General features: G+C 37.8%; 1 protein-coding gene and 1 pseudogene across 4 annotated transcripts; one reads left to right on the top strand and one right to left on the bottom strand.

Moving 5' to 3' along the window:
- Positions 1-6110: 6110 nt before the first annotated feature.
- Positions 6111-85549, top strand: PKIA (cAMP-dependent protein kinase inhibitor alpha). Of its 4 annotated transcripts, none has more exons than XM_020973947.2 (3): positions 6111-6369; positions 81297-81474; positions 83790-85549. In XM_020973947.2, the coding sequence occupies exons 1-3, from the start codon at positions 6355-6357 to the stop codon at positions 83867-83869; spliced, it is 273 nt and encodes a 90-aa protein (XP_020829606.1). In that variant the 5' UTR covers positions 6111-6354; the 3' UTR covers positions 83870-85549. The 4 variants fall into 4 exon arrangements, with proteins under 4 accessions (XP_020829606.1, XP_020829605.1, XP_020829608.1 ...); XM_020973946.2 differs by lacking the exon at positions 6111-6369 and adding an exon at positions 6957-7044; XM_020973949.2 differs by lacking the exon at positions 6111-6369 and adding an exon at positions 7172-7276.
- A 20987-nt stretch (positions 85550-106536) lies between these two features.
- On the bottom strand, positions 106537-107089 carry LOC110199201 (ribosomal protein uL24-like pseudogene; annotated as a pseudogene).
- Between the last annotated feature and the right edge of the window lie 14807 nt (positions 107090-121896).

Below are 121896 nucleotides of genomic sequence, written 5' to 3'. Positions count from 1 at the left end.
TTTCACTTACTGACCTGCATGCCTGGAATGTTCTCCCTCCTTGTCTCCACCTCCTGACTTGCCTGGTTTTCTTCAAGTGTCAGCTAAGATCCTAACTTCTGCAAGAAGTCTTTCCTGATCCTCCTTAATTGGCATTAATTAATTAATTAGCATTTCTCTCTGAAATTATCTCCAATTTAGTTTGTATATATCTATTTGTACATAGTTGTTTGCAAATGAGATCCTTGAAAACAGGGAGCGCTTTTGATCTTCTTTGTGTCCCCAACACAGCATCTGATATATAGTAGGGTGCCTAATAATTGCCTGTTTTGATGACCTAAGGACTTGGAGGGCATATGTTTGAATGTGACCTAAACCACTTTAAAACTCTGTGTCCTTGGGTAAAAGCACTTCTCTCTGGGAGTCAGTTTTCTCATTTGTAAAGTGAATGGGGGGGGCTAGTTGGGCATGATGGCCTTTGTGAGCCCTTACAACTGTAAATCTAGATCCAATGTAGCTAATGGACACTACTTGGATTTGCATTTTAATGGGGACTTTTGGAAAGAATCCCTTAAACTAAAAGAGCAAGTCTAGTGCTAGGAATTTCATCTATACACATACATCTATATGCTGGCCCTGACCGCCAATTTTGAAGTGCTGATCTCATCAAAGGTTTGACCTTGAAGTATTCATAATCAAAGTGAGTGTTTCATTAATTATTGTAAGTAATAAAACTTAAACTGCTCCAGCCCCACACCTCATCTTCAAAATCAACTGACTGACATCAGGAGACTAGAAACACCTATAGCCCCAGCCTCTTTTCACAGAAAGCTACAGTACATGAATACCCTTAGCTTTCTTGAAATTCTGGTGATCATACTTCAAAATCCGGGAAATCCCTATAGAGATGTGGAGAGTACGGCAAATCACACTGAATATCCTCTTCAAGGACAGCTTTGAAGAGGAAAAGAAGTTATGAAAGGACATCATGTAGCCTATATGGTGAATTTGGTAGACTCAGCTGACTCCTAGATCCATCCCTCTGTTCCTAGTCTCTTGCCTGAGCTCCAGACTGGCCCCACTAGCTCTCAGACATTTCTTACCTCCACTATTTCTTTTGAGGGTACTGCCACTTTTCTAGTCCCCTAGGCTTGCAATCTTGTCATCATCTTCCACTCTCCTCTCTTACTTCTCTCTGGGAGTCAGTTTTCTCATTTGTAAAGTGAAAGGGCGGGGGGGGGGGAGTTGGTTGGGCATGATGACTTCTGCGAGCCCTTCTACCTCTAAATCTATGATCCACCCACCATAACCAATACCCTTCTTGTCACTTATTAGAACCACCCTTGCTCAGGCCTTCACCAGTCTTTACCTGGACTACTGAACATACCTCCAAATTGGCCTCCCTGGATCATGTCTCCCCTCCAAAGGTTCCACAAAGCTGCCAAACTGACATTCAGAAAACACAGGTTTGTCACTTCCTTGAACCAGCAATTTCAATGTCTCCCTTTGCTTCTAAAATAAAGTACAAACTCCTCTATTTGTCTTTTAAAGACCTTCTCAATCTGGTTCTAGCCTTCCTTTCCAGATATATTTCCTATTACTCCCCTTCACATGCTCCACATTCTGGCCAAACTGGTCTATTTTCTATTGCTTAAACAGAGTATTCTAGATCCACTCTGTGTTCCTTTTCAAAGCTGTTACCCTCATGCCTAGAATGCACCCTCTATCCTCATTCACCTCTTAGAATCTTTAGCTTCTTTCAAGGCTTAGCTCACTTGAGGACTTCCTATACAGGGCCTACTCTGATCCCTACAATTGTAAATATCCTCCCATTCACTCCCACTGAAAATTAATATTATACGCATTTTGTATGTTCTTATGTCATGTTGTTTTACCCCACCTCCACCTCCTATGTAAGAATGGGGATCGTTTGACTTTGTATCCCAAGCACAGTGCCTGAAATTACAGTTTTGTTTTGGTAATTGAAGATAATTATTAGCTGATGTATATAAACCTCAGCTGTTTTTAGTCAGTTTATGAAATCATCTGGTTTACTCCCATATGCTTCCTTAATGTACTTGCGGTCCAGGGATTCATCCATGCCTCCCTGAAATAATTCACCTTGCCCTGTGAAAAGTTGTATGTACTCTGATATTAAGAGTTAGAAAAATCCAGAGCGGTAACTATAGTAATAGAATCACAGGAACTTAGAGGTCTCTAGATCAATCCATACTTGAACCATGAATCTCTCTACAACATCCCCTAAAAGTGGGTTTGCCCACTCAATTCCTCCAGTGACAGGAAAATCACCACCTGAAATAAATGCATTTCATTTTGGGGTGGCTCTGATTACTCAGATATTCTTTTTCTTGCAGAGCTGGATAACTTCATACAACAAATCCACTGATACAGGTTTTGCCCTGTGGACCAAGAAAATGAATAATTCTTTTTCTGTAATAATCCTTCAAATATTTGAGGACTGCACAATCATCAGATATAAAATAAACCCATAAAAATAAAAAGTACTTCTTTGTATAAAACATAATACATATATATGAATATGACAAAATATAGGAGAGAATAATAGAAAAAGGTAGTCCTAGTCAAAATAACACTAACCAATGCATAAAATATCTAGGGTCTATCTATCAGGGTATGCCTAAAACTTATACAATTGTAAAGCACCCTTTAAAAATAAAGGATGACAAATAATTGGAAATCCTACCCTTTCAAGGCTAAAAAAAATAAGTCCTTAGTTCCTGCTTTGACATGGTTTTGAATACATTTAAAGACGAGTCTACCTTCATTTAAGCAAAACAATTAGTATCACTCACTTAGCACTCTATTACTAGAGTTAGAATTTAACGTGTGTACTATTATTCAGCCCTGTTTGGAGACTCATGCATGTTGAATACTGATTGCAAATTTTTAAATAATTACTAGAAAAAGACAATAACATGACAAATAATTATTCATTTTGACCAAATTGGACTTATAATGGGTATGCAAGAATGGCTCAATGTTAAGGAAATAACAAAATTAAATCACATTCAAAGCAAAAACATCCCAAACCAAATGATTATATCAATAGATGTAGAAAGGGCTTTTGCCAAAATATATATAGTAAAAATCCTACAAAGCAGGCTTAGAATCTTCAAAATACATATACACATAAACATACATATGTATACCTAAAACTATAATTATATCAAAAAAGAAATAAGAAAATGGGAAGTTCCATTCAAAATGCATAAAGTATCTGTGACTCAATATACTAAGGCACACTCTACCTATATTCACTTACAAAATATTCTTTAAAGAAATAAAGAATGCCAAAAAATTTGAAGGATAATAAGTGCTCATGCCGCTCCTTGCCAATATAACAAAAATGATAACTAAGTTAACAGAATTAGTGCTATACTACCTAAGAGATATAAAGCTTTATGGAGCTTGACAAAATCATAACAAAAAGACATTTTAATATGATAAAAGTATATGTATACACACATAATACACACATATATGTGTATGTGCATATGTATGTAAAAATCCACATCATTTCCAATAAGGAAACACTAGAAGCTTTTCCAATAAATTTGGGGTAAAACAAGTATTGCCTTTTTTGGCTATTATTTGGGATAATTTTAGAAATGCTAATAGTAAGGACAGAAAGAAAATTAAAGTTATAAAAACAGACAAAGAAGAGACAAAATTATCCCTGATTGCTGATGACCTGATGATTTATTTAGGAAATCCCAAAAAAATCAACAAAGAAAATAATTGATAAACACTGTAAGTGGTAGGACACAAAATAAATCCATAAAAGTAAACAATACTTTCATATAGTATACACAATAAATATATATTAATATCATAAAATATAGGAAAAAAGAAAAGGTAGTCCTATACAAAATAACATAAATCAATGCATAAAATATCTAGGAGTAGATCTATCAGAGTATACTCAAGACTTATACAATTGCAAAGAACCCTTTAAAAATAAAGGATGACAAATAATTGGAAGGATACTTATTGCTCATAGTTGGGTCATGCCAATATAATAAAAATGACAATACTACTTAAATCAGTTAATAAATTTAGTGTTATACCAAATTATGAAGGGGATAGTTTACAGAGCTAGACAAAATAATAATGAAAAATTTGAAATGACAAAAGGTTAACAAAATCTTAAGGGAAATGAAAAAAATACATGCACATATTACAAACAAGCTTACCAGGAAAACGAAAGAGTGCAACTCTCGGTTCATGCCCACTTTAAGCATGTGCTTGGGTAGTTATTCTTCCAATGTCCTGATGATGACTCAGTTTCTCCTGTAGAAAGCTTTGGGGCCTCACCAGCTCTCACAAAGGTAAGACATTTGTTTGAATTAAGACTCAAAGTTCTTTATTATAATAAGGAAAGGTCAAGGAGTATAAGGACTATGCTTTAGAATTTCAGAGATCATCGGTGATCTTGGAGAGAATGGTTTCAGTATAGTCATGGGACCAGGGGATGTATTACAAAAGTTTGAGGAGCATACAGATGGAAGGAAAAGCATCCTATGGATGCTTTATTCATCAGCAAATATAACCTACTTGTTCTGGAAGCTTACCTGGGAAGTCCCAAGTCCAAAGCTGTACAAATTAAACCATAGATTTAATATAACCTTTACGTTAAATACGAATCTCTAGTCTCCCAACAACGAGTCACCCCGTTTTTGCTTAAAACACCGTGATAGGGATGTCCCTATTTCTGTAAGAAAGACCTTAAATAAAAAGAATCTTACTGCTGTTGCCCCAGGCAGAGAATTCCTCTTCTTCCCCTTTTAGACACCTAGGGCTTTAATGCTCTTTCTGTGATCTAAATTAACTAGCTAGAAGATTTTGTGGTCAATCCATTTACACCGAGAGACATAATTAAGACATAAAGTGGGATTTTGTGTGTTCTCTCTCAAAGGGATGTTTTCATTTTAAAAAGATTCACCAGCCTTAAGCTTCTGCTAGAGAGTGCCTTTATTTCAGGTGGGAGTGGGTTCCCAGGATTAACCCGTTCCATACTCGGGTTGGATGATTGGGATGGGGTAAAGGAAATTCCTGTTCGGGCATAGGTGGTACCAAGTGACCTCTGAGATCCTTTCTAATTCTGAGTTTTTGTGATCCTACAATTTTTTGCGTTTCAGGTATTAGCCAGCTAGGTGGAGGAGGTGTTTATTTTATCAGCTGGTCCTTCTGCAGTCTCCAGATGTCAGGTTTCCCCTGCAATGACGAAAGCTTCTAGTACTTTCCATTGTAAGTAATACTAGCTTTCGATTTTTAGGAACATCCTTCTAATATTAAAATGGCATTTTTGTAATTATTTGGTCAAGCTCTGTAAAGTATCTATTGGGTAGTTTAATTGGCACAGCACTAAACCTGTGAATTCATTTAGATAGTGTCGTCATTTTTTAAAACATCTTATTGGTATGGTCCAGCCAGTAGCCCTGACTATTCCTCCAGTTACTGAAATCACTATTTAAAGAGGCTTTTGTAATTGGGTCTATATAGGTTTTGAGCATAGGTTGGTTAATTGATTCCCAGGAATTTTATGCATTTGCAGGAGTTTTTGAATCACACTTCCTTTTCATTACTTTTTCCTAGATTTTGCCTAGGCTGCAATAAGAGGGGGAAAGCCAATTTGATCGAGTGACGATTGACTCCATATGAAATCTCACCAAAGCAAATCCAATGTAGAATTAGAGACCCCTATTCATCTCCTCATCAAATCCTTGGTAACCAAGGACCCAGAGTACCTGCAATCCTGCCAACAGCTGATGGAAATGGGAAAGGGACTTTCTGCCTTTAGGCATCTTTCATCAGTAAAGGTTAGGGCAAAACTATTCCCACAGGTTTTCTCCCCTGTACCCCCCTGCCCCTTGCTGTTGGTGTTTCGGGATACATCCAATTAACTTGGAAGCATTAGCTGCTCCTACTGCAGTTTACCGAGAGCAAAGGCTCATAGATGCAAACAATCAATTCCTAACTCCACCCACCCCCTTGACAAAGGGGCTAGCTACCCCCACCCGGTTCCAGCCCCCCTCCTCTCCTCCCCTGCCCTCTCCTCTGCGGCTCTAAGCTTCCCGAATGTTCAGCTGGGAGGGAAGTGGTGCAGACCTCTGGGCTGCCAAATGCTAGGGACACCAGCAGGGGAAACTCCCATCACTTGCGGCTTGTCAGGCTGCAAAAAGGCCCCACCCTGCTTCTGCAGGTCCCCCTCTAGCAGAAGCACGTCCCATTCTGCTTAGGGCAGCTCTCCAGGTTGCTCTCTCTCTGTTCTGTTCCCCGCCTCTTTGCGGCTCTGCAGTTACCAGCAGCAGACTCACGCCTGGCTGTTGCAGGATGGATTTCGCTACCGTGAGTGGCTTGGGGAAGGTTTTTTCTGTTTTTTTTTTTCTTTTTGTTTTGGTTTTTATTGTTTTAGTTGTTGAGGGTGAGAATAGGATTTGGGATGGGGTGGGGAGTTGCAAATAGAAGATTTGGAGTGTGGAGGGGGAAAGGAATGGGAGTGGGTAAGATTTGGGTTTTGGGGGGGTTAAAAGGACATTTGGACCTTTTCTTTATAAATACATTTGGAATCGGATGCATGTTTTGTGCATTTATCGGAAAGGTCTGAAAAGAACGCTCGATTTCAAAATCCAAGTGGGAGGGAAAAAACCCATAACATTAATAAAGATCGGGGTACCAGAGAGGGAGCCCAGGACCAGCCAAACTCTAGCTTGATGGAGCTATCCATCCATCGGGAATGCCAGGGGAGGGCTCGGGGAGAAAAATGCTTCTTTGTAGAGAGAAATCTTTCTCAGCCATGGCCCTTTCTTCTCCAGTACTGCAGCTTTATTTTTAAGGGGGTATAAATTGGGGGTAAACCACGTCGGAGCGCGCAGGCTCTCCGGGGGAGCGCGCTCCCGGGGCACTGGAGAGGTTTGGTCTCCCCCCTGTGGCTGGCAGCTGAGTGTGGTGATCCATGCCGAGGAATGGAGTGAGGAGGGGGGAGGTGGCGGGGGAGATGACTTCATGCACAGCCCGAGCTGGGTGAGTGGAGCAGCTGTCGCAGCTGGAGCATGGGAGGAGGGGAATAGGGAGAAGGGGGGCAGTACGGTTGGGGGGAGGAGGTTCGGACGAAGGGGGGGGAAGCTAGGACACCAACCAAATTCCCCACCCTACCCCACCCCCCACTCCTTGCTGGAGCAGGGGAGTGACTTGCTGCAGCAGGTCTCTGGGAGCCGCGGGAGGAGGAAAATGCACTGAGTGGGTCTTGGGGAAGGTAAGCGAGCTGGGAGGGGCGGGGGGGGAGGTTGCGGCTGCAAGGTGCTGCAGCCGCTACTGCCGCTGGGCTCTCTGTATTAATGGGAAGGTGGTTTGCCCTAGGGGCGACTGCGCCTTTACGCCACGGGGTGCCCTGCACTGCGGAAATCGAGGCAGGAGCGAGGGCTGGCTGGGATCGGTATTTTATTTATTTTGCAAAGGGTTGATTTGAGAGCTGTAGGCGAGGGAGGATTTTTTTTTTAATCGAAAAACAAAATCAGCCACGTTTTCTCTGCTTTTGGAGAAGGGAGGGTTCAGGGTTTTGAATCCTTAAAGCCTTTATTCTGCCTGCGTCCTCCCGCCCCCTGCTATATGCGGTATCTCAAGCAGAGTGTTGCATTCCCAACTGGGAAAAGCCATCTGAACTCTCTCTCCTCTTTCCCCCCCTCCCTCTTCTACCCTAGATAGCAGGTATCTACTCTGTACCTCTTTTCCAAAGCAAAGCTCCCTCCATTGACTCTTTAAGAAGATTTCCTATTTGAAGAATGTACTGCGCCCAATGCCTTTGCAACGTGCGTCCCACTTTTCCGTGTGATTGTTTTTGACTAAAGTGTATCAGTCAACAAGTATTAAGCGCCTGCTGTAGATGTGCAATGTCTATTTCCTCCACGTTAGTAATTTCTTTGGATTAAACTTTGCCGGGGTGATGGTAACCCAGACATCTTTTCTTCTGCAGCCTATTCACCTGCTTACACACTTTTCCTATATCTAATTGTTTCAAGGACCTAGGAAGGGTATTGCAGTACGTGGTTAATTGCAAGCGCTCTCTCTCCTATAGAAACGGGCAGCCTTGTGCAGCTGTTGTCTGCATGGCGCCTTCAGAGGCAGTGGCGAGGAAAACCCTGCTTTTAGCCCACTACAAACATGGTTTTTCACAGCTCACTTGTAATCACTGCAGCTGCCAGAAGGATTGAATTGAGTGGGGGTATTGTATATGCAGTGATACCAAGATATTTAGTCCCCTGGGTATAGACAGTGACTCAATCAGAATCTCACACTGTTCCTTTATTTCTCGACATCCTCTGCCCTCCCCCCGTCCCCCATCTGTTAGCTTTATGGGAAAGCCTTTCCGGAGAAGCAACTGTGTCAACCCAGGATTCCCCTTTAAACTTCGTTAAATGTGGTGCATAAAAAAGCATTCAGGCATCATAGTTCGTCTTTGTATTCCTTCAGTCCCAGTTTTCACTGCATTACCTTTTTTATTTTTTGTGTTAGTCATAGTATTGTCTCTATTGGGGTATTCCAATCTATTTTAATGCAAAGTACTTAAGCATGTCTCCTCTTTAACCTGGAGATTTCTGTTGTTTCTTTATAATTTTTCCAGCCAAAATTGTAAGATTGATACTCTACCTTATTTATTCCTTAACTTCATTGCCTCTCGGTGACAGACATTTGATTAAAAATGCTATGAAGTGGATAATATTGCTGTAACAAGACTTAGAAATATGCCACTTAACAGACAGTAAGATTTGTTTCATGCCAATGTGTGTGCAGGAGTGGTATTCTGCTTGAACTAATTCTGTTATTTTTAAACTTGCAGTATGAGAGACTTTCAACAGTTGTGCAATTTTATTTGAGCAGAAATAATAGAGCAAAATTATTTTGTTCTCTTCACTAGCTTCCTAATGTGTATTTTGGCTCTAAAACAAACAAAAAACCCCAAACACTTTGTTAAATCTAGTATATCTCATTGTGTGTTTGACCGGAAAAGATACCTTGAAGAAACTCTCTTCCTTTTTATACCTACTTGCAAATGAGAATTTAAAGGCTCAAATATGGATTTACAGAACCAAGAAGTGATAGCAGTCCCAAGTGACCTGTTCTATAGGATTGCCATAGCTTGAAAAAATTAAAGGATATTAATAGGGTTTTGGTGAATATATTCTTTATAGTTTAATGTGCATTGGGACTCAGTTAATTGTAATTGACAAGTAGAATTTAAGTAGCATGTGATGTATATTATATATGCATATTATTGCTTTGAGGATTTTGACTCCCAAAATGCTTGAAGAAATAAAAGCATAACTAAAATACAATTTAGAGAAGGTAATAGGAACATGCAATTCTTTGCCAGTCTTCTTCCTTAACACTCCTAACAAATTTTACCTTGTTGGTGGTATTTTCTGAAGACTGTTATTTTATCTGGTGGTAAATAAACTGTGACATCTAGAATCTTCAGAAATCTAACCCACAGATTTGTGAAGTCTTTGGGTTTGTGTTTTCATCTTAACAGAATTTTTTGTAATATATATCTTAAATGTCAAGATATCTTTCTTTGGACAAGGTAGTGCTGGGGTTGGGGGAGTGTGTATAGAAATCTTACTTATAGAAATAATTTCCTAAAGAAAATGTGACCCTTCAACAAGAAACAAATTTAATTTGCTGGCGTTGATAGCCATCAGTACTGGTATAGTCATTTTACAGGTGTTTGAGGTGGGAGGGAGAGAAAGAACAGCATTGATGGGGTTATGTAAGCACTTGACAAGAGGGAAAAGAGAAGAAAACCCTAATGTTGATTTGGGAATGAGCTTAATGTTTTTCTACATTTAGTAGAATTCCTCAATGCAGCTCTCTTAAAAATTGTCCATTCTTGAGAAATGGGTCTGAATTCATGTCATGGGAGGCAAAAAAGAATATTAGTTTAGCCATTTTATTACTTTTGCTGATATAGATCCTAGGGCAGTTATAAAATTTAATTTATTGTTAGACCTAATAGTGATCTTCGAAAATAGTGGTAGAAGGGGCAGCTACCTGGTGCAGTGGATAGAGCACAGGACCTGGAGTCAGGAGGACCTGAAGTCAAATGTGGCCTAGCTGTGTGACCCTGGGCAAGTCATTTAACCCCATTGCCTGGCAAAAAAACCCAAAAAACCAAAACTAGAAGTAGAGATAAAACAATGTTAATAAAGGCTGCTAAAAGATAGGTAGGCAGGTTGTTGATAGGGTATGGAAGTTATTTATGGTATGAAGTTTTTAAATTATGTACCTAAACCTATGAAGTCACAGATGATGATTAGAAAAAAATATATGAAAATATATTCATGATCTAGCTTGATAAACTATAAATGATGTCCAGAAATTAAAGAGCACAAGGGTAAGAATCAAAATGATCTGTTCAAAATCAGAACATCCTTGAGTACCACCATTCATGCTCCTAAATGACATTGAAATAAGCAGAGTTTGTAAAGAGTAGAAATTTTGGCTTATTTGATGAATAAAAGGATTGGTAATTCACTTACTACTTATTCCAAATGTGTACTGTGCATTTCCCCCCTTGAATTACCTTATCTGTGTACATATTGTATCCCCCAATAGAATGTAAGCTCCTTCAGGGCAGATACCTGCTCATTTTTTAATTCTTTGTTTTTCCAGTGTGTAGCAGAGCCTTGTGCATAGTATAGGTGCTTCACGTGTAATGAATATATGAATTTAAATTTGTCTTGTATAAAACCTAGAGGGAGATTTGTAACTGGTGTTACTTTTAAATATCTGCCTATATTTTTTCCTTTCAAAAAGATCTCATTTTAGGGGTGTGGCCTCCATTCAGACCAATCAATATAGACCAGTATGTCTTCAGCCACCGCTGAGAATTGGGCATAGAAGAAACAACTGGATTTTCAACTGGAAAGATTCAGATTTGCTATATGGAAGAAAATCTCTGGTATTTTTTCCCTTACTCCATTCTGTGCTGCCAACCTAGTTGTCTTTGCCTTATTTGAATTACTACGTGGGCCTGTATGCCAAAATTTTGTATTTGTGGTCATGTATTAGTGACTGGGGCTGGAAAGATGAGGGTGGGAGAAATCAAACTGGGGATTCCATGAAGCTCTCCCTGCCAAGCTGACCATGGGCAGTGCCTTGCATCACATTGTAGGCACTTGATGCTTATTGATCTATAGTCTTTGTCATATTATTTAGCACTTAATTATGTATTATCTTGTATTGTTTGCTGCTAGTACCTGTGAGTTAGTCTTCTCTCCTGGAATAGATTTTAAGCTTTTTGAGGTAAGGTGCATGTTTTATACATATTATTCATTGGTACCTTGCATAAGCACTCAATAAGTGCCTATTGATGGGAGGGATTTTTTTTTTTAACATAACTTTTTTTTTTTTGGTGAGGTAGTCAGGGTTAAGTGACTTGCCCAGGGTCACACAGTAAGTGTCAAATGTCTGAGGTCAAATTTGAACTTGCTATCTATCCAGTATCCACTACACCACCTAGCTGCCCCTGAAAGATAATTTATTAACAAAAAGCTTTGTAAACCCATAGATTAGAATATGTTACAAACTGAGGTTGATTTTTTTAAAGAACAGTTATAATTCTTTTGACTCTTGGGCATTTTCCAGATTAAGCCTATCAGAAGGCAAGGAAAGATTTACTTTGGGTGATATACTTGTCTTATATGCTTGTGATTCTTTGATATTTCTCTGAGTCTGGGTGGGGGATTATTTTTGAAATTGCACAATCTTCCAGTTATATAATCAAGAAAGTTTCCCTTCTTTTATTCCCTTCCCACACTCAGCTGAAGGCCTTATATATCACATGAGATGGAACTAAAACAGTGCATATGTGTGTATACACACACACACACACACACACACACACATTATTTTTATGTATATAAAGCACTAGATCAGTGACAGCTGTTATTTCCATTATGGACCTTGATTTTTCCTCATCTGCAAAATGAGATTCTTGGGGTGGATGTTTTCCAAGGTCCTTTTCAATTCTAAAAACTTAGGATTTTAAATTTGGAAGGGAATGGATCTTTAGAGATACTGCTCTCATTCATTTTAGATGAGTATTTAAGTGATTTGTTCAAAGCCATTTGAGAGAAGTAGTCACATTTAGTACTGCTTTAAGCTCACTAGCTGTGTGACTCTAGGCAAGTCACTTAACCTCAATTTGCCTCACCAAAAAAAAAAAAAGTACTGCTTTAAGGTTTAAAAAGCACTTGGCTCATAGCAACCTTGTAATCTAGGTAGTCCTTAATAATATCATTGTTTTACAGTTGAGGAAACAGATTCAAAGATTAGGTGACCTTCCCCTGGTCCTATAGCTGCTACGTATCACAGTCAGGATTGTAATCTAGACACCTCCTGACTTCAGTCTAGTGCTCTTTTACTGATGACTAACTACCATGAAGGGGACCTCTCTTGAAGCCCAAAATTTGAAGAAAATTAATGAAATTGATTCACATTTTATAATAGGAGTCAACACTTTTTTTTAAGTGCTGTTACTCCTTTTATTCTGGCCTGAGTATACATTTATGGGGTTAAGTGGAAATAAGAAAATGGGGTGAGAGTGTCTGCTTGGAATAATCAAAAGGCACTGAGTTGGGGGCTAATATTTGTGGTAAGGTATATTCTAAATTTATGGCAATAGGGATGTTCTAGGCTAAATGTTTTTATTATGCTATTCCAGTAAATGTCTTTGGTTTGGGGGGTGGGGAGAGGGACTTTGAAAAGTCTTATCTATTTACGTCATGAATTTTCTACCCATTAGAGATTACTTTCATTCAGTCAAATATTTATTGAACGTGTCTTAAGTGCTTGGCATTATGCTAGATTATGATCTATTAAAATGAATGAAAGCCATCCCTGTCCTCAGGTATCCTGTCTGGTAGATTTCTCAGGGATGTGCAATAAAAAGCATACAAATAAATACAAGGCTATGTATGACAAATGTCATGGGGATGTTTTGGACAAGGAGCAATAGAAATTCAGAGGAAGGAGAGATCACTTCTGGTGACAGAAGATCAGGTAAGACTTCATGGTGAAAGTAACATTTTAACTAGACATCAACAAATAGGATTTCAACAGGTGAAAAGGAATGTTGGGATAGGAACTGGATTGGGGAAGGGTTAAACAATATTTCAGGAAGTGGGTGTAGAGAAAGTAAAACATAGAAAACTATAATATATGTGCCAATGTTGGTGATGAGGGTACATGTAGAAGAATATCAGTTTTTTTTTCCTTTCGAAACAGAAGATACAAGGGCAGCTCAAACCTCTTAGCCATAAATACCTCAGTGTTTGGTTTTCCTTTGTACTACAGAAGTGACCATTTTAGTTATATAGGCTGCAAGGAAAAATTTTGGGACATGGATCAATTTCAGCAAATTACATTTATGCTGTTCTCTGCCCTTCCTAACCATTTAGACCCAGTATTACCATTGCTTCCGTCAGGTTAGCTCTTTAATAGATGATAATGACAGTAGCATTTGTATAGTTCTTGAAGGTGTGCAAAACACTGTACCTGTTATCTTATTTGACCCTCACAAAATTCTGGGAAGTAGGTCCTTCTATTATCCCACTTTTATAGATTAGGAAACAGGCTGAGAGGTTAAGTGATTTGCACCAGGATTATACAGCTACTAAGTATCTGAGCCAAAATTTCAACTTTGGTTTTCCTGACTATTAACCCAGTGCTCGATTCACTGCAATGGCTAGCAGCCTCCATCGATGTTTAAATGAACATGAACATCAATGAATGTTTAAAACACATGCACACGCACACACGTATAGCAGTCTCTTTCACAATGATAAATAAAATCTTAATGATAAATTAACAACATAAGAAGACTTTGAATTCTTAACAATTTATCATGAGCCATTAAATTCTAAATATATTTTCATCTTTCTCAGATGTATTCACAGACCTATTATATAAGGAACTTTTTTGGCTGTGCCCTAGGAAACACCATGAAATTTTTATAAATGCAGAGGCTTCTAATGTCGCTGGGAAATAAGGGCTAGTGAAAGCAAGAGGTAGGAGGAGTATTCCAGAAAGTTCTCTGAATCTCAGAAATTCTGAAAGGTCAAGTTTTCCAATTCAATGTACACATATGAAAGGTATTAAAGGATTGCCCTCAAAGTTATTTGTGAATACAGAAGGGTGTTTACACAAGAATAATCTGAATAGCTTTACTTCAGTGTCTCAGTATTTTATCCTTTCTGCTAAAAAGCTGATGTCAAATATAAAATAGTCAATATGAAAATTTTCCAAAATGAAGATAATTATAGGATGCTCTGCACTCCCCGTTTTCTAAAATAGTTATAATATGTGAATGTATGTATGTGTATTTAGATACTTTTTAAAAAATTTCCTAATTTGAAAGTGCCAATGACTGTTAGGATTGCTGGCAATTCCAAGGTGGATCACCAGCTGTGGCAGATTCTAACAAGATGAACAGGCTTGATAATAGACCTGGAAATTGGGAATATGCCTTTTCTCCAAGAAATAGCCTGGTTAATTTCAAAGAGCCTTATTTAAAAAAATTGACTACAAGGTGTTAGTATTTTCAAGCATAACAACCCTTGTACACCTTCTATGATGTTGTAGTTTGATCTACATGAATTTTGCACCAATGAAATCGGGTATCATTGAAATATTTTTAAATGTATTTTTAAAAATATCTTTCTAAATTAAAATAATTTGGGGACATCTTTTTAAGCTCTCTACAAGGCAGAATTCTTGTCTTTCCCCTTTAATGCACATAAGGTTTGAAAGGCCTAAGCCATCACCTAATACAAATTTCAAGAAATGATGTTGTAATTCATAATTGGAGTTCGTAGTACATAGAGCTGGAAGGAGTGTCAGGAAGCCATCTAGTCAAACATACTCATTTTCCAGATGAGGATACTGAAGGGAGATTAAATAACTTGTGTGCCTGAGGTAGAATTTGAACCTAGGTTCTCAGACTCCAGAATCTGCTCATTTTACTTTACCATACTGTTGGCAGGCAAATACTGTACCAATAATGTGTGGGGTGTTTTTTTGAGGGGGTGGAGGTGGGGAAGAGAAGGCAAGGAATGCTCAATTTTACTTAAAGGTTAGTGAAAATTAAAATGTAATTCTTCCCTCATCCAAGTTCATGGACTTCTTGGATATCTTTGGTTTCTAGATAAAGCACTTTTCCTATAGCAGATTTTACTATAGTTCCAAAATTGGGCAAGTTTATCTAATCCAACATGACAATTTTGTCCCAACTGTCAAGTCATATCTTAACCACATTCTTTGCTGATTTTTCTCATTCGATTCAATTCAACCTGCACATAATAGGGGCCTTAATATGACCAAGGCATTGTGCTAGGTGCTGGGAATGCAAGGCCTAAATGAAATACAGTCCCAGCTCTGCTTCATCCAGAATTAGAATGGGCTCAACCCCATCTGTAAATGTATATGTCCTACGTAAGCCAAAGTCTAACCATTTGAAACATTCTAGGAAGAGGTTGAACTATAAGATGTTAAACCTCCTGAGGTGAGCACAGCTGGTCTTTTTTTGTCATTAGGAAAGAGGGGACTGACATGTTTGTTTATATAATATTTGTGCTAATTAGGACCTAAACTTTAATAAAGGCAGGGACAAATCCTGTCTTATGGCCAATTCCCCCCCCCCATAAACATTTAGAAAATCTTATAAAAATCTTTATAAAGTCAGTACAGTATTTCAAGAGATGTTCTCTTTTTCCCAGATCTCTCTCTCTGTCTCACTCACTCTTACACTCTCTCACACACACATACACACAAGCGCACGAGCACCTTATGTGTGTTTTGCCTTTTACTTGATCATTTCATGATAAAAGTTACCTTTTCTCAAAAAACACAGAAAACTTACAATCCCTCCCATTTCTTGGATGAATAATAACCTAACACCAGCTTTAACAATGTACTATATTGCTTGGATGAATAATAACCTAACACCAGCTTTAACAAGGTACTGTATTGGCCAGGCAGGACAGAGATAGGTTTCAGGCATAAGTGTTGTTGTCAGTAAATAACAGCAACACAAGCTGTTGCGTGGCCTTCTTCTCCCAGTATATTAGAGTATGATTGAGAATAGCACAAAAGTTTTATTGGGCATTTGATTTTTGCTGTGTCACACCTTGTTCAATAATTGAAATATACCCAAAACAACCAACTTGGAGATTTAGAGCTTAATTGCACTTAATGATTTACCCATTTTCTAAATTTGATCTTACTGGGGCCAGTAGAAATAATGTTAGACATGAGCCTGACACCCAATTTAACCATATAGGAAAACTTGAAAGACTTGCCCAAATCCAAACCCACTACTATTTTAAGGACAGTCAGATTTCTAAACTAATCTGTTCTGGAGGCAGATTTGAGTCCTGTAAAAGCAAAATTCTGCCTTGAATTCTTAGAAAGTATTTCTTATTAGAGAATAATATATTCTTTGTGTATTTTGTAGTGGCCCCATTAGAACTTTTTTTTTCATGACACCTTTGCAAGAAATGAATCCATAAGATACTAACCTCTAATGCTAAATCAGTTATAATCTTAGAGAATTCTTACTATGAGGAAGAGGGCCAAGCATTTATTAAGTGCCTCCTGTGTGCCAGGCATGATTTTAAGTACTTCACAAATTTCTCATTTGAGCCTCACAAAAACTCTGGGAGATAGGTGCTGTTATCATCATCCCATTTCATAGATGGAGAAATGAGTCAGAGAGTGGTTAAGTGTCTTAGTAAATGTCTGAGGCCTGATTTAAATTTGGGTCTTCCTGACCCCAGGCCTCGAATTCTATCTGCTGTGGCATCTAACTGATTTAGCAGGGAATCATCCAGTCTGCTTAAAAACCTCCCTTTAGGTTATACACCAAACTACGTTTACCTTTTGTTCATTTCTGTATTAGAGAAATTTAAGGTTGAAATTGTATCCTTTAATGTGGAAATATAATTAAGGTTAGTAAAAAAGTACTCAGGACTAAAAATGCAGCCTATTCGTGCTTTGAACAACTGAAACACTATTTGAAATTAGCTACTTTGCTAAAGAAAGTTAGATTTGAAGGTAAAGTAGGGGCATTCTTCTTTTGACTATACATCCACAATGCCTATTTACTATTTCTTATGAAAATCAGCAAACATTACTAGAGGCTTAATATGTGCCAGACCCTGTGCCTAAGTAGTAGGAATACAAAGGAAAAAAGCTCCTGCCTTCAAATAGCTTATATTCTAATGGAGGAGATTTCGTGTACACATATTGGTACATTGAGACTGTGGAGGGTAGCCTTAGGTTTCTGATCATTCCAGCCATGAGAGTCAGCCTGTGCAGAGGTGCAGAGATGGAATATTATCTCTGAGAAACTGCAAGTAAGCCAATGTGGTTAGACTGCAGAGTGGGTGGTTATGTTTTAGAAAGCTAGAAAGATAATAAAGGGGCTAACTTGTGAAGAGCTTTAGGTACTAAATGAATTTATATATGATCCTATAGAAAATTGGGAGTTATTGGAGTTTATGAAGTAGGATGGGGAATGATGTGAGCAGGCCTATATTTAAGGACAATTACTTTGATAACTTTGTGGAGGATAAATTGGTGGTGAGGAGGTGTATTTGAGGTAGGGAGACCAATTATGAGACATTTGTAGTAGTCTATGCTGTGAGGGTGTCGAGGGCCTGAAACTGTGGTGTTATCTATCAGTAGGGAGATAGGGACATAGCCAAGAGATATCGTGGAGATAGAAACCAGAGGTGGCAAATGATTGGGTGTGCTGAGGTGGGGAGAGTGTGGAGTCGAGGATGACACTGAAGTGACAAACCTAGGTGACCTGAACTGTGATGGTGATCCTTGCATCAAAGAGGAGGCATTTTTAAGAGAGAAGGCTTTGGGGGAAAGATAATGAATTCTGTTTTAGTCATGTTGAGTTCATGCTGCCTCTGGGATACCCAGTTGGAAATGTCTGATGGGTGGATGGTGATAAAGGACCAGAACTCAGGAGAGATATTAGGGCTGAGTACAGCCCAAACTGTAGGGTAGAGGGTGGGAGAAAATGTCCAGAAGTTTGTTTAACAAGAAATCCTTCCAAAAGTTCAGCTGCAATATTTTATGGCACCTCAACCCCTGTGAATGAGGAAACTAGACATCTGGAAAAAGAGACAGATTTTCTTTGCAAGAGATAAAGAGGATGAGTGTTGGAGGACTTGAGGTTGACATTGGTATGTTCCAGGAAAGAAATAAAGCTCTGACCTCTTTCACTGAGTGAATCCCTTGCTAGGACTACACCACACAAATCTTTTCCTTAACCCTTTCCCATACTGCCTTCTTCCAGTTGGAGTCACCATTAAAACTGAGCCTTAGGGTGAAGCTGAAGCAAGGTTGTATAGAATAGGTGGGTCTTTATAAGTGAAGGAATTCAGCTACCTTTGGCCTAGTAGGTGATAAAAGCCAGTAAAGGCAACCTTGCTGCTTGACTTAATAGTGATTTAACTGCTTTAGGTTTTTTTCTGAGAAGTTTACAGTGAAAAGTGCAGGGTTTTTAATTAAAATATTGAGTAGCCTTCCTTGAACTTTTTTTAATCCTATTTCACTGTGATTGAGGGAGCTAGTGAAAGAGAAAAAAGCAAATTCTGGATCTGTTCAAAAAGAATTTGACCTACCTCCACTTTGCATTTAGTTTCCAAAGAGAACAAACCAATATATCAGTGTGAATCTATCTTTCAAAAGTCATTGTTTTGCTACAAGTGAATCTAAAAACTGGATAGTTTGATAGAGGGCATCCTACTGAATCTGATTTTTTTTTTTAAAGTTTTTCATTTCATTAGGAAAGCTGTAATGAACTAAGAAATGGTGCCACTGCTAAAGCAGAATGGCTGGCTAAATGGATCATTTTCTTTTTTTAATTCCTGGAAGTGTACAGAATCAGAAACAAACTGAATTGGTACAGAAATGTGCCATTAGTGATGAGATAAACTTGGAAAATATCAAAGCAATTTGAGTTAATCCCTGAACATGCTTCCCTCCCCTTTATATTAGAATGATAAATAGCTTTTAATTATTTCTAGTTACATGGGTTTTTGTCATTTTCCCAAACAAATGCAAAGCTATCATTTTGAAAGTTTTTTCAACTTTTATGTTCTTCTCACATTTTTTTGTATTCTATTTGCCATTTTTATCCCCTACTACTTCCCTTTATTGTAACCATGTGTCCAATGATCTTCCTTACACAGCCTTTTGTCTGAGTTCTTGCCATTATCCTTCCTTCCTTTTCTAGATTTCTTTCTCAAAAACCAAGCTTTAAACCTAATTCACTCTGGATCTCATGGGTTAGACAACATTAGGCCCCTGCCCAAGCACCACTTAATCATTCTTTTTTGGGCCTTCCTGGCTCAGAGTGAATGTAAATAGTAACTTTCTCTTTTGGTCAGCAACCTTGAGGATCTTCCCCTCTCAGTCTGATTTTATTTTGTTTTTTTGATTAAAGGGACAGTCCCTTGATTTACTCCTTAAAGAGGCCTGTACTCTGAATGGGCATTACCTCACTCAAAGGGAGAACCTGAATAGACCTTAGCATAAGAGAACTGAGGTCTCCTATTACATCCTAGACTGTCTCCAGTTGTCCTGATCAATATCTGGCCACTGGACCCAGATGGCTCTAGAGGAGAAAGTGAGGCTGGTGACTTTACACAGCCCTCTCTCACTCAAATCAAAGTCAATTGCAAGTCATGTCATCATCTCCCTGATGTTGTGGTCCTCTTTGAGAACTAAGGACAAACGAACACACACACACACACACACACACACACACACACACACGGGAAAGGCCTCAGTGGTAGAAAGAGGGTCAGCAGAGGAGAATTGGCCTTTTCTTTGTAATACAAATGGGAGTAAGAGTTAGGAAACTCAATTTTTGTTTTTAACTTTTCTTTGAATAATTATGTGATCCAGAAGCAGTCAGTTTAATACATAGATACATATGTGTGTATACACAAAAAATACATACATGCATGAATATGCATATATATATTTTAATTTGTCTTAGATTCACCAGCTATGTCTTTCTCTTTCTACCTGTTTTCTCTTTTTACCTGATGATTTATTCCCAGAATTGGTATTACTGAGCTTTGATAAGAATATAGATTACATTGACTTCTTTGGAGGAAAAAAATGACATTGTGAAATTCTCTCCTTTTAGTCTAGGGAGACAGTTTGTGCTTTCTCAGCTATGCAGGTGAAGACTTTTTTTTTAAGGAGACAATAGCCTTATTTTACAAAAGTCCTTTGACATTCACATCATCCAGCTGAAAGCATTTGGAAATAGTTGCAGCTATTGATACTAAGTCACTGGAAAGCCCTCCAAAGTCAGTCTTGAAAGAGATTTTAGTTTTTCATTGGTGTGACATTCTATGCCAATAGATCAAAGCAGATTCCTGAAAAAGTAACTTTATGTATTCAGATGTTAAGTATCCCATTGACTATGAGGTGCATTGCTAGATTTTTCAGAAAAGGAAATTAATAATTCATCATACTGACCTATAAAAGTATCTTTATTGCATGTTAATTTTATTTTTCATAAAGGAGTCATAATTTGGGTGGATCATTTGACATCCTGCAATTTCATATATGGAGGAAACTTCAGGTATGGTCCTCAACCAATGGAGATCAGTAACTCACTGCAATTTATATTCTTAGAGAATCCCCTGGGTTAAGTGACTTACTTGTTCGTGGTGATACAGCAAATATGTGTCAAAGGCAAGACTTGAACTCAATTCTTCCTGATCCCAACAGTGACTCTCTAAAGGTTATGCCACTATCTCATTGTGTTATCAAATTGATTGACATGTGTTCATTACAAGGAACTATTAACCATGGAAAGTTTTAAAGCTACCTCCTTTTCCTTGCTTTGGAACAAAAAAGATAGGCACTGGTACCTTGTGATGGATTTTTAGTATTTATAGTTTTATTTAACTCATACACAGTAATTGTTATTTAAGGGACACATTTTTTTTTATCCAACTATGAATTTCCTTTAGAGGCATAACATGAAGGAAATAGGGATTTAAACTATAGAGTATGGGATGGAATATAATTTTATCTCTGGATTATTGTTCAAAATCTAAGACACAGTAATGCTCTAGTTGCAGTTTAATGGTATAGTCAAGACGTCTTGCTGAATTTAGTATAATATATTGTGATTGGCAGAGTTTGTTCATTTTCAGCCCAAGAATGATATAATTGTATTGTTATGGTTGAGAATTCAGTGGAGTGGGTGGAAGTGAGCTTGCTGTGGAGGTCTAAGCCAAAATTACTGCTAATCCTGAATTCTGAATTCATTAGTCTGTATCAAATGTCCTCAAGCTTAGCTTCTTAGTCTCTTCTTGTTTTGTAAGGATTGGTACACATGGAAAAGTGTGTGCTGCTTTTTATATTAAAAGTAAAGTCCTGTAAATATCACTGGAGCTCTCCTACCTTAAATACTGGGTTAAAGAAAAATTACATTTTTAAAGTACATACAAGTAGGAAGGGAACTTTTCAAAGCAGTTTCAGTTGAAAGTAATTCATTTTGAGAGGAAACTCATTATTTGAATGTGTTTCTTTTCCAAGGTCTTTGTGGGTGATTTTATTCTCTAAAAACCCTGCCTTAAAGTTAACATGTTCAGTACATGTTTTTATGTGTACGTAATTTCCTCTGACAGTATGAGCCAGTAAAACGGAGTCTATGGGGAAGAAGTTGAATTATCTCTCAGGTGGAAATGTGCCCATATTCTGAAAAAAGATAACAGATTCCATTTGTGTTTTTTATTTTCTTCCCGATCTCCTTTTCTTCCTAAGTCATAGATTTAGAGCTAGATTCTAAACTGTTATGATTTGTGTGACTGTTTTGTATGTCCAGCTAATGTGCAATTCTACTATATACTCAAAACTTTGTGTGGTAGCTTTCTAGAGTGATATAAAAATAACGTGGTATACAGGCCCTCATTTGCGCAGAGTTCAGCATTCAGAATAGCGATTTACCCATTTTGAACTGTTAGCTTTGGTAATCAAAATGTTGAGGTCTGGGGGTGCTGGGAATCCCAAAATTCAGGGTCATAAGACATGAGTCCTGCCTTGAAAGAATTTGACTCAAGTCTTCTTTCAGTCAGAGATGGTTTATTAAAACACCTTTTGGGGTGAGCAAAATTCTTAGTGAGTCTGCACTATTGGCTAGATTTTAAGAATCTGAGCAGAGACAAGGTTTATTATATTGCCAGTAGAGTAGGACCAGACTCTTAAGGAGTCTGACTACTTTAATGGAGGCAAGAAGGACCCTTTATACAGAAAGACTGTGAGAAGATCTGGATATGACCTAGGAGTGGCCAAGTGGTCTGGGGTTACTGGGAGGTAACAGAGATGGACCCAGAAGGGCTCAGTGCTGCAGGCCAAAGCCAGGTACCTGGGCTAGGTAGAAGGGGTCTAGATGAAATTAAAGGTGGGAAATGGCCAGGGCTAGTCCTGTCCATGGGATTTTCTTGGCAAAGATAATGGAGTGGTTTGCCATTTCCTTCTCCAGTGGATTTGAGGCAAACAGAGGTTAAGTGACTTAACCAGGGTGATACAGCTAGTGTCTGAGACTGGATTTGATATCAGGTCTTCCTTGGCTCCACACTTAATGCTGTATTCATTGAACCACCTAGCTGTCTCCTTTAAGTCTTCACACCTGCTAATCCCAGGTGGTCTAATCCAAATACGAACCAGGCCTGACCCTTGTTAGCTTCCAAAATCAGACAAGATTGGGCATGTTAAGGGTGGTGTCACCATAGATCAAATCATGGAATTATAATATCTTTGCTCCTTTTCATACTTATAAAATACCTAAAAAGTGATAAATCTCTTATAGCAAACTCAGGTTTTTTTTGGAAGAATGAAGTCTTAGTTTCTTTGTCGCAGCTCAAAGAACATACAGACTATACTTTTTTGTGACTAAAAATACCAACTGCAGTCTGTCAGATTTGCCTCTCCCTTTCTTATCACAGTACTTCCAAATGGTGACTTAGGTAGAAAAAAATGGTATTTGTCATTGGAGTGCTTAGACTGTTGGATTCTTGATATGAGACTGCATGGCGTAGTGTGGATAAAATTTCTTCTGAGTCCGGAAGACTCGGGCTCATGGCTCCCCTCTGAGGCCTACTTTGTGACTGATCCTTAGCAAGATGTTAAACTTCTTATTGCCTCAGGCAGCTCTCTAAGACTAGAACAAGTACTTATCTTCATTTGTAGAGGGGAATTTCTGCTGGAGAGTTTCTTACACAGATAAAATCATAAAATTTGGACCCACATATACACCATCTTCCCCAAAAGACTATAGTTATCACCAGAAACTTGGCTACTAGGTAGTTAATTTTTTTTTAAATGGCCACAGACATTCATAAAGACAGTCTACTAGAAAATGGAAGGGTTATAGACTGTCAGTTCAATCAAACAAGCATTTGTTAAAGTGGCTACTATATTCTATGCCCTAAGGATTCAAAGACAAAAACAAAACACTGCCTGCCCTCAAGGACATTGCATAGAAGGGGGAGCAACATGTTCATATGAATTTTATATTTAATTTTCCATGATGTAATTTCTTGAATGTGGGCACATGTTTAAAATGAAGGGCAGGTAATAGGATGGGTATCCTAGGGACATAATGACAGGGTAAGGTACAATAGGATAGGACCTTTTTAAGCAGTGGGGTTGATAAGATAGATATGAAGAAGCAGGGACCTCCGCATGGTCTTATACCTGAGAAACACAGGAATTCTAAATAGATAGATCCCTGGAGAACTAGAGTGTCACACTCTTCAAAAAAGCAATGATAATGGTTGAGCACATTAGTATATTTCTTATCAGCTTATAAAATCATTAGTACATTTCTTATCAGCTATGTTATAAAATCAAGTATTGGATCACAGCCCCTTTTATAGTCTAAAATAGGTCATAAATACAGGATTGACTTTCCCCAGTCATAAAACCCAAATGTTTCATTATACATCTGATGTCAGGCAGATCTGAGTTTAGAATGAAGTTAGCAGCAAATCCATATTTATATTTCCTTCAGAAATCATTAGGTAACTCTAGAAAATAGATTAACCTTAATATGATAAGCAACAAAAATCTAAAACAAAAAGCCAGAATTATATGTAATGGGAATAAACTAAAATCTTTTACAGTTAAGTTCAGAGGTAAAATGAGAATGTCCGTTGTCACCACAGCAAACTGTTTGCTATAGTGCTAGAACTGCTAACTAGCTGTGGCAGTAAGATAAGAAAAGAGAAATGAAGGGCATAAATGTAAGTCAAGAGGAAACAAATTCTCACCCTTTGCAGATGCCATGATATACTTTGAGAATCCTAGACTCACCTAAAATTAATTTAATCACTTCAGCAAAGTTGCAGGTTATAAAATAAATTCGTATAAATCATCAACATCCCTGAATATTTCCATCAAAACTCAAGAAGAAGTAAATTTATAAAATACTTGGGAGTTTGTCTACTCAGATAAACACAGGAACTATGTGAGTATAATTACCAAACAATTTTTATGCCACGAAAGACCTAAATAATTAGTGAAATAGCAATTGCCCATGAACAGAATGAGCCACTATAAAAATGATGATAACTCCTTAAAATTAATATACTTACTCAGAGCCATGGCAATCACAGTACCAAAGTATTACTTTATAATGCTAGAAAAAATAATGGAATATATCTGGAGGAAGAAAAACAGTCAAGAATCTCAAGGGGAAAATGGAAAAAAAAAGTAGAAGGGAAAGGGGTCTGCCAGTATTACATTTCAGACTACACCACAAAACAGTAATCATCGAAATGATCTGGTTTATGATTTAAGAAAGAGAGAGGAACAGATTAAGTATACAATTTACAAAAAGGAAACAAACCTAGAGGTCAGTAAACTCAAAGACCCCAGCTATTAAGATAAGGACTCTTAAGTCTGACAGAAACTGCTGGCAAAAATTGAGAGCAGTCTGGGAGAAACTGGGTGTACACCAATACCTAACACCGTATACCAGTATGTATTCCAAATAAATACATAACTTAGAAGAAGCAAATTAAACAGCCAAGAAGAAATTACCTTTCAGATCTGTGGCTCCAGAGAGGAAGAGTTAATGACTAAACATGACATTTAGAGGATCATAGAAGAAAAAAAATGGACGATTTGGATTATGTAAAATTTAAAAAGTTTTGCACAAACAAAACCGATGCAGCTAAAATTATAGGGGGAATCATTTTTCCTCTTTGGCAGCAAGTTTCTTTGATAAAGATCTCATTTTTAAGATATTTTGGAAACTGATGATAACGAGTCATTCCCCAGTTGATAAATACTCAAAGGATCAGCTGTCAAATAACCAACTTTTTAAAATCTCAAAATTACTAATTAGAAAAATTCAAAGGTATCACATTGACAAAAAAGGAAAAATGATAATTTTTGGAGGGGCTGGGGAAAAGAGATACATTAATAAATTATTGATGGAACTGTGAATTAGTTTAGCCATTTTGTAAGGAAATTTGAAACTATACACCAAAAAAGGTTACTGAACTGTCTATATACCTTTTGACGCAGCAATACCACTATTAGACCTATATCCCCAAAAAGACGAATGGAAAAGGACCCATATGTACAAATCTATTTATAGCAGCTCTTTTTTGTGATGGCAAAGAACTGGAAACTGTGGTTGGTGTTCATCGGTTGGGAAATGATTGAACAAATTAGGCTATGTGAGTATTGGAATGTGATCTGTCATTCCCTAAGAAATAATTAGTTTCAGAGGAACTTGGGAAGCCTCATATGAACTGATACAAAATGAAGTGAGTAAGATTAGGAGAACAATTTATACTATTTAATAACTATTGTAAAATGAACATCTTAGACTTAGCTATGATTTCAGAGGACTGAAGATGAAGAGTGATAGAAGACAGGTGTAGAGTAAAATATACAGAATAACACACTTTGTGTCCTTGACCAGTAGGGAATTTCTTTCACTTGTCTGTATATTTTTGTTGCAAAGGGTTGTTTTTTGTTTGTTTTCAGGTGGAAGGGAGAGAGAAATGCTTGTTTTTTGGGGGGGAAAAATTCAGAAAGATAGCTATAAGTTACTTTAAACTGGCACGAGCCAGAACTCATGGAATTATATAAACATATATATTATAGTAAAAAGAATTGTGAACCAAGAGTTCAGGAAACTGGGTTCCAGTCTAGGCATTGCCTCTAACTAGCAACATTCAGGGCTCCAGTTTTCTCTTCTATGAAAGGAGAAGGTTTGCTCAGATGTTTTCTAATGAACTTTGTAGCACTAAAGTTTTTGTGATTTTTTTTTTTAGGGTAATGTGAATGAGTTACAACACATGATGAGAAAATGAAATGAGAACCAATCCATAATTACTTATATTTTCTAGTAAATTATTAATATGTTTTAGGTTTATAACTCCAAAAGGCAATTTTATGGCATTTTAAAATTACATGAGAGCTGAGATTCTTCTTGTTCCCCTAAAATACATATAGAAAATTGTCCAGCAATTCATTGAGTTAAAGTGAATTAACAGATAATTCTAGAATTTACATGGAATATCATAGAACAGCATAAAGGCCAAAAGTAGGGAAAAGGATAGACTGAGTGAAGTTCTTCTTAACCGGTTATTTTGAGACCTGAATAATTTGTTCATGAATCAACAAGTTGACAAGATTTAACAAAAATTATACTAGGTTAATAATCTTAAATCAAATTAAGTGAACCTGTTCTTGAGTAGTTTGGATTAAATTTTAAGGTTGATTGCTTTTGCATGTCTATGCTGTTCTTAGTTTCACAGCTAATTTCCTATTTGAGACTTTGGAAGCTCAATCTATCAGAAATGATTGATCATGGGTGTCATGTCAATTGCAAAAGTAGTCCGATGAGGGCTCTTCGAATCATTGAGCTGATTTTTGAGTTATCCTTCATTGTGTGCTTTGCTTTTTGGCTCTTTGTGCCAAATTTTCCAGCCTTCATCCAGGGAGAGAGTGATGTACAAAATAAATCTAAGTATGTTTTTGAATTGACCCCTCAAGTTATCCATATATAGGGCAATTATTGTTTTTCAATTTTAGGATAGTATTCCTTTTCTTTATATCAGTGGTGAAGGGAATAAGTATTTCTATAGGGCCTACTCTGTGCCAGATACTGGGCTAAGCACTTCAAAAAAATGTTATCTTATTTGATCCTGTAGGTGATGTTATTGTCCCCATTTTACAGGTGAGGTAATTGTAGTCTGCGAAGGTTAAGTGACTTGCCCTAGGTCACGCAGTTAGTGTCTGAGGCTGTATTTGAAGTCAAGTCTTGCTAACTCTGGGCCCAGCACTCTATCCATTGCACCACTAACAGTCTTTGTTCAGGCTGCCCACAGAGGATGTTCTGAATTTTTTACCCCCTTTTTGGCTGTGGTATTATTGTCCTTTTGAAAAGGACTGCTTAACTGAAAACCTGACATGTTTTCCTTAAAAGAGGATCAAGACTTCCTTGCAAAACAAAAGACTTTTTGTAAGTATGAAGAATGATGGCACTCTATATAAGGAAAAAATCTTCTGTTAGGTTTTTACTCAGATGGTCTGTGGCAATAATAGGATAAAGATCAGTGTGATTATGGCTTTTTTTCTCTCTTTCTCTCTCTCTCTTTTTTTTTTTTTTGGCCAAGAAGCCCCTCCAAAATTGAGATTTGTAAATAATCTAGTTTATTTGCTGAGAGGTGCTTTTAATTTTAAAATCCAGCTATTAGGTTCTTCAAAATAGAACCCCATTTCTTTTCTGGCTTTTGCTTTCAAGGCAAGTAAGTTAGTTATCTGAGGATTTCTAGTGGCTTACAAATGACAATTATGATATGCTGGACCACTTCCAAAGTCATCCTTTAAGTTGTAAACGTTATTTTCACCCCACAAACAGTTGCCCCTAAGTCATTGACGTTTCTTAGCCAGCCTTCCAAAAAGGGCAACAATTTCTTTATGTTTTAGAGAAAAAAAAATTAGGCCTGATTTGTCATCTTAGCTGTGCCACTAACTAGGATGACCTTGGGCAAGTCACTTTATTTCTTAGTGTCCCAGTTTCCTAAATCATAAAAGAGGACAATTGGAACTAAATGATCTCTTTGAAGTCCTTTCTAGTTCTGCAAATTTAATATCTAAAATTGTCAATTAATGTCAAATTAATTATTTTGGTGTGTAGCCAGTCTGAAAGTTAGGTGTGTAGGATAGTCTCCTCAGTATATTTATGTGTTAAAAACATGTTCCTCCTATCCAAAGTACAGAGACAGAGCCTCATACTCTTGATATAATTTGGGGTTTATTGATAACATAAAAAAACAGCGAGGGTCCATTTTTGTTTTTTGCTTTTTGGTGAGGCAGTCGGGGTTAAGTGACTTGCCCAGGGTCACACAGCTAGTAAGTGTCATGTGTCTGAGGCCAGATGTGAACTCAGATCCTCTTGACTGTAGGGGCAATGCTTTATCCACTGCACTAGGTGGTGCAGTGGTGGTGATGACTCCCTGTCACATGGGTTTTATTATTGTTTTTGGTACTGAGTCAACAAGTGTGATATCCCAGGGAGCAAACAAGCCTTGCCTAGAACTCTTTGCAAGCTCATCCTAGGTATATGAGGTGGGAAGGAAGGAAGGGAATAAGCATTTATGTAGCCTCTACTATGTGCAGGGCATTGTGCTAAGTGTTTTACAAATATTATCTCATCTGATCCTTAAAACTAGCAAGTGTCTAAGGATGGATTTGAACTCAGGTCTCCCTCATTGCAGGACCAATGCTCGCTCTATTATGCTACCTAGATGGAAGTAGGAAGAAAAGGTATTGGGTTCTTTGAGACTTTATATTGAGTTGGACAAAGGGAGCTGGAACTTAGTCTCTAAAGTAAGCAGACCTAGCCAGTTAAAGAGAAACCCATAGGGGTTGGTAGAATTCCATTATGTTATGTATGGGCTGCACCTAATGGCATCCTTAGATATTCTAGCTATTTCTCTTTCCCTAAGAGTAAAGACCCTGAGAAAAATAGGAAAATTTCCCATTGGGAATCCTGTTCAACTACAGAGAAAAGGAGGTATATAGGAAATGTAAAAGAAGATATGGCAGCAACTAAGGTGGTTGTCTTAAGAGATTTTGAAATCTTCTGCCCTGTTTATTGGGCACCACTGCCTTAGGTTCAGGCCAGATAATATTAATGGTTCACATCTAACTACATAAAGAAATGAGGGGTCTTGCAGACAAATGATTTGTAGCATTAATTGTGAAGATGTAGTCTAAATTCTTTACCTTGGTACAATTACTCATAAATACAAGTCATTGATTTTTAATTTTTTAAATTAAGAAACATTTTTCTCTGTTTCCCATCTCTGCCTCCATTGAGAAAGAAAAAAATAAAAATTAAACCTTGTTAATTCATATTCACAGTCAAGCAAAAAAAAAATTCCTACATCGGTCTTGTCCAAAAATTTATGATTCGTTCTGCATTTTGAGTCTATGCCCTCTCTGTCAGGAGATGGCTGATATTCTTCATCATAGGACTTCTCGAGTCATGGTTGGCAATTGCACTGATTAGAGTTCTTAAGTTTTTCAGTTTTTTGTTTTGTTTGTTTTATAGTGTTATTGTATACATTGTTCTGTTGATTCTACTCAACTTCATTTTGCATCAGTTTATCCAAAACATCCTAGGTTTTTCTCAAACTATACATTTTAATTTCATTTTTTGAGTAAACATTTCTTTTGTTTTACAATATTTTCCATTAAAAATCTCTTTTCTTCCCCTCTCATCTCCCCTGTCAATTGTCATTTGTGTTTTTACAAATATTTATTTATTCTGTCTAATATTTTGCAAAGATGGGGACCATACCTCATTGCTTTTTAAGTTTTTGCTCTCAAAGTTTCTACATACATAGAGTGAGTGGTTAATTTATGAAGAGATAATGATGATTATCAACATCGTCATCATCATAATGGTGGTGATGATGATACATATATGTCTAATTTGGATTCTATGGTTTTGATATTTTCAAAATTATATCCCTTAGGTTGAGTGAACCTTATTGCTAGATGTAATTCTAATATCTGCCCATAATACCACCCCTGAACATCGTACATATGTAGGACAACCAAACAATTGACATTTGTCTTACACCAGTCTTGGTATGACCACTCATTTCATAAAGGACTATGAAAATCACTGTAAATTTCACTATTATAACTGCATCTTCACAAGAACATTTTTAGTGCTTTCATAAATTTCTGTTGATCATGATTAAGATGAGTCATGTACAAAGATTACCTTGCTTTATTGAGTCTTTAATATATCACCACTATAACCTGATCTTTAAATTGGACTGAATGCTATCTCATTCTCCTTTTCTTACCTCCTACTAGTGTATATAACAAGGGGGTGGGGAGCTTTGCAATTTTTGCTTTTTGCTCTGAGAATGAGTCATCTTTTGTAGGTTGAATTCCAAATGCACTGTAGTTACTTATGACTCCTCCTAAACACTGTTCATTTGTTTTGATAGGTATTTTTACCATCTCTTGGCATTAGAAAAACCAAAAAGGCAGCTTAGGGAATTCATCTTCTTCCATTATTTGCCTCAAGTCTTTTTTGGATGCAGACAGGGTATAAGCAAAATGTCCACTATTTCTACTCTGTTACAGTTAAAATATTTTACAAAAAAAAGTTGTTGTTTGTGTTTCTGGACATCTCACCGATGTTAACAGGTTGGTTCATCCTTGATATGAAAGTGGAGTTAGTCATTGAAGATGTTTGTTGTACAGGTAGAAAAACTTAAAGACTTAATAAATTTAACTGTTCATGGACTATGTGTCCATCTAATTGTCCAGAAAAGGTCCTGATCCCTTGGGATCTCAATAGTGATACTATTCCTCCAGGTCCCAGATCCCTTGCAACCAAACTGATACTGTTCCTCAGGACTTCTGATCCCTTGGGACCAAAGGTGCTCCTCCCTGCCCTTGAACTATAACCCAGATTAATATTATTATTATTTTAATCTAGGATCCTCTGATCCCACACTTACTTGCCTGAATTTCAGCTGGACTTTAAGATGTTTTACAATCGCAAATTTTGAATATTATACTGTACATTTTCTGATTTTTTAAAAAAACCTAGACTTATACCAAATCATTATTTTTGAAGACATAATGTATTGTAATTGGCACTTAAAAAACTCTCATTCTCATGTGCCTATATAAGCAGCTAGGTGCCACAGTGAGGAGAGTGCTGAGCCTAAAGTGAGGAAGACCTGAGTTCTAATAGAGACTCAGACCTTTACTAGCTGCGTGACCCTGGGCAAGTCACCTAACGTCTATCTGTCTTAAGTTTCCTCAGATATAAAATAAGGATAATCATAGCACCTTCCTCCCCAGGGTTATTGTAAAGATCAAATGAGATAATATTTGCCAAGTGCTTAGCACAGTGCCTGGCACACAGTAGGTGCGATCTAAATGTTTATTGTTATATGCCTCCCAAACGGTTGATAACATTTCATATTGGCCTTGTGATCAGTAGTGATCTAAGAAGAGAAGTAGCTGGAAAGGGTGAGTTTCCTTTAGTCAGTAGGAGGTTCTAATCAAAAGATAATCAGAATTCCAATCCCAAAACTGCCTCAGTGTTATTGGCATTCATTTGTGTACTTATCCTATGACCCCAGTAAAAGGTAAGCTCTCTGAGGGCATGGCATGTTTTGCTTGTTTTTGTCTTTATATCATGAGCATCTAGAGCCATGTAGTACACATATAGGGTACCCCAAAATGTTGGAAAGTTTCAATAGCTGAAAAGTTTTAAGGTCTTAAAGTTTGAAATTCCACTAAGATTTTTAGAACACTCTCTATTAAACACAGTAAGTGCTTAAGTGAAATTGAATCAGTAGGAGTGTATGTGGTATTACTCAGCGCTCAGTCATATAGTTGGTGGAGAGTCTGTATTGAAAGGTTAGATTTATCCCATACCCCTACTACTTCTCCCTCTCTGCCTCCCCAGGACAGGTTGTTTAGGCGCTGAAAGTACCTGTGTTCTACCACTCCCAGTCACTGGGAGCAGCAAGTTCCCCACATAGCCACGGATGATAGGAATTGAGGTATATACCTCAGTGGTCATTCATCTTCAAAGATCAGATAATACAGCCTAAAGGAACTCCAAAAAGCTGCCTTTGAAATTTGCCTCACTTGAAGTTTCATTCATTGCTTCTTAAGGTTGTAATGATAGAAATCTGAGTAGGGAATGTTGAAGTGCATGAAGTCCTATAAAAAGCAGGACAGGCGAGGAGTTAGAATAGAAGATAAGGAATCAAAATTTTATTCCCTACTTAGTCATCAACTCTTGTGAACATTGAGCAGACTACTTAAACTTTGTTGGTCCTAGAGTTATGGATAAACAGATGATAATGTGTTGGCTGCCTACTCTAAAAAGTGCTAGGAAATCTAGTGAGAGGTATTTATTTTGATTGCTTGTTGAGTATTTTGACATTTGGGACAGAAGGTACTATTTAAGCAGAAAATGCAAAGTACCTGTTTTGCTGAATTCCTGCATTAGTCATAAATAGGATGAAATGACCTATCAAATGTATGATATGCAATAAGATTTGTCTACTAAAGAAGCATGAAGCTGAAAAAACAACCTTCCACCCTTGAAAAAAGTTACAGTAAACACATAATCACAGACATTTATGTAGTGCTTCAGAGGCAGTGAAATCTTTTGCCATGGAAACAGTTGGAGCGAAGGAATTAATTTTTTAAAAATTTTATTAATTTATTTTGATTTATCAACAATCACTTCCATATGTTTTTGAGTTGAAAATTTTTCTCCCCCTTCCTCCGCCCCACCCTCCCCAAGACGGCGCACAATCTGATATAGGCTTTACATTTACATACCCATTAAACATATTTTCACATTAGTGAAGTTGTAAGTAAAAATTAAAGCCAATAGGAGGAACCATCAGAAAGATGAAACAAAACTCAACAGAAGGTAAAAATAAGTGAGAGCGATTCGACTTCCATAGCTCTTTCTTTGGATGTGGACAGGATTTTCCATCCCGAGGCCTCTGGAGATGTCTTAGATCCTCGTAATGCTGAGAAGGGTTCAGTTTAACAATATTAGTCATTGCATAACGTGGCTGTTATTGTGTACAAAGTCTTCTTGGTTCTGCTCACTTCACTCAGCATCAGACCATAAAGGTCTTTCCAGGTTTTTCTGAAGTCAGCCTGTTCATCATTTCTTATAGCACAATAGTATTCCATTACATTCATATACCACAACTTGCTCAGCCATTCCCCAATTGATGGGCATCCTCTCAATTTCCAATTCTTTGCCACCACAAAAAGAGCTGCTATGAATATTTTTGTACATGTGGGTCCTTTTCCCATTTGTTTGATTCTTTGGGATATAGCCCTAGAAGTGCTATTGCTGGATCAAAGGGTATGCACATTTTTGTAGCCCTTTGGGCATAGTTCCAAATTGTTCTCCAAAATGGTTGGATCATTTCACAACTCCACCAACAATGTATTAGTGTCCCAGTTTTCCCACATCCTCTCCAACATTTAACATTTTGTCATGTTGGCCAATCTGATAGGTGTGATGTGGTACCTCAGAATTGTTTTGATTTGCATTTCTCTAATCAATAACGATTTAGAGCATTTTTTCATATGACTATAGATGGCTTTAATTTCTTTATCTGAGAACTGTCTGTTCATATCCTTTGACCATTTATCAATTGGGGAATGGCTTGTGTTCTTATAAATTTGTCTTAATTCTCTATATATTTTAGAAATGAGGCCTTTATCAGAGAGACTGGTTGTAAAAATTCTTTCCCAATTTTCTACCTTCCTTCTAATCTTAGTTGCATTGGCTTTGTTTGTGCAAAAACTTTTCAATTTAATGTAATCAAAATGATCCATTTTGCTTTTCATAATGTTCTCTATCTCCTCTTTGGTCATGAATTCTTCTGTTCTCCATAGATCTGATAGGTACACTATTCCTTGTTCTCCCAGTTTGCATATGGTATCAGCCTTTATATCTAAGTCCTGAACCCATTTTGACTTTATTTTGGTATATGGTGTGAGATTTGGGTCTATGCCTAGTTTCTGCCATACTCTTTTCCAGTTTTCCCAGCAGTTTTTTTCAAAGAGTGGGTTCTTATCCCAGAAGCTGGGGTCTTTGGGTTTATCAAATAATAGATTACTATAGTCATTGACTACTGTGTCTTGCATATTTAACCTATTCCACCAATCCACCTCCCTATTTCTTAGCCAGTACCAAGCAGTTATGATGATTGCTGCTTTATAATACAATTTAAGATCTGGAATTGCTAGGCCACCTTCCCCTGCATTTCTTTTCATTAGTTCCTTTGATATTCTGGACCTTTTGATTTTCCAAATGAATGTTGTTATTATTTTTTCTAACTCTATAAAATAATTTCTTGGTAGTTTGATTGGTATGGCACTGAATAAGTAAATTAGCTTAGGTAGGATGGTCATTTTTATTACATTAGCTTGGCCTACCCATGAGCAACTGATGTTTTTCCAATTATTTGGATCTGATTTTATTTGTGTGAAAAGTGTTTTGTAATTGTGTTCATAGAGTTCCTGGGTTTATTTCGGGAGGTAGACTGAAGGAATTAATTTTTTAAAAAATGGCCTTGAGTCCTATGTAGCCCCTTGCCACTTCTACAGTGACAGTGGCAGAATAGCAAAAAATGGAGTGGAGAAGCTAATGATAACTGTTTTAATGCATCTATTATTTTTAATTTTGCTGCTGGTAAGTGTGAGAGGTTTGGCCAGCAACAAGTGAGTGGGCAAAATACTGGAGGAATTGAACCATTTCAAATGTGGTAAGGTATAGAGTATGGGGGTGGGGGGAGGGAATGTTGGTAGAGTATTGGGGAGAGAAGAAAACATTGGAAACAGCTGTTGTGACATAAGGCACAAAGAATCATGTGTAAGGAACCAAATAACAAACTTGAAATGAAAAATAATAAAGACATTGCTCATTCACTGAATGATCTCTGACATTTCAGTGTTAAACCATTATTGAGAGAGCCTCCCTTTTTTTTGAAGTATCTAAAGAAAAGTAAGGAGATTAATTGCTTGTTAGAAAATGAGACTTTTCTTTCTGGTTAAACGTTTATATTCTGTTCATTCTGAATCAAATGCTTTTTCCCTGCCTACATTTATGGTATAGTGAAAGAGTACTGGACTAGATTTGGGGAGGGGGGAACAGCAAACCTCAATTTCTGCCCCCAGCTCACAGTACCTGGCATGTAGTAGGTGCTTAATAAATGCTTCTTGACTGGACTGACTGCTTTCTGCTGCTAAATAACTTGGCTGCCTTAGGCAAGTTATTTAGCTTTTCTGATTGCTTTCTCATCCAGAAAAATGGATATTTTTACTACCTAGTGTGCAGGTTTGTTCTGAGACTGAAATGAGAATATGTATGTAAAATAATTGGTCACCATCCCCCACTCTATCAATGTCCTCTTTTGTTTATAGGAACTCATTTGTTTTGGAACATAGTTATTTGCTGATTCTGTGAGGGTTGTTAGATGATTCCTACTTGAAATAAAAATCCATTGCATGAAGATACCCATCAAATATGGTAACTGAGTTCACTCTAGGTAAGAGCTAAAGTCGCCTGGATTAGAGATGTCATCAAAGATGGATAGGAAATAATATAACCTGAAGAGGCAACATGTGTAGTGAAAGAATCTGCATTTGAAATATGAGGACCTGGGTTTGTATTCTGACGCTGCCACTTAGCCCCAGTTCGACCTTGGGCAAGTCCTTTGTAGGGCTTAATTTTCCTCATCTGTGAAATAAAATAATTGTTTTCAACCAAATGATACCTAAGCCCCCTTCCAGCTGTAGGTTCTTTTTTTTTTTTTAACAAGTGATTTAAAATATCCTGATTTTTTGATAGAGTGAACTAAAGGCATCAGGAATTTTATTCAAGTCCTGCTTTTTGGGTGATTACATGATTCTGTGTGAGTCCCTTAACCCCTCCGTGTTTCAGGTCATTTCCTAGGGTCTTAGCTACTAAGCCATGGATGGGTTTAGATCTCTGCCTCTGGGGGGAGCTCTTTTTACTGATGAAAGCACAGGTCTTCCCCAAATTTGAGAATATATTATTGTGTAAATAATTATTACTATTAGAATTTTCACATATATCATGTAGCCACAATAACATGACATTGAGCAAGTCACTTGCCTAATCTGGGTCTTAGTTTCTTCACATATAAAAAATAAGGGGATTGAACCAGATGATTCTTCAGGCCTCTTCCCATCTCTGAATCTGAGCTTATGACCTTGTGGAAGATGGATAGGGTGAGTTATCTTGTAGTATACTTTAATCAACTTATTGTAAGATTTGTGTAAAGAAGCTTCATTACTTAACTATCTACACTCATAAAATCAATTTAACAATTTTCCCCTCTGTTGCATTTGAGTAAATTAATTTACATCGATAAATGTCTAAGGCAGCTTATCAATTGTTCCTTCACTCTCTGCTTTCACTTTCTTTTTTTTTTTTGACCATGCATCCCTAGCTAATCAAAGTACACATTTTTCCTTTATAGTCCAGTCAGCCTGTACTTTGGTGCTCTGATTCTAGTTTTCTTTGCCTCCCATTAGTTCATATAGATCTTTTTTTCTTTTTTTTATCTTTTTGGCAGTTGGGGTTAAGTGACTTGCCCAGGGTCACACAGCTAGTGTCAAGTGTTTGGTCTGAGGCCGGATTTGAACTCAAGTCCTTCTGACTTCAGGGCTGGTGCTGTATCCACTGCGCCACCTACCTGCCCCCATATAGATCTTACTAGATTTCTTTCTGTCCTCTGGATGCCTTAATTAAGATTAATTGTATTATCCTTTTCTTTTATTCTGTAAGGGAAAAGATACTATTCATTTGTACACTGGACACTGGCAATAGGAGTCTGGGGAACTTTTTCACTCCACAAGCCATCATCTCTTCATAGAGTACTTCGAAAGATAGTCATTATGCTGGGTGGAGAACACACCAGAAAAACAAGTAGAAAGAACACTTGGCTTTGGCGTCAAAGGACCTAGCTTTAAATCCTGCCTCTGATGCTTATGCCTTGTGTGACTTTGAACAAGTTACTTCGCCTCCTGGACCTTAGTTACATCAGATATAAAAAGATGGGCTTAGTCCCTACCAAATCTATGCTCCTGTTAATTCAGGATATGATTACCTCTGCATCTACTTTGTGGTCCTTTTTACCTTTTAGGACCATAGAATCTTCCTCAGCAACTTCAGTATACATCTTGCACTCTGGTGTCACAGTTCCTTTTTTAGTGACTTCCTTCTCCAGGCCATTCACTGACATTAACACATTCTAAAACTCATAATCACTAAGAATGGAACTACCTCCAAGACCCTAACTCCAAAATTTCCTTTTCTGCCTTCTATTCCCTTACTCTTCCTGAGACTTGATCTCCTTTCCCATCATGGTCTTCTGCTCTTTAATCTCTTTCTTTCCCCCTAATCCATTACTAACACCTTGGCTTTATTTGCTTTCTTACCTATCCTGGATGCCATGGCCAGCCGCTTCAATAATGCATTTACCAATAGCCCAGAATTTCTCAACTGCTTGGCCTTGTGTGATGCTCATTTTGCTAATCCTCAGCTCTGAGTAACCCACACCATCTGTTATTTTCTCCTCTTCTGACTATCTCTGAAAAGAAAGAGAATAGCTAGTGAAGTATTAAAGTATGCACTTTGTATTTTCAACTTTGGTATCGCCCATGATGCCCTTTGCATGAGTACTCTCTGTACTGATGCACGTTGTAGACAATTTTATTAGTTGTTGTGGCCAAAAAATTCATCACCTAATGTCCAGCCTCCTGGTGATAAGCCTCTGAACTTAATTAGATTTGTTTTCTTCCTTACCACTTCCATCCCCAGCTCACCCCTGGCCCAGACTTTCCTCTATCTGTGAATGGTACCACCATCCTCCCAGTCATCTGGCTTCATCAAGCCTTTATCTTCCTCCACCTCACATATCCACTGCCTTGTAAAATCATGTTAATTTTTTTCTCCACTTCATCTCTCACATCTGTCTCCTTTACTCACACAGCTATCACCTTATTAGTTCAGGCCTTCATCATCTTTGGTTCTAGACTATTGCAATAGCCTCCTAATTAATCTCCTTGCATCACATTTCTTTCTGTCACATGTGTTGTCCACACAGTTGCCTAAGTAGTTTTTCCTAACTCTCAGATCTGATTATATTATTCCCCCTATTCTGTAATTTCCACTAGCTCCTTGTTCCCTCAAGAACCAAATAACACCTCTGGTTGGCATTTACAGCCCTTTACAACTTGGACCCAACCAACCTTTCTAACTTTATTAAACATTATTCTTCTAAGAGCATTCTGTGGTCCAAGCAGATTCTTAGAAGCAGAGTAGGCACATCGGTGGGCTGGGTTTTGTCCAATCTTAAAGATGGCTTCTACAATAGTTTTGTTTTTGTTTTGTTTTAAGGAAAGGCAGTAGAATATAGTGGACAGAACCTTTAAATTTAGTCAGACCTGGGTTTGGGTTCTATCTCTGTCGTTGACTGACTGTGACCTTTGCCAAATCCTTTAACCACTCATGTGCAAAATGAAGGAATTGTACCAGGTGATCTTTACTACTCAATCTGTAGTCCCATAAGCTTTTAAAATGAGAACAATAGTTCTTGACATTCCTGTGCCAACTTAAGGTTGGTGTGAAGATCAAATGAGATAATACATGGGAAGGTAGTGTGTAAACAGTAAAAGTTCAAACTCTACCAATGTTAATTGTCAGTTGTATGTGTGGTTTCTTTTTTTTTTTTTTTAATCTGTTTGCAGAATCTTCTACTGGTCCACAATAATAGCTCCATGCATCTCTTTGTTTATACAATGAATTTTCTTCCTGAATAGTCAGTGAGTAAAATCCACAGGCTTTGTTTAATACAATGAAACTGCTAATTTAGCATTTGTGCCTGTACTGTAAGTAAGCTGGTTCTTTGTTTCCTTTTTAGAAAACTGCTTCTAGATGACACACATTCCTGTCTTCCTAAACAACCCGCACAGAAAATGCTGCCATATGGCTTGAGAAGGGAGTGATTGACAATAATTAAGTTTATGCTGAAATTTTAATGAGGTTCCCCCTCTTTCAATTTGAAGTAAACTCATGCAAAGCACTGTGTTCTTTATAAATACCCAGCTGCCTGAAGCATAATATTTTTTCATTAGTACATGAAGTCCTAGCTCTGGCTTAAGCTTCATTTGCTGTCATAAGATGAATCTGCATTTAAAATTGGAAAAAAAAGAAACCAAACCACCTGTCAGGCCTAATGCCTCAATAGGTAGTTCTTAGTGCTGCTGTGTGGGCAGCGTCACAGTGAACATAAAATTAAACTCTGTGTGGGTTCAAGTTTGCAGCAAGGCCTCTCACTGGGATGAGCGTGTAATAATTACTCCAAGGTAGGGCCTCCTTCCCCCTAGTTCTCAATGTATGTTAAGCACAAAAAAACGTTTCCTGGTCTGTTTTCCATGATGCTGAAGTTGCCTTAAACTTGGTGGATGATTCAATTTAAAGTGACTGCCTAAAGAACTGAAGGAACCTGTGTTAGATTTAGCCAAATAACAGCAATGGAGTGTTGCATAGTAGTTTGAGAACTAGCTTTGGACAGGCACACTGGCTTTGTGACCCAAGCAGATCACTTAGTGCCCCAGCAAATAGTCTAAGACTGTTATAGAATCGTTGCAGATTTGCAATGGCAGTGAAATCACAGATCCAGTGCATAAAAATAACAGCAATATTAATAATAATAATAATAGAAAATAGACACATAGTATACATGTGTTCTCTTATTTGGGCTTCGCTGCAGCCCTATAGTTGAAGATATTGAAGCCCAGGGATGTTACTTAACTTGCCTCTGGTTACCAACCTCATAAATATCAGAGATAGAACCTGGTCTTATTGACTCCCAAGTACTGTACTCTTCACTTTGCTAAACATTGTTGCTTTTTAATCACCTACAAGGGAATTGAATTGCTGACTGCTGCCCTTTGTGTTGTGATTTTGGAGTCATCGCCCCCAAAGAAGGATTTGAGGATGTTAACAGTATGTTATAGATCTGTGTCGTGGATTTAAACTTTCAGATTAGAAAAATTAAGGTACCATCGTATTTGGGCAATGGGGAGGATGGGAATAACTCAAGAAATAGCAAAACTTGAGAAAAACAAAACTGCAGAGAAAAGGCCTGTTATTTGGTTTAAAAAATTAAGTTCTTTTAATACTATGACCCTGATTACAAAATAACTATGCCTTCACTGTGTTAAAATAAGCAGTAGACTAAAATGCCACTCTATTAATTTTTTGTTACAAGAAAATGGGTGGAAGACAGTATCAATTTAAGTCTTTTTTTTTTTTTTCAAAAATACCCTTGGCAAACTAACACTATGATTTTCAGTAAGGTCATTCTACATGTGCATCTAATTTTAAGGCTAAAAAGTAATTAGATGATAGTCCAGATACTTCATTATTGACTGATTGGGGTGGACTGACCAAGAAGGTTTATTCACAATAAACTGGTTTATAGTAACAAACCAAGAATCCAGGCTCATGGCAGGAATTTTGTGCTTTCCAATAACAGCAAAATCTTGATAAGTCCTGTTGGATTATTCTGAATGAAAGTTAGAGAAAGAACGTTTGTTTCTTCACTCAGTTAAAACTTGGACTACATCATTTGGCTTATGCTAACATATTAGAAGGAACTACAAATGTTTTCTGGTGCATAGGAACAGGGAGTCCCTTTTATATTATCCCTGCAAATGATCATTAAGCCTTCACCTAAAGACCCCTCAAGGTTGAGAAAATCATTGTCTCCCAAGGCAAATCATTCCACATTTTTAGAGAGCTCTAATTGTTATCTTTGCTTTCAGCATCTCAGAAATTTACCTGCAATTTTTATGCTCCTAGTTTTGTGCTCTTGGACCAAGTAAAACAAATCACATCTCTTTTCCACAGGGTTGCTTTTCATATTCTTGGAGTTATGCAGTCCCTCCCCCAAATCTTGTCTTTTTCAGGTTAAACATCTCCATTTCCTTTATCTTATCCTCCCATAGAATGTTATGAGGTGCCACATGAGCTGAGCATTAGAAGAAAGAAGCAAGGGCTTCTGAGGCAAGGGGGTAGGTCCCAGCATGAGCCACAGCTTCTGAATGAGCATAGAGGCAGAAAGTGGGATAGCAAGTCCAGGTAAGCAGTAAGCCAAATTAGCTGGAACATAGAGTATGTGAAAGAGAGAGATGAAGTAAGCCTGAAAAGGTAGGCTAAAGGCAGACTCTGATGCTGAATTTGCATTCTTTTTTATAGAAAAATGAGTACTCACTGAAGATTCTTCATCAGTTTTAGCAAAATTATTTTGGCAGTTATGTGGTTGGAAATGATGCTTTAGAGAGAGAAATTGGAAGCAGGGAGGTCCAAATTAAGAGGTTGTGATGATAAGGCTTTAGGGGGTTGATTTGGATGACTAATGTTTAGATATGTTGTCTGAAGGAAATTTAAATTTGTGTTTTACTTGATTTTTAATATTGAGCAGCAATAATGGGGATGCTATAATTGGTACTTACATAATGTCCTCCATGAAGCCTCCAGCTGTTCGGTGGAAGACTTACAGGGGGAAACGGACAAGAGAAAGACAAGATTAAGTAGGGGTGGGTTATGAGAGACATTCAAAAGTATCTCATTATTCTTAGAACTGCTTCCAGAGTTGAGAACTGTCTTTTTAAAAATATTGTTTGCAAGCCACTCAGATCTCTGAAGGATTCATTAAGGCCTTTATTCATGCGAATTTGAAGTATTTAAAAGTATCTTGCAACTGATTATTGTCTTCATCTTTTATTTACTTTACCCCCAAGAGATTCTAACAAGTTTCAGCAAAATTTTAGTGATTATTTACTATGTCTGATAGTATCCTCTCTCAAGGCATATTCAGAAAGAAAGCAGGTATACAATCACCTAAATAGAGATTACGAAGAGTTAAATGTTGCAAAAGATACGCAGTGCTGTGGGAGTCCTCTGATAGGCTGTCAGTGGCTAGGGGAGAGAATCATGGAATGTGCCTGCCCAAAGAGCAGCAGCATTTAATCTGAGCCTTGAGAAATAGGTAATATTTCCCAAAGGTTGATACAGGGGAATAGAAGCAACAGAGCAATATTCGAGATTCAGTATACCTAAGACATTTGAAGCAGGAGACCAGACAGGGATTTGGGGAGGTTGAGGGAGGAGTGGAAGGAAGAAAATCAAAGTTCTTTGCCTAAGAAATGGTAGTAGTTATTTATGGACTGTGATAATATGGATGAAGAATTCAGGCTTTTTTTTTTTTTATAAATGACACCTGTCTCTTCCCACTTTCTTTCTTTTTTCATTGTTTACCCCCTGAGTCATTACCCTGTGGATCATCTTGGAGCACCCTTTTGTCAGAACTTTCAATTGAGTGGATAAAAGTTCTGATTGTGATACATAGGTATCAATTAGCTAGCATTAAATTGTTGACAGGTAAAAATGATGGGAGGGGTACCTAAGCTTGTGTCAGTTGGTCAGGGCACAGGTTATTTCTTCTTCACTAATCTTAACCTTTTCCCAAGTCTCCAGGATGGCCTTCTCTTTAAGTTACATTTGTCTATACATTACTATATTCACCTCAGCATGCTTTCTTTTTTCCTCTACTTAATGACATTTTATTTCTTCCAATTACATGTAAAGATGGTTTTCAAAATTCACTTCTTCAAGATTTTGAATTCCAAATTTTTTTCTCTCTTCCTCCCTCCTCTTCTCCCTCCTCAAGGCAGCAAGCAATCTGATATAGGCTGTATATGTACATGTATTAAATATATTTCCACATTAGCCATGTTGTGAAAGAACAATCAGAACAAAACAGAAAAACCAAAAAAAAAAGTAGTATGCTTCGATCTGCACTCAGACTCCATAATTCTTTTTCTGGTTGTGGATGGCATTTTCCATTATGAGTCTTTTGGAATTGTCTTAGACCATTGCATTGCTGAGAAGAGCTAAGTCTGTCAATGTTGATCATTGTACAGTGTTCTTAGCATGCTTTCAAAACCTTTTATATGATTTCTAGGTTCCTGACTTATTGGCTGCTTCCTTAAAATCCTTTCAATAAAATGACCACGATATCACATTGTAGCTTATCTACAAGACATCTTTTAGTGACTGCAAGTAATCCATCCTTACTGTGTGGTTTATTTGTTCAATTCTTAGAAGTAGTAGTTCAGGTTTCAATGTCTTGATGTTAGTGTTTTCCCAAACTGGCTTGTCTTTATTTTAGAGATGTTTGTGCTCGTCTATTTATTTATTTGTTTGTTTGTTTGTGCTTATTATCTCATTAGAATGTAACCTATTTGTGAATAGGGATTTTTTTCATTCTTTACATATGTATTTCAGTGCCTTGCATAATAATAATTACTTAATAAATACTTATTGATTTTCTGAACTTCTTAAATTCATAGGATTTAAAGCTAGACATCTAATCCAGTTCCCTCATTTTACAGAGTCCTATTTTATAGACAAGGTCCAAAGAGGTTGATTTGGCCAAGGTGACTTGGTTAAGATTATGACTCCACAGTTTCATTCACTGTCCTTGTAGCTGAAGCATTTAGTATGTTGTCTGACACATAGTAGGTGCTAAATAAACACTTGTGGATTGATAAGTGTCAGAGACAGGATTCAGACCCAGATACTCTGACTTCAAATCCAATCTCTGTGCTACCTTATACTACCTTTTCTTGATGTTGGTGCACAGCTAATCTATCTAGTTTGGAACCTTCTATCAACTCTCCATGACATATATTTACAAAAGAATAATCAAAAATGAATAATCGTATTCATCCTAATGATCTCATGTAAAATGGTGCTATTGTATTATAATAGAACAATCTCTACTCACCAATTTTGTTAGTTATCCTTAAAAATATGTTGTAATAGTAATGAGTTCTCTATCACCAGAGGTCATAAGGGTAATTAACCAGAAATATTCAAGTAGTACATTGGGTAAATGTGTTGGAAATAGTTGCCCATAGTAAAAAATTTGGACCACATGACTGCTAAAATGCCTTCTAACTCTAGTATTCTATGACTCCTAAATTTAGGATTATAATGAATTCTGAAGTCCTTTTCTTCAAATGACATGTTTTCCAAAAGATGGTAAGGGACAGAATGCATATGTATTTAAACTCTTCACCCCAATGAGCAAAAACACATGTAGACTTTTAAGAGCTAAGGATAGAAAAGGAAGTGATGATCACAAAGAGCCAGTGTGGTTTCAGGAACACTTTTGACACTGTTATTAGGTCACTAGATCAGAGAATACTAAAAATATTACTCACCTAGATTTTGGCTAAGCATTTGCTTGTGTTATTCTTATGGACAAAATGGGGTGAGAGGATGTAGACTGAAAAATAGGACACTATACATTTAGATGGAATTAGACATGATGGATCCAACGAGTAGTAGTCATTAAATAGTTTCCTATCATTTGGAAGGAGGACTCTGTAGTACCCAAGTAACCCTATGATTTTTAACTTTTTTTTGGAGGCATATGGGGTTAAGTGACTTGCGCAGGGTCGCATGGCTAGTAAATATCTGAGGCCAGATTTGAACTCAGGTCCTCCCGAGTCCAGGGCCAGTGCTGTAGCCACTGTGCCATGCAGCTGCCCCATATTTAGCAACTTTATCAGTAACTTGGATGAAAGCAGATGTGGCATACTTATCAGTTGCAGGTTACACATTATTAAAACAGATAAATCATTAGATGAGACTTGGGATCCAGTAGGAACTCAGTGGGTTGGGAGTAATGTCATAAATACAAATATGGCTAGAGTGAAGGGTTGCTATGGATCCTAAGGGAAAGGAAAACATTTTGGTGAAGAAATCAGGAGTGTTTCACATTTATCATCTCCAGGGGAAGGTTGTTGTGAATTGTCATCACAAATAATGGCAGCTCCCAGTCATACTGCCCCCTTTCCCCCACAAAAAAAATATGTATCTTTCAGCGCTAACAGAATGCTAGCTAATTAATGCCTTTGTTTCCTAGCTAGAACATTTACCTTCTCATTTGGTGGTTTTTATGGCAGTGTGTCCAAGATGCTTCATTGGCCAGTGATTGAGAGAGACAATAGAGAAAAGAGATAGCTATTAAAAAAAAATGATGCTCAGGTTCTTATCAATATAATAAGCCTACAAACTTCTATCACAAATCAAAGCAAAGGAATAAGACAACTTAAATAAGCCTCAGTTTCCTCATTTGTAAAATGAGAGAGTTGCCCTTGATGGCATCTGAGGTTCTTTCCAGCTATATGATGAACCCATCTTATTTCACTCCTAAGTTTTCTCTTTTCCATTTGAACACCTGCTTAATTAAATCACCAATCCATTGAAGATTAAAATCATTTTCACTTTTTTTGGATGCCATGTCACTAACTTGAGTTTTCATTCATTTAAAATCTCAGTTTTGTTTTCTTCCTGTACCCCCCTTTTTTTATAGGTTACCGTGGCAGGAGATTTTGCCACCCAGTGGCCAGCCTGGTGACATTAAGACTCCATGTTTAGCTGGGCTGTTGATGCTGGAACTGTGCTCAAAGCCTTTCCAAATTCAAAAAATCCTCTAGGGCATTTACCCTGATGACAGAGGCTTTGAGAACTCAGGGTCACTACCATACCATGATATGAGACATCACAGTATGATTTTTGTAAACTGCTTTCCATTTATCCCTATACATTTTATCTATTAGATTTGGTTCACCATTCTAGCCTATTAATACTGTTTTGGATCCTGATTTTGTTATTTTATGTCCTCTACACATTTGATAAATATTCAAGTATTTAAATCACTGTTAAAGATGTTACACAGGTAAGGAACAATCTTTAACTGGCAGAAGTAATACAAATTACCAGTTGTGTTCCTAATGTAATGACTTAAACTTCTTACTTGGGACCACAAAAATCCTATGGTTTGACAGTTTTGTAAATGATTTGGAAAGGTGAGGGTAGGGGGCAGGAACTGAGCACTGAAATCTCTCAAGTTTTGCTGTTGATACTAAGCTCTTTTCAGTTTTAAAATGCCAAACAGATGGACCCAAGCTGGAGAGAGATTTTACAAAGAGAGTGTGAATAGGCAGAGAAAGAAAAACAGATGAACCTCAATATGGACAAGTCTATGTGAATGTATCCTCATTACAGTCATAAGATAATTATATTTATAAGATAATAATCACTGTAAACTGCGGCTAAGAAAGTCTTCAGGGTCAGGGTAGACTTCCCACCAGATCATAGCCTAATGTTTCTGTAGCCTAAAAATGTCAGGAATTATCTGAAAAATAAAAGCGGAAATAAATTCTCAAATGCTTATAGAAAACCATTTTGCATCTGAACCTAGGTTTCTATTTGTGGTAATCAAAAAGAAGAAAGTCCAGAGAAAAGTCAGTAAAATGATTAAGGACAGGCTACAATTAAAAGAGAAAATACAGTAGTTTCAAGCACAGCCTATATCCATCATTATGACTCCTGGGAAATAATTGATATATACCAGAAAACTTGTCCAAAGTTATACATCTGTGCATCTCATGTTGTAACTTCGTGGCTAAGATGTGGCATGAAGCATGTATTCTCCTTCACTTGAATTCATTATGTAATGTCTTTCACATTCTTCACCATTACTGATTTCTTTAAAGCATAGTCAGGGCAGGGGCATCTAGGTGGCGAAGTGGATAGAGCCTCTGGCGTTGGAGTCAGGAGGACCTGAGTTCAAATGTGGGCTCAGACACTTGACACTTACTAGCTGTGTGATGTTGGGCAAGTTGCTTAACTGTGAGACTGCCTCACCAAAAAGAAAAAAAAAAGAATAATCAGGGCAAATCAGTAATCAGTTTGAGGCCAATGAAGTGTGGTTTAGTTGGGTTTTGTGTTTTCTAGAAGTTAAAATTAACTAATTTCTTTAACAATTCAAAAGAATTGTTGTTTCATCTATATATAGGTTCTCTCCACCAGTGCAGATTGCTACTCCACCCATCTTCACACACACACACACACACACACACACACACACACACACACACACCCCTCTTAGTTTCATGAATTGTCACGGCAAACATGATGGTGATGCTGATACCCCAACGCAATCTGTTACCAGCCCATACTCAAAGTCTTTGTAGCTTAGTAGGACCTGCCAGAGCTTACACCATTGTCACAGCTTCCAGGTGTGACTTCCATACTACAATGAGACATGTATCCAAGTAGGACTATGATGGAAGACTTAAGTGTCTTAAACCATTAAAAAAACAAACACCCTCACCTCCACATGCACATATAACTTGAAAGGTAATGTGAAGTAATTTTAAATAAATTATCTTCTTTCATTGAGAGTACCAACTTTTTTTAATGTAACCAGTGAGGAATTGTACCCATATAGAACACTGCCCTGGAGTGCCGAGAGGTAAAGCTATTTGCCCAGGGTCATACTGCCATTATGTATTAGAGACAGGTCTTGAATCTAAGTCTTACTAAGACATTGGTTCTCTATCCATTACACCACACTACTTTAGATATACTTTTTAGAAAAATGACAAGAGATATCTTTAAGTACTGTATGGAACTTAGTAACTTTTTTTGGTATCCCTTTTGGCAATTTAGATATGCCTTTAGGTCCCTTTTCATAATATTATTTTAGATCTATAAAATAAAAGGGATAGGATTAAAAAAAGAAACCCATTATATTGAAGTATAATTATCAAAATTTGGGGTGTTTTGGTTTTTTCTTTTTTAAATCTTACAGATTCCAGTTAAGAGAAAGGAAAATTATAAAACTTGTAAGATTATGGAATATACAGATAGTGTAAACATATTGACTATTTCACAAAATACTAAAAGACTAAATCAAAGCAGTAACTCTTAAAACTTGGAGTTATTTTGGAATAAATTAAAGACAATATTATTTTACACATTGAATACTGATTTTAATAAAATTTATTACCCCAAATGCAATATTAAATGAGATCTTTAAATGAGGTCATGAAGAGGTTGAGGTGAATTTGTGTCTGAGAGGTCGAAAATGAGCTCCTACGGGAAATTTAGAGATGCTATCAGGTAAATTTCTAACTTACTGAGATCAGCATTAGAGGGAACCACCAAATCCTTTCACACTGTCCTTTCATATCGTTGTCAGCCACACTGCTGGCCTGCTGGGATCTTTGCTTTCCAGTATGTCAATTCTTTAAGCATTTGTAGCTTTTTCTCTATTTGATTCTTGAATAATGTAGGACATTTGTGTTAACTGGATATTTAAGGAAGAGAATGTTTTCCTTTCAGTTCTTAGATGTGCTAAGTACTGGATAGATAAGAGATAGAATTCTCTTGCCTTCCTTCTAACATCTATCAGAACTAGAATTTAGTAAGCACCTACTAGGGGTGGGGCACTGTGATAAGCACTGAATATAAAAAGAAAGGCCAAGGGCTTTCCCTGTTCTTAAGAAGCTCGAAGTCAAATACATGAATAAAGGAAATAATCATCTCCTGTAACAACTGTGGGGACATGAACTGCTCAAAGATTATTGCATCTCAGAATTTGAGGGACTGAAAAGGACATCTGCAGGAAGACTTTCCTCATCTCCTGAGTTGTTGTTCTTAACTCCAACCAAAAGATTACCTTTCATTTATTCTGCACATATTTTTTATGTACTTGGGCATGTTTATTTTGTTTCCCTTCCCCTTCCCTTACCAATGAAATTAAGTTCCTTGAGGGAAGGGGCTGTTTTATTTTTGACTTTGCACCTGGAGCTGTGCTTTATATTGAATAGATCCTAGGATCGTAGATTTAAAGCCAGAAGGGACAAAGCCAGAAGGGACCCTAAAAGTCATCAAGGTCCAAAAACCTCATTTTACTAATGAGGAAACTGAGGCAGACAGGCTCTGAAGCAGTAGTTGAACTCAGTTCTTAACATCAAGTACAGGACTCCATCCACTGTGCCCAGTTAGCTACATCAATAAATTCTTGTTGAAATGAATTAAGCCAATCCTTAGTTGAATGAAGCATGAACACCTTTTACCAGCTCACCTAATAAATGGTCTTTCAGATTCTGCTTAGAAGCTTGTATTGTTTTGACCTATTCAGAGATGTCTGGGGAAGTTTAGGCAGAATTGAAATTAAAATTGGTATCATTCTCCAAAAGTATTTATATACCCACTTCATGCTTGTGTATGACTTCTCATTAAACTGGTGTACACTGCACCTCCTCTTCTTTGCAGTCGGGAATAGAAGCAAGTTTGTTGATTTTTAGAAAAGGCAGGAAGACCTATTTGCCCCTATCTTTTTTTTTGTCTTCAGAGGATTCAATTTCATTTTCATCTGTCTGGTGCTATCCCTCCAGAAAAGTATGAATATAATACAGTGATTGGAGCAGAGAGGGCTTTCTTTATTTGTCTGACTAGTGGCTGCTGGCTTCTCTCCAACCCTTCTTCCCTCTCAAAATCCTTTTAATTTTTTTTCTAACTTTGCTCCAGAAATGTATGTTAATGTGAAGAATTCTCTAATGACCTCTTGTACAAAGGCAGCAGGGTGTTCTAATAAGGGACTGCATTTAAATGGGATGCACTGCAGAGAATTATTAGTGCATCATGAAGCCCCACAGAGGCTACAGGGTTGCCTAGCAACAGAATCTGGCGGTCTTAGCATTAACCAACCTAGGAACAAAGGAGAGGAACACAAATGAAACCATGAAAATGCAAAATTACCTTCTCCAGAGCTGTGCGAAAAGGCAATAAAGTATTTAGGGAAAGAATCTTTTAATGTAAGTATAGATCTTGATTTTACATGCATTGAGTTTTACAGCACTGTTTTGTATTTAAACATTGAATGTTTTCTATGGAATATTGAGATAACCAAGGAAGCGGCATCCCCAGTGTGTCTGTATTGTCTGGTCTTCTTAAATAGATCCTTAAGTAGTCATGGGTCAGTTTGGATACACAGAGGGAATTTTAGGTCGTCATGGTAATGTATTTGATGCCACAAAAAACCCAGAGAGAGGGATGCTTGGAAGAATTCAGTGAATATTTCATCAATAAAAATATTTGTGTAATCACAAGCACCCTGCTCTCATGTTGTCATGTCAGTCATGAGTAAGCATTTATTAAAGCACCTCCAGGTGCCAGCCGTTATGTTGTACACTAGGGTTGCAAGAACAAAAAAAAAACGTCCTGGCCTTTGAGAGGCTAATATTCTACTAGGGGGATACAGCATCTTTACAGAGAAGTAAATTCAGGATATTTTCAAAATAAATACAAAGTAATTGGTAATGGGGAGGGGCCACTAGGAAATGAAATACAAAATACTCTATTGGCAAAATTATTTCTAGAAGGAGCATTAGCAGTCTGGTGGAGATTGAACTAGGCTTCTCCAGGATAGAGGTTCTTAACATTTTTATGTTGGGATGCCTTCTCAGAAAAATATTTTTAAATGCATGAGATAAATAATTTAATAAAGGAGACCTGGGAAAGGAAGAATCAGGTAAGTCCTCTTGAAGGGAGGTAACACTTCAGCTGACCCTTGTGTTAAGGGGTTCCAAGAAACAATGTTGAGAAATCAGTCCTAAATCCCACAACCCTTCAGTTTCTTTCAAGAATGGTACGGTTTAGCCCTGCTCACTTTACTGGCTTTTCTTCTATGGCAAGTGCTAGGAAGCTTACAAAGATGGAGCAGTCCCGATGGGGCTGAGAAGACTAAACATATATAATTAAGCACTAAGTGAAGGTTTTTCTTGTACTTTGTATTGTTAGTGTTTCCTGGAACCTTCAATATTCTTTTGTACTTTATGTAAGGTCATTAGATTTGATATTTTCACTCAACTGCTTAGTGGCATTCTGATTATTGTAAAATATTGGACAAGAGAATGGACTTCCTTCTTATGCTAGTGGAATGGGGAAGAAGTAGTACTTAAAGACCATAGCTGCCATTGAATGGATTTTCTGATGACCTGGGTCCCATCTAGCCCCAGCTTTGCCACTAGCAAACTTTGCAACCTTTGACAGAACACTAACTCTTCTTGGGCCTCAGTTTACATATCTTTATAATGGGTTAGTTGGACTGGACAGTCCTTTAGCTAAAATAATCTTAGATGGCAGCAAGAAAGGAATAATTAGTATTTAGGGCTGGGGATGTGATAACCTCATTGTATTCTCCCCTGTTCAGGCTATATTTTATTGTGTGGGTACCACATTCAGATAAGTTGTTGAAGGAGGAAGACAACCAGGATGTCAGTGAGTCTCAAGATCATGCCACATGAGAACCGGCTAAAGAAATGGTTTATTTTGCTAAGAGAAGACTAGGGGTGGGGGAATGGAAGAGGATGAAATAACTGAAAGGAGATTAGAAACATTCTGTTTTGCAATGACAGTGGCAGAGGCAAATGTAGGCTTCAGATGATAGGATCATTAGATTTAGAGTCGTAAGCGGCTTTAGAAGTTGATAGAAGGAAAATTTCCTAATTAGATCAACCCAAAGGGGGAAGAGGCCACTTAAGAAGATAATGTGCTGCCTCTCCCCACTTGAAATTCTTTCCAGCAAAAACTAAGCAAGCCTTTATCAAGTGCCTATGTCCCAAGCACTATTCTAGGCACTAAAGAAAGATAATGAAAAAAAATCCCTGTGCTCAATGAGCTCGCTTTGTATTTGGGGGAACTGTGTGTATGTGCATGTATATCACTATATATGTGTGTGCATACATGTGTATACACATGTGTATACGCATATATGTACGTACATGTATTACTATATACTCATATAAAATTTAATAATATGTTTTAATATATTTCATAAAAATTAAATAAAATGCAAAATAGATGCAAAATTAGCTCTTGAGAGAGCAGACTAGCAGCTTGGAATAGAGGTCAAGCTAGGCTTCTAGGACAGAGCTGTGTGAGGGTGTGTGTGTTGGGGACCCCTTTTGAGAGCAATATTTTAAATTCACGAAATAAAATACATAGTTAAATAATAAAAAAGACCAGTTATATTGAGATATACTTGTAAAAATATATGCATGTGTATTATTTATTCATTCATTCATTCATTTATTTATTTTTGGCGAGGCAACCAGGGTTAAGTAACTTTCTCAAGTCACACAGCTGGTGTTGAGTGTCTGAGGTCACATTTGAACTCAGGTCTTCCTGACTTCAGGGCCAGTGCTCTATCCACTGTGCCACCTAGCTGCCCCCATATATACTTTTAAAAAACAGATTCACAGACCTCGGATTTAGAAGCTCTGCTCTGAGAGGTGACCCTTGGACTGAGCTCTTGAAGGGTGCAGGGGATTCTAAGAAGTGAAGGTAAGAAAGCGCTGCATCCAAGGCTTAGAGGAATTCCTATGTATAGGCCTAGAGCTAGGAGATGGAATGTTGTATATGAAGAACAGTAAGGAAGACCCTGTGGCCTTCTAGGTCCTTTTGTGTGGCCTTTTGACTGAGTCCAAGTTTTAACAGAATAAATCCTTTTATTAAGGGGATTTGTTCTGTGAGGTTTGGATTTAGTCAAATGGTACCACTTGAGGACCTAGAGGGCTGCTTGTGGCCTTGAGGTCTCAGGTTCCCCACCCCTGGATCATATGTATAAACCTGGGTAGGTAGGCTGGAGTCTCATTTTGAAGACCTTTAGAAGGCAAAGGAGTTTGTATTTTATCTTATAGGAGCCACTGAAGTCCCGGTAACCTCTTTTAGGTGTCTTTAGAAAACATTCTTTCTCAGATACAAGTTTAAATACATTACCTTTGAAACTCTGAGATTCTTTAATTCTCTATCTTCTCTTCTTTATTTTTAAAATAGGCACGAGTCCACATAAATTCATGCCAAGTCAGGTGAGAATAAACAATAATAATAATAATGATAGTAGCTGGGATTGATATGTGCCTTGCAAAGCACTTAACAAATAATATTGCATTTTATCCCCACAACAGTCCTAGGAGTTAGATACTATTATTACCCACGTATTACAGATGAAGAAACTGAGACTGACTGAGGTTAAATGACTTGTTTAGAGTCGCATAACTAAATGTTTGAGGCAGGATTTGAATTCAGGTCTTCCTGACTCCAAGTCCAGGTCTCTGTCCACAGTGCCACATAGCTACCTCATTGTTTAACCAATACATTGTTGTCGTTGTTTCTAATATGATTATTTTATATTAAAATGCAGTTATTTTATATAATTTTTTTTACTGGATTGACTGTTTTGATACTGAAAGTCCATCTAAGCACAATTTTATCTAATTATAAAAAAATACTAAATTCCATTAACAAGTGTTTTATAAGTTCTCAACAGAATAACTTTATCATCAGCCTAAAGGTTCTTCCATGTGGCTGGGCATATTCCTTGCCTTCTGACTTCATCCTCTGAAAATTGAATTGCCAGGTGCACACGTAATGTGTAGGTGTCATTTCAGCAAATTCATTGTTTTCGATCTCACAGCATCTGACTCTTTTGCATATCCTTTAGTAGACTGGTAGAAAATGTACTATAGCAGCAAGGTGACTCTAAATATAAATGAGTGTCTTTCAAACAGAGCTAGTCTCTAGCCTTTTATGTGCTTGGAAATCACATCTATTATAGATGACATTTCTAGCTTCTTGAGCAATGTGTTCATCAGCATTGCCTATAAGACAAGCTTTGCAAGTCTTCTGCTGGTTAGGTTGTTTCTGTAGAGCTGGCCACACAATTCTACCTTTTCATTCTCCAATCTCCTTCATTCACTTGCTATGCCTAAGCTATAAGTATGATCAACCTATGCTGTCTTTTTCCAGACTCTCAGCCCTATCTAACCATCCTACTCTTCCTGAAGCCCACCCTTAGCCAATTTATCTGTCTTGTAACCTATTTTAACATTAAATGTTTAGAGTAACTCTTTAGCAATACACGCTGTTCACCAACACAGTTCCCCTGAACTAAATATATATGGAGGACCCATTTCTATTAAGAGAACATGAGAGCAGCGTATCCAAAGATTATACTTAGCTAATTTCATGGAAGGACCTTTGCTATCTGTTAGTGCTGTTCTACATGGGTAAAGGAAAGTCTCTTTTCACCAGGAAAAGTGGGAGGACAGCTGGGGGACAACTGCATATTCAGGGACAATCTCTCAGTCATGAATAAAAAATATTCATCTGTTGAATATTCTTGAGTTGAGGAGTACATGGAATTTTTGAGTCCTCTACAGGACAGATTCTGCCGAAGGGCATACCAATTTATCTTCTATTATATTGGCTTCCCAATCTCCCTCACCCAGGATTTTCACCTTACCTTCCGATAGTGTGCCTGTCTCAAGCCTTTGTATTCTCATCAGCTCGGCCTGTCCCCAGGCCCTGTATACAAACTAGGTGAACTGGGAGTAGGTGGGCTAGAGCATCCCAGATTGGGGAGAGGCAAAGAAGCCAGCCTAGTAATTAAGTTTCCTCTGGCTGGTCAAAGAGGGTTATGTGCATAAATGGCTACTGTCACTTAGGTAAAGGATTAAAAATCTGCTTAATCCAAGGGTCTACTGGTTCTCTCTGAGAATATAAGCAACGTCATTTAATGTTAAATATGAATCATCTTTTCACTGGGAATCATGGGGCAAATTCACTTCTTCCAAATATCATAAATCATGGGGCAAATTTACTTCTTCTAATAAACTATTAATGTTTCCTGACTCTGGCCTTCAAGGGGACTATACCCATAGAACATCTATAGGTCATCTCAAATTCAATGTTTAAGCTAACAGTTTCTTTTTAATGGACAAGAAACTGATATTGGGAAAAATGTTTTGACTAAAGTCAGAACTATATTTTTATTACTCAGTAGCTATGTGCCATTTAGCAATTACGTAAATTTAAATGATCTGAGACTAATCTGATCTATTTATTCTATTATAAATTTTTATCTTGTTTATTCTGAGAATGGATGGTAGACTTCATGTTTCATCCCTTGATGAAACACAACAGATAAATTAACATACAAAACAGTACTTTTTCACACAAAACAAATAGTCATGGTCTATCAGTTCAGAGGCACTATTGATTTTTAACCTTTCTTTCTTAGTATGAACTTAATCTTCACCAAACACAGGCCTTTTCATATGCATATACAAAGAACAAAAAGGATTATATAGGAAATTGTGAGCCTTTGAGAGGTGTTTTTCTAAAGACATTGAAAAAAGTACTAGTCTAAGGTTTTTGATCATTGCTAATGATTTTCAGACTTCAAGGATCAATTTCTTTTTATTCCGTGTTCTGGTCTTGTAAGATACCATGGCATTATGCACTTAAAATTACTCAGCCTGTCAGATGGTTTGATTTAAGAAATTATTCTTAACAATCCTGAATATGATTAGAGGGTTGCTCACACAATAGAATAGATCTTGTTGTTTTTTTTAAAGCTGTTCCTTTTTTTCTAGCTCCAATGAAGAGATTACAAAAGAATATGCAAAGGTCCTTTTTTGTGTTTCTTCAAAAAAAATCAACTAAGGAGGATTTTTTTTAATGAGTATGCTGCATAATTTAATGTGAAGTGCATAACTTCCTGATTAATGTGAAGTACATAACTTCCTGAAATATACTTTTATATATATAGTCTTTTGCCACTTGGGTATTAAACATAAGAAAAACCTGCTTTCACATACTATTTGCTAATCTTAAACTGGTGTCATTTACCTTTTGTGTTATTTAATTACTTATCATAGACTACAGAAGGATTAATTCACCAACCTGGGTAAGAAGCTGGCCAGAAGACTAGATTACTGGATTGCCACCCACTGTCCAAGCCCCAACTTGGCCTTCATTTTCAAAAGTTAATTAGCTGCCTACATCTCCTTTCTGAATTTCAGTACTTGAAAGATGTGGAATTTAACCGATATGGTTCTTTCCTTAACTGATACAAATGACAGTTACTTGATGCCTTTGTAAGTTACTTCAGACAGAAATCTCTAGGCTGATCTTTTAGGGAACACTCTCATAATACGTCATAGGACTTGAACTCAAAGCCTTTGTAGTTTAGTGGTACCTCCCAATTCGCTGACATAGAATTTAATGAGTCGAGGTCACGTCTATGCCATGATATGACATCAGAGGGGATTTTATGGTAATAAAACTAAATATTTATAGGTTTACAGACTGCCCTCAGTAACCCTATGAGGTTGATAGTACACGTGTATATACTTTCACAGGGTTGTATATGTGGGTATAAAGAGAATCCTTTTTCTATTTCTGAGCCTAAGCAAAATATATAGCTAGAGGTAGATATGGTAACAATCAACAGATATTTATTAAATACCTCCTGTATGCTGCTAGGCTTCACATTGGATTACTCCACTGGAGAAATTTTCCTGTGTATGTCCATCTTTGGAAGAAATGTTTGGCAAGGCAGAAAGTGCCATGGTGTGGAGAATAGAATTTTGGTGTCAGAAGACCCCAAAGAAAGTTTGAGTTCCACTTCTGATACTTAAACTTGCCCTCATGGCTTTGGACAAAGTCATCACTTCTCTGGGTCTCAGTTTCCTTATCTGCAGATTGAGGGGCTTAGGTTTAGATGATTGTTAAGACCCCATTCAGCTCTAAATCCAGTGATTTTATATTATTAAAACCTAATCTAATTATTCCTTCAGGGCTATGCCGGTCACTTCACAGCCACACAGGTCTATTTGGCAGACAGGATAGATCCAGAGGTTTTGTGACAGACGATAGGTGCAACATAGAAAGCACTAGTGGAACAGATGATACCAAACCAGCTTATAGCAAGGCAAAGGGAAGACTTAATGAATTCCCTGAAGCCAGTGTTACAATAAATAGTATTAATGGCAAATCACAGTGACATATCATGGCCAGTAGAATTTAGAAACTAATCCAGAGTTAGTCACTATATACTGTCTGCTCTATGCAAGGTGCTGCCCTTGGCTCTCCAGGGAAGTAGGAAAAGAGACAGGTCCCTAAAGCATTTCTTTATAACTTGGGGAAGTAGAACATACATGTATGAGAGTAAAATATTGCTTGGTAGATGTTTGCAAGAAAAAATGCCTGATATTCCAAAGAGAAAGAAGATTATTAAGTAGTCAAAGTTACATGAAATTGGTCATGAAAAGATTCTTAGAAGAGTTGAATTTTGACTAGAATTTTAAAGAAAGCATGGTTCTGTATTGGGAGAGGGGTGGAGTAGTGTTTCTAGGTAGCTAAGTGGTATAGGTGAAGATTCAACCATCAGGTGAGCTGACATCAATTCTAACCCTAGAAGTAGTTGAACCTTATGTAGACTTTTTACATACTTATTTTGAAAAGAATTGGTGATGGCTATTCTGACAGAGAAGTGATGGGTTCAAAGTGAGGGATGGTTTTGAAGTCCAGAAAGTCAGAAGTAGCCATGAGGGTAATGTAAAAATAGATTTCCAATAGAATATGAGCCGTCCATGTGTGAGCAGAAGGGTTGTTTTGCCTTGTCTGTGTATCCCCAATCTGTAGCATAGTATATAATTAATTTAATACAGACATAATGCTTGTTGAATTGATTTGGGTTCATTGGCCAACACCATATTTGGCCACTTAACCAGCTCCAGACTACTAAGTGTACTGTCGTTTAGACATCTCTTTCTATATTTTTCCAGAAGGATATAGTGTATCTTTGTCAATTGTCTCTTTGAAATTCTAACTATATTGTTACTCATTCAACATCTCTTTCTGTATTGTCCAGAAGCATAGTACATCTTTATCAAATGTCCTTTTGAAATCCAGAAATATTATATCATTGTGTATTTCCCTTCTTTTCTCCGTCTACTAATGTAGAAACTTAATCAAAAGAGGAAATCTAATTAATGGCTTTTTAATGAACTCATATTCCATTTAGCATTCATTTTCTCCCTCTTTAAATGTTCAGTCCTATTAATAATCCGTTCTGTAATTTTCACTGGGAATCAATGTCAGGCTTATGATTCTGTATCTGCTTAATAGTTTAATGTGACTTTTTTAAGTGTTGTGTTATAAGTGATGACCAAACACTCTCACGGGCTTACAATTTAATTTATTCATTGCTATGTGACCAAAATCAAGACAGACTAACCTATTCCAAATTTATTTAGACTAAAAATAGAATTGTAAACAAGACCCTAATACCTATCACTCTTCCCTGTTGCAATCATCAACAGGTGTTAAGCCTAAATTTATAACATATGTACGTTACTAGCATGTTCAGATGAGTCCTTTAGTAATGCCGTATGCACATTTGGATGATAACCTAGAAACAATATATTATTGCAAGAACACTGGATCTTGGAATTGGAGAATATAGGTTTGAATCCTAACTCAACTGTTTGCTATGTGACCTTGTGATGATAATCATCTAACCTATCCTTGCCTTAGTGTACTCATCTGCAAATTTTGCAGGTTAGGCTACATGATGGAAGTAGTTCCTATCAGATCTAAATCATATGTTCCTAATATTTCCTCTTTCTCCTTTTTCAATTGGCGAGGTCATGTGAATTTGGCTTTCCAGGAGAATGCAATAAACTAGTGGAAAGGTAACAACATTTGGGGTTATGCTTCCAAACGTTTCTGATAATTGACACATATTTGACTTTCTGCTTTTAATATTATAATGGATTTTTTTTCATTGAGACAGTAAATCTAACAACACTCACTTTTCCTGTTTAGTGCAAGTGAATTGCAAGATCTTATATATTTGAGTTATTATTTTACAGCTAAAGGAGAATCTTATGAACATGATAAGTGAGTCATCTCATTATAGCTCAAGCAAAGGGAATTTGAATAGAAATCCCAGTATTGATTGAAGTCAAAATGACTTTATCATTCTGAGTCTGCTATTGTATTTTAAATTAATCATGAAAATGTAAATGAGAATAAATATAAACTGGGATCTTCCACACCAGAGCAAACCAAAAGAATACTTTGTACAGGAAAAAAAAAGTATTTTTTGGCTTCTTGCCTCACTTTTTTCTTCTTTTAAAGTCAGTTCTCATTTGAAACTCATTTGTGTCTCATTAAAGCTTTTGATGATATAATCTTAGTTTTCCCATTGATTTCATCACACCTCTCAATTGTGACAACTTATAAACATGCATAATAACTGTAGGAGTCTGTTAGGAAGGATGATAACCTGCAGAGAATAGATAAGAAAAAAAAACAGTTGGGGTGTGAAGGAAAAATAATGTTTACATTAAATTTTACTGCAGCATGTTAACCTAGAAAGTTTGTATAGAATGTAAAAATTTTACTTTGGTCAATTGTTCAATGAAAATCTGATTTAAAACAAAATTTTATCCTAACATAAAAAGCTCTAGTTCTAAACTGTATTACGTGCTTACTGTATGCTAGACACTAGTACATTTAGGGATACAAAAAACAAAACAGATAAAATGAAATCATCTATATTGCTATTAATATTGTCTTACTAATTTCTAAAAAATGACTGGGACTTAAATGTATCAATTCAATTCAGCTGAACATGTATTTATTAATTAGTATGTTCAGGGCATTCTTCTAGGAACTATGAGAAGGAAAACAAAGTCATGAAACAGTCCGTGCCCTCAAGGAACTCTCCTTATTCTGGTGGTATACATTTAAGTAGAGAAATAAATCATCTGTAATTTCATGAGGGAGAACAGTAATTGGAATGCTTCAACTGACTCAAGCCAAAGGATTTGGGAAGTAGGGGAATAATAATAGCTTCCACCTCTGAACCAGGAAAACATCCTGGTAGAAAGATATGTGAAAATAGCCCAATTTCTATATTATTATTTCCCTACTTCCTGTTATTTTAGTTTGATTTTCCACAACTAGTATGTGATATTCTCTCATGTTATAGAAAGGAGGTTTTACCTAACTATATAAAACCTAGAATTAAGTCCTGGAAGCTTTCTGATTGGCTCTTCTTGAACTTAGGCAGAGTTCTTAAAGCCAGTGAGTAATTGACAAATGCAGTAGAAGAATTATCTGCTACCTGGCTACCTCAAGGTTGATGTGAAAATCAAGTGAAATAACATGTAAAGCACTTCCCAAACCTTAAGCTCTAAGTAAATGCTATCTATTACTATTATTATTTGAACCACATCAAGAAGGAGCTTCTGCCTCAATTCTTACCACTGCCACACATCCCTCCCCCCTCCCCTGGTCACCTTCACCTCCCAGACACAACCTAATTCCACCATTAAATGCATTTCTTTGGAAATACCCTCTAGAAGGAATAAAGCTTTAAGCCCTTATCAGCAGTTATATCTAATACTTCCTTAAACATTGTGCCTAGTAGGCTCCAGTGTAAGTGATTCTTAAGCTTTGGAGTCAAGTATATGAGAGGGTGATCACTTTAGCTCCACAGCCATCATTTTGGCAAATGAGAGGTTATGCTGTACTGCAAGGGTGTCCCAAAAGTCTTAGTGCGATTTTAAGCTTTTAAGCTATTAAAGCTTTCAAATAAATAAAATTAATTAAATTTAGAATTAAGTAATTAATACATGAAAATACAAAAATAAATAATAAATTATATGCATAAAAGGTATTAAAGCTTAAAACTACGCTGAGATTTTGGGACACCCACAACAAAAAAGGAAATAGTGCTATGAATGGCTACTTAAAATATAAAGTAATGAGACTGATTTTTGGCAGGCTTCTTTAAAGGTATCATGAATACTGGAAAGGGTGGGAAGGGGGAAGAAAATAAGCACTTATATATCACCTACTACATTCCAGGCACTGTGCTACTAAGAGCTTTTTTTTTAATACATTTAATACATTTAATCCTCACAACAAACCTTCAAAGGAGGTACTGTCATCTCCATTTTATAGTGAGGAAACTAAAGCAAACAGATTCAGTGACTTGCCTAGTGTCATGCATCTGGTAAGAATCTTAATGTAGATTTAAACTTAAGTCTTTCTCACTCCAGGTCTAGTCTTCCATCCATCTTTCAAATAATCCCCATTTGCCTTCTCTCCGCTGCCCTCTTTCTGTATCTTTTTCTATCTCTGCCTCAATGTCCAGACTTTTCAGAAGTTTCTAAATTTCTTAATTAGGTATGCTGAAGTTTGGTCATCAGGACCCATTCTAAGATGAAATCCAAATATAGCCAACTACCCTAGGCAAGGTTTCGGAAATGTCTGATCACAGCTTCACATCTCAAAATGCTTTAAATATAGTGGCCCTGTGTGTAGGTCAGACATGTCTGCTTGAGGAGGCTTACCCATGTACTATCTACCTCTTCTATAGAGACTGAGCAGAATTCCCAATGAGGGAACACCCTGGAGAGAGAGAGATATACACACATGTACAATAAGAGAAAGATTCCATTTTCCATTTTTGCTTGCTAAGCCTCGCTCCTTAGTAATGAGCCACTTAAGAAAATACATTTTAAATTTGCCCAGTTTTTCATCCATTTATCATTTTTAAAAGGTCATTTTCTGTATCACTCAAGGGTAGAATAACCCAGACCTGGCTTGGTTGTCTCACGTACGTAAAGGCCAGAAGGTAGTAGTAAGTATTCCAAAAGAACCACCATTAATGCCAAGTTTGCCAGCATCCTAGTCTGAGCTCAATAGCACAAGGCAAAAGGGTTACAAAAACCAGAAGTGAGATTAGTTTATTTCTGTAATAAGACAGATATTGATCCTGCAGGTGCTATGTAAATGGATTTGTGTACAACGAAACTCCACTCTACCCAGCTTTTATCTATCCTGTTCTTTCTGAATAAGCTTTATTTCCAGAGTCATAACCACAGATACTTTCCTAACAAGTCTCAGTGACACTTATGAAGTCAAATTTGCCTTTTGGAGCTAGGATCTGTCTAGTTCATCTTGTTTCTTGTACATCTTTGTGGCATCTGGATGAAGGCTTTTGAAGACGATAGGTTTTATTGCTGCATTATTTCTTGGATTTTTTTTGTTTCCTGTCATTTTTTCTGAGCATCTGAGCTGTTTTTCCTATATTGTAGTTTCTTTTCTCTATGATATTTGGTTTTGTTGATATGCTTGGAAAATTTTCTCTTTCTTTTTCAGTTTAAACCCCTTTTTGATTAAACTTTCAAGAATCCAGGTAAATCCTTTTTTCTTCTTTTTTTCAGTAGCCCTTTATTTTAGATGCATGCCATTTCTGGTCAAGAGCCTATCCTTCCTATATTTAAGCTGTGATCTAGAAATCCAAATCCTGTTCTCAGATATTATTTCATCTTATGAAACTCATCTTATCTTCTTGCTCACTCCCCAAAAGTGTCATTCTCTTCTAAAGCTTTTGCATTTCATTTAAAGCAGTGCTGGAAATACCATGGGTGCTCTTAAGGTTGTCATTTTCTTGCACAGGACTTCATAATCCCTTGCCATGCTTTCCGATTCCTTCTGGCAGTATCATTTGTACCTGTGTAAATCACCAGAAAGCAAGAGTAGTCATCAGGTTTGACAAACTTTCAGAGATTCTCTCAGTCATGTGTTTGATCCATACTCTTGGAAGACAGCTGACCTCTCTGTTGTCATTGGCGGCTAGGTTCTGGAGCAAAAGAGCACTGGACCTGGAATTAAGGAGACTTGAATTCAATATGCCCTAGATACTGAATGGCTATGTGATTCATCTTTGTCAATCACAGAAATGAGGAATAAACTGCAGACACACTGTTTTCCAAACTCCATTCGTGATTCTGTTACCTTCCCATGCCTTTAAGAATTTTTTGTGTAAAGTCAAATTTATATACTGAAAATTTACATCAAGTGAGGCCCTTTGACTGAATCCAAATGTCACAGAACAAATGGATTTTGATTCAGTCAAAGGACTGCACCTTAGGACCTAGAGGGCCCACTCCTGCTCCGGAATGAAATGGGAGAGATCAGGGATGCAATTTCAGTCAGTCCGTACATATCAGATGTTTACTATATGGCAAAGATACAGGTACAGAGAATGAAAAGATCCCTGCTCACAAACTTCCTTGATTCCAATGGAGGAGATAGTGAGGACGTAAGTATATACAACATAAATTAATACTTATGACAATAAATACAAATATATACAAAGTAATTAAATACAAGATAGTTTTGGAGGGAGGGCAAAGATAAATTGTGATATATTTCTGCAGCTAATTCAATAAACTTTCTCACTAATTTTAACACAACATTTTATTTTTGCTATATATGTTCATTTAGTTGCTGCTTAGATGAGTTAAGAAAATACAGTATTTTGCATTATTTTTATTGTAATTCCATTAAGAGTTTTCTAGTGCTTACTCTATGATTTATTCGATAGTAAAAAAAAAAAGAGTTCATTATTACTAAGCTTTTCTTTCACTGATTGTTTGCTCTGTAGCTCTTTGGCAGAGGGTGAAAACTTAGATTCCCAAGGGCATTTCAGCTCATTTTCTTCCACCTGTATAGTTCCAGCCTAGAATTGCTTAAGGCATTATTTAATAAAAATGTTTAAGAAAAGAGGTGAAAGAGACCTCCTGATTATAAATTCTAATTCCTGCACTGCCAATTGACATCATTGTATATTGTATATGAATTTCAGATCTTTAAGATACTTTGTCATTTATATTTTTGTCAAACAGTTGTTAGGATCAACAATTCACAAAGGTGTTAACACTGAGACATACCTGGGAAAACTCTTGTCAATGAAGTTCTTTCATCTGAGTTCCCTTAATCTACTACAGGTTAGTTTAAAACAACCAGGCACAAGATGTGAGTTCTGGTCCCACTTTGTTATTAACTGATCATACTAAGTCCTGCACATCTGCCCAAGTGACCTAGATCTAGCCATGTCACTCTTGTCCAGCAATGTTCATTGGCTTCCTATTTTCCATAAGATAAAATAGCAACTCCTCATATTAGTGTTGAAAGACATTCTCAGACTATTGCTGGTCTACTTTTCCAGTCTTAATTCATGTACTCTTTTTCACTTAGTCAAATGCCCAACTAAACTGTCTTCCTTTATTGTTCTCTGTGCTTGCCATTCTGTCTCCCACCTCCATGAATTATATAGGCTTTTGCATACTCCACTTTACCTCCATCTCCTGGAATTCTTAGCTTTCCTTGGGGTTTAGCTTTGGTGCCATTCCCTATGCAAAGCCTTCTGGATAGTTAGTTCTCTCTGCTTCTTAAAATTGCCTTCTCTTTCTTTATTGTTTACATGTTGTGTCATCTGGTGGAATGTAAGTTTCTTCTTGAGGGCAGAAGTGGTTTTTCGTTTTTCCTTTTGTGTCTCTATCACCTATGCCTATCATGGTGCCTTGCCAGTGGAAGATACTTAATAAGTCCTTGCCTAAATGAATTTGGTCTCTCTTGGCCCTCAGCTTCTTCACCTTTGCAGATAAAAAGACTGGATTTTATTTAAGTATATGTCACCTCTGGGTCTGTATTGCTATATACATCTTTGCTTTTGTTCATAACATTATTAATTTGAGTATATCACCTGAACAGAGAGACAGAGGCACATGTAATATGACTGTGGTAGCTGACACTGAGGGGGTGTGAGCTCTCTAGAGTCTAATTTCAGAGCTCTCTTTAAAGGCGCTGACATCCTAGCAATATGAGTTTCTATTAGAACAACTCTCCCAGAAGCACATTACTGATCTTCTTTGTTCTAAAGGCAGTACCTAAAATGACTGCAGATTCTTGACTGTTGGTTTCATTTGCCAACTGAGCTTTTAGTCTGTGGGCCAGAAGTGTTTTGTCCATCAATGTAGCTTTCCTAAGACTATAGCTATCATATTATTAAAAGATTTGCTCCTCAACTCACCCTTGGATTTTTACTTTTAGGACAAATTTCTTGACTCCCTTTTGAGAGCTATTTATCAATTAATATAAAGGGAACAAAATTATCCTACCTGTTTGTAGAATCCATAGCAGCTAAAAGTAGGGTATCTTCCATTATATGCTTAAATGATTCCTTCTTTCTGGAGCAAAGTTTGTTGACTGCTCAGTAAGAGCTTTTAGTCTAAGCCCAGAAAATGAGTTCAGGTTCACTCAAGCTCCTTGAAAGAAAGTTAGCAGTCTTAATATTGTCCAGAATAAAGTAATGTGCAAAAACACAATTGTAGCAATATATGCGAATGGGAGAAGGAAAAAAGAAGGCATGCCACTGGCATTTTGACAATTGAGGGAGTTGCTTAAATACAGTGTAGGGAACTGGCATCTACAAAGAAAATAAATCAGCAGTTGGGAAATATATACTAGAAATATGCGGAAAATATAGTCATAGCACCTGTTCTTTCCTTTGGCTGGGAAGAGGCATATTGGAAGGTTTTAATAAAGCATTTTCAATAGGCAATATTTAGAGTGAAATAGATGTTCACATACTAGAGGAGAATTGGAAATGCTTGCTGTTTTAGAGGATGAGGAGACAAAAAGGCTCATGGATGTGTGCAGTTGTGTGTGCATGTTTTAAATTGAAGACCTGTTTTCATCCTTAAAGAGAAAGAAAGCATTACCTAATTTCAATTAAATACAGTATTGCATGATCTTGATGTGCAATTGAGAAATGTTCTTTATTACTCCTTGAAAAGAGTGCCAATTCCAAATAGATGCGTTCCGCCTCCATCCCACCCATTTCCATCTAGACCCAACTGGATTTTTCCTCTCGTGTTTCATTTACTTACTTTTCTTTTATCATAGGAATGGAAAAGCAAAAGGAAGGGCGGGATTGGGGGGAAGGTGGGAGGGAAGTTATTACAACTAAAGTCTTGTAGTTCTCAGAAAGAGGCATCAGTTATCTAAAAGGGTGGTTATGCTAGTTGCTTATCATTTATGCATATCACATCCAGTTCTGGGAGAAGAGGTTTTCATTCTGTGCAAGTATTTCAACCTCAAGAGATTTGATTAATGTTCCTGTCAGAGTCGATGTGTTAGAGAGATGGATAATTGTGAATATGTTGCATTTTCTTCCCCCCCCCACACCCCCGCATCACAGTATTCTGTATTATACATTTATTCATTGACAGGTAGTACTTAAAAGTCCAAGTGGAATGTGATGTTAACTTCTTTTAAAAGTCATCCCTCCTTTTGCCTTCCCCCAAAAAAACCTCTCTGGCTGCATCTTGAAGGTGGGAGGTAGGAGAGAAGAGCATTTAAGGGAGGGAGAGAATGATGATTCTCCTGTGTGAGTCACCATCTCTGAGCACCGTGGGTGGTAAAAGCAGACACGATGCATCTGTATAGTTTAAGGCTGGTTTTCAGCATACGCGTACTGTGCCTTGTTGGGGCTAAGATAAAAAAGAAATAATCAGAAATGACTGGAAGAAAAATCTGAGAAGTGACATCACTGAGATTCTGGAACACAACCAAACAAATCCATGTAGTATCACTGGAATGTAGAATGGAGAGGTATGCTTCTACATGTTCACAGGAAGGATCAGTATTTAGTGATAGAGAAGAACTAAATAATGCTTGTCAGTCACAGTTACAAGGATAGGCTTTCCTCAGGAGAAGATATCAATTAAGGAAAATTCACCAAGTCAGTGAAAACTAATGATTTTAGTATCTTCTTGTACACAATTGAAGAGGTGATTTAACTAGGAAACTGGCAGAGAAATTGTTGGAGATCAAGTCCCTCAATCTCTTTTAACCTTTGTTTTATCTGTAAAATGAAGATAATACTAGCACCTCCCTCAAAAAAAGGTCGTCATGAGGTTCAGATAAAATAACATGCGCAGTGCTTTATGTTATCATTATTATTATTTATGTGCATGTTATTTTCCTTGATAGATTGTAAGCTCTGGAGACAGGGACTGTTTCATTTTTGTCATTATATTATTAGCACCTAACACAACGTTGGGATGTATTTGGCACTTAAATGCTTGGTGGCTGATCGTTTTGTTAGATCATACCAAATATACCTCAGGCTTGATTATCATACTCCTCCTTATTTACCACCAAAAGTATGTGACTCATTCTCTCGAAGAATTGTTCTTTGGAAACATCTCATACTGGAAATCTTGGAGAAAGTGCAGTTGGCATTACAGAAATACACTTATAGTCGAGGTTTCCAGAAAGTGAGCCACATTCAGTCTTCAAATGCAGGGACTTCCTTTCCCCAGTATTTAATAAAATAAACCTCTGTTATAATTACATGCCTTACACAGAGTGTACACTTTATAAATGTATGTTTGAATTGAATTGAATGGCACAAGATCCTGGAGCTGGAAGGGTGCTGAAAAATGCTATCCACTCTCTCTCTCCCCTGTCACTCCCCCCACCAGATGTCAAGTGCTATTATTACAATATCTAAAGTATAGCCATGTTTAAATACAACTTGCTTTGTACTTATTTTGCGTGTACTTATTTTAATAGAGGGTTATTTGGTAATATTTATATTGATAGAGGCAGTCTGTGGTAATGGATAGACTTTTGTCTCATACATACTGTGTGACCCTGGGCAAGTCACAATCTCCCAGGGCCACAGGCAACACTCAGAGCCCATGAATTGCTGAACAGATGCCAGCCTGTATTGTGAGAGGGATTTTCCTCACCGGGAGTGATTTGAAGTTCAGGCTGTCCACCTGTGTACCAGTGAAATTATAGACCTGTTCCTCTCAGAAATGTACAAGACAATGACCTAGATGTTGGGAATATAAAAACAAAAAATAAGTCCCTTCCCTCGAGGAACTTAATATATTTCATTCCTTCTTTCTGTTCTAGAGCGTAGGAATTTCTCACAGGTTGGGAAGCTTCTTGACTGTACTTACAACTCTACTAACTTAACTCTTCACCTTTTGTGGTACAGTTTACAGTATTTAATAGAATTAAATTCCTCCATCAGAAAATTCCAGCAATCCAAGGCTTCGAGTTCTATAGAATGAACAATAGTCTCATTACTTCATGATATATTCCAGATTCTAGACAATGAGTTAATTTGAAACAATAGAAGCTATTTGTGTGTAATTTGAAGTCCTAGCTATCCACCTAGATATATATCAAGCAATTCAGAAGGTCGTTATTCCATCTTCTTGAAAGACCTCAAGGACTTATAGCCTCCCATAACACATCCCTGACCACCATCTACAGTCACTTCAGCATCTTTATTAAGATTCCTTGACCTCACATACCTTGAGTGGGTGTTCTTTTTGCTCTATACATATCCACACGTTGGATGTTGTTATAACGTATAGCTCAGAATCTGATATCTCTGACTCACCTTCTTCCCTGTTTCCAAACACAACCTCCTCAATCTTCCGTTTTTCTAGTTCCCCTTATCACACCTACAGGACTTACATGTCATTCTTTTAGAGATGACTTCTCCCAGGGTGACTCCCTTTCTTCCCACTTTGCCCATTCCTTTTGCCATACCTTGGCTACACTGGATTCTTTCCATTTCTTAGACTACACATACAACTCTGTGGTTCAGCATTCCATTTCCAGACTCCTGGAATCTTATATTTCCATTGAACTTTGACTTAGCTTGTTTAGCCAATCCTCAGTCCTTGGCCACCCCTATTATCCTCTCTCCCCATTACTGGGATGCAAATCACTGCCAGAGTAAGATACTGTCCAGCAAAGAACTTGACCTTTACAGGTTCTTGCCATCAGATTTGAACATGTATCTCAGTGATATTGATTCTGTTATCCTTAGTAAGTTCCTGCTAGCCTTCCTTCTAGAATTTTTTTCTTTAGAATCCTAAATCCTTAACCCCATCAAACACACACACACATCCACATCCACACACACACACATGCATGTACACACTGAGTCAGCAGATGACCGTGTCTCCTACTTTGCAGAGAAGGTTAAAACTCCACACTTTTGCTCCTTTTGGACTTCTTTCCCTTTGGCACATTATTGTCTTCAAATCTATCCTTTCATCCCTTCCTCTGGTCTCAAGAGAGAGGATTCATTGTCCCTCTAAAACTAAACTTTTTTTTTTTACCTCCTCTGGGTCTTTGTTCCCAGAATTAGTATCTGTCTCTCCTCCTCTCTCTCTTTCTCTGTCTCTTTGCCTCTGTCTTCTTCCCTCTCCTTTCCTTCCTCTCTCTCTTCCTCCTTCACCTCCTTCTTTCTCACCCCTTCATATCTTTCCATGGAATCTTTCCCTTTCATGTTTTAATATGCTCAAGGCTTCCCTAGGAATACTGGTACTCCCAGCTGTTATTCAATTTCTCTTCTTCCCTTTACTGACAAAGTCTTAAAATAGCTCAGCTGAACCCACAGCTTCTACTTCAATCCATCCAGTCCTCTGTTGACTCCTGAAATCTGGCTTCTGTCCCTACTATTGATTAGAATCCCTCTCTCAGAGTTTGGCAATAGCCTTTTGTTAGTGTTTAGGCTGCCCAAATTTATGTAGCCTGTACTGCAGATTGGCCAGTCGCTTCTTGAAAAATCCTTCTGTCTCATAGCAAAATATTTTCCTGATTTTTCTTTTCTCTTTAAATACACAGAGAACTATATGGCTGAGTCATTATATCCCACTGAGGTGATCAGGAATGAGCCAGGTTGGCATCTTGATAGGAATCCAATCCAAATACTGCCACCACAGGCCGAGTAATTGGCACTTCTTCCTGCGCTTAATGTAGCACCCCTGTGTTTGCTAGACTAAGTACTGCTTTCTTGAGCCTCACTACCTGAAGATGTGATTTGGTTCATCTTCTTGCTTGGTCCTGTGGATTCCATCCTAGTTCCCAACTTACCTCTAGACCCAGCAAGCCCAGTCTACGTTGTCCAGAATGTGGTCTGCATCCTGACCATTTCCCCCATATCTTGTTTACTCATTTCTCTTCCCTTTTTCCTCCATCTAAACTGTGTATGACTCCCCAAGAATTCTTGGCTCATGCCTGCTTCTTTTTATATTTTCTTCCTTGCAGAGCTTGTACACTCACCTAGCTTTAACTATCTCTTCTATAATAACAAGTTCTAACTTTTCACCTATACTTCAACCACCAACCTGAATACAGACATCTCTACTAGGATATGGAATTTTATAGGTTATCGAGTTAAATGATCTCCAGAAAGAATAGCTTTCCTTTTGTAGAGGAAAGACTTGATGACATTTAGCTTTATGAAGAAATGGTAAAGTTTTGATGACAGTTAACTATGTGAAGAAGTTAACACCATGGATAACTTCTTACTCTGGACCCATACTAATCTGATCTTAGCCTTATGTCCTTATGGCACAAAAGCATGATGACTGACCAGTCAGAAACAGAAGAGAGAGGCACCAAATACAAGTTTTAAAGTAGGGAGTTACAAGCAAATAGGTGATAAAAATGAATAATAATATGCTGTCCATTTCTTTCTATCAGTATTCAGCTGAATTCTGGGAAGGTTTCAGTGGCATAAGAATTCCTGCTATAGGGAAAGGAAGAAACAAGCTTCAGCAAATGAGCTCTTAAATCAGCTTTTTTAACTGGAGGGCAGCAGTGCTTACTGTGACAGCTCCAGCACCCAAATGAGAGCAGATGCCCTCTTCCTCCCACGCGCACAGTGGGTTGAGGACATGCTGGTGCATGGCGATTCTTTCTTTTCGTTGGAAGCATGAGTATGGACCGTCAGTCAGCAGGGCAGGGTGGGCTTAGCTTGGGTTAGTGATACTACTGTAAGCACGCACACTCAACATATCCATACTCCGGCAAAGGACCCTTAGCCTTTAGTACTCCCTGCCTGGAGGCAAGCCTCACTGGCCATTAGCAAGCAGTGGAAAGAGGTAGACAAACTCGCCTAGGTTAGATGGAGGACAGAGGCAGATAAGTTAGTGGGGAAAGGTATCGGACCCCATTACCTCCAGTTGCCAGCGTCCCACGCTCTCAGGAGTAGCAACACACAGCCCTTTGATGCCACCGCATACTGAAACCCAATAACATCCTAAATACGGAGACTAAAAACATACAGGCATACAGCTGTTCTTTGTCCCTGGTGGAGACCTTGGGAGAAAGAAGTATGACAAGCATTGTTGTTTCCTTGCTGCTAAAGGACTACAGATGCTTTAAGCACTCTCCAGATTTGCCTCCGAAGGGCAGAGCCCCAATTACCTCACCCTAATTACAGCTTTGGCTACATGCCGTCCCTGGGGATGATTCTTGCTCCTTGGCTAGCATCTCCACCAACTTTCTTCTACCCGTGCGTCTAGCACTGCTTGCTGTCCTCTTGGTAATATTATTGGCAGTTAATGCTTACGTAGCCCTTAAAGGTTTACAGACACTCTCCTCACAACCCTGTGAGATAAGCAAGCAAGTATTACTATCATCCTCTAAATGTCTTTTTTTGCTTCAAAGGCCATTGTCCTTGCTTGATTTCCATGAAGCTCTCTTTAAGATCTGACTATCACTCTTTAATTCCCTGTTGCCTGTAAGATCAAATATAAACTCCACTGCCTAAGGGTTATGACATCTGAGCACGGGAAAATAATGCAGTATGCACTGAATTTGAAGTCGGAAGACCTACGTTCCAATCCTCTTTCTGTTTTTTACTACCTGTGTGTTCTTGGACACATTATTTACCCTTCAAGGCCTTAGTTTCTTCTAAAAAGAGAGTGGAACAAGATGAATTGCTGAGGCAGGCCTGCATGACCTGTGGCCCATGGGCACTCCAAAGGATTTTGGGCAGGCTGCAAAAAAATGTAGATGTTGTGCAGGCCTGCTCTAAGGCTACTTCCAGCTCTAAAGGCAACAATGGTATAGTAGATAAGAGGGTATGACATGGAATCAGGAGTACCTAGCTTCAGAACCCACCTTACACACTTGTTAGCTGGGTGAAGCTAAGCAAGTCACTTCCGCCTTTGGGACTGCAGTTCCTCATCTGTAAAATGAAGGATTTGGACCAGATGGCCTCCAAAGTTCTTTTCAGCTTAAAAATGTGTAGAAGCCTATAATCCTCCATTATCCCAACCTTATTTCATAAGATTCCCCTTAGAGCACGTTATAGCCAAAGTGGATTGTTAGCCATTCTACCGTCTCATACTGAATAACTCTGCCTACAGATTCCCCCATGTTTGAAAAGTTCTCCTTCCTCATCTTGGCCTGTTGAAGTGCTTTCACTTCACTCGAACTCTGCTCAGGTACTCTTTCCTCCATTAATCCTTTCTCAGTCCCCCCACTTGAAAAATAATTTCTCTTTTCTCATAACACTTTGGATAACATCTTTGCCTCTTATCACATACAACCTTGCCCTGTCCTTTTTTTTTTTTTTTTGCACATTCATTGTGTCTCCTTCACCCTCCCCTGTTAGACTGTATGCCACTTTGAGGGCTGACTGTACTACATCTCTGTTACCCCAGCTCCTAGCATAGCCCCTTGCCACATAGTAGAAGTTTAATTCAAATGAACTCCCAGGAAATTATAGTCATTTTAGATACTGCATTTAGCGTAAACAAGAGAAAGAAATGTGTTTCTAGGAGAGTTGTTCTCGAAAAACTCATATACTGTCGGATTTCAGAACTCTTGTTAGGAGGCTTAGCCGTCTCAAACCTTCCCAGTGTTGGTCATTTGGAACTTCCAAAACATATTACATAGCCCTTTGTCCCCTTGTTCAGATGATGTAATCAAACTAATGAGCCTTTGTAGACCATAACAAAAACGTAGATGATAGGGTACTAGAATAGTGATGTAAATGTAAAACAAATCTCCTATTTGAGACCTGATCTAGTCATCTGTAAAATGAGGGCGTTGGACTGTTTGATCTCTTATGGCGGTTCCCTGGCAGTCCTAAGATTTGCTAAGTGTCTACAGTACTTATGTTATTTTAATGATAATGGTGATAAAGCCAGACTTCAATTCTGACATCAGACCTGCCACTGACTGTGTGAGACATTGGTCGAGTCGATTAACCTCACTCTGCTTTAGTTTCTTCATTTGTAATGTTCAAGTAATATTGCTTGTCACTTGCTAACCAGCAGTATTCCTTCTGCTAATTGACTGACTTGGCAGGGGTGTTGCAAGGATTAGCTGATCAATTATTTAAGAACTCTTTGAAATATTAAATAGATGATGTAAAAAAAAAATCTTTAAAAGAGTGAGACATCAGATAGCTCCATGAGTTTATCTGCTGAATAGGCTTAGATGATGGAAACTTTTAAAGAAAAGTAAGAAATAATCCTCATTGAAGTGAATGTGAGAATTCTGGAATTTAAAAAATATCATTCTAAGATAATAATTACATTAAACTATTTAACCTAGACTCATAGGATGCCAGTACAATTAGGAACTTTGAGGATTAGCTAATCTAGCCTTTTAATTTTACGGATGAGAAAATGACCACCCATAGTCATATAGCAAATTAGTGGCAGAACTAGGAATATTGTGTGGCATTGTTTCGATACTGCTAATGCATCTGGTAAGTATCATTTTCAGAGAAATGCAAAGATTGTCATGTGAATTAAATCCAAAGTCATTGAGCCATGTGATAAGTACTAATAATCATAATTGACATTTATTCAAGATCAGTATAAAACATTGTGATACAGCTGACCAAAAAGTTATTTCCATCTTAGTTACAATCTTTTTTTTTTTGGGGGGGGGGGCAGATCTGTGATTTTGTTGACGTAGGCATAAAAATTCTCTCCACTAATGGAATTAGCAGTTTCTCTATTACATTAATAGAAGTATTCAGTCTTCTATTTCTGTGACTTTGCACAGGCTGCCCCCGATTCCTGAAATGCATTTCCCCTTCACCCATTTCCTCTTAGGATTCTTAGCTTCCTTTAAAACTCAACTCATGCTCCACTTCTTTGTAGAGGAAAGACTTTTCCTTAACTGTTCCTCCTTAGTTATTAGTTTTTTCTACTTCCTTCTCAAATTATCATATGTATATTTACCTGTGTTAGTGTGGTATCTGCCCTTTCTAATATAAACCAATGCAGGGACTGATTTCCTTTTATCTTTATGTAAGGCATAGTGCTAGCTGGTAGGGATATAAAATAGGTGCTTAAAAAATGCTTGGATTGTATGGGATAAAATTAGACCTGAGATTACATCCAATTCTAAGATCCTTTGATATTTTCACAGTGAAAGAAGAAAGTGGAGTATCTTTTTTAATGACCATCTTTCTCTTATAAATAAAAATTCTTTAAATATAGTGTGAAGAGTAGTAGACTCAGAGTAAGAGACTTGAATTATGGGTCCTGGCTCTGCAGCTAACTACTATGTTACACTAGCTTTTTGGTAGTAGTTAAGTCATTTCTTTGTTTCTCAGTTTCCTTATTTATAAAATAAAAGAACTGGACTAGATTATCTCTAAAGTCCTAATTAAAGCATTTTGTGCTCCGAAGATGTTTGGAGACATCTGTGTGTTAGTTTAAGGGTACCAGCAAAGAGTGTTGATGTGAATGTAGTCAGAGAAATGTGTCTGTTACAGCCGGGCAGTTCCTTGCTGAAGTGAGGTTTAGAGTCCTCTTGCATATGTTGGCTCTTGAGATAACATACTATGGTAGAAAGAAAGACACCAAGGCCTAGAGCCATGAGATGGAGTTTTGCATTCCAGCGCTACTTTCTAGCTTTGTGATCTCTGACAAATCACTTCAACTCTCCAAAATTGTTTCTATAACTGTAAAAGGTTAATAATAATAGCTTCCCCTATACTCACAGAGTTGCTGTAATGATTAAGCAAGTTATGAATATAAAACTCTTTGTACTATCAACTACTATACAAATGCCAGGTATTTGTCATTATTGTTGTTGTTTTATGGACCCAAGCTTACATTTGTAAGATTTTAGCTCCTTTAGAAAGAGAGAATAAACTTGCCTTGAGTCATATGGAATATAAAGTTCCTGAAAGTAAAAGAGGCCCAATAGAAGTACGTTGAGCAGAGTCTTAAAAGAGGTAATGCTTATTCCTTAATTCATAAGAAAAGCAGGAGAGAACATGATGTATGGGAGAGAGAGCGTGAGCAGTCATGTGGGGCCCAGTTGGTGACTAATGAGAGAAGATGGAGAACTATTTATCTGTGCCAAGTACTGGCACCTTTCATAGCTTAAATGTTTTAAAAGTCTAGGCAGAGTCAGGGGTGAAAAGAAGCATATTGGCATTTTTTTTAATTGAGGGAAAGAGGAGGCACCAATTATAGGTGTCTGAGTATCTACAGAAAATCTCCCCGCAAAGAATTCTAAAGGAGAGTCAAGTTGTCGTCTTTAGAATTTTATGGTAGCAGATTCTACTTGAAGAGGCTTATTATTAGCTGAGACGTTGACATCTTTTTGCTAAGCAAAAGTTTTCTAAAGGGATTTATCTATCCTGTATTCATACTTGTTAGAGCCTTGTTGTGACACAGATCATGTGAAGAGGGAGACATTCAAGTATAGGTTGCATTGCTAGGGATGTTACAAAACTAATTCCTGCTTTTGCTCAGGATTGGGCTAGATGATCTCTGGGATCTCTCTCAGCTCTTGGATCCTATAATTCTATTCTGGTTTCTGATTCTGCAAGACATTTCCAATGAGTACTTTAATAATTGCCTATTTTTTTATTTCACACCATTTTCATTTACTGCCAATAAAATATTGTACAGATTTGGCATCCTAAAAGAGAGTTATATTGAATTCTAGATCAATAAATGTTGTGTCCCTGCTAAGCACAAGGCAAGACCAAGCAATAAACAAGGTAAATTCTTCAAAGATTACCTACAATGAGAAAATAACTTATAGGACTTCATCAAGTAAGGATTGGGAGCAATACATTGGCAAATATAGTAATGGGGCAGGAGAGTTTTTGTTGATCAAAAGGCATGACACTTTCTTATTACAGAAACTTTTAATGCAGGCTGGTTGCATTCTGTTCATTCCTTCTAAGTATGTGTCTCATTTCATTTGTTTCCATTTCTGAAGCAGAATTAGCCTGTCATCCAATCAGCATTTAGTATATGACCAGCTGTCACTACAGTAACTCTTTTTAGAATGTTCATAGGCCTGAAGGTCTTGGAGACATCTATGCCAAAATACTCAACGTGCTATATTTAGGAGGCAAGTACAGGCTTCCTTTTGTTTTCCTAGCTTCTTTTGACAATACTAATATATAGATACTGCTAATCCAAACCTAAGCTGCCCACTCAGCTAATTGAAATAAGGGTATGAGGAAGGGATAAACTGGTTAAAGACTGGATAGGAATTATGAAGACAAGACAAAAAATTCCTCATAAAGCAGAAAGAGACTCCTGAACAACACAGATTCTCAGGTTGGTTCATGGGACTTGGGAGGAGGAGCACAACTTAATAGAATGAAAACAGGAGTTTGAGGTTTTTTTTTTTAATCTTGAATTTTAATTAGAGTTTTAGATTGTAATTTGGGAAGATTTGTGATTTATGAAAAATTGCATGCAAAATAATTTTATTTTTAAAGAAGTGTTTTTCTCTTTCCTATCAGACTAAATACTTATATAATCTTTTCTGTCTCATGTACAAAATAAATGTATTTAATACATTTAAACATTGTTTCCATTTTAAGATGTATTTAGGCTTTGTTTTTCAGTTATATAATCAAATGGATAGATTTGGTATGTATTTAGCATATAAATTTAACTTCATTTGCCTAAATGCATCCTTATTAGGTTCTTTATATGGGGTACTGAAATCTGTCCATTGCTACTCTTAAAATGAAGTCTCTAAGTTTTCTTTTAGCTCAACCTATTTATTGTACTCATTGAATATAGTTGTTAATTGTTTTGTGAAACTAACAGGAAATGAATCTCTTTAAGACTATTTTTAAACCTACATACTTGCAGTCCGCCTTCCAAATACACATTTGGAGCCGCTCATACCAGGATCTCTAGTGATCATGCGTTTGACTAGAAAAACTGGGACTTATCTCTTTGACTAAAAATTAAATGGAATAGTTTGGAAAGTACTATTGCCATGTATATCAAACCCACCGTAAACTTAGGAGAAAAAGGTACATAAAAAAACTGGACAGTAATGAAGTCATTTTAGGGTACTTCACTGAGGGGAATGGGAAGGAGAAGTGACCACCCAGAAAACTATCAGTAAGGTAAATACTGGTGCAATAATTGATATGTTTTGCCTGTGAGAGGAGATGAAAAGGAAAGTTAACTGTATGTTCTTCACAGCAACTCAAATTTAGCTGTGTCTGTCCCTCCAGTTCATTCACAGTGGAATGTGATTGGAAGAGATTCATCACTACATTGCATAAAGTGTGTGTTCGGGGTGGTCTGTGTTCTGAAACCAAATGTAAATGTTTGACTTATCCATTCTGATTCACTTCTTCCCCCATTCACATGGATAATGCTCATTTATGTAGCATCCACCCTTCTGTGTCACCAGCTAGTTCATTGCTCATATAGGCAAAGCACATGAAAGTTATGTTTAGAATTTAATCCCAGCTTCTGTGAATGTGAAGATGTGGGAGGAATGCACAAAGCAAAAGTCTGAGGAGTGTGGGGTTTTTCGTTTTGTTTTTCATTTATTTATTTAGAATAGAGTGAAGGTCTCAAAAGGCACATTAGAACAAATGTAGGGGAGAGGGACCAGTTTATCAGGCAAAACCCCCCCCCCCAGTTCCATTGAATTTGATTTTGGATCGGCCTCAGCCTTACAGCTGCCACATTCTCACTTACCCTTACACAACCCAAACATATTTGCCTCAGAAGAAGTTACAGCTGGTTACAGAGCTGATTCTTGGCCAAAGAAACTATGTAGTTGTAGGTAATTTTGAGACTTGGCATTGTCCCAAGCTTTCTTCCATATGTTCTTTTTTCTTTACCTCAGTCTGTAATTCTAAGTTCCTTTATCTGTTTCATAATCATCTTTTAATTCAGATACAAGTGGGTGTTCACTTGGTTTGGGGGTGATGTGAAATGCCAAGTACACTGAAGAAAAAACAGTGACATTTTACATTAAGGAGACTGAGAAGCAGGTGTTCTAGGTTATGACTTGGGTATTTGGGGACTAAAAATTATGTAAGTCAGTGAGAAGAGAGTAATTTGCATTTTTGCTTTGTTTGGGGCACAGAGGTATAGAAATGGGGGCAGGATATGACTAATGTCAGAGTGTCCTGATGGAGTCATTCACACCATTATGCTTAGAGAATTCATTTAGAGTTGGGGTTGTGAATTGTGTGTACGAGTGTACATGCACATTTATAATATTTGGTCAAACCTGTGATTTCATCAATATAAGGGTCTCCTGGCAAGGGAGATCCACACCTGCCCTGCAACTTCATTGTGCTGAGGAGTTGCTTAAGGCAGGACTTGAATCCAGGTCTTCCTGACTCTGAGACAAGCACTCTATCCACTATGCCACATTGCTCCCAGTTCAGCCCTTGCAGACATCATCAAGGGAAGCAACTCCTGCAGAGAAGAGGCCAGCCATCCCCCCCCAACTTCCAACCAACAGGAGAGTATAGCCAGCATAGCTGAATCAACAGACATCTTGATGGAGAGATGGGAAGCAGCATGTGCCAGACAAGTCAAACCATCACCACCATTTTGACCGCCATGTCCCCATAGACCTTGATGGGGACAGACAAGGACCCTGAGCCTAGGGGCCTTGGGAATATCAGTACTTCCAGTGTCCCCAGCCATGACCCTGAGAAGCAGCTTCAGTGGAGATGCATCCTGCAGGCCCCAGAGTCACAGCTACCAGAAACCTGGAAAAGAAAGTTCTTTCCACCGAAGTCCTTGGTATTGTCATGTGGTTCCAGATTAGCAACTGATCTGATTTTATCAGTGAAAATGACATTAAGGAAGAGACATTAGCATCTGCTTTGTCACTGGACCTGAGGACTTTTCCATCTGATTTGGAGCTGAAACCTTCCATGTGTTCCATATTTGTTGTCCCCTTCACTAGAGCAGAGACTACCCTTACTTTTCTCTTTGTATCCCCAGTGCTTACCACAATGCTTTTGCACATATTCAGCACATTAAGTGCTTAATAAATGCTTTATTCATTCATTTTATGAGAGAGGATCAAGTTTTTTGGTATTAATTTTTCTTACACTTTTGAAGTGTCTCTTACTGGAATTCAGAGCGTAACATTTTCTAAATGATGTTACTGAAGCTAGTGCATTGCAATAAAGTATAATGAATGGAAAACGCTGGACATGGGTCCAACCTGGGTTCTAAACTCAGCTCTACCTCCACCTCATTGTCTCTGGCCTTGGTCATACCAGCTTTTGAGCCTCAGTTTTGCTCATTTGAAAAATAGGAAAATTGGATAAGATGATCTTAAAAGTTTCTTCTTGTGCTGATAGTATAGTTCAAGATAAGATGGGAAAGAAGCTAAATGAGATGATCTTGAGGTTCTTTCCTATGCTAAAATTTGATCTCAACGTGTGGTGGGGAATTGTGGTGCAGTATGAAAGGTACTAGTTTGGAGTTCAAATTATGGCTCTGCTTAGCAATGTTTGTTATTGTCAAGTCGTTTTTCAGTTGTGTCCGACTTTCTGTAACCCCATTTGGGTTTTCTTGGCAGAGATACTGAGGTGGTTTGTCATTTCTCTCTAGCTCATTTTACAGATGAAAAACTTTGGTAAGCAGAGTTAAATGACTTTCCCAGGGTCACACAGCCCAAATTTGAATTCAGGAAAATGAATCTTCCTGACCCCAGGCCTGGCATTCCATCCATTGATCCACCTAGCTTAGCACGTAGTAGATACCTAATAAATGCTAATCAGTTGACTTCTTACCTCTGTGATATTAGGCTCCCTGAGCCTAAGAAGAGGCCTGGGTTTAGATGACCTCTGAGGCACCTTCCAGCTCTAGACATATGATTTCTTTTTAGAAGTTTGTCCTTCAGATCTGCCGCATGAATATACACCAAGGTAGCTTTCTAATTTCCATCCCCTCTCTTGAAGTCAAATTGATTTACCCTTAAGGAACGTGTTTTCCTTCTTTCTGCTACATACTGGGATGATGTGAAATGCCAAGAAATCTTACTATCACCATATGAAGTGATAAAGTAACTACAGAAATAACACTGGTCTACAAGCTCAGGAGCAGTAGGCCAAGAGAGTTGGCCTATTGAACACTAGGCAAGAGCAGCAGATCTAATGGGGGCAAAATCCTTAAGAAGCAAGTTTCACCTCTGATTCTTACTACTTAGTGACTTTGGGAAAATCACTTAATCTCCTTGGGTCTCAGTTTCCTCCTCTCTAAGATGAGGAGATTGGACTTGATGCTTCAGAGGTTCTTTCCAGCTCTAGACCTGTGATCCTGTAATTTACTACTGTCTCTTTTCCTTTCTAGTCTTCCTGAGAGCATTGGCATAAGAAACCTATAGCATTTGCCTCAGATATACATTTGTGGTCTCTTAAACTCAAATTTAGTATATATTTGTTAAATCTGTACTGTGCAAGTTATTGTGTTATTATGCTTGGGAATACAGTGGTAAAAATGTTATTTTATATTGTAAGTTAGTAATAAAAGTATTCTTAATATTCATTCAAGTGAACAAATCACAAACCATAAGAACAAGGCTCACAACCTTACCCAAATCCTAAGATAGAAAGTACATTGTTTAATTGGTTTAATATATGGGTCAGCAAACTACAATGTACTAAAAGCTTTCCGCCTATTTTTGTACAGCCCTGGAGGTAAGAATGATTCTTACATTTTTTAGTACAATAAAACTTTATTTAAATAAAAAAAAAACACTTTTAGCCTGAGGGCCTACCAAAAGGAAGCCAGCTAGATTTGGCCTAGAGGCTGAGTTTTTGTTGACCCCTGGTTTACTGGAAAGAGCATCAGGATAAGAATCTGGAGACCTACAATGTAATACTGTTCTGCTGCTAACTCTATGGCAGGTATCATTGTCTCCATTTTACTTACATATGAGGAAATCTGAAGCTCCAAGAGGTTAAAGGATTTCTCTGAAATTATAGTGGTAAGCATGAAAACTGCCATTGTAACCCAAGCTTTCCTATTCCAAGTCCAGTGACATTTCTACCACATCCTATTACTTTTTTCTCAAAAAAATAGATATAATTTTGAAAATTTCATGCTTTTTTTCCCTTAGAATCATAAGATTTAGAGCTGGAGGGGAACTTAGAGAACATCTAGTCCATTTTACAGGTAAGGAAACTGAGGTCAGAGAGGAAGTCAAAAGTTTTATGATCTAATCATTCAATCCTTAGCAAAAAGGGAAAATTTGCAAGCAGCATTTAAGTCTTACAACAGACTTAAAATAGGAAGAATTTTTTTTAGCTAATGTTGCCACAGCACAATAGTTGAATATGTGACTGCCTTTTATGTACTCACCTCATCTTCACTGTTGTCTTCTATAGGCACTGCTATGTGGATATTTGTTAGCAATGACGGATGTGGAAACTACGTATGCAGATTTTATTGCTTCGGGAAGAACTGGTAGAAGGAATGCCATCCACGATATCATCGTGACTTCTTCGACCACCAACACCTCTGATGTCTCCCTTAAGCTATCGGACCTTGATATCAACAAGCCTGGTGAGTGGGGGGGGGGTGTTTTCGGGGAGAAGAGAATCTTTTCTGGAAGTTGGGGATTTGAGGAATTTGTAATAGTCATTGTTGGGCCATCTTAGATACATATTTGTTCATGGGATAATTGAAATATGCCTCATAGGACTTTGTTAAAGGTGAAAAGCAATATGTAAACATAACCTTGGATGAAAAAGTTCTGTTTGGTTTTTTATGATCCTGGGCAAAGGTAAGCATCCTGTTTTGACTTCTTAGTCATTTCTACTCTTTTTAAAGTAGATTTTGATGTTTTTTTCTTATATCACTTACATTTCCCAATGTTTTCTTTTCACCTTCACCTTCCCAGAGAACCATCTGTTGTAACAAAGAGGAAAAAATAACAGTTTAGCCCCCCACCAAAAGTTTCATTTTATGTGTAATATACCACATCTATGGTTCCCATCTACGTAAAGAAGTAGTGGGAAGGTATTTTCTTACATCTGCTTTGGAGCTAAACTTGTTAATTAACTCTTTAATAACCTTCAGTCTCCTTTATTCTGTTGTTCTTTTCATTTTAGTTGTCATTTGTGTGTAGGATATTGTTTCGCTGATTCTACTTAAATCACTTTGCAACAACTTATATAAATTTTCTTGTGCTTCTCTGTATTCATTGTGGTCATCATTTCTTAAATTTAGTACATTCGTGTTTCTATTACATGAATGTAAGAGATTGGTTTAGCCAATCCCAATTTGATGGACATCTACATTTTCCCCCCAGTTCTTCACTGCTAAAAATATTTTAGGGCATATGGGGCCTTTATTTTTGTCATTAACCTCCTTTACTCCAGTCACCTATGGAAGCATTTTCCCATGGTCATACTAATTTCTGAGCCTCATTGTACACATACTGTCCACAGGAATGTTGTGTGTTATGTTTTTTGACATTTTATGGTCACTAATGGTCTTCTAAATCATTTATGTTATCCTGCTGTTATCCTCATTTTTACAAATGAGGAAACAGGGACCCTAAGAAGCTGTGACTTACCCAGGGTCGCTTTTCATTTCCATTCCACTTAACACTGTCAGTCTGAATGTAAACACAACTTCCTTCCCCAAATAGGATCTCATCAAAGGTAAAGTTTTATTTGCAAATTTATTTGTAAAATAGTACTGATACAAACTGAACTTGAGTTTTAATACCAGCAAAATGTCTGGAAAAGATAGACTGTTTATATGGAACAATACAGTCCTTTAGTTTTTAGCCAGTACTATGATACCCTTGCCTTGGAGAGAGAATTATTTAATGTCTGAAGCTCTTAAGTCATTAGCTAAAATTGCCGTTGAGGGTGCCAGTTGCCATGGAGGCTGTTCAGGTGGCTGTGCATTTGTCCTTTGGGAGCTGAATTGAAATCACAGCCCATTTCATGCAAATCTATGGCCAGCTGTCACGTGATCATGTCCTATTAGCTTTGCTGTTTGTCTTTAAAGTTGAAGTAATAAGACCCCTGTGCTGTGACTCTGTGTAGGCAAATACCCTCCTTCTATTCTTAAATACTGTACTGAGATCCCTTTTTCCTCGATACCATAAAGGAATCTTACTGGTAGATTAACACTGTATTCTACAGATGATGGGTTGGTTTTTTTTTTCCTATACTTCTAAAAATAGGACACTAAATCAGACATCAGTTGCCTTCTGATATGCTTAGAAAATATATGACCATAGATTGGAGAAAAGTGAAGATACCTATTTTAGGTGTCTCATAAAGCAATTATTCAGTTTCCTATTTGTTTACCCACGCCATGTGTTTTATATATATGCACAAAGAAAGATAACCCCAAGATGGGAGTTAATTACAACTTTTTTTTTTTAAATGAGGATGTCCAGAGCTCATGGCACATCTCACAATATCAGAACTAGCCAGACCTTGAAACATTTAAGCCATTGTCTTCGTGATTGGCTGCTGACCAAGCAAAAGTACCATGACTAGAATTGAGGATTTGAAGTCTTCTCAATGAATCTCCAAACACAATGTGTTTTGTTTTTCCCTGGTTTCTGCTGCTTTTCAATTCAGTTCAGCAGCCATTAATTAAAAGGTTTCCAGGTGAAGAGCACACTATATTGGGGCTTGAGGAAAAAAGTCCCTGCCCTCCAGAAGCTTCCATTCTAGTAAGTAAATATAAAACATGATACAATATCCATAGCAAATGGAATATAAGAATACAAAGTGTTCTTCCAGGTCTTGGAGAGGAGAGAAAGGTCATACCAGTATCTTGTCTTAATTGCCAATAAATGTTGCCCCCATTTTTTAATTGTCCCTTTCTTCCTTGATCATTGTCTCTTACAGAAGGAGAAGGCGATGGGCAGAAAAACCCACCAGAGCAAACTGGGGAGAATCAGGGGGGAGCTCCCAAGCAAGATAGCTAATGTCTCCCCTGGCTCTACAGACACAGCTGCTGACGTTCTTACCCTTCAAGGCCTGACTGGAATGCATGTATTTCCATAAGTAAGAGGAGAGGAAAGAAAAAATGGCTGTTCTGCATTGCTGAAACCTGCTCATTGTCCTATTAAAAATGGGGACACAGGCTAAAGCAGCTGCAGACAGACTTTTCTCTACCTCTGTCATTAGCAGTGGTTGAATTGGCATGGCTAAGCTTGGGACATCTCCATCGGATGGATCCTTTCACCTGATCCCATGATGAAATGCTTGTAGAGAGTAGCACGAACCAATGATGATTCTTCTTGTAGCAAAATGGCCCCTCATAATGTCAGAGGATTTAATTGTGTTTAAAGTGATCCTCAGAGCTTAAAAAAAAATCTCTGGCCAAAGTATTCTCCCAGTAAAAAAAAAAGAATCATAAAGAAAGCACTGATTTTAGAACCATGTATTTTTGTTTTACAGCTGTTATTTACAGTGTTTTTGTATTATATGATTTAGATGCTCAACACTGCCCCCCTTGCTTATGGAGAAAAAAAAAAGATTTTATGTTACTGTGAATTTTTCTACCACTTATTTTTGAAAAGATTTTCTCTCTTCCTCCCTCTCTCTCTTTCTCTCCCTCTCTCCCTCCATCACTCTCTCTCCCCTTCCCTCCTTCCCTCTCTCTCTCTCTCTTCCACCCTTTACCTCACATACTCACTCTCTCTTTTATTCCCCCCCCCAGTATAATGTGGTGGTATACACATGGTGGATTAAAATGTCACCTTCTAAATTGATTGGGCCTAATGCTAACTCACCAACACTTCATTGTATTTTTACATTGTTACACAGGCCTCCTAAGTGATTAATTAATGTGAATATTATCTTAAAATTCAATGTATGTGGTGCCCCTGTCATGTTTGAAATAGCCACTTTGCCTGCCCCTTGCTAGCTGTTTCTTCAGGAATTGGGAATCAATATGTCAAATCATGTTTTTCTCCCAGGTTCGGGAACTTTTAAAACTTGAGTTTTTTTGGATCACTTTTAAACTTTTGAAAGGGAAAAAGAGAGGAGAAAAAGTCATTCCAAGAATTGGAAATGTGTGTTTCTGGAGGACCTAATTTTCTGTTGCTAAAGTATAGATTTGTGCTACTACTTTGATTTTTGGGGGAAAACCCACCTCCCAGTGTAAAGATGAAAAAAAGTGGAGAAATGATCCCATCATAATCATGTGGACACTAATCACATCAGTAAAGCCCTGCTGTTTGGGGTTTGTTTGTTTTTTTTTTCTTTTTGGTTTTGTTTTGGTTTTTAAATTGTTAAGATAAAGTGGTGTCTTTTTTTCAGGCCTCAATGGCTCCAGATGTTATTATGCACTTTTTAATGTTTGTAAACTTTTACTAATAACTAGTGTGATTGCTTTCTGGTATGTAATAATCATCATTATTGGGTTAACAAAACTTCTTTAATACTGTTTATGGCCCCTGCTGTGTTTCTACAGTACATATCATGGTGCTTGTCATGGAAGTTTTCTGTGAGATGTGTAACCCTTCTGGTCAGTATTATACAATCATTTATTAGTGGTAATAAATAAGAAACCAGCAGTATGACTCTGGTTCATGAATGACTGGAAAAAATGACAGGCAGCTGGAAGTACTGTATCAATAAAAAAATCTATTTAACCTTCACTTCACTGCTGAGTATAGTAGATAGTTCTCTTCCTCAAGGATGACTTATCTGTTGACATGGACATGTCAGGGAGTTAGGCTTTCTGTATAAGTCACAGAAAAGATAAGTATATACACATTTCTCTTCATGGTATTTTCCAAATAACTGGGGAGGGGGTGTGGATAAAGTTCTTGTCTTTTTTTTTTAAACCCTCATATAACTGGGGAAAATGTATAACACAGTATGTCTTTCAAAAAAGTCAATGTAGACAAGTGTGGTGGTACATGCCTACAAACCCTGCTACTGGGGAGGCTAAGGCTGGTGGATTACTTGAGCTCAGGAGTTCTGAGCTGCAGTAAAACTGAGCCAACTGGGTATAATAAGCCTAGCACCAATATGGTGAGCTCCTAGGGATAGGGAGACACCAGCCTGCCTGTGGTGGGGCATACCAACCCAGGTTAGGAACAGCAAGTCAAAACTTCCACACAAGTCAGTAGGGGACAGGTCAGGCTCATGAGGGGCCACTGCATTTCTAGTCCAGGCAAGAGAGGGAGTCTTAATGACTGAATAAATTTTAAAAAAAAGGAAATAACAGAAACTATATAGGTAAATGTGAAGTTCAAATTCAAATGATAATCTGTACTTCAATACAAAGAAATTTGTGGAGTCACCATTTAGTGCAACTTAATATTATTTATTATAAGCCACCTTTATTACTATAAGACTATATCTGCATTAAAAGAAGCATATAAACAGCCAGCTACCGAGATAGATTAGTAAGATTATTGGCCACTGAGGGTCATAATATATTGACAGAATGAAGGGGGGAAAGTAACAGTGATGGACAATTTTTAACCTTTGTATAGTTGCAAAGAACCAAGGAATCCAACCCTTAAATGCTACTACCCCAGGCTCAAATCACATTTTGGGTGTTGATTATCCACCTAATACTGTAGCTCATAAGCCACCACTAAAGCATTTATTTTACCAGCCACCCAATGGTGACATTATTTCAAAGCAAAAGGCATTTAATTAAACAACAAAGATCTGTCACCCTACAGCTTGCCACAGCACCAGTGGGGAGGGGATACACTATGACTAGGGCACACATGTTTCTGTGATAGTTCATACTTCTGATATTACAGATCATTTGGGATGCCTTTGCTGAATCAGATGCCTTTGTTGTTTCTCTACCCTTTGGTGGACGCATTCAGTGTTGGATGTCTCCTGAGTATGTGTGACCATCTGCTGGTCTTCAGCTCTGCAGCTTCTTTAGCTCTGCTTGCTACTCTCTGATACCATCTGCTAGAGAGCAGTTCAAGTGGGAGAGTTCAGTTCTTTTTACTTTAAATCTAGCTTATTGCCGGGGGGTTTTGCAGCTGCCCTTGGCCAATAGGCTAGCAGAAGGTAGCAGAAGCCTTTGGACTCAGATTGTCCACCCTTTTAGAGTAAAGGTTCAAATCCTCTAAAAGTGTCCCAGAGGAGCACAGTTTTCAGATGGAGGGGGCTATGGTGTGTGTATTTATGAGTACAATCTTCTAAGATTGCCTAGATCATATATGCCCATTAATCACCTCCATGGCTTTCTTTTGAATTACTTCAAGATCTCTACGTATTTCAAGTAATAAAGCCAAGAACTGGCCTTAAGTGCCTATAACAGAGATGAAGAGAGGATCATACGTGGTGCCATCTTTTTTCAAAATTGACATTGCAGATTCACTGTGGTGCATTGCATTAATTTTTTAAAAATCTACATTGCAGATTGATTGTGATCTCCCATCACCTCAAGATCCCATCCTGTATTTTATGCTCTTGGCTCCTATCCAATATTAGATCCCAGATTAGAAAAAGAAAATTATTCAATAATACCTTCATTTCCTACATATTTAGCCAAAAGAAAAACCTGATGTTATCCCCAAAGGATTTTATTTTGAATCACAAATCATTCCAGTACATGGATTTGAATTCTTTAGTCCTCAGAGCAATCAATTAGCAAGTTCTTATGTGTGCGAGGTGCAAGATTTTTGTTTTTACAACTCAAGATTTTATTTCTTTCACAGGGCATACTGTCCTAAAGATGATTCCTTCTATGCAGATTACTTTAATTATTCTGGAAGCAAATGAAGGCCTGAGCATAGCCTGGGAGTTAGAGGTGCTATATAACTCCCATTTTAAAATAATCTGGAGAAATTAAAGGTTTCATTTATTTAGGTCAACACCAATAAGTGTGAACTTCTAAAACTGATTAGTTAACTAATTTGTAGGTGGTAGAAAACACACAACACATATAAAAAGTTATGGGTTGCCTGTCAGCTCCTAGATGCTTCTGTCAGGAATAGGCTTTGCAACTCCTCTGCCTCTGTGATTTAAAAAAAAAAAGGTATTTAACTTGAAAAGGCTACACAGGAATAAAGTGGAGAGAGAGTTGGTGTGCAACTTTCTGTGCACAACTTTTTGTATGCAAGTATGAATCGATTCTCTGCTGCTTGTGCTGATTTTGGCCTAACAATGAACACTAAGAAAATATAGGTTCTCCAGCAGCCAGCACCACATGGAATCATTGGTTATGGCAAATGGAGGAATACTGAATGATTTCGATAAGTTCACTTATCTTGGCAGTATACTTTCCAGGTAGGATTTTCAAAGGCTCTACCACAGGTTAGGCGCAAATAGCCCACGTGAACATTTGGATTGATGTTTCTAAATTTATGCATCTCATGTTTCTTTTGAGATACTGTAATTCTACTTTGATCATAGAGCATAGTGCTGGCTTTGATGCAAGCACACCATGCTGTTTGTCTCCCGCGTCATGCAATCAATTCCAAAGTTCTTCAGAAAAGACCTTGAGAGTATCCTTGTATCACTTCCGACCTCCACGTGAGCACTTTCCATGTACGAATTCTCTGTAAAAGAGTCTTTTAGACAAACATATATTTGACATTCGAACAATGTGGTCAGCTCATCAGAGTTGTACTCCTGAGTTTGAATGCTTGGCAGTTTGGTTCAATGAAGAACCTCAGTGTCTGATACCTTATCCTTCCACGTGATTTTCAGAATCGTCCCAAGACAGTTCAAATGGAAGCAATTCTGTTTCCTGGAAATGGTGTTGGTATACTGTCCAGGTTTCACAGGCATGTAACAATGAGGTCAGTATAATGGCTCTGTAAACCTTCTGTTTGGTAGTCAGTCTAATACCTTTTCTCTCCCACACTTTCCTTCAGAGCCTCCCAGACACTGAGTTGTGGCAAAAGATATCACCCATATCGTTTTACTGTTTTTACCTTTGTAATGGTAACTTTGGTGAATACAGGCAGAGGATTAATCAGACCCCCCCTGCTATCATCACCTCCCCAAAAATACAAAGCCCGTAACACTGGGCATATACAAAAACAAAAACAGTAACAGGCATTTTGTTTTGCAACAGTCTGATTCTAAATCTGAGAAAGTGGTATGGCTAGGATGGTTACCAGGTAACATGTTAGAATACATTTTTCTTCTTTAGCAACAATGATTCACTCTCATTAAGCATTCCTTGCGTAGAGTGACAGGTTTGGAATACTGTTCTGTATCACTTCTGATTTTGACACCTCCACTAAAATTCTCTTCTGGTACCATCTTGTGGCTTGAAGGTGATCTTGGAGGAGGTGGGGTTCTTTGCCAATAGAACATAAACTTTAGCAGGACAGGTCCTACCAAGATGGAAAAATCTACCATTTGTTTTCAAAGTCTCATTCTCTCAAAGTTGACAGAGGCTTATCACCAGAAGCCCAGCAGCCTAAGGATCTTTTTTTTTCCCCTTAACTCTGGCAGGGTAAAAGTCTGGGTGTCAAAGTTGGAAAAGAGAAGAGTTATCATGAGAAGCTAGTGCTATGAGCTTCAGGATGTAAGGGAAGGCCTAATTTTTTTTTTTAAATTATACCCAACATCTGATGCTGAAAGTAATAGACCTTCGCTGGGAACATTTTCACACACACACAAGCACACAAGAGTGAAAGCATGGGAGGAGAGGCAGATGCAAAAGGAGGCTACAAGGATAGCAACCACCCCCACTCCACAAGTGGGGCTGTAGCCAACTCCCAAGCAGAATGGGAAAGAAGAGCAAGGAAGAGATTCAGCCAGGGATATTGCCAGAGCCTCAGATGGGATGATCTTCAGGATGTCATATGAAGAGTGAATCCACAATAATCCTGTGAGAGAGCACCATCTGAATTTAGTCCATCCCACCAAATTCTCACCACTCCATCCAGGTTTGGGGACTCGAACTCCATCATCACTCCATGTGACAGGGTAGCTCAGAAATGTTAAAGAGGGGCAGGCATTTTATAGAAAAATACTTTCTCACCAACCACAACTCCCTATGGGACATTGGCAAATACAGTTCCAGTATAGCTCATGTCATAGTCTCCACAGATATAGATAAAAGGGTCCTCAGTTCCTATATAAACACTTATGGTAATAATGAGTACTCTCCTGCCACATGCCTCTAACACTCTCCAAGATGGAGTTCAGTCATTCAGAATACAGGGATATTTGGGGTGCAGAAATCCTGGATATTCCACGCTATCACCCTGGCTGCTTCCATTCTCTTCCAGATCTGGATTTATAATTCCTGTGACCTCTGGGATAGATTTAGTTTGGTTCTTAGAGTTGGGTAGAGTGGAGCTAATGCCAATATATAAATTCCCCTTGAGGCGACAACAACTGACACCAAGACCTCTGCTCTCTGACCTGTAGTAAGAAAGAGGGAAAGAGCAAAAGGGCCAATTTTTCCACTGACCTCATTTTCATGGGCCAGCACAAAAGGTTGGCTCTGATCTACATCAGTTTGAGCCAAACAGTTCAGCCCCCAATCAATTTACAATAATCCAAGCCAATCAGTTGATCTCCAAATGGTGACATAAAATCAGGGTTCCAACGACTCACCACCCTGTAAAACATCCAAGATGATCAGGGAAATCCCCTTTTTAACTCCCTGCAAATAAAAGTCATATGGGGGGGGAGGGAAGGAGAATGTATCAGAGAACTTAGTCTGGTTTTGAGGAGCACCATTTGAAATCGACCTAGAAATAGGAATAGAATTTCAACAGATGGTGAAGGAAGTGAGTTCCAATGTGTTTGAATAGTCTGGATTAAGGTTTGGAAGCAGGAAAACAAGATCAAAGTTCAGGGAAACGTGAGTAATCTGGTTTGACTGGAGCATAGAATAGTCAGGAAAACAAAGATAAGCCTGCAAAGATAGATCAGGCCTTGAACATAGAGTATTTTACTGGGAAGCAACAGAAAGCCAATGAAGATGTTTGAACAAGAGTGACACAGTTAGTTGTGTATTAGGCTAATTAATCTGGTGGCATTGTATAGGATGGATTCAAATGAGGAAATACTAGAAATGGATGATAGCCATAATTCAACTGTGTGGAAATGAAGGCCTGAATAATAGAGGCAGTGAAGATGGAGAGGAAAAGGCAGATATGGGGTTGTTAACCAGACTGGAACTGGCCTTTAACCTGTGAGTGGCTGGAGCCAACCAAAGCAGACCAAGGGCAGGTGTGTGAGGAATTGAGTAGCAGTCTAAATTTCAGAGTGAGAAAAGCTCTTGTAAGTGAAGCCCCCCTAAGTAGAAGGACTTAAATAGCTGGGACAGGGGTAGGGATTTTATACACGAAAACCACAACACACTCATTCTTAGGTCTTGAGTAGCAGTTCCCATGGTTGTCATTTCTTGGGACAATACAGGAGTTCTTGGGTCCCATGCAAACAGTACTCTAAGTTGCATAAAAGTCATTGAGCCTTGTTATTGTTCAGTGGGGTGCAGAACCAGAGCTAGTGCAGCGGCAACACGAGTGCAGTGCCTGGTTCAGTTCACTTGGCATTTACAAGAAACAGGGATGGTGAGCATGTCAAGAGATGGGATGGATGGCTGTAGGCAGCAGTAGACCACCTACTTCTAGCTCTCAGGTCCCTGGGAAATAGGGGGAGCTCCAACAAATCTAAACAGTTAGTGATTAATATAAAAATCATAAATCCCTTAGTGAACACCTGGTACTGGTCAAAGCAATAAACTTTGCCAGAAGGTAAGATCATCCAGATAGCAAAGGATTGTTATTGTGCCAAGCTCAGGGCACAGCCTGCTTGTTGGGCCTTAGCTCTGAGAAACAGGGTGTGTGTCTCCAAATATCTTGACAGGGTTAGCCCTATATGTAAGTGGATTAGGTGACTTCCTACAAAACATGATTTGAGGGTTGCCATGACCACTCAATAGATCTGAATAGCATCAAACTAGTGACCATGCCAAGAATATATCTACCCAGAATATGTAGATTATTTTTAGGTTTATCCAGAACTGTAACTACAAAAGGGCTGACAGAGTTGGGGAACAGGATGGAAATTTGATTATTTTTAGGCTTATCCATAACTGTAACTACAAAAGGGCTGATAGAGCTGGGGCACAGGATGGAAATTTTAAAGAACATCAACAGTATTGCCCCACAACCTTCCCCTTGGGGAGCCTAGAAACCTCTTAACAGTTTAGGCTAGATTTTTTCCCACAACAAAGGCCAAACCCAGAGGTCTGCATACCTTCTTCCCCAAAGCTTACTGCTGCTACAGGAGCTATCCACTAAGGCTCTAATCTCACCAGCTCACCCTGCCCTCAGGAGGCCATGTGGATTCTAGGAACTCTGAGCCCTAAACTGCTACTGTTATCTAGAGTTTCTCCAAACTGAAGCCATACTAGGACTGGGCTTCATAACTTCAGAATTGAACTAGATGTGAAGAAACAGTCCAGGAGGACCTCATTTTCTTGTATGTCCCAGATTGAACCTGAATGGGGATGTTTATTTGGTCCTTTGGAAACCCTGGCAAACAATATCCTAATATGCATGCATTTCAAGAAAAAGGGATACATCAACTCCACCCAGTACTCTTCATCATCTTGCTTGCTGTATAGCCTTTCCTTCCCATCTGGTATGAAGTTCTGCCATCATTAATCTGGTCAGACAAGATCAGGAATATTGTCTCCATGGAAATACTGTTAAAATACAAGCATTACCAGGGGAGAAAAGAGAACATGGCATAGTTATGTAACCTTCTCAAAGAACCCTCTCACAGCTTAGATAAGATTGTCAATTTATAGTGTTACTTTAGATACTATGAAAGTTAAAAGGTGTTTAAGAGATAAGATATTTATTTGAAGGGGTTGGGAGTAGGTCTGGGAAGAGGGAAGCTTAAATCATGCTAGAGATGAGCTCAGAGCAGTGGGTTGAGACCCACAGTTTAAGAAGCTCTGAAAGGGTTGAGAGTAGAAAAGGTTTAAAAAGCCCCAGTACAAGGTAAGAAAGGAACAGGAAAACAAAACTAGAGTCATGGAAGTTGCAGTTTAAAGAGATTTTAGAGACCATTTGACCATTGTCATTTTATGGATGAGGCAATTGAAATTGAGAGGATGATCAGTCAAGGTCATGCCAAAAATAAGGAACAAATTCAAGAGTTTTCTGATTCCAAAATCCTTTCCATTATCCTATGCTGCCTCCTAGACTTCTTTCAGCATTTTGCTTTGGGCCCTGGCCCTAGGTTGAACACCTATTTGAAGTCTCCTGATGTTTCTCAGTTCACCCTGCAGAAAAAAGAAAACTCAGAGACACAGCTATAGTAAATGCCTTCAATCTGTTAACCTGTTGAAATCTTTCTGGATCCTGAAATTCATCCAATGTGTTAATTTTTCCTCCTCGCTTTGCATCATCTAGAAATTTGAGAAGTATATAATCTAGGCCTTTTTTTTTTTCCAACTCACTGATAAAATTGTTAAATAATTCAGGACCAGGTACAGATCTATGGTCCACTCCATTGAAAACCTCCTTCCAAGTTGATATCAAACCATTAATGACTACTTGTCTATGGCCAGTCAACCAATTTCATATTCACCTCATTCTAGCCCAATCTAAGTTATGATACATTATATCTGCTTTGCATTTTAATATAGCTATCTATGTGTGTGTTGCCCCTACCCCACAGAATATAAACTTCCTAGCACCCAGCACACTGCCTACCATACAATAGGTCTTTAATAAAAGAATGCTACTAGTTCTTGATTAGCATAGTGCTAAATGTTCATTTTTATTGTTGTAATAATCAGATTATAACAAACATTTAATACATTTCCTTTCTATGTTCTTTGGTTTATACTTCTTATCTCCACTTGATTGTTCAAAAAAGATGTTTTGAAAAGATTTTATTTTTGAGGACTTCTTTATCCTCATTGTTGAGCCTGTGATGAAATCAAAATACAGCTTGGTAATACTGCACCAAATTGTTTCCATGGAAACAATTTTGACCTAAAGAACCTCACTACAAAAGGCTCTCCCAGAGCTAATTCTGCACAGCATCATGGACTGATAGACTGGAACAAAAGTTCTTAACCTGAGGTTCTTGAACTGAGAGAGAGACAGAGAACTTCTATATTTCAATATAGATTGGTTTCCTTTGTAATCTAATGCATTTTGTTTTATGACTTAAAAGACATTTTAAGAAAGAAGGAAGGAAGAAAGGAAGGAAGGAGGGAGGGAGGGAAAGAATGGAAGAAGCAAGGAAGGAAGGAAGACCATTTACCAAATATCTACTGTATGTTTGTGTGGCAGGCACATGCACTATGTGCTGGGCACTGTGCTAAACATTTTAAAAATATTATCCAATTTGATCTTCCCAACAACCCTGGGAGATACAAATTATTATTATTATCCCATTTTACAATTGAAGAAACTGAAGGAGACAGAGGTTAAGCAAATCACCCAGGGTCACAGAGCTAGGAAATGTCTGAGTATGGTTTTGAATTCAAATCTTCCTCTCCCTAGGCCCTGTGCTATAGCTACTGTACCACTTAGTTGCCTCCAGAAAGATACTACATCTCCAAAGAGGTCCATGAGGCAAAAAAAAAAAAAGATTGAAGAGGTTCTGGATTACAAAGGCTCTTATTTCTATAATAAAAAGCTATTTGACTCCACTAAAGAATCAGATAAAGAAAGAAAAGGCAGACAAACACAAGAAAGCAGGGGCAGCTAGTGGCACAGTGGATAGAGGACTGGCCCGGAGTCAGGAGGACCTCAGTTCAAATCCAACCTCAGACACATAAAACTCACTATTTGTGTGACTTTGGGCAAGTCACTTAACCCCAATTGTCTCACCAAAAAAAAGAAAGAAAAACAAGAAAGCATTTAAATATGATTTTATTTTGTTTTCCTATTTTCAAGTCAACAAGCATTTATGTCAAAAAAGCATTTGTTAAGCACCTACTACATGCCAGGCCATGAATAGGAGTTGGGAAGTAATCCCAGAAGGGGAAAGCCCCTCAAAGCAGGCCATAGTGTATCCCTTTTTCTTGAAATGGAGGCATATTAGGATATTGTTTGCCAGATACAAGAAATTATTTCTTTTGTGTCTATGAATAAAATGCATTTTAAAGCATTTACTGTGTGCCAAGCACTGTGTAAGTGCTGAAGATACAAATACAAAAGCAAGAGTACCCTAAAGAAAGTTAATTCTGATGGGAAAGACAACACATATGGAACAAGTGTTGACCAGGGAAGGGAGTTACGCTCTATGGGTTCGCAAAGGTGATGAGTGGAACAATAGGCCTGGGGCAGGACAGAAAATGACTGAGGTTAAGATAAGGCTTCATGGCCCCAAAGAGTGCAAGGTCATATGGTTTAGCTCTTCCCAGACTTGATCTCTGGTGTTCTAGTTTGGAGAGTGAAACAGCAGTAGCAATAGCAGAGACTTGGTATATGATGCATGATTCGCTGCTCATTCTCTGAAAGTGTATAGTAATATATAGATTTAAAGGCTAAGCTTCTTGGATTCCATGTTGGGGGAAAGAGAGGTCATCTCAGCACCTATTCTGTCAGGGCTTGGTCAGTGTTCTAGCTCCAAAGGGGTCAGATGGCTTGTATTTTTATAGTATGTGATGCCTCCAGCCTGTGCCTTTCAAAACTGGTTTGATTCAAAGCTGGAATTGCCAGGACCACTCAAAAGGTCTGAATAGCATCAAACTAGTGACTATGCCAAGAATATGTCTACCCAGAATATGTAGATTATTTTTGAGCTCATCCAGAATTATAACTTCAAAAGGGCTGGTAGAGTTGGGAGCACAGGATGGAAATTTTAGAGAACATCAACAGTATTGCCCCACAACCTTCCCCTTGGGGAGCCTAGAAACCTCTCAACAATCTGGGCTAGATTTTCTCCCACAATGAAGGCCTGCCTCAGGAGGCCATGTGGATTCTAGAAATTCTGAGATCAATGTGCATCTTTTAGAGCCCTAAACTACCACTGTTAGCTAGAATTTCCCCAAACTGAAGCCATACCAGGACTGGGCTTCTTAGCTTCAGAATTGAACTGGATGTGAAGAAACAGTCCAGAAGGACCTCATTTTCTTGTATGTCCCAGATTGAACCTGAATAGGGTTCTTTATTTGGTCCTTTGGGAACTAATATGCATCTATTTCAAGAAAAAGGGATACACCAACCCCAGCCAACACTTCTCATTATTTCTGGTACTTTTGTGCATCTTCCTATGCCTCTTTTTCTGTCCATAAAATGTGTGAGTTGGATTTAATGGCCTCAGAAGTCTCTTCTGGCTCTAAAATCTATGATTCTATCATCTCTATAATTTAAAAAACAAAATAAAACATTGTAGTAACTTTACTTAATTATAGTCATTAGAATACACCAACCCAGTGTGCCCCAGGAACAATGAGTGTAGAAATGAAGAGTTCTGGTTCAGCTTCTAGGAGCCAAGATGGCAGAGTAAAAAGGTAGTCACTCTCACCCTCCCCTATCAACCTCTGAAAACCAAGAAAATATCACTCCAGAAAAAAAAATGACCCTGGAACAGCTGAACTAGAAGAAAGATGGGGAACAGCAGTGCAGCAACCCAGCAAACGGGTCTCCCAGTGCCTCAGCAAAAATAAGGGAAGCAGCAATACAAAGGGCCCTAGTACCCTGAGGCATTCATCTGAAAGGAGCTGAAGAAAACAACCTAGAGTCTTCCTAAAATCCCAGCCTTGCTGATTCCAACCCAACACCAGGTAAGCTGTCAGAACCTTACAGCCTCCAACTGTCAACCAGGAGGAGATTCTGAAGCCCAGGTGGTAGAGCAGGCAAACACCAACACCTGCATCTCTGAGTGCCTCAGTGAGGGTGAGGGAACCGGTGGAAACCAGCTCAGAAAACCACCAGGTGCCTTAGCACTCTATCGCAAAGGAATCTCCCAGTCCGTTAGCAGAAATGAGGGAGGCAGCATTGCAAGGGGCCCCAGGCAGATAAACACCCTGCAGCACCCATCTAAAAGGAGCTGAAGAAAGCTAAAGGAAAGGAAAGGCAGGCAACCTAGAATTGCCTGAAAGTTCCAGCCTTGCTGATTCCAGCCCAACACGAGGTAAGCTGCCAAAACGCTACAGCCTCCAATTGCCAACATAAGAGACCCCAGCACACAAAGCCAGTGACCAAGACCTAGGCTCCCAACACAAGAAGCTTGGGTCAGTGCCCTCTGTTCCCCAGCAGGAGAGCTCAATCTCTTTAAAGGCCAGGGAATAAAGAAACACCATGAGTAAAAAGAAACGTACCATAGATTCATATTATGAGAAGAGTGGAGATCAAGACAGAAATTCTGAAGAGGACAACATTGTCAACAAACCCACATCTGCAACATCAAAAGGGAATATGAACTGGTCTGAAGCCCAAAAAGCCTTCTTAGAAGAGCTCAAGAAGGATTTTAAAAGTCTAATGAGAGAGGTAGAAGAGTCCTTAAAAAATACAATTGGCCAATTGGAAAAAAAGTACACTGAAGAAAACAAGTCCCTAAAAAACACAATTGGCAAACTGGAAAAAAAGTACACTGAAGAAAACAAATCCCTTAAAAATACAATTGGCCAATTGAAGAAGGAAGTACAAAAACTAACAGAAGAAAACAATCTGTTAAAAACTAGAATTGGACAAATGGAAACTAATGACTCTATGAGAGAGCAAGAATCAGTCAAACAGAAACAAAAAAATGAAAAAAATGGATGAAAACATAAAATACCTCATCAGTAAAACAACCCTGGAAAATCGATCCAGGAGAGACAATTTAAAAATCATTGGACTACCTGAAAATCATGATGAAAAAAAGAGCCTGGACAGTATCTTTCAGGAAATCATAAAGGAAAACTGCCCAGAAGTCCTAGAACCAGAAGGTAAAATAACCATAGAAAGAATACACTGATCACCACCTGAAAGAGATCCCAAATTGACAATGCCAAGGAATATAATAGCAAAATTCCAAAATTACCAGATGAAAGAGAAGGTGCTGCAAGCAGCCAGAAAGAAAGAATTTAAATATCATGGAAACACAGGATTACACAGGACCTTGCAGCTTCTACATTAAAAGACCACAGGGCATGGAACATGATATTCCATAAGGCAAAGGAGCTTGGAGTGCAGCCAAGGATTAACTACCCTGCAAACGAGCATGATTCTTCAAGGGAGGTGGTGGGATATTAAACAAAATAGGGACTTCCAAAACTTCCTCATAAAAAGACCAGAGCTCAACAAAAAATTTGATCTTCAAGTACAAGATTCAAGAAAGACATAAAAAGGTAAATGGGACAGAAAGATACAAAATGTTGTTAATAAGGCAGACTGTTTACATCCCTACAAGGGAAGATGACACTTGCAACTCTTGAGAACTGTATTTTATTACACCATGTTAAAGGAGTGTACATAAAGGGGGTGGATATTAGTTGATGTAATGATAAAAAAAATCTAATCAAGTGGGTTAAATGGATCCAAGTAAGTGGATTAGTCTGATGTTAGAAAATGTACTGAGAAAGGAGGAGGCAGGCAAGGGTTAATTGCAATACAGGAAAAGACAGAAAATCCTATTACAGCAGAGGGAAAGAAGGGAGGGGGTGAGCATTGTTTGAACCTTGCTTTCATCAGATTTGGCTCAAGAAGGGAATAACATAATCAGTTAGGTATGGAAATCTAACTTGCCCTATGGGCAGTAGGAGGGAAAAGGGAAAGAAAAGGGGGGGATGGAAGGGAGGAAGAAGCGGTGGGGGTGAAGGGGAAGAGGGGGGAAGGGGATAATAGAAGGGAGGAGAGACTGAAGGAGGTGGTGGTCAAAAGCAAAGTACTGGTGAGGGGGGAAGGGAGAGAGGAGAAAGAAAAGCATAAACGGGGGGAAAAGGATGGAGAAAAAGACACAGATAGTAATCATAACTGTGAAAGTTGAATGGCTATCTTTTTTTTTCCTCTTCTGTTGAGTTTTGTTTCCTCTTTCTGATGATTCCTCCTATTGGTTTTAATTTTTACTTACAACTTCACTAATGTGAAAATATGTTTAATAGGAATGTAAATGTATAGCCTATATCAGATTGTGCACTGTCTTGGGAAGGGTGGTGGGGAGAAAGGGGGAGAAAAAATTTTAAACTCAAAAGCATATGGAAGTGATTATTGATAAATCAAAATAAATTAATAAAATATGCAAAAAAATGAAGAGTTCTACTGATCTCTAGATCCTGAGTGATGCTGATAGTGGCTGGAAAATGCACCATCCAGGACCTGGGGGAGAGAAGATGCCAAGTAGTGAAATTTACCCTACCCCACCTGCTACTGAGCACAGAAACCAGCTTATGAAATGAAAAAGAAAGTGTGCTCCTGATATCTAGGCAAGTTTGTCTAAGGCCAGAGCCTGGCGGGGACTTTTAGCACAAGGAAAAAGCCAGAGTGGGGTTCCTTTTTCAGACTTGCATTAAAGACGGATACAGATAGTCCAGGTGTCTCTAGATAAGGAAAGGGAGCTGAGAAATATCCCTTGTCTCTGAAGAGAGGTTTGCCTAAGGAGTTATATCATACTTCTTGGGCCCCACTGACAGATCTGTGGAAGAAAGTGACAAGTATCACCTGCTGAGAACTGTGGAGGGCTGAAGGAAGAGCAGAGCCTTTCAACAGGGAAAAAGCTGTACTTTACTGTTCCAGTGAGGAGCTTCACTTCCAAGGCTTGCAAGATCCTCAGTAGGAGGCATTACTGAGAAACCAAACTATAGGCCACACCACTGGTGATCCTTACCCAGGTCATGACCAAAACACAACGAATGGTATTTGTGGAACAGTAGGAAGGAGCACTCACTGCTTAAGTGATATTAGGCAGGTCAATTAGCCTATCTGGGTTTTCATTTTCCTCCTTTATAAAATGAGGGGTTTGAACTGGATACAGTAATCAAGAAAGTCCTTTATATCTCTAGATTTAGGACCCAGGGATCTCCATCAGCAGACTTCCTGGGGGGAGGGCCAGTTCATGATAAGCTCTGTTCTAAACTCTATGGGCTTTCTTTGATCTATAAATAAACCTCATCATTTTTTGATCCTTGTGAGCCTGTGTGCTTGCAGTGAGAGTCAGCAGTGATGGATTGCCTGCTTGAGAGTAATGAGAAAGAGAAGCAAGAAATCCCCCAAAGCATACCCTCTGCCCTTCATGTCACGTGGGAGTCTTTCACAATATTCACATTATAATGGCAAAGCTGCAACCCACACAGTGTCTTTCTGTGGAAGGTGCGTGCGTGCGTGTGTGTGTGTGTGTGTGTGTGTGTGTGTGTGTGTGTCTGTGTATCTGTAGCTATTTGCAGTAAGTGGAATCATTTTTAGGAAGCAGCAATCATTTTTTCCAGATATGGAGAATTACTGAACTATACCTTCAACTGAGGATTGAGGAATGAAGGCTCACAATGGGAACTGAGTCTGTGCTGAGTGGAGGAGAGCTACAGAGGAGAGCATTGAGCAGGACTAGGATGTCATTCAGCTAAACCAGTATTGCAGTAGAGTTTCATTGGTGGAGATAGGTTAATGACATTAATGCTAAATAGCATTGGAGAAACATTTTGTGGGCTTTGCCTTGATATATCTTTGTTTTAAATCAACAAGTGTCAACAAAAAATAAATACTTATTGAAATAACTGAGAGAGTGTGGAGGAAAAAAAATAGAACTTTCCCCCCTGAATAATTACCTGCAAATTACTTACAACAAGATCTGGATTAACTAAAATGCAACTAAACAAAGCCCTCAATATTTGAGATTTTTTGCTTTCAATTCATTTTAGAGGGGAACAAGCAAATCATAAAAAAAAGAAGTTGAAAATGATTTCAGCAGAAAAAAAAAGAAATGGGGAGTACATTATTAGATCATTCCATATTCAACCAAATCTTGCATTCTTTTTGTATCCATAGTACTGGTCAATCCTAAATAATGTTCAAAATGATGGCTTCAAGGTAGATATAAGTCCTGAATCATCAGAGAGATGTTTTAGTTAGTATACTCTACTTACTAAGGTAGGAAAATATACTGACATATTACTTCTAGTAGTAAAAATTGAAATAGAAAATGGTTTTCTGCTTAGCCTTCAACTAAAAAGATATTGTCAACCAAAACACTTCACTAAGAATTTGGTTTAGTGAAAGTTTCAACATCATTTGCCCTATAGTAAAATAAATCTCCTTATTTAAAACTGTATAAATGTCTCAATCATTTGTGAAATTCAGGTCATATTGTTGTTGTTCAGTCATGTTCAATTCTTCATGACCCCATTTGGGATTTTCTTAGCAAATATACTGGAGTGGTTTGCCATTCCCTTGTCCAGTTAATTTATAGATGAAGAACTGAGGCAAACAGGGTTAAGTGACTTGCCCAGCTAAGTGGTTAAGTGACCCTTGCCCAAGGTCACACAGCTAAGAAGTATATGAAGCCAGATTTGAACTCAGGTATTCCTGACTCCAGGTGCTCTATCCACTGTGCCAACTTAAAAATAATTAAATCTTTCATCAATTTCCAATGGAATATCATAGTATATAATAATCTAAGACCAGTTCCATAACCTCTCAGGCCTTGATTTTACCATCTGCAAAAGACAGAATTTTCACTAGATAATTTCAGAGATTCTAACAAACATAAAATTCTATGATTCTATTTCTAGAAATAGTGATTGTCAAGCAATATATATCTGCCTCCTGGTGGCCATCTTTAGTTCTGTAAGTAGATGCAATCTATACCTCTTGTTTTCAAACTTGCCTGATAAACTTAGACTAAAGTTCTTTACAGATGAGATGTAGTTTTGTGTTGGTCAGAGAATGAAAAAAGCCAACAGTAGCAGCCAATTCAATTACCGTGGGCATTACTGAACACTGAATGTTCAGTACTCCCATGGATCCCCAAGTATGCATTCCCTGAACAATACTGAACACAACCCATCTCTGCCTTCTCAATTCTGTGTAACTCTTGTCCATATTCTCCAATAAATCCTCCCCAGGGGGGTCCATTCAATGTGCAGGAGAAGACTTTCAGTATTTCTACAATTCCTCCTTTATCACAACAGATTATTTGACCTCCAAAGGAGCTTTTACACACACACACACACACACACACACACGAAAACACTGAATAAATTTGACCTCAGAATGAAAGAATCTCACAGTTAGAAAGAACTTCAGAGATTACCAAGTCCAACCTATACCTGAACAGGAATCCCCTACCCCTATCATGATTTGTTCAACAAGTAGTCATTCAGACACCACTTCAACAACTTCTAGAATAAGGAGCTTACTATCCTGCCACCAAGCTAGCCTGCTCTCTCCTTTTAGACATCTATAATTATTAAGAAATTTTTCTTTGCGCTAAGCTGAAATCTTCCTCTCTCCATCTACTCCCTATTAATTCTAGCTGCCTTCTGAGGTCAAGGGAAAAGAGAAGAATCATTTTTCTACTTGACAGCCCTTTCAAAGATTCCTGGCTAATTAGTTACAAATATCACCTCTGCCACCCCAGTTGGCCTGGGGGTTCTATGTGATTTTGTAGTTCATTATTATTACTGTCCATTATTCACAAATTTAGGTTACTTCACTACTCCTGGCTTGTAAGGGTCTGGTTGACCAGATTGGTACTGCTTTAATTAGGAGACTTAAAAGTATTGCTTCTCTTTGAGCAGATTAATGTTGACTATTAGGGTGACTTCTTCAGTAAGAATGACTACCTTTTCTAGAGCCTATAAGCAAATACTCAAATAAGAAAAGAACTTTTAAAATTCTAATTAAAAATATCTGCTCTGAGATATTGTAAAATGTTTGAATAAAGATAATAGAGAAGTAGTGGTAACCTGGTAGACTGGATTTAGGATAGTTATAGGGATTATGTAATGAATGTCCTGACCACACTCTTCATGCGCACGCACACACACACACACACACACACACACACACACACACACATTTACTGAGAAGACACTTCAAGAAGTACAACAAGAACAAGAAGTTCCCTTCAACAACTAGAATTACACTCTCCTCTATACCATCTTAGTCCCTAGAAACAGTAAAATCAGACTTAATGTGGTTCCTATATAGCAAATTAACTTCTAAATACAGCATGTCTGATGGGTAGATAAATCTTCATCTCTACTGCTGTTAAACTGGGAAAGTCAGTTCATTTAGGACTTTACTCCTCACAGTCTGGCTTTCAGCAAATCCCGATAGAGACTCTAGATCTCAGATTCTGGTGGTTCTCCCCTTTCTGACCTTTCAAAGAGTCATAGCACAATTCCTGATACATAGTAGGCACTTAATAAATGTTTGTCGATTGATTGCTATCCAATCTTTTTTTTTTTTACCTACATTAGGAAAGAATAAACACAGGAGCAAAGGATTAAGGCCACGTATTGATGGGCCCCACACTGACATCAAACAGGTAGAACCAGAGGCCTGTCCATTTCACTATTGTATCTCTCTTTGGAATGGAAGAACCAGATAAAGGGACATGTCCTTACTAGAGTCTTTAAATTCACCCTCGTTCCAGCTCTATAGCCAGTCATAAAGCTTTTGCTTTAAAACCAATTAAAAAGCTTTCTCTCAGTCATGACTAACAGAGCAGAACCAATTACATAACATCTTCTTTTTCCTGGTGGTGTTTTTTTTTTTTATTAATTTATTTTGATTTATCAGCAATCACTTCCATGTGCTTTTGAGTTTAAAATTTTTCTCCCCCTTCCTCCCCACCACACTCCCCAAGACGGTGCACAATCTGATATAGGTTATACATACACATTCCTATTAAACATATTTTCACATTAATGATGTTTTAAGTAAAAATTAGAACCAATAGGAGGAACCACCAGAAAGAGGAAACAAAACTCAACAGAAGAAAAAAAAATAGCAAATAGTATGCTTCAATCTGATTTCAAACTCCATAGTTCTTTCTTTGGATGTGGATAGCATTTTCCATCACGAGGCCTTCGGAGATGTCTTAGATCCTTGTATTGCTGGGAAGGGTTAAGTTTATCAATATTAGTCATCACACAACATGGCTGTTATTGTGTACAATATTCTCTTGGTTCTGCTCACTTCACTCAGCATCAGACCATATAAGTCTTCCCAGGTTTTTCTGAAGTCAGCCTGTTCATCATTTCTTATAGCACAATAGTATTCCATTACATTCATATACCACAACTTGTTCAGCTGTTCTCCAATTGATGGGCATCCTCTCAATTTCCAATTCTTTGCCACCAGAAAAAGAGCTGCTATGAATATTTTTGTACATGTGAGTCCTTTTCCCATTTGTATGATCTCTTTGGGATATAGCCCTAGAAGTGCTATTGCTGGGTCAAAGGGTATGCACATTTTTGTAGCCCTTTGGGCATAGTTCCAAATTGTTCTCCAAAATGGTTGGATCATTTCACAATTCACCAACGATGCATTAGTGTTCCAATTTTCCCACATCTTCTCCAACATTTATCATTTTCTTGTTTTGTACATAACATCTTTATACTCCAAATTGGAAAGAAGAGATCTTCCATAACACACCATCATAACTTTCTAGAACCAAGCTCCCTAGTGTCTTCCATGGGAGGGATTGCATCAGACCCCTATTACACTCTCTCTTACACATTCTAGCTGTATGACCATGGGCAAGTCATATAACCTCTCAGTGTCCTGAGTGGACAATATATCGCCAAAAAATTTTCTACAGTGGGACTTCCATGTACTGATGAAATAACAAGTCCATACACAAAAAGAAAAACAGAAACTTTGAGATATTCATTGTGAATAAGGCCCCTATTTGGCTTTAAATTAAAACCTTCTGGGTAGTTTCAAACATACTCTGACAGAGAAAACTGTGTTAGCTACTTTATTTACTATCATGTAAATGCCAGAGATACTGCTGAAATACTAATTCCCTGAGGGATAATTAACTAATAAAATTATTCCAATTAGTGACATCAGATGGTGGCTGATTTTTGAAGTGTTACTCTTGTAGTTAAAAAAGGATAAGAAACAACATTTTAAAAATTTAGGCTTCATCTTCCAAGTTTGAATTTAGTTATTTCCTGTGGGCATCACCTTTTAGAATTTTTTTTTTATCTATAGCTTGAATCATTTTTAGACAGGAAGTGAAAATTATGTATGGTGTGAATGTAACAGCCTTGAATTTGACTTTTTTTGAGATGGTGCTTGTGCAATGAAGTGCAGCAAAGAAAATAGTCCATAGTTCATCTTTTGGTGAGATTATAGCAATTAGGTCATGAAAATTAAATGGAAGAGGCAACGTGGGCTACTAGAGTGAAAACTAGTGTCGCAGTCAGAAAGACTAGGCAGTTAAGTCCTGCTTCTGACATATATTGATCATGTGACTGAGCAAGTGGTTTAACTTCTTAGTGTCCCCAGGCACTAAGACCTGTTCTAGAGCAGTTGCTGTTCTCATTGGAAAGGAAATTTCCTCACCAAGAATTCTCTGTATCAATAATATTCAAAGTGTGGTTCCTGGATTCCTGGGGGTCCCTGAGACCCTTTAGGAGGGTCTATGTGGTCAAAACTGTTTTCATAATAATACTAGAGGTATTATTTACCTACTAATATCCTCCTTTCTTTTCTAGCCACATATCTGTGTGAGGCTGAATTTTCTTCATATACTTCAACCAAAACAACATATCGTTATAGATGGAATTCAGAAACATCTATGAGAATCCAGCTGCTTTAATTAAACCAGACATTTAAAGAGATTTGCAAAAATATTTAAAGCAATATTACTCTCATTATGAATTTTTATTTTAATAAATAGAACTATTTTAATAAAATATGCTATTTGTATTAACATGAGTTGACTATTATTTTTAAATGAATGAATATTTTGAAATTTATCAGTTTTAACTTCTAATATGATAAATATTGATAGAACTCATATAAACAAAAGCTCTTTAGGGTATTCAATAAGTTTTAAGTGTATAAAGGAGTTCTGAGACTAAAAGTTTGAGAACCTCTGCTCTTTATCAATTAAATCACAGGTCTTGTTCCAAAAAACATTAAGCAGAAGAGGATTTTTGTGTGATCAAATCACTTTTCTAATAAAGAAAAAAAGACAGCAAAGATTCTGTGGTTTGGCTGCCCTAAGAAACAAACAGATTAGTTACTCTTTAATCAAGAATCTTACATTTTGAAACAGCAGGTTGCTAATCTGACCAATGTAAATGGCCAAAATACGCCATTTTCTAAGTGTATGAGTGAGTCATTTAGCAATGTATCAGACAAGTACATCCACATCTTTATCCCAGAATCTACTTATTAGTGTTCATAGTACAACACTTCTTTTGCTAGGCTCCCGTAGAGAGTATAGATACTGTAACTGTATCTTTAATATTCAAATGGAATATTGAGAAAAGCAGTCAGATATGAGAGTTTGAATTCAGTCAAAACCAAATTGCTGTGAAATGTTTCTCTGGAGTCATGTGAATATCTTTGACTGATGATACGTGATCTATATGTACAGAAGACAGAAAGGTAGAAAGGGAGGAGCAATTTCTTCCTTGTCAAAATGGTTATTATGGCTGTAGTGTTATAAAGAAAAATTATAAAAAGAATTCTATGAGGAGTCTGTGAGAAACTGGCAGTTTATAGTGTGTATTCTGGAAAGACTACTTTATGTGATGGCTGGAGAGAGGACAAAGAAGAGTTTCCTAACTATTATGTCAGGTAAAATATCCTCATATTTGCTTCTTATTCTTTATAAGAACCTGAAATTTTTTTTTTAATCTAGAAATTTAATTACAGCCATGTAATTTTTTACTCTTGCATCTTCTTAATAATTTCTTCCTTATATTTGTCTTTTTCTTTTCCTACTTGGCGAGATTTGGCTTTTCGCTCAAGGATCTTTTTGTGATCTTTGTCCAGCTTTAGCCTTGTGATAACCATCTTGCTGGGATGAATGCCCACATGGACAGTTGTACCATTAGCCTTCTCCCCCTGCACGCACTCAATGTAGATCATATATTTCTTTCTGTAAACCTGGACTGCCTTGCCAATTTGCTGTCTTTTGTAGCATCCTCGAACAACTTGGATTTTATCATCTTTTCGAATGGGCATGGAGGGGCCATTGTGCTTCTGTCTCAGCTCCTTAGAAAGAGGAGAAGACATCATTTTCCTACATATGCGGGAAGGGACATTGAAATGCCTCTTACAGTTCTTGCTTCAGTCAGAGGTCACAAAGGGATTGAACTTCATTTTGACCTCAGAGCCACCACAGAAGACAGAACATAAAAATTCTTAAGAAACTTTAATCAGAATCTGGAGTAAACTTAATAGTGAAATTATGTTAATGGGAGTGAAGAAAAGCATCTACTGTTATGATGAGGCTCTCAGGTGACTATGGCTTACAAATATTCTTCTGGCAAAAATATTGTAAATCATTGCATGGCTTTGCTTTATTGTTGATTTTATTTATAAATTAATTGTATATGAGTAACTAATACTGACAACAAAGGTTTCTCTGGTTTATTTTCAAAGTACTATCTAAAAACTGGGGTAAGAATCCAAACCAACTAATTCATTATTTATGAAAAAAAGATATGTGTATTAATTAATAAGAAATAAAACATTCATGCCTCTGGAATGCCTTATGACATGAGAAATAAAAGTAATATAACAATCAGTTAAGTGACATGATTGAGAAGTAGCCTACAAATGAAGTTGGTCACACCACATAATATCTTGCTACAGTGGATTCATAGACTTAGAGCACATAAAGCCTTTCCCCTCTCCTTCCCCCACAGTTATTCACAAGCTCTCCATCTTGTAATTACTTATCTGTATACATCCTGTATCCTCCAGAAGAATATAAGCTACTTGATGGCAGGAGGCATTTCTTTTTCTCTTTGTATCCGCAATACTTGGCACATAGTAGGCACTTTAAAATGCTTGTTGAATTACGTTAAGCCATTTACTTCAAAATTACAGAAATGGAATTTCATTAATATTAATACTTCATGACAAATTATAAAAGTACTAGGGAAGTACTAGGAGCTATTTGAATGATGAAAAAGAGAAAGTATAGTACATAATTTGTAGACAGTGCTACAAGGCAGTGAGTCCCTGGCATAGATTATAACTTGGCAGAGATAAGTAAATTATGATAGTCTTTATTTCCAACAGTAGAGGCAATCTGGCAGGGTAGATAGAATACAGGGTTTAAATTGAGGAAGACATATATAACAATCTAGGAAGCATCTTGTTCCAAGATTTTCATGGCACTCAAAATGTTCTGATTTTTTTAATTGAAAACAAATCAGCAATGGCAGTTTCTGTGACTATTAGTGCCATTAGTTGGCTTGATAACTGATAGGCTTGGATACAGTTAAAATTCCAGGACACATTACTCATATACCTGTAGCTTAGATGTGTATTTTTAGGTTTAAGGCCTGAAAAATAATATCATTTTAATGCAGTTGCTAGTAATTCATGATCTCCCTCATCTATCATCACTGCCAAGTCCACTGAAGTTATGCCTTCACTTCTTAGAAATATTAACGTCCATTCATCCATTATTGCAGTCCATGTAATGTACTGGCAATCATGACACCCAGGCAGATATGCTAGCCTAACAGCTATGACTAATTCTCACATGTCACTGAACTTATGCTATGTATGCCTCACCCAAAGATGAGAAACTGGACACTGCTTTGCTGCTGAAATAGCTTCTCTTTTTCAAGTGCTTACGTCAATGCTTGGGTTTAGAGCTTTTGAAAATACTTGAATCTGCACACATTGCACATATTGGCATTCCAAAGAAAGGGGGGACAGGAGGATTGGTTTCCACTCATTCCAAGAATCCAAGGGCTTGAGTTGACTTGATTTCTATTTCTAACAAACCCACAAGTGGCTATATGATGCTGGGATTCAAAATACTCCAGCTATTCTTAACAAGCTTTAAACTTGTATCCCAGCTGCTCCACAGTTGTCTGCTGTTGTTACAAGAAATAAGACACCTTTTGGCATCTTCCAGTCCTAATATCCATACCAGATTCAGGTCAATGAACAGGATCCAAGGTCATTCCCTTGTGGCTGCTCACACCAGGGATAGAAGGTGGTCTGATATGCAGAAATGCAATTTTGTTTCTGGCTATAGCCTTTATTAAAAATTACCACAAGAAGGAAAATAGACAGTCAGGAGTAGTAGAGTTTGGGCAGGAAATCTCTATTCCAACAATTCTATACAGACCCAGCTCTAGTGGAGAAACTGGCCAGGGTATTCTGTTTCCCAAGAAAATGGCTGCTTCAAAAGATTTGCTCTTCCCCCAGTATTGTAGAAGATGTGCAAAAGATATTTAAGGGAATTATGATGATTTGGGAATTACACCTTACCCCATGTCAAGACCTTGACATGGTCTCTTGACATAGATGTCAGAGCTAATCTTGTATAGGTCATGTTAGATTTGCCAGTTGGCAGGGCCAGCATTAGGGGAGGTCCAGCACTTTGAGAAGGTCACACTGCATTCTTTCCCTCTCTTCAGTAACCTTTTTTTTTTTAATCAAGGTGACCTAAAATGAACATTGGGAGTAGCTTTAAAGGGGGAGAAGTGTGTCTGGAAAAGAGTAAGAAAGTCAGTCAGCCCCAGTAGGAAGATTGTATGAATAAAAGTTCCTTGGGTCTTTTTTTTTTTTAAGCACCAGTGGAGACTCTTTCTTGCCTCACTGAATCATTAATAAAACTGTCTGGTCCCCATAGCTTTGCAACTTTCCATAACCACACTTGATATCTGCTAAGAAGTGTGTATGGGAGGGGTGGTTTCTCAAATCTCTTCTTTGGGGACAAGTTTGGTCTTTAAATTTCAGCAGCATCCATTTTCATTAATTTTCCTCCTTTTGTTCTTTCCATTTATATTGTCATAGTCATTTGGCAGATCCTTTTTCTGATTTGGCTTCCTTCCTTTTACATCAGTTCGTAAGTCATGCTTATCACTCTCATAGCATAGTACCACTCCATTACATTCATATCTCATATCTTATGAAGTCATTCCCAGTTTGAAGAGGATCTACTTTGCTTCCATTTCTTTGCACCTTCAAAAACTTCTGCTATGAATAAATATTTGGGTGCATATAAAGTTATTTAAATTACATTTCTGCTGAAGATATTTTTATATGCACTTATTTCCCCCATTAGAACATAAGCTCCTTGCAAGTAGGGTTTTTTCTCCCTCATACTTGTAACTCCAGCACCCAGGATAATGATAGGCAACAGGCAATAGGCAAACATAATGCTACTCAGGCCTTGATCAAAGTCACCTCAATGAGTTGACATCAATAAATATTTACCAAAGGACCTACTATGTGCAAAACATTGTGTTAGGTGGTATGGAATAATTAAAGAAGAAAAACAGAACAGAATTTGGAGTGGAGGGACCTAGAATTCCAGCTCCATCTCTTGCTTTCTGGTTTACCTTTGCCAAGTCACTTAATCTCTCTGAGCTTATTTCCTCATCTGGAAAATGGGGATAATGATATTTATACTACCTATGTTACAAGGCTATAGTTTTTGAAAAGTACTTTATAAACTGTGAAGTATAACATTAAGGTGAGCTGCTATTATTATTAGTGTTATAGGATAAAATCTCTGACTTTATGAAACTTATTGTCTAATGTAAGGGTTACTAATATTTCTGGGTCCCTTTAACCCTGGGCTTTCACTAAAATCTTTCCAGTACAGCCCTTATTCAATATGAAAGAAAATGCATTCTATACTTCGTCATGTATGTGAATGTAAGAATTTAAGAGATAAATTGATTTTCATAAAGGAAAGTATTCAGTACATAGCAACATTTTTAGCATCATAAATTTGTTTAACAAAGCCGCACATTTTTCACTAATATGACTGCTTTTAGAATACTTCAATAGCACAATATAATTATTTATCAGATATTCCCCTTTCCCCTTGACAAGCTTCTCATGCTCTCTGGATTCATGCATACTCCAAGTTGGGAAACCCTATTCTAATTGATGAGAGAAAGCAGGTACACAAAAACAAGTACTAAAAGGTGCAGCATAAAAGTACAATAAAAAGTTCTTCTGGGTTTGGTAGGATTATTTTCAGAGATTGGAAAGTAGCAAATGTAAGTCTGTCAGTGTGCCGGGGAAATGAAAGGCAGGTCATGTGTGAATAATATTTTGGGCCACCAAATAAATCTATTGGCACATACCTAGAATAACAAATAACCAGACCTCAGATACTGCAGCAAATAAGCAGCAAATATGGTTTCTGGTTAAATGCTTTCCCATATGAAACATATCTGTAAGCAATCTTTGCAGTTTCCAAGTCCTATGCCAACCAGAAATCTAGTCCTCCTGCAGCACAATGGTAGGCCCGTTTCATAGAATAACAGCCATAAAATGGCTTCCCAACTTTCCCTTTATAGACAGTAAAAAATCCCATCTCTGATATAGGTTGTTGTGTCTTGACAAGTTTCCTACTTCTCAACCTAGGTTCGTGAGCAGTGCCTACCTATTGGAGCAAGACAAGGATACCCTAAATCCAGCTGTCTAGACAGAGTTGGGAGTTTGGGGGCAATGCCAGTTTGAGTGTAGAAAATCAAGCATATGGCCCCCCAGAACTGAAGGATAAACGAGGGACTAAAACTTAAATATCAGGAGGTAAAAGATCTGAACTTTGTCCTCAATCATAATTTACATGTTATTTAGATACTACAGGAATGACTAAAGGAGAGTGCTGCTAACAGTTGCTATTCTTCCTTCTGATAGCTAGAGTGATGGGCCTGAAATCAGGAAGACTCATCCTGAGTTCAAATGTGACCTCAAATACTTACTAGCTATATGACTCTGAGCATGTTGTTTTATCCTGTTTGCCTCTGCTTCCTCATCTGTCAAATGAGCTGGAGAAGGAAATGGTAAACCACTCCAGTATCTTTGCCAAGAAAACTCCAAATAGGGTCATGAAGAGTTGGGCATGACTGAACAATAAAAACAACAAACAATTCTTTCTAGGGGGAGTTTATGTGTTCAGGGTAGCAGCACCTGCTTTGATGCCTGCCTGCATCTCTCTCTATAGGGTCAAAGTAGCAATCACTACTGTTCTGGAGCATTGCCTGTGTAGCAACCTGAAGTGTATTTCTCTTCCAAGGAGAGTCCAAACCATAGAATGCATGAGTTTGGAGAGCTTACGAGAAAGGAAGGAAAACTGTGTTTGTTATTCATAGGGTACTGTGAGTCTTTATATGTTTGGGGTTTTGTATTTTGCTTTTGTTTTGCATTATTTATGGAATGTTGCTAAACCTGCTAGGTTTAATGTATGCATGTATGTGTATGTATGTATATATGTATGGGTAGATGGATGGGTTTCTATGGGGTGAAACAGATCCTTTTGTATAAAATATGCAAGGTAACAATGTACATATTGTGCATAGGAAAGGATTGTTTCTTCCTTCTGGTAGCCCATGATACCATGGTAATTTTTGCCAGACCTTAATGTTTTTGTTCATTTTTATTTAACCACAATATCTCATTTTAACCTGAACTTGTTTGTCTAACACAGAGGCTGTTGTGTCCCCTGCCACATGAGTGGGAGTAACCTCCTTTGACTGGCTGTCTGTACCTTTAAAACTGATGTGACAGAAATAGTTGTCCTTTTCTCTTTTTCTGCTCCTTTTCCCTCCCTGCTATATCTAGAGGGTGAAGATCCCAGTTTATCCACACATGGACACAGCAGATAAGAAAGTCTGAAAGAGAGAAAGAGTGACTGGTTCAGTCTCACAGTTTTAAAGATGCAGGCGGTCTATCCAAGGAGGCTACCCATATGACAGGAGACAGAGTAGTCTCCATGTTAGGAAAACTGGGCACACGTAGAAAAGTGAAAGTTACATCATGAAAATAGTATTGTATGAATTGACATGATCAGATATATTCACTTACAAAAATGGAGAATCATTCCTGGAATGCTCATGATGCATTCTTTCAAATAACCAATTGTTTTTGTTCTTAGTAGTATGGTAGTAAAAAGAATGATAGATTTTAGAATAAGAAGACCTAGGTTCAACTCTACTTGTGTAATCCTTGACAAGTCACTTCATATCTAGGGTTTCAGTTTTCCCAAAATGAAGGGATTGGACTAGAGAATATGTAAAGTCCTAATTCTGATTCCTATAATCATCATTATAGTGTTGATAATGATGGAATAGATAGGGAATCGGGATGACACATGTGATTTCACTGGTATAGGGAAGTCACAGGTGAAAAATCTCCCATTACCAATAAAAGTTGGCACCTTCTCTATGCTATAATTATAATTTCCTATAGCACTGAGAGGTTGTGACTGTAAGAGTCACACAGTCTATATACATCAGCAAGAGAATCTGAACCCAATATTGCTGACTTTGAGGACAACTCTCTATCCATTATGCCACACTACCTTTCACGATACAATAAATTAGCAAAAATAATTACAGTTATCCCTTCCACATTGCAGGAATTTGGGGTATGGCATTTCTGCAATCTGGAAAATCAGTGTTGAGTTTTTTGGCCCTCCCTTCTTACCAGAGAAGAAGTCTGATTTTTTTCTCTTTTTCTTTTATGGGATGTTTACAGTACCTTATTGTAAAATTTGGGTTGGTAGTATACAATATTATACATATATATTTTACGTATTTCTGAGTTTCTAAATTTTTTCTGTGTCATCTGCTGGCCTTCACTTGTTGTCTGTGGTTTCTTGTGCTAATCCATGATATGTCAAAACCATGATGGGGAAAGCCACGATGTAGAAAGAATAGCTGTATGTCATGGCCACCCTTTTTTGGTTTATTTATACACAAGGCTATCTAAATCTCTTTTTTAAAAAATTAATCTAAAATGCATTTTTTTCTTTCATGTGAAAATCTTAATTTCTTTCATTGAAATTGAAGCAAAGCTTTTTGTGAGAGGCTATTGTGATTAAAGCTATTGTTACTAATAACCTTGAGTAGCAAGGTAGCATGGATAGAGGGCCAGCCATTGAGTCAGCATGATCTGTATTCAAATTCTGCCTTCAACACATACTGTGTAACTTAACTTTTCAGTGTTCTAAGTGTTGACTAAAATTTACCAAGGAGTTACCACTAAACATTAGTGCAGGGAGTTTCCACACTAGGGTTTTTCACATTGTTTATATCAAAAGTCTATACTGTCTGGACCCCTTCCCCCCCAAAAAAAAAAACACATAAAGGAAGGAAGGAGCAAAAGGATGAAAAAAGGCATTTATTAAGCCTTTACTATGTGCCAGGTAGTGTGCTAATCACTGGGGATACAAATATAAGCAAAAAGAAGGCTAGTCCTTACCCATAAGAGAACCCACAACTCATTTAATGGAGGAAGACATGAAAGGAAGCTAAAAAAGGGGGCAGGGGAGATGGGTTGTTAGAGAAGGCACCTGGTGAGGGGCTATGGTTTTGAAGTCTGAAAGCCAGGAACAGGAGTAGGAGGGAAATAAAGGCCAGCTTGGACCCCTCCACAAAATACAAGTGCCATGAAGAACTCACCAAAGGGGAGGGGTCTCACAGAGCAATGTTCTGATTGAGAAGTCCACAGGAGTGGTTGGATGTTCCAGGGTACGAGAACTCCAAATGCTGAGATAATTTCTAGGATAAGACAGCAGTAGAGGTGTGGTATCGATGTCTAGAAGTTAGGGCCAGAACTAGGAGAGAAAAACCTTAAGTAATAGATTTCTCAGCCATTTCTAAACCATGCTGCCTGTACACTAGTCATCTTCATTCTCCTCTCACAGGATCCTGGATTCTGACTTTGAGACACTGAGGTAATTGGTGAATTCTTTCAATTACTATTTTGCCCTCTGGTTCTAGGATATCAGGGAAGTTTTCATTGATAATTTCTTGAAAGAGTCTGTACTTTTTTTTGTGATCATGGTTTCAGGTAGTTCAATAATTTTAAAATTATCTCTCCTGAACTATTTTCCAGGTCAGTTGTTTTTCTAATGAGATATTTTATATTTTGTTCTATTTTTTCATTCTTTTGATTTTGTTTGACTGATTCTTGATGTCTCATGGCGTCATTAGCTTCCCCTTGCTTGGTTCTAATTTTTAAGGAATTATTTTCTTCAGTTACCTTTTTCCTTTTCCATTTGTCTGGTTCTACTTTTTAAGTTGTTTTCTTCTGTGGATTTTTCCTTCCCATTTGGCTAATTCTATTTTTTAAGGCATTGTTTTCTTCAGTCAATTTTTGTGCTTCTTTTTTCCTAGCTGTTGACTTTTTTCCCCATGATTCTCTTTTCTTTTCCAAATTTTTTCTATCTCTCTTATTTGATTTTAAAATTCTTTTTGAGCTCTTCAAAGAAGGCTTTTGGGGTTTAAGACTAATTCAAGTCTTCTTTGAGATTTCTTTGCATATACACATGTTAACATTGTTGTCCTCTTCTAAATTTGTTTTTTGGTCTTCCCTCTTACTGTGATCACTCTCTATGGTCAGGGCTCTTTTTTGTTGGTGGTGTTTTATGCTCATTTTCTAGGCTATTTTATTACTTTTAAAGTTGAGCTCTGATCTTGGGGTGCAGGGTCACTGTCCCAAGCTTCTTGTGCTGGTGCTCAGGGGCCTGATCACTGGCTTTCCATGCCAGGGCCTCGGGGCTGGTGGCTTGATCACTGTGCTAGTGTGGCTTGGACTATTCACGCCAGCTGTGCCCAAGTTTTTGGGACTGGCAGTTTGCCTGCTGCACTGGAGCTGGAGGCCTTACAACTGGCCTGCTGTGCCACTGGTCTGCTGAGCCAGGACTATGGGGCCTTGGGTGCTATTCTGTGCTGTGGCTAAAAGCCTCCCCTTGGCTTGCCCAAACACTATCTGCACTGGGTGTGCCCCTTTTAAGCAAGTGAAGCAGACCTTCCTGAAGTCCTTCTAAGTTATCTTGAGCTGGAAAATTGTTTCATTCCACCTTTTTTTGTGGGTTCTGTTGCTCCAGTATTTGTTTAGAAGCTTGATTTAATGTTGTTTCCAAGCTGGAGACAGCTCAGGCAATTTCTCGGCTTTTCTCCACCGTCTTGGCTCCATCACTTCCACCAGATTTCTTAAATTAGTAGCCAAACTTTCTATAAAACTTTTCTTGCTCCGTACTCACTCCTTAGTCCTTTACAGTCTGGCATCTATTCCACCATTTCACAAAACCTGCTTGTGGTGCACAACTAATTCAGCTCACCAGTAGAGCAAGGATCCTACACTAACTTTGAAGGGATAAGGCCAGCTTAACCTTCTATCTCAAATGCGCATTGACGAGGCAGGAGACAAGATGGAAGCAACTCCGTTTAATTTTTGCAAAGCATTCACTTAAGTAGTATAGTAACAGGAACTTCTTATCAAGTTGCAATGACGTAGAGCTCATGCTGTGCTAAGGACAGTGCATGCACATCCTGTGCACATATCTGACTCCAATCACAGATAAACTGCCAATGACCATACCATAACTAGGGGAGTTAAAGATTGTTACAGATCCATACAATGGAGCACCGAACCAGGCGACCTTTGCTCAAAGATCAGCACCTGAGAGGGGGCCTCTGCCCATCAGTGAGACCTCTTGAACAGCCTGTGGCCCTCTACATCCTTATAGATCCCTAACACCTGCTCCCTGGGAAGGTAATTAATGACCTCCTAGTTGCTAGATACAATGTTGGCATCTCAGCCTTCTTCCTGCCTGCCTTTTCTGAACACTTGACATAACCTTCTTGAAATTTTCTCTTTTCTTGACTTCTTTTACACATCACTGTCCTGGTTCTCCTCCCTCCTCTCCAGATGGATCATAATGTCATAGATCCTCTGAGGTCAGAAGGGACTTTAGAGGCTATTTAGTCCAACCCCCTCATTTTACAAATGAAGGAGGTAGAGTTTGAACCCACATCTTGTAATCCCAGAGCCTATGCTTTATGTCTCTTTTACTGTTTCCTCTTTCTCCTGTTATCCTCTAAATATAGGCATGCCATAAGGTCTTGTTCTTGGCCTTGTCTTCTTGCTATATGCTTTCATTCTTTCTTTATCATTTGCCCTCTATGTTTAAAGCACTACACTAAGTGCCATGGAGAATACCAGATAAGAACCACTACTCCCAGAGAGTTTATCACTTTGTAAAGGAGATAAAATGTATACACATGGAAGCTATGAAACAATTTAGAACGTAAAGTGTAGTAAAAGATACAAAATGCTCATCTAGTTTGGGTGAACATGAGACTATTTTGGAGGGCTCAAAGAAAGCTTCATGGAAGTGATGGCATTTGTACTGGGTTTTGAAGAAAGAGTGAAAATGAAACAGGTGGAACTGATAAGGAAGGGTATTTCCCTGTAGGGGCAGCTCAGTGTAGTAGGAATTGTACTGCGCTGGGAATAAGGAGACCTGTATTCAATGTCTTGTTCCACAACTTAAGAGTTCTGTGACCATACTGTCACATCACTTGATTTCTCTTGGCCTCAGTTTTTTCATTTGTATAATGGGGGTAATCTTTGGGGCTATCTACCTCACAGAATTGTTGTGAGCAAAATATTTTCTGAAACTTAAAAGACTATTTAAATAAGAGATGTGATTATTACCCCTGAAAAACAGCCTGAGCAAAGGCACAAAGGTATGGGGCATGGGGTATATTTAGAGAACTGTGGGAATTAAAATTGCCGAACCTACAATAAAAGAGACTGAGACAGAGCTCTGAGCCAATGGTACTTTATTAAAGGGTCCATGGTCCCCTCTAGTGAAGGTGGACCTCAGATCTTCCTCCAGGACCTTGTTTTTTATAGGGTTTGATACTCAAATATGCAAAAGAGGCATGGTAAAATACAGAATCTCATTGGTTGATAGATCTTGCTCTTGAGGGCCAAAAATGACATATTAGCAGGGAGGATCTCAGGTTGGGTGAAGCATGGGGCATTTCCACTGACTAAGTGGTCATAAAATGGTTACCTGCTCATGCTGGACAAGGGAGAATGGTCCAGAAGTAAAAAAAAAATAAGTTGGGGGACTTTCCAAAGCATCAAGGCATCCCATCCATGCTGCTTTGGGGCATGGAATTTGTGCAAAACAAGATGGAGATATCTTTGCCAGCATTCTTGTGGTTGTACAAGTTATCATAACTTGATAAACAAGTAGTGAACATTACATTAAAGTCTGAGGCCTATATAAGACCCTATATATCTAATTATCCCTACATGACCTATATAAAATATCAAACTGATTAGTATTGATTGGAATTGAGTAGAGGTCGAAATGAATCACTTCTCATAGAAAGTGTAGCCCTATTTGGCAAAGCTGTATAGTATAGTAAAGGAAGCTATGTAAGATAAGTCTACAAAATAGGATTAAGGTCAAGTTTATAGAGTTTTAAATGCTGTTACGGATCAGGACAATAGTGTAACTGGGGAGAAGAATTAAGCCCCACATTCTCACAACACCAACCAGACCTATGTTGACTCTAGAAGTAATGGAATATATAAGTGAACTTTTGTCCCCAGGTGGATTAATCTGGGGGCAAACAATTGGGCCCTTTAGATGAGGAGGATATAAAAACAGTTTCAGGATTTTGCCAGAGAGCTCCTGAAATGCCATGGAACTTCCTTGCCAACTGTTTTTAATCTTATCTGTGACTTTTATTTCCCCCGACTACTTTTTACCTTCTTGAGGTATGCTTTTACCTGGGAGTTGTTGAATATGTTTTTTGTTTAAGGAATTATTTATCAAACTCTGGGGATCTGAGTGATTCCTTACACTAGGCAGAATCAAATCATAGAAAAATAGCTCCTTAGCCATTCATCTCTTTATAGTTTCAAGTGGGATAATATACATAAAGTAGTTTACAAATTTTAACACACTACATCATCATCATCATCATCATTACTGATAGACAAAATGTCTGTTTTCCCCCTTTTCCATCAAGGGAAATAATAAGAAAGGGCATGACAACTATTATGAAGACAGAACTCAATCTAAGTGAGAGATTCCTGAGTTTCATTCTAAGGGTTATATGTAAAGCAACCAGCTGCAAGGGCATACAAGTAGGAAGAGCTCCGTGTACTTGCAGTATATAATAACTCTATAAGGTTGGTCCATGCCTGGGGACATGGGTCTTCCTCCTTCCTCACCCCATTGAATGAAGATTAATGCCCAAAGACCCTACGGAATAGATTTAGAAATAAGGCAAGAATATCATCTTGTTTCCTTACCAGTGAAAACACTGAGTAGAGAAGAAGAAGGGTAGGGAACAAGCATTAATGTAATACCTACTATGTGCCAGGCACTATGATAAATTTTTATAAGTTTCATCTCATCTGATGCTCACAGCACCTTTACAAGGTAGGTACTATTATTATCATCATTTAACAGTTAAGGAAATCAAGGCAAACAGAGATTAAGTGACTTGCCCAGGATCACACAGCTAGCAAGTATATGAGACCCAATTTGAACTCAGGTCTTCCAGATCTGAGATCCACCTCTATCCTCTGGGATAGCTCAAAGTAGGACAGAGAAGTGAGTTCCAGAAATATGAAGCAATAAAGGATAGGAATAAGAAATGGATCTATGGTTTCATTGGACAATAACATGCGATTTATAATCTTAGAGAGTTTTCTAAGACATGGACAGATTAATTGACTTGCCAAGGGTCATACACACTTGAACACAGGTCTTCCTGACTCTAAGACCCTCTCTTTATACCCAAGAAGACAGTATAAAATAGCAGAAATAGAAACTAAACTTGTAATGTTTGCCACCTTGTGGATAGACTATGGGTACTGGTACTTTATATCAGTATTGCTGTAGGCCTAGAACACTTCACAGGCCTAGAAAAGCATGCTTTTCACAGAAGATGGAATGAATATATAAAGGGCTTTAAAGGTATGGAAGAGGTTGCAGGTGAGGGGAAGAAAGTTAATGGGAACAGCATTGCCTTAAAGTAGATTAATCTAAAATAATTTAAGAGACAAAGTATTGGATTTCCTAGGAAGAATAAAAAAAGAAAAAACAGAAGAGAGGAGTCAAGATGGCAGATTAGAGGCAGCAACCCAGCCAAACTTCCCCAACCTTCTACTTGAAACAACTTCAAAATAACTCCTCAAATAAAATTTTGGAGTAGCAGAGCCAGGTCAGAGTGAGACATTTTTCCAGCCTAAGACAACTTAGGAGGTTGGCAAGAGACGTCTTGGACACCAGGACGGAAGTCAATTTGGAGTGCAGAGCTCACTGCACCAGCACTAGCTGTGGGCCTTGGAACAGCAGCTTCAGGAGCTCTCCTCCAGAGTTGGTAAGAGGGTTGGATGATTGGTCAGAATGAGATTACAGGGGACTCTTTGCTGGCACAGAATGCAGCTAGCACTGAATGGCAACTCTATTGCCCCTAAGCAATTCTGAGTGATAGTTCTAGGGTAAAGAGGAGCACTTGTGTCTGTGGTCTGTCATGTGAGAACAGGGAACCTGATGGCTGTTTCAGGGTCAAGAGGAGTGCCTTCCTGAGTAAAGACCAAAAGGGAAGTGATCGCTGTCTGAATCATAGCACCTTAGAAGCAAAAACTTTGGATCCTCAGAACTATCTCTGAAAACAGCATAATGAAAAAGCTTTAAGTTTAGCACAGTGCTTCCCCACATCCAGGTGAACAGAACCCAATTTTACACGTAGTTCAAAGTAGAGAAATAGGCTGGAAAAATGAGCAAAAACAAAAAACAACCCATGAGAAAAAGAACTTGTCCGTAAAACTACTATGGTGGCAAAGAAAACCAAGACACAAATCAAAAGAAAACAATGTGAGAACAACTACAAACAAACCCTCAAAAAATGCTAACTGAACCCAAGTTTGACAAGAATTTCTGGAAGAGTTAAAGAAAGAGATGAGTGGTACAGGAAAAATTAATGAAAGAAGTGAGAATGTTGCAAGAAAATTACGAAAAGGAATTAGCAGCTTGGTAAAAGAGGCACAAAAATTCACTGAAGAAAACTCTTTAAAAAGCAGAATTGGCCAAATGGAAAAAGAGGTATAAAATATCACTGCAGAAAATAATTCCTTAAAAATTAGAATTGGGCAAGTGGAAGTTCATGACTCCATGAAACATCAAAAAACAATCAAACAAAATCAAGAGAATGAAAACAAAAATAGTAGAGAATATGAAATATCTCATTGACAAACAACTGACCTGTTGATTGTAATGAAAACAGATTGAAGAGAGATAGTTCAAGAATTATTGGACTACCTGAAAGCCATGATCAAACAAAAAGCCTAGACAGCATATTTTGAGAAGTTATCAAGAAAAACTGCCCTGATATACTAGAACCAGAGGGTAAAATAGAAATTTAAAGAATCCACTGATCTCCTCCTGAAAGAGATCCCAAAATCAAAACTCCCAGGAATATTATAGTCAAATTCCAGAATTTCTGTGTCAAGGAGAAAATATTGGAAGCAGCTAAAAAGAAACAATTCAAATACTGTAGAGCCACAGTGAGGTCACATAAGATTTAGCAGCTTCCATATAAAAGGAGTAAAGTGCATGGAATATGATATTCAAGAAGGACTCAGTAAAACTGAATATAATCCTTCAGAGGGAAAAATGGATACTTCATGAAATAGAGCACTTTTGCAAAAGTTTTCTGGATGAAAAAAAACAAAGCTGAATAGAAAACATGACATTCAAACACAAGAGTCAAGAGAAGCACAAAAAGGTAAACGTGACAATGTAGTTAAAAAGGACTCAATAAAGTTAATCTGTTTACATTCCTATATGGGAAGATGATAATTGTATTTCTTAAAAAGAAAAAAAAAACTTCATCATTATTATGAAGTTGGAAGGAGTCTACATAGACTGAGGGCACTGATATTAATCAATTATGTTGGAATGATCTCCAAACATGTTATTTTATTACCAAAATGCATTATTTTATAGCACTGGTCATACCACAGTTGGAGCTATAAAATGTAAATATAAAGATTCATTTTTATTTCATGACCATGATCTCTATTCCTCTGATTGGTTCACAAAATTAATAAACATTATCATGAAAGCATCAGTGTGTTTTCTTTTGTTTGATTTT

Source organism: Phascolarctos cinereus, unplaced genomic scaffold (assembly GCF_003287225.1).
Source record: "Phascolarctos cinereus isolate Bilbo 61053 unplaced genomic scaffold, phaCin_HiC Scaffold_4;HRSCAF=312, whole genome shotgun sequence".
In the NCBI taxonomy this organism is placed as follows: domain Eukaryota; kingdom Metazoa; phylum Chordata; class Mammalia; order Diprotodontia; family Phascolarctidae; genus Phascolarctos; species Phascolarctos cinereus.
The sequence above is the reverse complement of the archived record's forward strand: the minus strand, read 5'-3'. Positions and strand labels throughout refer to the sequence as shown.

Coding starts and splice junctions, on each gene's coding strand:
- PKIA (XM_020973946.2), top strand. Junction 81,475..83,789: donor CCTTGATATCAACAAGCCTG/GTGAGTGGGGGG, acceptor TGTCTCTTACAG/AAGGAGAAGGCGATGGGCAG.